At 43.7% G+C, this 144,179-nt stretch overlaps 2 protein-coding genes across 2 annotated transcripts; one reads left to right on the forward strand and one right to left on the reverse strand.

Moving 5' to 3' along the window:
- The first annotated feature begins 55,016 nt into the window (after nt 1–55,016).
- IGFBP3 (insulin like growth factor binding protein 3) lies at nt 55,017–90,681 on the forward strand. Its single transcript, XM_053266087.1, has 4 exons — nt 55,017–55,455; nt 61,660–61,880; nt 70,396–70,515; nt 89,789–90,681. The coding sequence occupies exons 1-4, from the start codon at nt 55,041–55,043 to the stop codon at nt 89,912–89,914; spliced, it is 882 nt and encodes a 293-aa protein (XP_053122062.1). The 5' UTR covers nt 55,017–55,040; the 3' UTR covers nt 89,915–90,681.
- Nucleotides 90,682–115,800: 25,119 nt separating this feature from the next.
- IGFBP1 (insulin like growth factor binding protein 1) lies at nt 115,801–130,451 on the reverse strand. The gene is made up of 4 exons (XM_053259720.1): nt 130,049–130,451; nt 123,634–123,812; nt 118,866–118,994; nt 115,801–117,061 (listed from the first exon to the last, which is right to left on the reverse strand). Exons 1-4 carry the CDS (start codon nt 130,389–130,391, stop codon nt 116,930–116,932), a joined length of 783 nt encoding a protein of 260 aa, XP_053115695.1. The 5' UTR covers nt 130,392–130,451; the 3' UTR covers nt 115,801–116,929.
- Between the last annotated feature and the right edge of the window lie 13,728 nt (nt 130,452–144,179).

Consider the following 144,179-nt stretch of genomic DNA (forward strand, 5'->3'; position numbering starts at 1 on the left):
ACATAGTTAAGTTTCTCCTCACAACAACCCTGTGAGGTAGGTTAGGCTGAGAGGGAAGTTAAGCTGAATGTTGCACCATCATCACTCCAACAATGTGGAGTGGAAGCACTCTTGCTACCAAGATACGAGGTAAGTTATAGTACAAATTATGGTGGGGAAAACTTGATACAGGGCTACTATGTTTGGCAACAGCCCTGTGTTTCTTATAGTGTGTCGTTCCACCCTACACCATTGCTTACCTCAGGTGTGGAGCAGTGTTTCCTGTAGCGGGAATTTCCAGATGTTGCTCATGCCCAGCTGCAGTAGTCTTTGGCTGGGAATGATGGGAGTTGTAGTCAACAACATCTGGAAATCCTTGTTACAGGGAACACTGGTGTGGAGTGAAGCAGGATTTGGAAGTGTGCCTGTTTCCCACACACCTTTCCTGAAGAGGAGCTCATTTATCTTGGAAAAGTTGTGATTTTTCTTCAGCATGTTAAGTATCCTTTTTAAATTAGACTTCATCGTGTTACAATAAATGACACTTGCACCTTTTGGGGGTTGTTTGTTTCTGTTTGTTACTTTAAAAGGAAACAATCCAGCATGACCCATTTGGTTTACTGTCATAACAAAAGCTGAAAGTCTGTAAAAAGGCAGCTTCCCTGAGTTTGAAAAGAAAAGGGAGGGGGGGGAGAAAAGCAGCAACCACAGAAACTGAACAAGGTCAAAGGGGTATTTGGTAAGTGTACATATTAAAGAACCAAGTTCTCCCCTCTGGCAGGATATATTAGCCAATTTTGTTTAAAGCGTCATCGCAACACAAAATGAAAGTGAAATGTCAGATTCAACAGAGGGCACATTCCCACTTCCTTGGGGATAATGCTGGTCTTGCCATTGACTTCAGTGTGGGAGGAAAAAAATGAAAACCCCAATGTGTTGCTGATACTAGGCACGTAGATATGGAGGAAGTGATATCCCTGCCTGTAAAGTCTGTCACAAAGGTCTTTGTGAGCAACAAAAGGGTGAAATAAAGACTGGGAGATTGTTCACCAGTAAGTTGCTTCCTTCCTGCCCTCCTCTGAGGCACCATTAAGAAACACAAAGAACCAGAATGAGCCTTGAAAAAGTCAGTCTGGTGAAAGGAGACCGCATGCAGACACCTATCTCAAGAAAGGATCTGGGAAGATATTGCTGTTGGTTGACACATTTTTCCCAGGTAGCTGCTCCCAAATTTATTTATTAATCACATTTATATCTCACCCTTCCTCCAAGAACTCAGCACATATATTCCATGTTATACTTAGAACAACCCTGTGAGGTAGGTTAGGCTGAGAGGTGGTGACTGATCCAAGGTCACTCATTAAGTTTCATGGCTTAGTGGGAATTTAAACCCCACTCTTCCTGGTCCAACACTCTGACTATGATCTGCACAAGATCTTGATAGAGCACATTCGTGTATTTTGCGGGGTCGGGGTGGGAAGCATAATTTATGCCATAGCTGTCAACCTATTCAATTGTTGTAGTTAACTAATCATCTTCCATTGATCAATTATGTGGTTAATTAGTTGATTAAATGTAGATAAATGTGTACATATCACCTCCTTCTCACTAGACGTGCCATTTTGAGAATGTCAAAGAAAGAATAAGATCACTTACAATTTTTTTTAAAAAGTGCTTCTAGTCATTGCTATATGGAAAGGTAATATTTCATATTCTTGTTTCATTCCTCATGATAGTAACACTCCACAACTATTTTTCAAAATAGTCTTGAAAAGTAAAAACCCTTGACTCTTAGTGCTGCCAATTACAGATTGAGTTCATCAATTTAAATTGGACCTCACAATTAATCAAATACTTTTGTTGATTAATCCAGAATCGAAGGTGGGCAAAAGGTAGACTGTGGACCACTGACCAATTTCTACTAGATCACCTAGCACTGTGAAGTTCATTCTTTCAAATAATGCTGGACTAAGTGGAACTTGGTCTCATCTTGCAAAGCACCTCTTAAGCATGAATGCATAATTAAGATCACTTAGGCACATAGGAAGCTGCCATATACTGAGTCAGACCATTGGTCTATCTAGCTCAGTATTGTCTTCACAGACAGGCAGTAGCTTCTCCAAGGTTGCAGGCAGGAGTCTCTCTCAGCCCTATCTTGGAGATGCTGCCAGGGAGGGAACTTGGAACCTTCTGCTCTTCCCAGAGCGGCTCTATCCCCTGAAGGGAATATCTTACAGTGCTCACACATCTAGTCTCCCATTCATATGCAACCAGGACAGACTCTGTTTAGCCAAGGGAACAAGTCATGCTTGCTACCACAAGACCAGCTCTCCTCTCTCAATTTAACACCATTTAGTTATGTATTAACCCTTAAGAGTTCCTGAACATATACTCTTGCTTTGTACATTTAAAATGCATCAGTGGAGCACAGATATTCAGGTAATTAAAATAAATTAGACCATGCCAGACAGAAATCAGCCTATATTTGGTTAATCTACCAATTAAATCAGTTTAAAGCTGCTAACACTCTCCTTTGTACTATTGAATGTGTACATTATCAGGAGTGCAGTCCTCCAGATATGGCTGCTCCTGAGATATCATGTCTCTATGGGAATATATGTTTGAAGGAAGCACCCCCAGAGCAAACATTTCTTCCCATGTTTTCTCTTCAGAAGCATTCCTTGTGGCCCAGTTCATATGCCATCATCATAATGTGGGTGCTTCTGGGGGGGGGGATCCACATGGTCGGGACTCCATGTTGCAGTGGTGACACATGTAAGCAGTACAGAATCCAGAGGAAAGAGTCAATGACGGGGCAGCCTATGGGCAGCCAAAAGATTAATCCGCCCCTGGAAAGAGTTGTGGTACAAGAGAGTGGAGTTGAAATAGGAATATTAATGGTTAATGAAATATGTATTATTTACAGAGAGGTAATTGCAGTCTGCCTTCAGTGCTCTTGCTGCTGGCTGCTTGTTAGCCCCGCCTCTACTCCAGGACTGAAATAAAGGTAACTAAAGCACCATTCAAAAGCTGGCCTGGATCAAGGATTAACCAAAAACACCAGCAAGCAGCAATCACATGGGCTGCTCAGTCTGAATGGCTGTGTTTGATGAAGACCATGGTGACCCAGATGAAAGGTGCAATTGACTGAAAATGAAATTGTGACTGTTGGGCCCAGGGAAGGCACATAATGCAGACCTGCTACTAAAACTAAGCTACTCTGACCCTAGATGGCAGATCTCCTGGAAGCAATGCATCAGCTCTCCTGAGCTCTTTGGAGGAATAGCAGAGTATATTGAGAGTTAAATAAATAGCCACCACGAGATCTGAATGATCCATATGGTTACCACTTGTATGCATTACTGCTGTGAGGTGGAGCCCTAACTATTCAGTAGTGTGGTGTTGTTCCAGTGGGAGATCCATTGCTGTGGATATGTTGAAGACGCTCTCCTGGGGTCTGGCTGTTCTTTGAATGCTCCAAGGCTCAGAGAATAGGAAGACCAGCTTGGGGAAATTGTGGGAACAATGGTAGCATCTATATATTTAATTATTTTAGCCGGCATGCATGCCCAGGATTTGGTGGCGGAATTCTCACAACACACTGCGAGAGTACCGGCATTAATAATGGCAGAACGGAGGAGGGAAGAGAGGGGGGATAAAGTGGCAGCAGGTGGGTGGGGAAGGAAAAAGCGACAGCAGCGGATGGATGGGAGGGAGAAGAAAGCAGTGGCGGGCGGATGATGGGGGGGAAGTGGTGGTGGCCGGATGGTGCATGAGGAGAGAAAAGTGGCGGTGGCGGGGGGCAGATGGCGGGGGGAGAGAAAAGCGGTGGTGGCAGATGGATGGTGAGGGGAGAGAAAAGCGGTGGCGGCAGCAGCTGCAGGATGGAGGAGAAGAAAAAAATCGGCAGTGGCAGGTGGGCGGGTAGGAGGGAGAAAAAAGCCATGGCGGGGAGGGGAGAAAGCAGCGACTGGTGGGTGAGCTTGCGGGGGAGAAGCCAGTGGGGAGTGGGGGGGGGGCTTGAGCTGCAGATGGTCTGCGCCTGGTTCAGCTAGTTTACTTGTAATACTCATACATGTCATCTGTTTCAGTTCCATATCACAGAGAATGGGTTCTAATTAGCACATATTATAGGGGACAGGATAGAGCCTTATTTCTTGGCTGAGCAGGATAGTTGATGGACACATTTTTGAATGAAGTGTGAGGAAGGAATTAACATCAGGTATTGATGCAGAGGATATAAATAGATACCTCCCAACAGTACAAGGATCCAATAAATTGCTGTACCAAGCATGTAAAACCTAAGCAATGACAATTGACTGTAAGACAAGCGATATCATGACATCTTCTATGATTCTATGGGACAATCTTTTCGTTTGTTCTGCCAGAGGATGTGTGCAGACTAATTGGAGGACTGAGACTCACCACTTGTGCTCTGTTGATTTCCACCCAACTTAGCTTTTGAAAACTACCAGACTGAGAGCACTTCTAAACGCCAGTTGGAAGCATGTTCTGGGCTGATTTGAATGGAGGATGTTGCTGCCTAAATACATGACACACCTTGAAATCCATGGTTGTTGTTTTTCCACAAATGGATATAAGTGATCTGTGATAGAAGTGGATCCAAGTCTGTGATATAAGTGGTGTAAACAAAAAACAAAAAACAACCACCCCTGTTTCATTCTATATTGAATGTGCTACTCCACTTCTATCCTCTCAGCTGCTGAAGCCATGCCTGCCTCAGGTGTGTGCTCTCTTTCTCTCTTCCCTCCTCCCTTTCCCCTTTCTCCTGCTGAGACCACAGCAATGACCTTCTCTGCGTGGTGTGTGCATGTGTGTGCTTGTCCTCCCCCCCCACAACTTCTAGCTCCTCAGTATTCTCTCTTTCTTCCCTTCTCTTTATTATTTTAAATGTTAAGCTGGTCTAAGGACCGTAATAAATTTACTTACTTACCTCCTCTTCCCCCTTCTCCTGCTGAGGCCGCTGCTGTGGTTGGTTCCCTGCCTCTCCAAGAGAGGCAAGCCAGGGGTTGGGGCAGAACACATGGAGTGAGTCAGAGGAGGAATGGGAGGATGCGGTTGGTAGTGAGGGCTCAGAGGCACAGCAACAGAATTTGGCAGGGAGACCAGACTCTGGAGCTGAGGAATCAGAACAGCTGCCAGACATGAATGCTGATCAGGAGGCTGGGATTTCACTTGTCTTGAGAAGATGTCTCAAGAGGAAGGCTCAGTGGGAGACACACAGGCGCAGGATATCACAGGAGAGGAAGTAGAAGTGCTGACTCAGGGAAGCCTGATTGGCTGCCAGTTCTCTTGAGCCATATAGTAAGCGGTCTGTGACCTGCACAGATGCTGTTAGGAACTTTTGCTTACCACAGACCATGTTTCTATTTAGAATTCCTCAACTTTTTAAGTTCCAGTTTGCCCTTGTTCTGTTCTTTCCTGCTCTGTGTTTCTTGTTCCATTAATTCCTTGCTCTGGTGTCCTTTGTACTATTCATTTCTTGCTCTGTTTTATTTTCAGTTATTACTCTGTTATCGTAGGGGGCGTACCTAGTTTAGTTCAGAGGACTTGATTTTGTTTACTACTATTTTTCTTTGTGAGTCTTTTGTTTTCCTGCATGCAGCCTGGCTGCTACTTTCTGTTTAACTCACAGGGGGAGAGCTGAAAGGGTTGTAAATCCAGTTGGGTTAGCTGAGCTAACAGATTTACAACAGATGCCTCCTTCAAGAACAGAGTGGTTCCTACTGCCTTAAGGGAAACACCTGGGTGTCCTCTTTTAAAGAAACCCTCTTTAGACCAGGTCATAACAACATATGTTAATGAAATGTTCCAGAGTGCTGGCTAAAACACTCCAATCGGGCTTTTGGGCTAACATGGGGGATCAGCATGACTATATGGAACAGTTTATTACAGTATCAGTTTGTGCAAAGTCTTGGTCTGGAAGTGATGAGAGGAAAGGAATATGGTACAAACCAATTTATTTAGGGATAATCCGGCTACAGGAAAATAAAAAGATTGGTCAGGCAAGGTGAAATCTTAACTATTAACTAGAGAATCATGTAGAGGCGTTTTAGCTTAAGGTCTGAATAGACAATGAATCCCCTTAAGGCTTTACTTAAGAAAGGATACAGATGTAGACTTAAAGAGGAGAGAGAAGGGAGTGAAGAGTTTTAAAGGGATAGATGGTTAGTATTGCTGGCCCTGATCTGTTGGTGCATTGGGCGCACAAAGTTTGCACTATGCAGGTAGATTTCCTCGTTGGGGAAAGTAGAAAGGTAGGAGAGAGAAGAAGCAAGTGGTTCAGCGTGACCACATATGGGCTGAAAAACCAGCATGGTATAGGTCCATGTAAGTGTGGGAGCAGAGTCCTTTCTCCTTGGGTCCAGGGTAGGTTCTGAGAGTTCTCTGGGTGTTCTGAGTGCTCCAAATATGTGCTTGGATCTGGGGTACAAACAGGCAAATTCATGCCCTGGGGCAATGCAAAAGTCAGGCATCCTGACTGAAGGGCCTGACATTTGTGTATAACAACGAAGTTCATGTTTGCATGAACCAGTCAAGTGGGTGTGATCTGTAAGAAACAAAAGATGGAATGGCTGGTTGGGAGGTGTGCGTGAAATACTGAATGGGAGAACTCAAAAACCTTATCTGAGACTTGGACATCTCTTTCCAGGAGATATATAGGTTTTCTTTTCCTGTTGACAATCCTACCTCTGGGTCCTTGCCAGCTTATTAACGTTGTGACAGGAGACTGGGGGTGCACCATGCTTATCTGGGTAGTTTTAGGAACAATTAGAGATGCTAATCCCATTGTGAAGGGAGTTAGCTATTTCTCTTGTGAAGGTCTCCTTGGCCTGGGTCTGCTTGCTAGCTTCCTCCTTTGTACAAGACAGGCCATGAGGGACTCCGTACAGTTGTCTGTTATTCTGACCTTGGGCAGTGTTGCCCCATGTTTGCTTGTGCTAAGCAACCAAATTGCATAGGTTTCCAAATATGGGCATGTGCAGAGTCCACGATCCCATGAGCTCAGGTATCCAAGATGAAGGTTGCAAGCCTGCAACTCCAAATCACATAGCAGGGTGCTGTTAGCAGCCCCTAAACAAGCTGTTTCAGCAAAACATAAGAACTCTGGGATCAGGCCTAAGGCCTATCTAGTCCAGCATCCTGTTTCACACAATGGCCCATCAGATGCCTCTGAGAAGCTCACAGGCAAAAGAGGATGAGGGCATGCCCTCTCTCTTGCTGTTGCTCCTCTGCAACTGGTATTTAGAGGCATCTTGCCTCTGAGGCTGGCCTATAGCACTCAGACTAATAACCATTGATAGACCTGTCCTCCATGACTTTGTTTAAGCCCCTTTTAAAGCCATCCAATCCACTGGCCATCTCCACATCCCATGGCAGAGAAGTCCATAAATAAATTATGTGCTGGTTAAAAAAGTATTTCCTTTTGTTTGTCCTAAATTTCCTGGCCTTTAGTTTCAGGTCAACAGGAATAACCTCAGAGCCAGCAAAGGAAGGTATGGGATTTCCCTTTTTTGGTTATTCCACACACCCCCTTCTGCTCTTGTATATGGAGTGACTTCCAATAGAGCTTTTATATTGGGCACAGATGTAGGGTGAGGGGGGCTCTGTATATTTAATTTGAAGTGGATTGGATGATGTCTTGATTTTTAATCGTTTACTCGCTGACCTGGCACAGAGCATCTGTGCCCCTAATTCTCCCTGTCTCCACCCCTTCAGCCCCATTTCATCCCCCACCCCATTTCATTCCCCCCATCCCCCCCACCAGCTCGTTCTGTCTCTGTGGCCAGCCGCCACTTCCCCTCCTCCACCCCCTGCTTGGCAGCGGGCATTCCTGTCCTTTGGCCAGCAGGCGGGCTGGAGAGGGAGGCTGTGCTGCCCTCTCCACTGCCATCATCTCCCCCCGCTGGCTTTCCTGTCTCTTCCTGTCAGCCGGCAGGCGGGCTGGAGAGGGAAGCTGCGCCCCGCTCTCCGCTGCCTGCCCACCACCATCATCCCCCCACAACCGGTGCTCCTGTCTTTTGGCCCACCCGCCTTCATCACCCCTGCTGTTTCCGCCTTCTTCTGCCCGCTCATCACCCTTCTGTCCCTGTCACCACTGTCTTCCCCTGCCAGCCAGCTAGCTAGCCAAATGGCTGCCGCTGCCACCACCATTTTCTTCCCTCCTGCCCTTACCTGTGGCTATCCGGCAGCTCTTCAAACTCTCGCAAGAGCTGCCGTGAATGGGATTGACCATGGGTCCATCTTAGAGAATTAAATATATAGATTTGTTCTAAAAACATTTTTTTAAGTCCTATAAGTGGCTTTTTCAGGGCAGAAAGTTACAAAAACCTTTGAAACTGAAGCCCCCACCTCACCCCTGGACCATCATTCCACCCTCATGTGGAGGAATCTGCCCTTTGCCTTCATAAAAAGGGTAAAGCACACCTTTTTGTCCCACCCTTTAGATCTCCTAGAATGGCTTGACATAGGGCTTTGGTATTGAACACAGATGTAGCGTAGGGTGGGAGAGATCTGGATATTTAATATGAAGCGGATTAGTCAATGTATTGATTTTTAATAATTTTCTCCCTACTTCAGTACATCTGCCAGAAAGAGTTATCTCTATCCAGGATACTACACACACACTTGATATTAGCCAAAAGACAAAGAATTGATCCATAGAGTACTTCACACCTAGTGAAGTGGAACTAACTGTAAACAGTTAGTTGAACCTCACTTCAAACCCTTGGTTTGAAGTGAGGTTTGCTGCTTGGGCCTCCAATTTGCGGCTGCCTCCATTACGTCTGAATTCAGTAATGGAGGCAGCTTTCCCTGGGACCAGAGTTGAGGGAAGGAAGCTCCTCACTCTTTCTATCCTGATTGGCTGCTGCAGCAGTCCATCATTCAAAGGAGGAAGCCCAGCAGCTAGTTCCACCTCCTCTGTGCAGTCTCACAGACTGCAGAGAAGAGGCCAGTTCTTACAATTGAATCCAAACAGGTAAGCATTAGGGGTGTGCACAAAACCACCTGGCCCAGTTCGGTTCCAGTTTGAACTGAACCTGAACTGCTCTTGGACAGTTTGGTTTTAGCCCTCTTTGAACCTTCCCAGTTCAGTCGGGGGGGGGGGGGTTCGCTGAACTTTTTTGGGGGGAAATTTCTTTTCTTTTCTTTTTTACTTACCCCTTCCGGGGGCGGGGGCCTTCTCCAAGGTGGTGGTGATGGATGGGGTGGGTCAGCTGAGTTTTCCCTTCCTCCAGCCTTCCTTTTGTAAGAATTGCCCAGTTGGGCATCTTTGGCCCTTTCCGGGCCTATTCCCTGGTGCGGTGGCCATTTTGGAGGCCACCACACCTGTGCATTGGGACCCTGCATGGCCTGGGTTATTACCCGGCCATGCAGGGTCCCACTGCGCAGGTACCGTGGCCTCCAAAATTGCTCCTGTGCTGGGAATAGGCCCAGTAATGGCCAAAGATGCCCGAACCGGGCTATACTTACAAAAAGGAAGGCCAGCAGGAGGAGGTGGAACCTCCACAGACCTCCACCCCCACCTTGGAGAAGCCCCCCAAAGTGGTAAGTATTAAAAGGGGGGATTCCCCTCAAATATGTTTGACGAACCCCCAAACTGTAGTGTGTGCATTTGGTCCAGGGTCAAGCTGAACCAGGGGTTTTGAACGTATTTCGAATGTAAGGGTGTGCGGGGGGAGCGGAACCACGGGTCCATTGGCCCCTCAGTTCTGTGTTATGTTCAAATTCAGCCTCTGGGACCACCCAACAAAATGCCCAGGTGCCACCAGATGCACCTTCTGATGCCAGCCATGCCCTCACACTGATGGCAGCATCAGGGATGGGGCCAGTCTGCCTCCTTCCTGCACCCTTCCTCTGTCTCTCCTGGCTTGCAAATGGCTTGCTAGATGGATGACTTGCTTGTTATCTCGCAAAAGAGAAAGCAAGTAATTCATCGAGCAAATTGGCTTCAGGCTTTGGTGCATGAAGGACATGCCAGGATCAGGGCCAGTCCACTCCCCCCCCCCACCTGATGCTGGCACATCCTTTGTGCCTCCTTTCCTCAGCTGCTCCGAGCTTGCAGCCGGTTCATTAGATGGATGACTTGCTTGCTCTTTTGCAAGAGCGTATCCATCTAGCAAACCAGCAGCAAGTCAGGAGAGAAAGGGCACTGGGCCAACCCCACCCCCCTCACCCACCCCTGCCACTTTTCTCCATTTTGCAAGTCTGCTTTAGGCACACTGCACTGGGGTTTTAAAGGAACCTAGAAAGGCAGAGTCATTAGATGGAGAAAAGCAGCACATTCACGTGGACAGGTGAGGGAGATGGGGCTGGCCCTGGCCCTGCTACCTTTGCTAGGTCCCAACTTCTTCACCCATCCACACAGACTGCTTGTCCCCATCTCATGGCTCGGCTTTACCTTTTAGGGAGGCCACTCTGGAGTTGTAAAGAATAAGGGAGTGCTCCTTCGTCAGCCACCCTGGATCTGCATTTTAAGAAAGTAAGGCAGAGCCATGAGGTGGAGAAGGGTAAGGCCGCAAAGGGCCAGGCAGGTGAGGTGGTGAAGACCGCAGACAGTGAAGACTGAGGCAAGAGCCCACACTTGCTGGCCCATGGTGAGGCTGCCACCTGAGGTCATTGCCTCATTAGCTAGCTGCCCCTGGATACCACACTGCTTTCCCTCTTCAATAGAAAAGGAAGAAAAGAGGAATGATTTGAAAGAAGGAAGTGTGTGTGATTTGAAGAGGGGAAAAGAGAGGGAGGGGAGGGAGTGTCGTTTGGTGCCCCCACTTCGTGCAGCCAAATGTCTTGGGCTGTCACTGAATGTCATGTAACCTTTTTCGGAGGACTGGAGCAGTTTCATCGTGCCTTTACTGCCCACAATCTAAATGTACATTCCCCCCACCCTATCTGTAGCAAGCTCAGGTTAAGCTAATTTTGCTGCTTCATTTTTCCCTGAGAGTCTTGCTGAACTAGTAAAGGGACCAATTCCTCCTCTCAGAAGGGACTGCTTGCGGCGGGGGGGTGGGTGGGGAATGTGTGCATAACTAGGGATGTGCATGGTCCGGAGCAGTCCGGACCGGCACTGAAGGGGGGTCTCCCTTTAAGGGCGGGGAGGGTTTACTTACCCCTCCCGCCACTTTGCCCCCTCCAGCGCCCGTATTCTTAGTCCCCCCTCCAGCGCCCGCCCCTTCTGCCTCCTCCAGTGCCAATGCCGCCTGGAGAATGCAGCCACTCTGTATGCGGGGGGAAGTCGCATGGAAGCCGGAAGTTAGGGTTGCCTGGGCGCCGCGGTAGTGATGTGCACGGTCCGGAGAAGTCCAGACCGGCACCGAAGGGGGGCCTTGTTTTTAGGGCGGGGAGGGCTTGCTTAGCCCTCCCGCCTCCTTGCCCCCGCCAGCGCCCGTATTTTCTAGTATAGGGGCGCTGGAAACCAGCCGCCCCCCCCGCCGCCGCCGCCGCGGCGAAAGAACTCCCCATGCCAGCCCTCCCTCCCTCTCAGCTAGCTGCCCGGCCGCCCGCTGCTCACCCGCTCACCGGATAGTAAACGAGAGGAGCTCTGGCACAGAGCTCCTCTCGTTTGGAAGGCCTCCGGCAGAATGGTGTTTTGCGCGCGCGCGCATGCGCGCACCGCAAAGCACACTGTTCGCCGGAGGCCCTGTCTACCCGCTGGGAAAGGGCCGGGTAGACCGGGCCTCCGATCGCTGGGAGGCCCGGTCTACCCAGCGATTGGAGGCCCAGTCTACCCGCCGGGAAAGGGCCGGGTAGACCGGGCCTCCGATAGCTGGGTAGACCGGGCCTCCGATCGCCGGAGGCCCGGTCTACCCAGCGATCGGAGGCCCGGTCTACCCGGCCCTTTCCCGGCGGGTAGACCGGGCCTCCGGCGAACGGCATGCTTTGCGGCGCGCGCATGCGCACGTGCGCAAAACACCATTCTGCCGGAGGCCTTCCAAACGAGAGGAGCTCTGTGCCGGAGCTCCTCTCGTTTACTATCCGGTGAGCGGGTGAGCAGCGGGCGGAAGGGCGGGAGGGCAGGCGGGCAGCTAGCTGGGAGGGAGGGAGGGCTGGCATGGGGAGTTCTTTCGCCGCGGTGGCGGCGGCGGGGGGGGCGGCTGGTTTCCAGCGCCCCTATACTAGAAAATACGGGCGCTGGCGGGGGCAAGGAGGCGGGAGGGCTAAGCAAGCCCTCCCGCCCTTAAAGGCATACCCCCCACCCGGACCTGGACCAGGCAGGGCCGGACCGGTCCGGCAGTTCGGCCATTCTTTGGAATGGCCGCCGGACCGGTTCGGGCACACCACTACGCCGCGGCGCGTCGGCGACGGTGCGTCCTCCCTGGGCGTTCTCAGTGGCTGCGGGGCGGCTGAGCATGGGGAAGCCGCCGGCCGGCGCGGTGCTCTGCCGGCTTCTGTTTGGTGTTTAATCCCTCAGCGCCAGCAAAAGGAACTTTTTAAAGCAAAGCCGCGCGCGCGCCCAGGCGGCATTGGCACTGGAGGAGGCAGAAGGGGCGGCTTCTACTAAGAATACGGGCGCTGGAGGGGGCAAAGTGGCGGGAGGGGTAAGTAAACCCTCCCCGCCCTTAAAGGGAGACCCCCCACCCGAACCGAACCGGCCAGGGGACGGACCGGTCCGGACAGTTCGGAGGCCTTTGCAATGGCCTCCGAACCGGTCTGGACTCATCTCTATGCATAACTGCTATAGGCACCTATTGGCTAGTCCCTTATGCCATCACTGGAACCAAGTAGCATCACACCTACACACACACACACACACACACACACACACCCCTGCAGCAACTGTTGCCATTGTTTTTAAAAGGGTGGGTGCTTATTGTTTTGGATAAGGTGAAGAATGAACTCACCTACTTGACTATGTGAATTTTTTTTAAAGAAAATGTTAGTCCAAGACAACCTACATCCCTGCAAAGCAGTGACTACCATTTAAAGATAGTTTCTTATTCTTGGAAAAAAATACATTTCACTCTCTAGCAGCAGAATTCATATTACTTGACATTAAAAAATCAATGAGTCAATCAATCAATCTTTTATTTTGGCCAGTGACCAGAAACAAAAAGACAACAGACATTAAGTGTACCACCACCTAACCAACCTACAGATCTTCACAACTTTACAAAATACAGCAGTTTGTTAGATAAATAGATATCTTTATTTCAGTCATTGACCAGCAATACAGCAGTTGGTTAACAATAGCCTAAAATCTTTTAAAACTCAAAATCAGATATAGACCTTACTAACTACTGATCTTACCAGCCACAGTACAAAACCTAGCCTCCTTGAAAGTAATTTCAGTATTGTGGTCTGCAAGCAAAAAGGTGGCACTATGTTATTTGGAACAGCCAGGAAAAGATAACAATGGTGTGTTTAAACGATTCCGCACTTCTTGATAAAATTTACAGTTTAAAAGAACATGTTCTATTGATTCTATTGCATCAGAGTTAAATGGGAAAATTAATGAGTTGACAGGCTCTGCTCTCAGAGGTACAAGTAATTTTGGAGCCTGGACCTAAAGGCCTTTGGAGCCCCCCCCCCGCCCACCCACACACAGTATTTTTAACACTTTTTTTAGCACAACCACACCACCTGGATCACACTAAAAAGGATTTGGGAGGTAAACCCCTCCTGTATTCTACCTAAGAAAACCACAGGGCTCTGTGAGCACCAGGAGTCGAAATTGACTTGATGACACAACTAAGGTGGTGTGGAGGCCCTGGACTTTGGCCTGGAAGTCCAGGGGTAAGAGTGCCTCTGTCTGCTCCCACGTGTATCAAAGCTATCCTGACTAAAGCAAGGCTCCCCATGTCCCATCCCACTTTGCTTCATAAAATGTCTCTTCTCCTGTTGGGACTGGACCTGGATTAAGCTTAAATTCACTAAACTGGTAATGGAAAATCACGCTAAAAAGCGACATTTGTCTGTAGCCTAAGTGAGAGTGGATAGTCTGTGTTGTGGAACAAACAGTGAGATGAAGCGTGAGAAACTGAGCAGAACCTGCTAGGCTTGTTTGATCAGCAGGATCATGGTTGGGAGGGAGGCAGACAGAGCAGGCACATGTGGATAGGTTGCAAGGGGGTGCTAGAAAGGGTGCCAGGTTGCCCGCCCCCACTTTGCTTCCCCCCCACCACCGCTGGAGTCACCAGCAGGGTGTAAGGAGCTTTGCCAATGCTTTTGTTTTTTATACAATGAAGTAGCCACGTAAAATGCTAAGATGTTTGGTCGATGCAAATGGGGAAGTGGGAGTTCAGCACTGCAAGCCCTAAACACAACACATTAGAAAAGGTCAACGATGTATTTGTTGGAGGACATAAAGGGACATCTCCACCCCATTCCCACTATTTAACTTTAAATCTTCAGTCATTTCACAGCAGGATGGAAAGGGATGCTTTTTCTCCTCCTTCGCTTGTTTCTCTGTGGTTTAATGTGATCCTTTGCTAAATATATTACGACATGGGATTTGCATCACTCTGTAGCTTCAAGACCTTTGTGTGGCTTCTCCACACCCTAGGAATGTCACATATAAACTGGTGATGAATAAGGCTGCTCTCCTACTGCTTCCCTGTTCCGCTTTCCAAAGAGTAAAGCAGAGACAAATTAATCTCCATGATTTTATTGTTACGGTTTATTTTTATGCCTATCCATAAATGTCTTTCTGTTTAACATTTGCATTGATAGGACTATTTTTAAGTGTCAAAACTTTGTGGCAGAAATAACATTAAAACTGAAGTGCACTGGCTTTTGCCTCGTAACAATTCTTTTGTCCAAAGAAATGAATTTATATTCTTCCTCAGAGGCATTTAGGGGGTCACACTAGACATATGCACAAACACACTAAGCTTCCATGTGGAAGCACCTCTTCTTTGCAGGAATAACAACAAGCTGTGGGAAGACCCCAGTCTTTACTGGGATTGCAATGTGTGGCAAGGGGGAGATAAACTCTTTTCCTTATTCACTGTTTTCCCAGGGGAAATTGCTCCCCAGAGCTTCTTTTTTGTCCCTGAAATAGCTGTTTGTTGTTAATGGATGCTCTGGGGGAAAAAAAAAGCCCCATCAGCACCAGGTTTAGTGGGACCATTTTCAACAGGAAAATGGCATACAGGGTAGGAGTTTAACTTCCTCGCACACCCACCGAAAACAGCCACTGACCCCAGTCTTGATTGGAAGAGGAGGTCATTTTGGTTGTAGTCTGTCTCATCTGTGCCTGCCCATTGACCCAAATGTATCTGTGTGCCTGTCCATTGACCCTAAAATAGCCACATATGATACATTGTAGTGGTTTTCAGACTGAGAAACTCAGGATTTTCATGGAAGCTTATTAACAGGGCTTCAACAATAAGATCTATAGTGGTGGACAAGCTTCTCTGAAATACAGCTTGCCCACTACAACCCAATCACATGGTGTATTTCCTCTTTTGTGTATGTGTGATTGTAGTAGAGAGATTGCATGTATGTCCTGTTGTGGACGGTTGTTGACATTTTGAGATATGTGCCCTTGAAGGGAATATTAGGATGAGAACTCAGAGATTGATGAGGTGGGAAGATGGAGTGACTGGGGATGATGAGAGTTGCAATACAACATCTGGGGAACCAAGCATGAGAGCCCTGGGCTGCACTGAACACTGGTTCATATTCACTCTGCAATAAAGAATTCTTCTTTCTTGTTCAAGTTCTTGTCCTTGTTTGGAACCCACACTTGGGAATGGAGCATGCCAACCCAAGAAACACTCCAAGGCACCACCATATAAGTTGATTCTACAAACCAAGAACTGGTGTGGAGCCATCTTTATAATTCTATTACAATCTTTAAGCAGCTAGAAATCCAGCCTCAATCTTCCCAAGTTATTGAGCAACTGGGAGTTCCAACTACTTTGCAGAACTTCTCAAGTATAGAACTGTATGTGAACATCCTCTGACTTATAAAATGAGAGAATACAAGGTTGTATCTCTCCATCCTTCCCTTAAGTAATGGACATGAGCCTTATCAGCCTAAGTAAACTAAAGTTGTGCCTTCGAGTCAGTCATAGGGACAATGGGGGAAATTGAAACACCCCATTGTTCCCCATGGATAGCTTTTTGCTCTCCAGCTGCCTCATGACTGCCGTCTCCCATGAAGCCAGGCAGGTCTGCCCTGACTGGCAATGGGATTGGTATTCCTCTCCCAGCTTCAGAGCTACTCTCATCCCAAATGTTTCATTTATTTAAAAAGCTGCTTTTAAGTGATTCATTGATTACATTTAAAGAAATGGGAATGTTATTGAAACCTCAATATAGGTATATCTTTGAGAAATAAAAAAGAAGTGTAAACTGACTTACAATTTAATAAAATAAGTTTTACAATTTAATAAAAACAATTTAATAAAATAATAAAATAAGTATATGCTGATGGGATCTGAGCTGTCGGTGACGGACCAGGAAAGGGATCTTGGGGTTGTGGTTGACAGCTCGTTGAAAGTGTCTATTCAATGTGCGGCAGCTGTGAAAAAGGCAAATTCCATGCTAGGGATCATTAGGAAGGGGATTGAAAATAAAACGGCTAACATTATAATGCCCTTATACAAAACTATGGTGCGACCACACTTGGAGTACTGCGTACAATTATGGTCACCACATCTTTAAAAAGACATTGTTGAACTGGAGAAGGTACAGAAGAGGGCAACCAAGATGATCAGGGGCCTAGAGCACCTTTCTTACGAGGCAAGACAACAACACCTGGGGCTTTTTAGTTTAGAAAAAAGACGACTGCGGGGAGACATGATAGAGGTCTATAAAATCATGCATGGCGTGGAGAAAGTGGAGAAAGAGAGAGATTCTTTTCCCTCTCACACAACACTAGAACCAGGGGTCACTCCATGAAATTGATTGCCAGGAGGTCTAGGACCAATAAACGGAAGTACTTTTTCACACAACGCGTGATCCACTTGTGGAACTCTCTGCCACAGGATGTGGTGACGGCCAACAACCTGGATGGCTTTAAGAGGGGTTTGGATGACTTCATGGAGGAGAGGTCTATCAATGGCTACTAGTCGGAGGGCTGTGGGCCACCTCCAGCCTCAAGGGTGTGCCTCTAAGTACCAATTGTGGGTGAGTAACAGCAGGAGAGAGGACACACCCTCAACTCCTGTCTGTGGCTTCCAGCAGCATCTGGTGGGCCACTGTGCGAAACAGGATGCTGGACTAGATGGGCCTTGAGCCTGATCCAGCAGGGCTGTTCTTATGTTCTTATGTAAGTCATCACTCGTGATTATTTATTTATTTATTTATTTCTCAAATTTGTACACCGCCCCAAACTTTCATCTCTGGGCAGTTAACAATAGCATAAAACAAGTTAAAAACACATACAAAAACTAAAAACAATTTAACAATTTAAAAATAAACCAGAAATTAAAACCTAAAAATTTAGGAAGCTGAGAAAGCTTGGGTGAAAAGATGGGTTTTCAAGTGTTTTTTGAAAATTGCCAGAGTTGGGGAGGATTGCATCTCAACAGAGAGTGCATTCCACAATCTCATGGCAGCGGCCGAGAAGGCCCGTCTCTGTATAGCCACCAAACGAGCCAGCGGAAAATGGAGACGGACTTCCCCAGATGACCTCAATGGGTGGTGGGGCTTGTAGTGAAGAAGACACTCTCTTCAATACCCAGAGCCTAAGCCATTTAGGGCTTTGTAAGTTATAACTAGCACTTTGTATTTTGTCTGGAAACCTATTGGCAGTCAATGTAACTCCATCAGTAAAGCAGTAACGTGGTCTCTCCGAGATGACCCAGAGTCTAACCTGGCTGCCGCATTCTGAACTGGCTGAAGTTTCCGAACTACATACAAAGGCAGCTCCACGTAGAGCGCATTACAGAAGTCAAGTCTGGAGGTTACCAACAAATGTACCCACTGTTTTATGCAGAAAGGTCACCCTTAATCCCTTAGTATAGTAACACTGGAACCAAAACAGCCTCAAAGAATGAACAAGTATACCCTTAACTCACAGCCACATATACTTTTGTCTGTTAGGAAAGATGGCAGGTTGGATATTTCTTTCTGAGCGAAACAAAAGTCAGATACAGACTTTCCTAGTGCTTCCTATTATTTAACCTGTGGCATCCCTAACTCTCTGAGACACATCTTCCCACTATATATAAAGCAAGGAGTGGTGGTGATTTTAACATCAACTTGAGCTGTGGGTCAAGAGATCTGAAACCTGCCCCACATTCCCCATGTACCACTAGTTCAAGCACTTTATACCCCCCCCCAAAAGTGAATGAATACTGTAGCGAATAGTGGATTTAATCCCAGCCTTTGTCTCAAGGCAAGCCCACATGGGGGAAAGAAAAATGCTGATTCATTCCCTCCATGTTTGCTCAACAGGCTATTCCTTTAAAACTTAACCATTTCTTGATAATCGCTGCCACCATGCCCACTTTTAACAGAGTTTAATCCCTCTCTGGTGTGGGCAAAATTATAGGGAAACTTTCCTTCGTTTACCAATGGAAAAATACAGAAAACCTTCCACGTGCAGTCTACACATGAAAAACAAACTTAGTAGGTTGTTGAACAATTAACATTGAGGCATGTTTGCACCAGAATAAAACTCCTTTTTCCTGAGTTAAAAATCCACTCAGAGGCAGGTGAACTATAAAGAACAAAAAGAGAAAAACTGTATTCAAAGTACTACAGACTGCTTCAGTCTGAGGCTCTCTCAGCTTTCAGTTACCAGTAAAACTCAGTACTTTACAAGATTATTTCCAAAGAACACCCCAGCTGGTATTTGGAGTGGCACGCTTTAAAAATTGTGGTTACCCAGTTGCAAGGATAATTTAAAAAGCATCCCCAGTTGCAAGAAACCTTTAAAAGCACCTTTACAGGGTACAGAGACTTCTACAGCCCCCTGGTTGGATAAAAGGGACTCAGGCTAGATTTTCTTAGAAGGTTATGTTACAAAATAAAACACAATAGACCAGGTGTAAGGATTTGCAAAACACAAAAGGAAAGTAAATTATCTAATGCAGGCTCATTATCACACTATTTTCTGTCTAAGACTTTCCAAAGCCAAAAGCCTTTGGCTTCATTTCTCCATGAACCCAACCCAGACTCCAAGAGAGAATTCAAGCTTCCCACAATCCTGTCTCTCAAGGAGCTGCAGATATCCTTCCATGAGAGAAGTCTCCAGGCTGGCTCCATGAGGCAGCAAGACTTAATTGCTGGTGCTCACGAAGCCTGCTCCCCATCTTCTCTCATAGCCCTCCTGGCTCCTTCTGAGAACAAAGACCCCCTTCACTTCCTGCCACCAGGCCCTCACCATGTGCTGAGTGGCTGATCCCGAGGTAACTGCCTGACAGACAGGACAGGGTTCACTTCCGGTTCATTCTTTAGGGTAAAGGAGGGGCCGATTGCTACAAACGTGGATACAAAGAGGACACTAATGTGCATAAAGTTTGCACATGTTAACTGATAGATGTAAATGTAAAAATAAGATCATTTAAAAATAAATACAGCTCACCACAGTGGGGAAGTCTATGACCAGCTGACCTGTTTTGTCTCCCCAGTCTGCTGTCTAGGTGCTAAGATTTCAAGGCCTCTGCTTCTTTATTCTTTTATTTCACTCACCTCCTCACTCCCTTCCAAAAAAACACACATGCACCTAATCCTTCCCTTCCCCTATATCTCTCCACCTTTTACTGCACCTATGTTTCCCACATTTCCCCACTCTCTCTACTCCATTTATCCCAAAATATTTTCCATGCACCTCCTTCTTTTTCCCTTCTGTCTCTCACTGCACCTACATTCTTTATCCCCCCCCCATTTCTCCCAAAATATTTGTTCCTCCTTTCTTAAGCATTCTTCCTACCGCTTCCTCTGCTAACTGTCCCCTGCTAACTGAGCAAAGTGGCGCCTTTTTAAAGTGGTGATTCTCTTTATTTAGCGGGGGAGAGGAGAGCAACTGCCCTGTCCATCCCCAGCACAGCATCCCTTCAGTGGCTGTTGCTGGTGTCTGCCTTATGTTTCTTTTTTAGATTGTGAGTCCTTTGGGGACAGGGAGCCTACCTACCTATCTATCTATCTATCTATCTATCTATCTATCTATCTATCTATCTATCTATCGATCTATCTATCTATCTATCTATCTATCTATCTATCTATCTATCTATCTATCTGTAAATTGCTTTAGGAACTTTTGTTGAAAAGCATAATATAAGTATTTGTCATTGTCATCGTTCCCCCTCCCTCTTCCTCTCCCTGCCTAAATCTACCCAGTGCACCCACCACACACATAAGCAGTCGCATATTCCTCCCAGTCACACTCACATAAGGCATGCAGCATCTCCTCCTTACCTGTGTGCGTGTGTGCTGCTGTGGCTGGGTTGCCCCACGGGCCCAGTCCCACCTGGCATGTCCCTTGATCACATGTGGGGGGCTTAAACACATGTGAACAAGTATTTTGAATGTGTGTTTAGGGGCCCTTTGGATGAACAGCCCCCTCATGCTATCAAAGGACACACTGGGAGGGCACTGGGCTGTCCATGGAGCATGTCCTGATGGGCATGCTTGCTCCTTCACATGTCTTGCCACCAACCTTGTAACATGGAGCTTGGCTTGCTTATGATATTTGCTTGACAGACTCCTTATTTTACTATGCTGGGGTCTGAATGACACAGACTGATGGATGGAGTAAAGTCAATGGACCTATAGCGGAGTGGTGATCAACAAAATACCATTTTGTTTGTTTAATTCCATAATACAACAATGACATCATTTCTGACTTGACAAAGAAAGATGCACCTTTGAAACAATTCCAAGCCAATGCCTGTCTTGCTATAGAACTACAGTTTTCTTCTTGGTGTGTCCAGTCCTGCCCTTCTCCCTCTTCATTCCATACTTCCTTTCTTTTAATTTGTTGAATCCTTCTCCAGACTCCTCATTTGTCATTTTTTTTCTTGGCCACCTAATGTTGTGGGTTTGTCTGTGAAAGCTATTTATGAAAGCCCGGACATTAGATTGTAAAGTCTTAACAAGGTTCCCAAGTTTCAAGACCATATAATAAGACAAACTCTACATTGATGTTAAAAACTCAAGTTTAGCTTGGAGAGTAAGACCTGTATTTCTCCATATTGACTTTAAGGTTTCAAAGGTATGTGTGGCTTTTGGAAGTCTAGCATCAATAATGTCATGTGTTCCACCTACATTTTGTATTTATCATGGCTACCAAGATGCTGCAAATGCTGGACGTTTCTAAAACATACTCATGGAAGGTCTGTTAATATTTGCTGCAGTATGATTATTCTCTTGCTTTTAGCAAGATCTCTGCTAATATTTTACTATCTTACTCCACAAGAATCCCACTGAAGGGAATGATAGCATATAAAAGGAAGCACTATAGCACTGTGTTTTAAAATTTATTTCTGCTTAACTGGATGAACATTAAAATCAAAGTTCTAAACAGTTTGGATGCAGAATACCCAAAAGAATGCTCCAACCTTCCTCAGTGCTCTACTAGAGAAACTTTGCTCAGAACACAGTGATGTACAGGAGTGTTTTATATTTAAAACTAAAATTACTGCTATGTATCATCAGAAATTAATAATGCATCCTGGAGGTTAAATAGCAACATGGAACCTCTCTCTTCTGCTTGCATAGGAAATTCTTGCACAGGTGGAGAAGTTGCTTGTAGAGCTGCAGAAACAGTGACTTTGCTGTATGATAATAAGTCATTGATTACAGATCACTCTGAGAGTTTCTGAGTATTTTCTACCTCTTCAAAAAAAGCTATAGCCCCTAGATCATTTAAAATAATTGTCATGAACTGCTGTCATCATAGCATTCAAATATACATGATTCAGTTGATCTTGTCAATGTTGCTGTCAATTCGAAGTATTAAACTGACTCATTTCATCACTGATTTGAATTCTTTTATGTATATACTAGCTGGGCCGTGTGCAGAACATCTGTGCATCTAGTTCTCACCCTGCTGCTGCTTTCTCCTGCCCACCTACCACCTGCCACCATCATTTCGCCTGCTGCTATCCCCTTGCCTGCCGCTATCATTTTCGCCCACCTGCTGCCGCTGCCACCACCATTGTCTCCACCCACCCACTGCTGTTTTCTCCACCTGCCCACTGCTGCCATCTTCTCCCTGCCTGCCCGCAAGTAAGCCTGTCCAGCGCTGCCACTTTCCTCTTCCCCTGCTGGCAGCTCTCGAACTCTTGCGAGAGTTGCCACACATAGGATTAGCAATGGGTACACCTAAGAGAAATATATGAGATTGTAAACTCTCCCTTAGTGTTTAAAGTGCCACTAATCACTTTAAAATATTACCTGTTAAAGCCCTTTAAAAGGCTAATTGTAATGCAACTTTTGGGCTTTTTCAAATCAATGAAGCAATTTTCACTGCCTATCAAATATGTTTAATCTGGACCAGACAATGAACATCAGACATATTTTATGTCTGTATGCATGCATGTATTCATTCATCATTCATTCATTTGTATCTCCCTTTCTTCCTTGATAGAACTCAAGGTAGCATACACCGGTTTCCCAGTAGGGTTGCTAACATTTCATTTCCAGAATGAGGGACACAAGTTTGTGGGGCCTGGCTGGGGGGCCAGGAGGTGGAGGTGTATGTAGTGGTAATCCAGAGCCTGAGTATCATTGACATATATGTAACTGAATTATATGCTATTAAATAAATGAGGGACAAATGAAGGGCAAATGCGGTCCCTCTAGGGACCAATATTTCATCCCTGAAATGAGGGACATCCTGTGTAATGAGGGACATTCGGCAACCCTAGTTCCCAAGCAGGCTCCACACAAGGCACATTGTTCCTCACATAGGATTCCCAGGCAGGCTCCACACAAAAATATTTGATGTCCCTGTAAAAATGTTCTCAGATGTTCCTGTGAGCCTTCTCGGTGTCCTTCCACACCTTCCTAGCTGACCCCGCACACTTTAACTTCTGTAGAAGAGGCCCTCCTGGCACTGGGAATGTGAGGAACTGCATGGAGATGGCCATGCTGGGAGTGATTGCCTCCACTTGGCAGCGGGAGGTGCTGCAAATTCACAGCATTGGAGCATCCAAAGCACAGCCCTCTTCCATTACTGATTTGGGAGGGGCCAGAGTTAACAAAACACATGCCTTGCATGCAGAACATCCCAGATTTCACTTAATTATCTTGGGCTGGAAATGATCTCTTCCTGAGACCTAGGAGAGCTGCTGCTACTCAGAATAGATAATATGGAGCAAGTGATCTGATTCTCTGCAAGGCAACTTTATATTATTTATATGGGATTATTCATACATTTCATTCTTTCATTCATTCATTGTTCAGTTTTTATACCACCTTTCATAATTCATCTCAAGGCAGTTTACAAAAGTTAAAATAGAATACAATTCCATCAAAGTTATATTTAAAACCTTAAAATCAGTTATTTATTTATTTATTCATTCATTCTATTTCTATACCGCCCTTCCAAAAATGGCTCAGGGCGGTTTACACAGAGAAATAATAAATAAATAAGATGGATCCCTGTCCGCAAAGGGCTCACAATCTAAAAGAAACATCAGATAGACATCAGCAACAGTCACTGGAGGTACTGTGCTGGGGGTAGATAGGGCCAGTTACTCTCCCCCTGCTAAATAAAGAGAACCACCACGTTAAAAGGTGCCTCTTTGCCAAGTTTAGCAGGGGTTAATCCTTAAAAACCACAAAACACCAAAAACCAACAGTTTAAAAAAGATAAACAGAAGCAAGAAAGCTGAGAAACCTGGCAACCTCAGGTAAAAGCCTGAACAAATAAAAAGGCCTTTAGTTGTTTTTCAAAAACAGTCACAGATGTCAAGGAGGGGACATTCACTGGAAGAGCATTCCAGAGCCTGGGGGCAACAATTGAGAAGGCCATGTCCCATGTGCAGGACAATTTAACTTCTCTCAAACCGAAAGGCCCCTTTGCTTTATTATAATCTGTTGTTGGGGAATAACTATGGTAATATTATCAAATAGTCACACACCTTTTTTAGACAATGGGATTTGTACCTTTGGTATGCATGCAGAAGTCCTAGGTAATTGTGTGTAACAATAGTCATTTGTCATGTAGAACCAATGAATGGTACAGAAATATAGGTGCTCCTAAAGTTTAATCTTGTGGTTTAAAAAACACTCGGGAGGGGACATGTCCTCTCTGAATGGAACCTCTGAAGCCAACCACTGAAGCCAACTGCAGTGGAAGCAGAAGAAGGGGGAAATGTAGGCTAGAGCTTTGGGGCAAAATGGGTACTTTTCAACAAATAAAAGTTTAGTTAGGGTAATCAGTTTAAGATGTAAAATCAAAATATGACAACACAAAAAGAGCACGCTAACTTAAGCTCTTTTTAGTTGCTCTGTAACCAAGTACACTGTACACAGGTATAAGGGAAACAGAAGGGGAGCATGTCAGTTTAGTCCTACTAATGCTGCCAATATGCTCTGTAGTCAGTAGTTGTCCTTACTAACAACCTGGGATTTCCCTTCCATACCAGATGAATGACCACCATGCACAGCTCAACAACAGCCAGGGCTGGGTCAGAAGGCAGCTAGAGTGCAGCTGCTGGTACCCAAGCAGCTGAGGCTCATTTTCCACCCCTCCAGTACAGGCTGCTATGGGCTACAGAGCATGTCGGCGATGTGAGCAGTGCTAGCTGACATGCTCCCATTCTGTTCCCCTTGTACCTGTGTACATCAATGCATGTACTAAAGAGCCAGCACAACAGAAAATGGCTGTAATCAAAAGAATTAGCCTGTTCATGCTTACAGCCCCCCATTTGGCTGATGGGGGAGGTGTTGTAAGTGTGATGGCCAGCACATCCACCCCAAGCAGCAGTGTACTGGAGGAGCAGGGAATAAATATTTTAAATAAAATAATAAATAAATCATATATCTATTATTTGTCTTCGTAGTATTACTTATTAGGGAGTAGAGCTGGTCTTGTGGTGGCAAGCATGAATTGTCTCCTTTGCTGAGCAGGGTCTGCCTTGGTTTGCATTTGGATGGGAGACTACATATGTGAGCACTGCAAGATATTCCCTTATGGGGTGGGGCTGGGCCAGGAACAGCACCTGCATGCTTGCATGCAGAAGATTCCAAGTTCCCTGGCATCTCCAAGACAGGGTTGAGAGGGACTCCTGCCTGCAATCTTGGAGAAGCTGCTGCCAGTATGTGTGGACAATACTGAGCTAGATGGACCAATGGTCTGACTTCGTATAAGGCAGCTTTCTATGTTCCTATGTTCCTTCTAACAGCACAGAGTCCCAAGTATTTCACCTATTATCTCATTAATCTTAACCCATCTTTCTGTGAGATTAAGTTAAGGGATGGTGACCAAAAATATGTTTTGTGTATGTGGTTGGCTTCCATTGTGCTAGATCAAAACACTAATGTCAGTGATGAATGTGGATGCACTGTTTTTATTTTGTTTTTGTCTTTTTTAACTCATGCACATTTCATCAGTCCTTTGTTCATCAGTCTTTTGCCTGTCCCACATTTATTAGGACTGTACACAGACTGCATTATTGGGTTAATCCCAATCCTGGCCATTCTTGCATCATGCCAGTGTTGCAAAGGGTGGTCAGGATTGCATCAAGCTGATAATCAATCAGGATTAAGTGATGAGCAGCTGTCTCGGTCAGCCACAGTGTTTCAAATTGCCACTTTCCCTCCACTACACCAACCTTGAAAGTATCAGGGCAAGAAGCAATGTCATCATGTAGCATCCTTTTCCTGGTGCGTTACTGGGGGGAAATGGCCGCACCCTATAGTTACAGAACATGGACTTTTCCCCCCAGTAAAGCACCAGGAAAAGGATGCAGTGTCATGATGTTGTTTCCTATTCTGCTGCATTCCAAGGCAGTATAATGGAGGGAAAGGTGGCAATTTGAAATGCTTATGCTTTCTTCACAGAAACTGGCTCTTAGCTTAGGGTAAGCCCTACCTCCACCCTCTGATCCTATCCAATAACAATATGGTGTGGTATGGTATCAAATTGTTTGTCAATATTGGAAAAAAATTTATTAGGAATTGTTTCTAGAGAAAAATGCTCTGATAGGACTTGCATAGTCTCAACCCAATTATGGATTCAATGCAATGCACAGCGCTAACATTTATGAACAGGGAACAGGGACGTTTTAATCCATGCTCAACGTTTGACTCTCACACTATGCCCATGTTAATGCAGGACAGAAAATGGAACAGTGCCATTTTAAAATCAAATAAACCAACACAGAAGTTGCATTTAAATTACAAGCATCAGGAAATACAACCACCAAATTAACTTTTTTCTTTTGAGATACAGCCTTCATTGAACCTCAAGAAAATGGACAGATGCCTAGTCATCTGTGCTTAATGTGTGAATAACTGGAGGAGCAGTGTAATGTGTGATGCGAGAAATCATGGAAGTGGGTAGTTCAGTGATTAGAAAAACAGCACACAGCCCTTCCTCCTCTCACGGGAGTAGCTGCCGCGATTTCCCCTGCGTTCCCTGCATCACCTTAAGCAGCTCCTGCAAGTAGACTATTGGCGTGAGCAATTCCAGCGGATAAGTAGGCTGTCTGTACCAGCTCTTCCCGCTATTGTCTCCCGCTCTGAAAATGCATACTGTAAACTTCTCGGGGCATGGATGGATCTGTCTTCTTTTTGATTCTAATGCTAGTCTGTAAAAACGCTCCGCCCGCTGATGGTAATGAATAGTGACGCACGCCACACCAGCACCGCTAGGCAGGGGAAGGGGATGGGAAAAGGCAAAAGAAGCGTGTCCCTGAATGCGGCGTTTTGCGTCGGTTTCGGCTCCTGCAGGGCGCGAACTGGCGTCAGAAGAGGCTCCCTTGTATACAGTTTCTTCCTTGCCTTTACAAGGCTCAAAGAAAGGAAGCGCCGGGCGCGGACGGCTAGACACAGAACGTGCTCTTCTCTTCCGCAAGGAGCCGAGGAACGCGAAGCCCGAGGGAGGAGGCGAAGGGAGTCCCCGAAGGTGATCACACTGGCGAAAAAGGCGGCGGCTGCGAAGAGGTCATTCTAACCCCGAGCTGACCTGTGTGAATAACGCGTCTTCCAGCTGCTGCCCTCTGAGGAGCACCGAGGAGCGAGGACAAAAGGCAACACGTCAGTCAAGCCGCTTTTGTGTGCCTTCCTGGGTCGGAGAAAGCATTTGGCGGCCTGTTGGGTGGGAGGAGGAGGAGGAGGAGGAGGGGTGGCGGGAAAAGGAAAGCCCGAAAGGAAGGGCACGTTCCAGCCTTCAGATGCAGCTCGTCTCCCCCCACCCCTGCGCCCGCAGCAGGAAGCTCCCCACTCTCTGGAGCGCGTTCTTTGGCGTGTGCGCGGCTCGCTGGCTAATGGCTACCTAGGGACATGCTGGGCTTCCGCCTTGTCGTCCCCCCACCCCCAGCTCCTCCACCACTTCCCACGTACGACTCTGTGTGTAACGTGCAAGTTCCCCAGAGCTACCTTCAACATATTCTCCCCACTCCCACCCCTCAAGCAAGCCAAAATAAACACTTGGATCCGCTCCGCTGGTGTGGGAGAATAGCTCCCAATTGTGTTGAGAATGTACATCCTCAGAAGCACAGAGAATACATATGGAACAATCTCATCCCACCTTTTTATTTCAAATAGTCAGTATCTGCACATCCATAACCCCCAATAACACTGCATTGCTTACAAGTGAGGGGAAACCCAATACCTCTACAAACTGCCACCTTGGAACCTGATTCTATTTTGGATCTGAGTCCCATCACGTCTATTAAATTGGGTGCATTACCCAGAGTGATTTTCTTTTCAAGCTTTTGTTCTGAAGGCAATGCAAGAGGATAAGGAATGGGTTGCTTTTATACCTCTCTGATGGGTTGAACTTCTTTAGAAAGAAATGTGGGGGAGGGGAGGAGCACCCTAATATGCACAGCAAATCTTATTGAAAAAGCCCATCCTTTTTTGTTTGGGATTCTCTAATGACTAAAAAGGGAGTCGAAAATAGACAATTTGAACTCTGAGAACATCTTAACTAAATCAAGTGAACTTCATCCTAACTGGAATCTTAACTAAATTTTAACTATCAAACATTTAATTTCCCTTAAAATTTCTATTTTACCTGAGTGAGCCTCTCCAAATTTACCTGTAGTGGCCTTTAAGCAAATGCAGTGACAAATTAGAGATGTGCCATCTCCCTCTCCCCACCCAGAGAATTTAATCTGACCACAATTTTATCTCTCAAAATTCCTACAGATATTTTACCTGAGCAGAACCACCTGCATTTGCCTCAGATTTCACTTTAGGTGAAATTAATTAGTAATTTTTAAAGGATCCAGTTCTGAATGAGGTAAATTGAACAACAAAGCATACTCATGAATTACCATGTTCACAATTGCAATAGGCCAAAATCTATGCTTCTCACCCATCCACAACTGCATTACTGATATTTTTAGCCTACTTTCCAGTCGACTTATGAGATCACCCAGCATTCTGTCTCTGTGTGTGGTGTGTGTTTGTGTGTGTGTCTCCCACCCTATCAATTTTGCAATGCCTGAACCAATATGAACCAAACTGAGTAGAGTTGTAGGGACATATACGGACACCTCAGTGGCATAGTTTGTGATGATGTCATCCACCCCAATTCAAGATGAACATTTGAGGCACAAGTGCTAACTTGTGAACCGCCTAAACAGTTTGAACCAAATTTGCTACAGTTGTAGGGACACATAGGGATGCCTCAGTGGTGTAGTTTGTGATGAGGTCATCCACTTTGATTCAAGATGGTGGAAGCATGAACGTTTTGAGGCCCAGGTGGGCTAACTTGTGAACCACCTAACTGATTTGAACCAAATCTGCTACATCTGTAGGAACATATAGCAATACCTCAGTGGCATAGCTTATGATGATGTCATCTACCCCAATTCAAATTTGGTAGAGTTGTAGTGAATGGTACATAGGGACATCTCGATGGTGTACTCTGTATTAGTGTCATCCATCCATTGGTGGATGTGTAAATGTTTTAGGCACAAGAGGGCTAACTTGTGGACCATGTAACTGATTTGGTACAGTTGTTGTGAGTGACACATAGGGGCATCTCAATGGAGTAGTTCGTAATTATGTCCTCCACCCCAGTACAAGATGGAGGATGCATGAACATTTGAGGCTCAATAAGGCTAACTTGTGAATCGCCAAACTGATTTGAACCAAATTTGCTACAGGTATAGGGACACATAGGGACACCTCAAGGGCATAGTTTGTAATGATGTCATCCACCCCTATTCAAGCTGGCAGACACGTGAACATTTGAGGTGCAAGTGCGAACCAATTTGAACCAAATTTGGTCCAGTTGTAGGGACACATTGGGACACCTCAAAGCAGAGGTGTAAATAGGGAAAACGGCGCCCGGGGCAAGCACTGAAATGGCGCCCCCCCCACGTGCCCCCCGCCACCCCCCCAACATACTACATTATACTTAGGTTTTTCCTCACAAGCGCCCGCCGCCGCCGCTGCCAAGCCAGGCCACTGACTGGCTGCCAGGCGCCAGCAAAGCAATGGGGGGGGGGCGCAGGCAGTGCGGAAGGGACCGCTCGTGGGGAAGGGGGCACCGACGCGCTCCCTTGACTGCTGCAGCGCTGCTGCACTGAGCAGGAAACATTTGTATTAACAAAAAAATTTAAATTTTTTTAAAAAAATTGGTCATTGCGGCACCCCCCACGTGACCAGAAAAGATGGCGCCCGGGGCACGTGCCCCCCCTGCCCCCCTATAGTTACGCCTCTGCCTCAAAGGCATAGTTTGTGATGTCATCCACCCTAATTCAAGTTGGCAGACTCATGAATGTTTGAGGAGCAAGTGGCCATCGCATGTTGAGGTCATCTGGAGAGGTCCATCTGCAGTTATGGTCCTCTAACTGGAATGTCTGGTTTCAGTTAGCGGTCTGGTGGTGACTCAGAACTGGGCCTCTGTAGCTGCTCCTGGCCTATGGAATGCACTCCCAGCAGATATCCGCAGTTTAGGCTCACTGTTGGCCTTTAAGAGAGCTCTAAAGACTTACTTTTTTGGTCTAGCTTTCCAAGGTTTTTAAATTACTTTTAAGTATTTTAATTGGTTTTAAATGGTTTTGAATTGTTTTAAAATTGTTTTTATATTGTTTTAAGCAGTGTTTTAAATTGTGTTTGTTTTTTATGTATTTTTAAACTTGTGCACTGCTCAGAGTCTTTGGATGGGGAAGTCTATAAATGTATGTATGTATGTATGTATGTATGTAAATAAATAAATAAATATATATATATATATATGCTGTCCACACTATGGGAAGGTTTCCGCAATCATGAAGTCAGTAAGCCAGGAACTGGAGGCTCCCAATGAGCACATGCTCCTGGCATCTGTGTTGTGTGAACCCGTCAACTGCCAGGTCCCTCTCTGGGTTACCAAAATTCTACTGAGATTCTTTACCCAACTTCAGATCTTGGTATCAACTCTTCTTGGATGAATCTTGGGCTGAAGTGGGTAATGTTGTGAACCAAGCCTGATTTGTATACTAGATATGTTCCGGAGCTAGCATAGGAAATTAGGCTGGCTTCACCAGTGTCAGAAAGTGACCAGTTCTTTATATGGTGACCATGTATAGTCTGGGTGTGAATAGAGAAAGAAGACCCAAAAATACTTCAAACAATTCAATGGGCTTTATTGATTATTGAAGAACAACAGCATCAATCTAACTGAGCGGAGAACAGAACAATCAGTCTGAACTACTAATAATATTTCAGTCATGGCTAGCAACAACATCAACCCAGTGTTCTTAACTAGCATAGGTGTGTGTATAAATCTTCCTAGAGCCTAACATAATTAAGACATAGATGGAAGTGGTGGGGAGGTAAGGAAGGTGCAGGAGTGGTATGGTTGGGGAAATCAGGAATTAGTAGAGGGATGAGGGAGGGGAAGAAGAGGGGAGGAAAGAGGGATCCAAGACTGTAGAAGCAGCATATTACCAGGATCTTGAGGCTTGAGAGCAGTGAGGCTTCAGATGGAGGAGAAACATGGGTGCTGGAGAACAGCAGCCTGGGGTGCAAGCTTCAAGCGGTCAAGCAGGCTGGGGGCAGCTGCTCAGAGTGAAGTGGGGAGCAAGAGCAGCATGGCTGGGAGGAAGTCTTGACTTCTCACTGTGCAGCAGAGGTCACAGACAGTCCTTTCTCCCTAGAAAGAGTTCCTGCTTTAGCCCCGTGGCTTGGAGCAGCTAACCCTAGGATCGTTCTTGAGCAAAATCTGCTGGTTAGGCAAAGCTTGCTACTCTCTGTTCAGCACACTCCATCTTTATAGTTGTTTCTACCTTTGATCTCCATAGAGTCTACTCAAAATATCCACATCCTTCCTGGATATGGGGTCAGGGTGTCCCCAACAGTAAGGTGACACGGGAACTGGCTGTTGGCAGGTTCACACAATATGCCTGGTGGATTCACACATTACCTCCTATTTCCAGCTTACTGACTCGGCAGTGATCATGTGAAACCAGCCTATACTTTCTTGCTATATACATCCTTAAAAGGACATGAACATGAAATATTTCTAGAGAGGGGCAGTAACGGATAGGCTGTCTGCTTGTGCTTCTAAAACAATAAATGTGTGTGACTGTAATGAAGGTGATCCTCTCTGCAAGCTAAATAGCAAGTAAACAGAGAGAACTCCTCATGCACTACAGTATTATACATTATTTTATTATTTATTTTTCCATTTATATACCGCCCTTCCTGAAGTGGTTAAGGGTGGTTTACATTAAAATATGCATAAACATCATGAATATTACTGGACAATGGCTGTTTTTGTGCCAGTGATGCAGCTGGGTATTGTAGCTCACTAGTATTGTAGCCCACTCATGCCAGGAGCATGAGTTGCTGGTGCAATTGTAATGATACACACACGACACATTCCAAATACATCATACATTATTTACCTTGGTGAAGTTTATGCCAGCCTTGTAAGGTCTGCCAGCATTATTATTCCTATATTGCAATTTTGAGGCTGGGCAGCTTGCTTAATGCCATCTCAGGGCTGACCCTAGGATAAATAGCACCCTAGGCAAGGAACGCCTTTGGTGCTTCCTGACAGGGTTAGATTATCACTGTTGCCAAGTTGTATGGTTTGTGAAAGCTCAACTCAGGACCCCTTCAGGCAGGTACCGAGGCATCTAATGAGGTGTCTAGTGAGGTTGAGGTGTCATTTGAACTAGGGATTTTTGAGCACACCCTCTTGGCCATAATGCTACACTCTCAAAGTAGTTTCAAAAAATGATGAAATAAACAGAACTGATTAGGTCTATGCAGTTATTTAAGCCAGTAAAGCCATTCACACAATCAAAAACTGTGTTCTGCATGGGTTTTGGAGCTGTGTATGCTCCCAATTTTTTGGCTGTGTGAAAGCAAGGTAGGAGGAAAAGCTACCCAGGTTGTCCTCCTACCAAGCTTCCACACAATCATTTCTACCCAGGTTTTCCTCTTGCTTTGTTCCCACACAACTGAAAATTGGAAACACACACAGCTCCCAAACCCCGGTAGAATACAGTTTTTGATTGTGTGAATGACCTCAGTGATTCTTAAATTGTTGTCGGGATCATTAGTGGTTTGCAAATGCACCTTCATACAGGTGAAACTCGGAAAATTAGAATATCGTGCAAAAGTCCATTAATTTCAGTAATGCAAATTAAAAGGTGAAACTGATATATGAGACAGACGCATTACATGCAAAGCGAGATAAGTCAAGCCTTAATTTGTTATAATTGTGATGATCATAGCATACAGCTCATGAAAACCCCAAATCCACAATCTCAGAAAATTAGAATATTACATGGAACCAAGAAGACAAGGATTGAAGAATAGAACAATATCGGACCTCTGAAAAGTATAAGCATGCATATGTATTCAGTACTTGGTTTGGGCCCCTTTTGCAGCAATTACTGCCTCAATGCGGCGTGGCATGGATGCTATCAGCCTGTGGCACTGATGAGGTATGATGGAAGACCAGGATGCTTCATTAGCGGCCTTCAGCAATTCTGCATTGTTTGGTCTCATGTCTCTCATCCTTCTCTTGGCAATGCCCCATAGATTCTCTATGGGGTCAGGTCAGGCGAGTTTGCTGGCCAATCAAGCACAGTACACTGTATACTTTTCAGAGGTCCGATATTGTTCTATTCTTCAATCCTTGTCTTCTTGGTTCCATGTAATATTCTAATTTTCTGAGATTGTGGATTTGGGGTTTTCATGAGCTCTACGCCATGTTCATCACAATTATAACAAATTAAGGCTTGACTTATCTCGCTTTGCATGTAATGCGTCTGACTCATATATCAGTTTCACCTTTTAATTTGCATTACTGAAATTAATGGACTTTTGCACGATATTCTAATTTTCTGAGTTTCACCTGTATTATCCACAAGACCACGGCAAAAATAGTATACAGAAAATGCTGAAAACCTTTCCATAAACAAACTATGGTGAATGTTGAGTTAAAATTCAGCTCCTTCTGCATTGATACAGCCATAGTGAGCTTACAAGACAAAGAAGAGACACTGCATATCTTATCTTAGAAGCATAATAGTGCCACAGATCATGCACAACCCGAGTAACATACCTGACACAAAACAACATTTCCCCTTTACCTTCACCTGATATATTTAGTACAGCTGTATCAAAGGTCAGAAAGGAGATTAGTTTTAAATAATTAAAAAAAACAATCCAAGGAATCTAACATGTATCAGCTATAATATGAGAAAATGCCATAGTTTCCAGAGAACTAGAATTATAGGGCCATAGTAGCCCTATGATGAAGGTGAGACAGATTGCATCATGCCATTATTACCAGAAATCAGGGGGCAATAGATACTATGTATTATAGTTAGAAAATGGCCCAATGGATTGATTTTGAACATTGGCAGTGTAGGAGAGGTGGATTTGAGGATGATCCATAACAATTCTGAGGTAGAAAGATAAGAAATTGCTTATTTGTAGAGGTTTATATGTTAACAAATGACTCCATCAGTTTGACAGGTTTTTGTCTTCTTTTTTTTCATAGACGTTGCTGGAGTTGGACTTTATTAGGTGATTTCTTCATTTGTACTCTGTCTTTCAGAAAATTCTTTTTGTCTTAGGTCAAGGGGAACATGCTGACCATACAAATGGACGTCGTGCATGCGCAGAGGCCAAGTGAGTGCTGCAGCCAGGGGAGCCACCAGATGGATGGTGGGTGGGGCGCCACTGCTCCTGGTGGCTTCCAGGTGCTGGCGGTATCACCAGTAATGACTTTTTAAGGTACAGTGCCGCCCTCACCAGCCACCTCTGGGGGTTGCTCCTTTCAACATAATTCCCACCCCCGTGACTGTGCTAATTCAGTTCAGCTTATTACGATCAAAGATCAGCACACAGATCAAATCCAGATACAAGAGTCTCCAAAAGTGAACATCGATACCAGTGCATGCATATATATAAACATACACATAAAATATACAATTAAGAACTATTACATAAAATGTAAAATTGAATACGATAACAAAATAAAAACAAAACAAATTAAGAGCCTGTATTAACTAACTCTGACACACCGTATGCAGGTCTTAATCACAGCTGTACAGAATTTGGCCACCAGATGCGAGACATTGGTATATAGTATGTATCAGAAAGAAACAAGTTTATAAAAAACTCAGAATTATTTGCATATCTAAAAACAAGAGGGGCAATAAGTCTAAGATGCAGATCATGATAAAATTAGCAATACAGGAGCACATGACCTACTGTTTCAACATCACCATTCCCACAAGCACACAATCTCTCCAAAAAAGGAATGCTCCTAAATCTACCCTCTAATACCACAGAGGGCAACACTTCCATCCAGGCTAGCATCAGGGCTCTTCTGTGGGTTGGATATGTCAGATTATACAAATAGTTGGCTGTTTTTTGCAAGGGCTTAACTGCTCCATACCACCTGTAACTTAATGCCCAACCTAAATCTATCTAGTGTCCAATATCGATAATACGCTGCTTAAGGATTACTCTGGCATTATCATAGCACAGGGGGAGTAGAAGTTCTATTGACAGTCCATATATTTTTAATTTTTAAGTGATTAAGAGGGTCCAATCGGAGGAGTGTTCATCCTTAAAGATTAAGGGAGCTCAGCCAGAAAGGGGGGGGGGATCAATTTCAGCTAGAAGTTGAAAATATAAATCCAGGCAGAGGACTCCAAGTTTAACAAACCAGCTTCCAATCGCAGCTTAACATTTGACACACAACAGGGGGTTGAAAAAATAGGCCCGAGAAATTTGGACAGAATCCTTTCAAGTGGACAAAAGTCACTATATATGCAAATCTGTGAGCCATAAAGAAGCTGCAAGATTACCTTAGTTTGAAAGACCTTAATGGCAGCTGGAACATATCTGCCCCCTGCCGAAAAGAAGCATCTCAAAATCGCAGTAGTAGACCTCAGGGCATTTGTAGACCTCAGGACATTTGTTACGATGGCCTTAGTTTGCTCTTTCCAGCTACTTGTCGCCTAGAAGAAGACCCCCAAATATTTATATTGCGATGTCTGTGCTACATCAACCCCATTAATTTGCCATTTATGCATAATAGGTTTCTTGGCAACATTACGACCTTAGTCTTCTTGTAATTGATGAAGAGCAAGTTTTCATGACAATAGTCAGCCAAAACTCTCAGAGTTTTCCTCATCCCCACCAGAGACTGTGACAGAAGCACGACATCATCTGCATAGAGAAGGATAGCTAGATGTCTACTGCTCAGTTTCAGTGGGTGAAATTCCAGATTAGAAAGTCTGTCCACCATATCATTAATATAGAAGTTAAGCAGTAGTGGGACTAAGTGATTGTGCTAAGTTTGGGCCTTTCTGTCTGCCTGTCATTTATTTATTTACTTATTTATTTATTTATTTATTTATTTAACATATTTATATAACACCCAAAACATATATTCTTACTTATATGTATGTATGTATATTTATTTATGTATTTAACATCTTGTTATACCTCCCAAAACATGTGTCTCTGGGCAGTTTCAATAAAACAACTCAACTTAAATCAAGATTAAAACATTAAAACAAAAATTGTAAAACAATGTTAAATTCTATAAGTCTAATTAAAAGCCCATATGAACAAATGTGTCTTTAACAGTCTTTTAAAAGGTTGTCAGAGATGGGGAGGCTCTTATTTCATTAGGGACTGCATTCCAAAGCCTAGGGGTGGCAATAAAGAAGGCCTGTCCCTGGGTATTCACCAGATGAGGACAGCCAGTGACAGCCGTTCAGCTCCAAAGTATTGATGGAACTAGAACTAACCACAGCATAGGATACCACAGTATATCCATATTGCCTAAATAATTTCTGGTATGGCCCTTAAGAGCCTCAGTTTCTTGACCTTCTGCCACTTGAGGGAACATGGCAAGTCCTTAACATATTAAACTGAAAGGTGTTTTGATAATGGAATAATAGTTCTCAGTACAACAAAGATTTAGGAATTACTGATTCAAGACATGCTGTAGTACATACCTTTGACTTCCATATAAGAAATTATACTGGATTATGTTGGAGATGCAGCTCCTGATGTCATCAACTCTTAGCACCAGTAACCCCATTGACCACTAGGGGCACTGGGGGTAGAGACAGTGAGCAAGAGAAGCCTCTTTCTGACTACACTTGCTCTTCTCTACTTCCCCTTTCAGGGGCATAGCTATAATTGAGCGAAGGGGTTCAAAGAACCCAGGCCCCCCAACTCCTGAGGGCCCTCCAGCTCCACCCCTCCCTATTTTCTCCATTATCTCCCTCACTCGGAGGGGCCACCAGAGAGAGGGGTGAACACGGGCCCCTTCTCCCCTAGCTACGCCCTCTTTGTTAGACTGATAGTCTCAGGTTTCATTCTCTCACCTGAGAGACAGACTTCCTTCTCTTCCTTCCCTTCCTGATGTAGTAAGAAGGTAGGCATGTAGGCTTTTCCTATCTCTCTGACGTATTTTCTAAATAAACTACTTTACTTAGAACTTTTAACTCCATGCCTCCAGACACTATTAATTAGCAGTGCTCTACTTACTTGCTTACTAGCTGTTTGAAGCTAAACAGGGCTGGAACTGTCCAGTTCCTGGATGGGAACACAATGTACACTCCTCTGAGCACCTAAGAGGAAGGGTAGGTTACAGATATAATAGATAATCGTTCCCAATCTCTCAGTCAATGTATGTTTTAAATATATGTATGTAACAATGAAAGTATTGATTTTTTTTCATTTGCATGCTACTCTTTGCATACTACACCTTAAGTGGCTCAGCAAACAAATCGACTTGACGGTACACTTTACTTTATTTGCATGCTACTATTTGTTGTTGTTAGTTAAAAGTGTGCCGTCAAGTTGATTTCGACTCCTGGCGCCCACAGAGCCCTGTGGTTTTCTTTTGGTAGAATACAGGAGGGGTTTACCATTGCCTCTTCTTGCACAGTATGAGATGATGCCTTTCAGCATCTTCCTATATTGCTGCTGCTCGATATGAGTACCAGTGGGGATTCGAACTGGCAACCTTCTGCTTGTTAGTCAAGCATTTCCCCACTGCACCACTTAAGGTGATGGTTAAAGTTAGCCAGTGCTCCATATGTGGTGGAGAGCCAGTGTGGTGTAGTGGTTAGAGTGCTGGACTAGGACCGGGGAGACCTGAGTTCAAATCCCCATTTAGCCATGAAACTAGCTGGGTGACTCTGGGCCAGTCACTTCTCTCTCAGCCTAACCTACTTCACAGGGTTGTTGTGGAAGAGAAAATCAAGTATGTAGTACACTGCTCTGGGCTCCTTGGAGGAAGAGTGAGATATAAATGTAAAAATAAAAAAATAAAAATGTCATATCCTTAATCTGATATGGAATTTCAAAATGGTGCCACATTATTCTTCTGTAACTTCAATGTATGGTGAGAACTTTTGGAAAGCCTTTCCCATGAGGACAATTTACCTCCCAGAGATCTCACTGAAAATTTTCACTTGAAGCCACTGTGTCTGTTGTTTGTTTGGCTCGTTGACTGCAATATATTTTGATGGGAAGAAATGATAAGAAACCATTCAAAAGACTGAGTTGAATGGATGAGAAGAAGCTCTTGGATGCCCTGAAAAAATCAAAAGACAAATATATGCAAATTTACATGAAAGATGGATGTTAGTTTCTAGGAAAATGGGTGTTTCTGTAGGAGATGTCATACTTCAGGTGGACCTAATTAGAACAAATCCTAATACAATCATTTTGAAAGCATTTAGAGGAAAGTAGGACTACCAGTAGTTCCAAATATCAAGCTGTTAAGAAGACAAAACTTGCCAACTTTCCTCTGATGAGATAATTGTTTTGATCAATATGATAATACAACAACTATTACATGTAGCTGGGGTTCAGCAAGGCTATTTTCACAGTCCCACTGGACATCTTTATAGGTAAAGTGAACCAATGTAGATTAGAGGGTATTCTAACAAGGTGACTAAACCACTAGTTAGAGATACCACTGACTAATTTATAGTCAACTGGATAGGAAATAATGAGGTCGTTCTCACAACCACTGCATGTGGGGCAGGAGAGGGTGGGGGGGGGGATGCAGGATCACACCACCTTCTCCACACACAATCTCCTTTCTTTCCCCACTGTGCCACTCGCCATCCCACAGATTGCCACTGCAGCATGTGCCGTGACAATCTGGAGGCCAAACTGCATTTCTCCAATGCGCTGCACAAGCAGCATAGTACACTGTGGAAACAGTAAAGGCCAGGTCGCTCCTTCCCCCAGCCTCTATCATTAAAATGGCTTCCGGCAGCGTGAAAGGAGTTGCTGGCAACCCAGCTGCCCACAGGACAAAACGCCTGTACCCTCCTACCTCACTTTTAGCCCAAGTAAAAAACCTTGGCTACCCAGGTCAGGAGTGCTGGGATCGGGACCAATCTTGGCGTTTCTCATGAGGAGCTCCACTTGGGTAGGGCTGCGCTAGCCCAGGTAGAGCTGGTCGTGAGAATGACGTCAATCAGTTGTTTTCACAGAGGGCTGCTATTCATTTGGTACAATGTAACATTTTTTAATTATTTGGATGAGAAAGCTTTCAATCAATTTCCAACAGACGCAATACTGAGGAACTGCAAACCCTATATAAAACACAACTACAAACTACAAACAATATAGAACAGGGCTGAAATTCAAGTTTACCTTGATAAATACGATATCTGGACAATACAACATTTAATTCAACAGTGGCTGCATTCACACAATCACAAGGATACTGGCTATAAAAGTTATTAGGTTTAGTGAGCCAAGCAAAGCTGATTGTATGAACTCAGAATTTCAGGGCAATTCTGGTCAAACCACTCCAGTTAACCAGCATTTAACCAGTATAGAAAATCAGGATTATCTATCTTGGTTAAATGCTAGTTAACGGGAACAATTTGACCAGCATTCTCCCGAAATTCTGGATTCACACAATCAATTCCATTGGGCTCACTAATCATGATAAACTTTTTAACCAGGATCTTTTTGATTGTGTGAGCACTGCCATAGCAAAATATCAAGTATTACACATGGGGTGGGGGACATTTATCCTTGCAAAATCTCAGAACAGATTATTAAGCAGTTTGTCTGTAAGCACTGTAAGAATGTGGTTATTAGTGGGAGCTCAATAGATCCAATGATTCAGAAATTAGAAAAAAAAAACCCATAAGAAATAAATATATAGATTTAAACTATATATAGTTTATTATCCCATATATTTAAATGTAGTTAAATCTATATATTTATTTCTTATGTCTTTCCCCCTCAATTATTGTATTGTATTATTAGATTTGTTGGGTTGTGATTTGAATTCTTAGTTTCAGATCCTTTTACACTATTTGTGTGGTGATTAGTGTGAACTGACACAGGTTTGTCAAGAACAAATCATACTTGGTTAATCTTATCTCCTTTTTGGATGGAAGTACTGATTTAGTATTTCATGGAGATGCTGCTGACATAACATATCTTGATTTCATCAAAGCATTTGACAAAGTCTTCCTGAGTACCCTTGTTGACATGATGTGGGGCAGATGAAATTACTGCTTGGTGGATTCACAACATGTTGAACAACCATACTCAAAGGGTGCTCATTAATGGCTCCACATCAACCTGGAGGGAGGCATCATGTGAAGTGCGACAGTGTTCTGTTCTGAGCCCTGTGTTGTTCAATGTTTTCATAAATGACATGGAGGAGGGAGGAGAGGAGATTCATATAAGATCTGCTGACTGCATGAAACTGGGGAAGATAGTTAACATCTTAGATGTTTTATGATCATCAATTATAATATGATTGCCATCGTCAATATCTGAAGGGCTGTTGCACAGAAGTAATCAACTAGTTCTTTATTGCTCGAGGGCAGGACTAGAACCAATGAGTTGAAATTACATGGAAGTGGAGAAAATTAATATCTATCTATCTGTCTATCTATCTATTTCTCTAAGGGATAGCTGTGGCTAATCCCGTATGTGGTAGCTCTTGCAAGAGTTTGTGAGCAGAAGCACTGTGGTGATTGGGCAGTGGAGATTCCATATGCAGATAGTGGGGAGGAGCCTGTGAGAACAGAAGCACCAGTGGTGATTGAGCAGAGGGGATTCAATATACAGATGGGAGGAGGAGGAGCCTGTGATGGGTAAGGTCAGTTGGAATGCAACTGTTACTGGTCGGAAGATATCCTGGATTGTAAAGGAGAGGAATATATATATGTACTAGCTGACCCCGCACAGAGCATCTGTGCAGTTGTGCACTGAGCCTGTGGCATCCCCTTGCAGCGCTCTCGCTCACTCCCCCTCGCAGTGCTCTCGCTCACTCTCCCCCCTGGAGCGCTCTCGCTTGCTCTCTCCTCCACAGCTCACTTGCTTGCTCTCTCCTCCTGCAACTCGCTTGCTCTCTTCCCCCACAGTGCTTTCGCTCACTCTCCCCCCCACAGCACTCTCGCTCACTCTCCCCCCGCAGCACTCTCGCTCGCTCTCCCCCCACAGCATTCTCACTCACTCTCCCCCGCAGCGATCTCACTTGCTCACTACCACCGCAGTGCACTCGCTCACTCGCTTTCCCCTGCAGCTCGCTCACTCGCTCTCTCCCCCGCAGCTCGCTCACTCTCTCCCCCTGCAGCTAGCTCGCTCGCCCCCGCAGTGCTCTTGCTCACTCTCTCCCCCTCAGCGCTCTCGCTCACTCTCCCCTGCAGCGGTCTCACACGCTCTCCCCCTCCGCAGAGCTCTCGCTCGCTCTCCCCCCAGAGTGCTCTCGCTTGCTTTCTCCGCAGCTCGCTTGCTCGCTCTCTCCCCCAAAGCTCTCTCTCTCTCCCCCCCACAGCGCTCTTGCTCACTCTCCCCCCACAGCACTCTCGCTCACTCTCCCCCACAGCGCTCTCACTCACTCTCCCCGCGCAGCGCTCTTGCTCACTCTCCCCTGCAGCGCTCTCGCTTGCTCGCTACCACCGCAGTGTGCTCACTCACTTGCTTTCCCCCGCAGCTCGCTCACTCGCTTTCCCCTGCAGCTCGCTCTCTCGCTCCCCCGCAGCTCTCTCGCTCTCTCACCCCGCAGCTTGCTCACTCGCCCCCACAGCGCTCTTGCTCGCTCACCCCCCGCAGCGCTCTTGCTCACTCTCCCCCCTCAGCGCTCTCACTCACTCTCCCCTGCAGCGCTCTCACATGCTCTCCCCCTCCACAGCGCTCTCACTCGCTCTCCCCCCGGAGCGCTCTCTCTTGCTCTCTCCTCCGCAGCTTGCTCTCTCGCTCTCTCCCCCCGCACCTCGCTCGCTCTCCCCCCCCACAGCGCTCTCGCTCTCCCCCTGCAGTGTTCTCGCTCGCTCTCACCCCCACAGCGCTCTCGCTAGCTCTCCCCCGCAGCACTCTCACACACTCTCCCCCACAGCGCTCTCACTTGCTCTCTCGTCCGCAGCTGATTTGCTTCCTCCCACCGCAGCTCACTTGCTCTCTCCCCGCACAGCGCTCTCGCTCGCTCTCCCCCCTGCAGTGCTCTCGCTCGCTCTCCTCTGCAGCGCTCTCGCTTGCTCTCCCCCGCAGTGCTCTCGCTTGCTTTCCCCCACAATGCTCTCGCTCGCTTGCTACCCCCGCAGCGCACTCGCTCGCTTTCCCCTGCAGCACGCTCACTCACTTGCTCGCCCCCGCAGCGCTCTTGCTTGCTCCCCCCGCAGTGCTCTCGCTCACTCTCCCCCGCAGCGTGCTTGCATGCTCTCCCCCGCAGCGTTCTCGCTCGCTCTCCCCCGCAGTGCTCTTGCTCTCTCTCCCACAGCACTCTCACTCGCTCGCTACCCCCGCACCGCCTTCACTTGCTCACTACCCCCGCAGTTCACTCAATTGCTCTCCCCCCGCAGTTTGCTCACTTGCTCCCCCCCGCAGCTCGTGTGCTTGCTCTCCCCTCGCAGCTCGTTCCCTTCTTCTCTCCCCCCGCAGCTCTCCCCCCCCCACAGATCTCTCCCCCTGCAACTCTCCCCAGTGGGTGGGCCAGGGCCAGGCCATCCTGCCGCCGCCTCCCACCTCCTCCTCCTGGCCGGTAGGGCTTTGACCGCCGTATGCCCCCCTCTTTGCTGCTGCCATTATTTCTCCCCGCCACCGCCTCTTCTTCCTGGCCAGCGGGGCTTTGCCCACCATCCACCCACCTCTTCTGGCTGGAGGGGCTTCACCTGCCGGCCCTCCACCTCTGCATCCTGACTGCCGCCATTATTTCTCTCCGCTTCAATGCTGGAACTCTTGCACACTCTAGAGCATCTGCATGTTAGTACTTAATTGCTCCCCTCAGCTCAGAGATCTCCCCACCCTCACTTGAGCTGCACTCCTGCTCCTCCTGCATCCTGTTGCTTCCACCCGTCTCACCCTTCTTGGTTGTGGCTGAAGCACTGCTGCTGCCTATTGGCCAAGCTGCAGCCCCCTATCCCCAGAGACCTCCCCACCCTCACCTGAACCCCGCTCCTGCTCCTCCCTCCAGGAGCAGCAGCAGTGGTTGACCCGGCCGTTCCTTGCTGCTGCCACCACCATTTCTGTTCATTCCCCTCAGGCCGCTGACAGGCCCTGGTCCATCCCTTGCCTGCCTGCCTCCCTCTGACAATGGCCTCGGTAGCCCCAAAGAGCAGCAGTGGTTGACTGGGCCCTTCTTTGCTGCTAGTGCTGCCATGGCTGCTCATTCCCCTCAGGCTGTTGACAGGCTCAGGCCCATCCCTTGCCCTTCCTTCTGTCTCTCTTCCCCCTCCCTTCTTTTTCTCTCTTTCTCTCTCCTCCACTCGCTCTTCCCCACTCTTTCTTCCCCCTCCCTTCATGTTTTTTCTCTCCCTCCCTCCCTGAGTTAACAGATTTTGTTCATCTTGTTTCCTCATTTAATTCACACAACCATATCCTCCTCCTCCTGAAGGGGCTCTTTCCTCCCTCACAACCCGTCTTTTTGCAGACCCCTGCCCACTATCCTTTTATATATATAGATTCCTCTCCTCTATAATCAAGAACATCTTCCGACCAGTAACAGTTGCATTCCAACTGACCTTAGTGCTTAACCATCACAGGCTCCTCCTCCTTATCTGCATAGGGAATCCCCACTGCCCAATCACCACAGGGCCACAGGCTCCTCCTCCCTATCTGCATATGGAATCCCCACTGCCCAATCACCATGGTGCTTCTGCTCTCACAGGCTCCTTCTCCCTATCTGCATATGGAATCCCCAGTGCCCAATCACGTGCTTCTGCTTGCAAACTCTGTCAGCCAGTCGCTTCCTTTCTACCACGTCCCCATGCATGGCCCGTCTTGGAGAATTAATAATAATATAATTTTATATAGATAGATAGATAAGATAGATAGATGGCAGAAGTCTGTGAAGAGAGGGGTTGTGAGGGAGGAAAGAGCCCTTCAGGAGAAGGAGGCTGTCATTGTGTGAATTAGATGAAGAAACAAAATGAACAAGATCTCTTAACTCAGGAAGGGAGAGAGAGAGAGAAAGAGAGAGCAAGAAAAAAGAAGGGAGGGAAAGAAAGACAGAGGGGAAGAGCAAATGGAGGACAGAGAAAGAGAGAAAAAGAAGGGAGAGAAAGAGAGAAAGAAGAAAGGGCAAGGGATGGGTCCAAGTCTGTCAGTGGCCTGAAGGGAACGAGCAGCCATGGCGGTGCCTATTGGCTGCAAGGAAGGGCCTGGTCAACCACTGCTACTGTTTGGGGCTACTATCGAGGCCATTGGCAGAGGGAGGCAGGCAGGAAAGGGGCAGCCCCAGGCCTGGCAGAGGCCTGAGGGAAATGAACGGCCATGGCGGTGGTGGCAGTGAGGAAGGGCCCGGTCAACCACTGCTGCTGCTGCTGCTGCTGCTCCTTTAGGGAGGAGCAGGTGCAGGGCTTGGGTGAGAGTGGGGAGTTCTCTGGGGATAGGGGGCTGCAGCTTGGCCAATAGGCACCAGCAACGCTGCAGCGGGGACCAAGAGGGGTGAGCAGAATGGAGAAGGGATGGAGGAGTGACCAAGAGGGGTAAGGGGGGATGGAAGCAACAGGATGGAGGAGGAGGAGCAGGAGTGAGGGTGGAGAGATCTCTGCGGTGAGGGGGGGCTGTGGCAGGGGATGAGGGGAGCAAACAAGTACTAGTGTGCAGATGCTGCATGGGTTAAGCTAATATTTATTATTATATTTAAACTTCTTCACTCTTCCTTTGAAGAGCTTGAAGATTATATTTTTTCAGTGGTTGTCTTGTATACAAATCAGTGGGAAAGGAATGGATGAGTTGGCATCAACAGTGTGTGTGTGTGTGTGTGTGTGTGTGTGTGTGTGTGTAGTTCCTGAATTTAAAAATAAAAATAATGATTTTTTGCTCAGGGATAAATTATTTGTGAATACAATAATTTAGAATGGGCTCAGTCTTCACAAGTTCTTTCAGAGAATTTTTGAGGAAATCCTGACAATTCTCCAATATTTAGGAAAGACCAGGACCCATTTCAAATGCTTTCTATCATCCTGCTACTGTTGTTTCCCTCCTCTCCTTCCTTTCTCAAATTTATCTTTTGAGATAAACCAGAGGTAGTGAAGGCTGGGGCCAGCATGCTCAGAAATCTCCATGGGTTAATGGACTGAGCCAGAAGGAATTAAAAGCTACATCCCAGAGTCCTTGGTGATGATGGAGATTGCTGAGAATTCCAATGACTATATTTGCGTATCACATACATCTCTTCAGCAACTTCAGCAGGACATTATGATCTCTGTCTTATTGGTGAAAAACTTCTGTGAAGAGATAGTAACTTCACCAAAGTCCAACCAGTCAGTCAGTGGTTGAGCTGAGGTTGAACCAAGTTCCATGTTCAGCTGTCTTTTCATTGACTCCCTACTAGAATTTAAGAGGATAAGCAGATTCTTTTCCCTGCCCCCTTATGAATCAATGCTGGTATGCATTTGAGAACAAAAAAAAATCAAGCTTTATGAACATTTGCACATTCTCAACAATAGCAAAAGGAACAATATTTTTCATTAATTCTTTGACAGTTACATGATATCCAGATTACTGGGTATAGGGAGTGGAAGGGAGGGAGGACATAAATGGAGTATTGCCAAGCAACTATTGTTTGAGATCCTGAACATGCTTTGGGAAGTTCTCTCCCACACCTCCAAGCTCTTTTCATTTTGTTTAGCTCAATAGGAGCTTTGCAAGTATTGCAAAAGACCAAAAGGAAAGACCATATATCTGTAGGGCATTTAGGGTGATCATGTAGCCATCAACTGTGTGAAAGACTGAAAAGTGTTAAGACTTGAATTTCTCTCTTCAGTTTCATTCTTCACATGAAACAATTTGTACTGTGAACAATCAGACATGAAAGAGTAGCACACACATATGCACAAGTTTAAACTTTCATACTGAAAATATCCATATTAGGAGTGTACTGAAAGATACTGCACGGACATAAACTCCAACTGTATTGAGAAATATAGAGCACCAATTTATCTATTAATATAATATCAGTGTTCATGGCACTTTATAGAATAATATCTGGAAAATGAAGACTTTGCCCTCAAAAGCTTACATTCACTTCCAGCTATATTGTACGAACTGACCAGCTGACCTGGTGGTTCAAATTATGTGAGGGACAGTCAAAATGTTCCCAACATTTCAAATGTCGCATCTGCTCTGCTTCTCATGTGTATAAAATCTGAAATACAGAAAAGGTTTTTACAACAAAAAAGGAATTGAAAGAAATGTAAGGTTTTGCATTAAACTTAGGGCATTGCTTAATGTGTTCCTTTTCTTTTTTTTTTTCATATACTAACTAATGGGTAATATTCATTCCATCACTCCTCTAGGAACTCTGACAACAGGTCACTGAACATAACTTTTGAATGAAAGCCAGACACTAATACTACATAATTCTATATAGAATAGAATAGAATAGAATAGAATAGAATAGAATAGAATAGAATAGAATAGAAACAAAGTACGATATAATTCTAGAAAATTATAGAAAAATGAGACAAAACCAATAAATACTTGTGGAATATTTGTAGGAACTTTAACAGTAATAATGCAGATGTTTTTATATATGTGGTGAGAATATGTCCAATTATTAAGCAGTTTAGGGAACAAGCAAACTTAATTATTAAGAACATAAGAACAGCCCTGCTGGATCAGGCCCAAGGCCCATAAAAAAAAACCACATCCTGTTTCACACAGTGGCCCACCAGATGCCTCTGAGAAGCCCACAGGCAAGAGATAAGGGGATGCCCTCTCTCCTGCTGTTGCTCCCCTGGTATTTAGAGGCATCTTGCCTCTGAGGTTGGAGGTGGCCTATAGCCACCAGACTACAAGTCACTGATAGACCTGTCTTTCATGAATTTGTCTAAGCCCCCTTAAACGCCACCCAAGCTAGTGGTCATTACCACATCCTGTGGCAGAAAATTCCATAGATTAATTACACACTGTGTGGGAAAGTACTTCCTTTTGTTGGGCCTAAAATTCCTGGCCTTCAGTTTCATGGGATGACCCCTGGTTCTAGTGTTGTGAGAGAGGGAGAAAAATTTCTCTCTTTCCACTTTCTCTGCTCCATGCATAATTGTATACACCTGTATCATGTCTCCCTGTAGTCACCTCTTTTCCAAATAAAAAGCCTCAGATGCTGAAGTCTTGCTTCGTAAAGAAGGTGCACCAGGCCCACAGAGGCATATCTAGGGAAAACAGTGCCTAGGACAAGCACTGAAATTGTGCCCCCTGTCCAAACATCTGACACCCATCTTTCAGATAATTTTACCATAATATCAGCTGAAAAATACAAGTCAAGCTCGTTAATCTTTTAATATTTCAAAAATTATTTAGCAGTGGACATAGCCAGACCAAAAAATGCTGGAAAACTACAAATTTCAGTATGTTGGGGCTCATGAAATACCCAAATACTATGTGGAGGTCTACTTGGAAAATTAAACAGAAGTGCCTGTCTCACAAGAAGCAAAGTAAGAGCAAATGAATACAGTCCTCGCTCATAAGCTTCAGCTCAGTATTCACAAGCCCTGATTCTCTGTACAGTGATAAACTGAATATGTGTACAGTGACTTATATTAAATTTAGAAATGATTTTTAATCTGTAGCCCCTTCGGGGGGCTTCCTAAAGGCCGTGGGGGGTCTGCAAAGGTTTTCCCTCCCCTGCTGGCCTCTAGGGCATCACAAGGACCATTTGAGCATGTGTGGTGACCATTTTTGACCATTTTTTTAATGGCCGCTGAAAACAAAATGGCCACCGCACATGCTCAAATGGACTCTGCGATGCCTGGCATGGCCTAGGCCCTCACAGAGGCCATTTGAGCATGCACAGTGGCCATTTTCTTTTTGGTAGCCATTTTAATATTTTTTTTAAAAAAATTAAAAATGGTGCCCCCCTTCAAGTGGCGCCTGGGGCATATGCCCTGCCTGCCCCACCCTAGATATGCCCCTGCAAGCCCATGATCATCTTGGCTGCCCTCTTCTGCACCTTTCCCAGTCCTGCAATATCCTCCTTAAGATACGACGACCAAAGCTGTATGCTGGCCACACCATAGATTTGTATAAGGGCATTATAATATTAGCATTTTTATTTTCAATCCCCTTCTCTAGCATGGAACTGGGCTTTTTCACAGCTGCTGTGCATTGATTCAACAATTTCAATGAGCTGTCCACCATGACCCCAAGGTCTCTCTTCTGGTCAGTCATCGACAGCTCAGCTCCCATCAGTGTATATGTGAAGTTGGTGTTTTTTTGCCCCAATATGCATCACTTCACACTTGCTTACATTGAACTATATTTGCCATTTTGTTGCCCACTCCCCATTTGGGAGAGATCCTTTTGGAGCTGCTCACAATCTATTTTGGATTTCACTACCCTAAATAATTTAGTGTCCTCTGCAAATTTGGCCACTTTGCTGCTTATCACAACTTCTAAATTGTTTATGAACAAGATAAGGAGCACTGGTCCCAGTACAGATCCTTGGGGGGACCCCACTTCTTACTTCCCTCTATTGTGAAAACTGTTCATTTATTTCTACCAATCCACACATAGGAACACAAGAACATAGGAAACTGCCATATACTGAGTCAGACCATTGGTCTATCTAGCTCAGTATTGTCTTCACAGACTGGCAGTAGCTTCTCCAAGGTTGCAGGCAGGAATCTCTCTCAGCCCTATCTTGGAGAAGCCAGGGAGGGAACTTGAAACCTTCTGCTCTTCCCAGAGCAGCTTCATCCCCTGAGGGGAATATCTTGCAGTGCTCACACAATATCTTGCAGTGCTCACACACTCAGATGCAACCAGGGCAGACCCTGCTTAGCTATGGGGACAAGTCATGCTTGCTACCACAAGGCCAGCTCTCCTCTCTTATCTCATGACTGCTAAGTTTACTCAAGAGCCTTTGGTGGGAAACTTTGTCAAAAATGTTTTTTGGAAGTCCAAGTATACAGTGTCAACCAGGTCACCTTTATCCACATGCTTGTTGACACTCTAAAAGAACTCCAAAAGGTTAGTGAGGCAAGACTTGCCCTTGCAGAAGGCATCCTGGTTCTCCTTCAGCAATGGCTGTTCTTCTATGTTTCATGATTTTGTCCTTAAGTAAGCTTTCCATCAATTTACCCAGCACAGATGTTAAGCCTACCAGCCTGTAATTTCCTGGACCACCCTCACCCCAGATCCCATTTTGAAAATCGGTGTTACATTCGCTACTTTCTAGTTCTCTGCTACAGTGTCCGATTATTTGTAGGGAGAAACTGCATATATTTGCTAGGAGATCAGCAATTTCACATTTGTGTTCCTTCAGAACTCTTGGGTAGATGCCATCTGGCCCTGGCATCGACCCAATTAGTCACAGTATCTCTTAAATATCTTGGTATACTGCTACTAGCTGGTCGCTTTGCATGCCAGCATAGCTCCATAAATCTATAGGCCTGTAGAATTAATCTGCCTCCTTATAAGGTTTAGAGACACTAATTGATTCAGAGAGCCCTGTACTTATTTCATTAAAACTGAATGTGTGAACATTCTTTCTCTCCCCTGACCCCACCATTTTAGTGGAAACCATGTTAGCTTAAAGTATGTGCCAACAGTGTTTCTGATTACTGGCTAAATACACTACACTGAATTAAGTACTGATATACATCTCATGTGCTGATTACAAGCATTCTAAATCAGGGTGGAAAGCTGCTCTTAAGTAAGTATTTTAATAGAAATCTGACCACATTAAATCATGGCATTAAATAAATACAATTATAGGCCACTGAAATTATTGTCAAGAAAGCCTTGATCTCACAAACCCAGAAAGTAATTCCCTTATTTCACTGTGCTCAGTATTTCTACTTCATGAAGTTCATTGAAACATCTGAAGTTTGGCTGGCAGAGATGTATGGGAAGCAGGGGTGTAGCAAGGTTGGAGTGGGCCCAGAGAAAAGATTTTAAAATGCCTCCCCCTCACTGAAGCTCAGCTCATTAAGTAAAGAAATCTTAAATGAGGCCGGATAGTGGTAACAAAAAGCATAGTAAAATCTATCTATCTATCTATCTATCTATCTATCTATCTATCTATCTATCTATCTATCTATCTATCTCCTATGTGCCACAACAGAACATCATCCTAAATTATTTTTTAAAAGGTTTTGTAAATTGTTTGATGCAAGTCATTTAATGGTACTAGAGAAAGACATGCTGTTCTGGTAGCTCCAGGTCTTAACACTCACATCAATTTCAGAGGATGAATACAACTGAAGGAAACCCGATGGGTGTGTGGCTGGGGGAGTCAGTCATGTGACTTGCCTCTGCCCCTCCCAGGCAGTGGGCCTCCAGACAACTGTCTCCCCTTGCCCTATTATAGTTACACCCCTGATGGCAAGGCCCACATTGTTTAGCACTGCCCTCTGGAATTCTGTCTCTCCTAAACTTTGGCTGCTCTGTTCCTTACCTGACTTGGCAACTAAGGAACTGTCCTTTCTGAGCCCCCTGCCCCCAGTTGCCTGCTGGTTTTCATTGCTTTGAAGAACTGCTTTATGGCATGTGGGTTTATTGGCTGACATGATGAGAAACATAAGAAACATAAGAACAGCCCTGCTGGATCAGGCCCAAGGCCCATTTAGTCCAGCATCCTGTTTCACACAGTGGCCCACCAGATGCCGCTGGAAGCTACAGACAGGAGTTGAGGGCGTGCCCTCTCACCTGCCATTACTCCCCTGCAACTGGTACTCAGAGGCATCCTGCCTTTGAGGCTGGAGGTGGCCCACAGCCCTCCGACTAGTAGCCATTGATAGACCTTTCCTCCATGAAGTTATCCAAACCCCTCTTAAAGCCATCCAGGTTGTTGGCTGTCACCACATCCTGTGGCAGAGAGTTCCACAAGTGGATCACGCATTGTGTGAAAAAGTACTTCCATTTGTTGGTCCTAGACTTCCTGGCAATCAATTTCATGGAGTGACCCCTGGTTCTAGTGTTGTGTGAGAGGGAAAAGAATTTCTCTCTCTCCACTTTCTCCACACCATGCATGATTTTATAGACCTCTATCATGTTTCCCCACTAAACTAAAAATCCCCAGGTGTTGTAGTCTTGCCTCATAAGAAAGGTGCTCTAGGCCCCTGATAATCTTGGTTGCCCTCTTCATTAAAAGCCATTTCTAGTTTATCCTTTCAATGGGACTACTAATTTCCCCGAGCTAATTTTCTTCATCACTTAAGCCATTGTACAGTACTTTATGGTGTCATAGCCCCTGGTGGCGCAGTGGTAAAACTGCTGCCCTGTAACCAGAAGGTTGCAAGTTCGATCCTGACCAAGGGCTCAAGGTTGACTCAGCCTTCCATCCTTCCAAGGTTGGTAAACTGAGTACCCAGAATGTTGGGGGGCAATATGCTAAATCATTGTAAACCGCTTAGAGAGCTTCCAGCTATAGAGCGGTATATAAATGTAAGTGCTATTGCTATAGTGATTACTGCAAGCTGCCTTAATTTCTTTGGAAAACAATTAGAGTGTACATTTTCAAATACAATAAATAACACAAATAAATATACTAGTTTATTTGAAAATCAGGGCCCAATGCCAAAGATAAAGTGATCTAGACAAGGGGATTTGGTGCACCTCAGGTAAATTTCTTTATGGTCTTCTACCACCATCCTGAGAATCTGCCAACACTCTATACGAGGGATGTGCAGAATGTTTTGCCAGCAAAACATTTCCCGGCCATTTCAAGTGTTTCGAGCTTGAAACACAACACCATCTAAATAAAAAGAGAACAACCCCCATTTTGATCTAAACGTTTCAATGTTCCGAATGTCATTTTGGAGGCTGTTTTTCCCTTGCTGGTTGCGATCTCCTTGCTTCTTAGTTGGCTTGTTATCATACAAATCAAGTGCTGTCATGGGCAACTGTGCCTCCATTGGCTGGCTGGAGGGAGGGGAACACAAAAGGAGGGGATTTCAAATTCAAAATGAATCCTATGGGGGTTTGGGGAAAGGGTTACAAATGTATTAAAAAATCACCTGCTTGCCCATTTCTTTTGTGCGTTGGGTGGTAGGTAGCACCCATCATGCCCTACCATCCAACCCACTTTGGTGTCCCTAGAAATTATTTGAATTTTTATGGAGTTTTATTGTATTTCAACTTTTGTAAACTGCCTTGGGATGCCTTATGAAAAGTGGTATAAAAATTGAACAATAAATAAATAAATTTCCGATTACAATGGAGGAAGTGTAGTGGAGGAATAATGGCAGCAGCCATATTGCTCATACTTCCCCATTTTTACTTTCCCCTAAAAATATTATGAGGCTTTCTTACATGTAAAATCCTGCCGCTGCCTCCTTCACATCTAAAACTGATGCATTTAGTCATCTTAAATTTACTTTAGAACTCCTGCGAGTCTTCAAAATACACATCTAATCTTTCTATGGTCCTGATACATGAATTATGTCTGTATTCTGATACAGGACACGATTAGACTCAAGGCTTAAGTATGCTTAAACCCATTGAAATAAATGAGATTAAGTGCACTTAACTTTGCATTGGGTTGTGGCTACAATCTACAAAATGATGTCAAAGCTTTTCAGACCCAAAGCCTATGAGAATTTTTCCTAAGAGTAACAAGGCTTTCCTGCTATGGTCTTCCATTTGGAGAAAGTGATCAATACCCTCTTTGTAAATCAGCTCAATCACATTTATTCAGTCCCCTGGACTCAATGTTAGGCAACCGGCGACCTCTGTTGGTGAGTTTATAGGATGAGAAGAAAGGACAAAGAAGCCTGCAAGTCATCCCTGTATAATGATTCTGGGAAAATCAAGATAAATTAATTGCCCATTTCTTGAGCCCATTTCTAACATCAGTTACAACATAGGCTCCTTATCCTTTTCTTTATAGCATGGAATCGGATTATCCATATATAACACATTAATGGGATTATTTAGGACAGTGTCAGAAAAGCAGTGAAATATCAAAGGTTTTATAATTATCAAGTCTGAAAAAGACAGCCTTTTGCATGCAGACTACTAGCAGTGGCACTACTCAGAGAAACAAATCCCTTCCATTCTTTCTATTTTGAATTTAGAGATATAAAAACCAGCTGATAAAAACCAGATAGACATTTACAACTGGGAGCTGTTGAGAGTGCTGGAGAATGACTAAAACTATTATTGTACTGGCTTTCTAAATCTTGGTGGAATATACTGGTTTATTAGACAATAGTTTGAGAACTTTGGCATTATTGATTTTGCAGGCTGTTAAGAACAGGTTTTAATGAAAAAAGAGGTAAAGAAGGTATAAGATACATATTTTGACAAGTTTTATAACATCGTATAAGATTAAAAGCCCTTAATATATATTATGGGGGAACTGAAAGGAAGCACAAAGCATATATACACACATGTACAGCAAAACTGATAAAATGCACAATTTATACTAAAGGGGTTTATTTGGTCGTTGACTGTAAATAAATGAGTTCAGTTATACTGAAGGGAGAAATCCACCCCCTTTTTTCTGACACCAGCCATTTTTTTTTAAGTTATGTAGAGAGCACTTGGAAACAGTACTCAAGAGAAAGAAATGTTGTCTCTGTTGGTACTGAAAAGGACTAAGATTACTATGCTAGAGAGAAGGAGAGACTGAGAAAAACATATCTCTATAAATCTGCATGCATATTTCAGTTTTCCAAGGAGTTGCAAACCACCATGTGAGATAAAAGCTGGTTCCAAGACAATGTGCTCGACACTGACTGTGTGTTTAAAAAGTGTGCCTCTCAGGTTTATCTGTTTTTTTCAACCAGCTTCGGTTGCGGACAGGATTGCAAACAAGAATCCAAAAAGGCATTCCCATTTGATTTTGCTCATGTTTTATTTTCTTGAGCGGGGGCGGGGATGAGAATACTTTTCCTTGAAACAAAAGCACAGGTTGAAGACTTTTTTCCATTCTCCCCGCCCCCTCGACAAACCTTCTCCAAAGTATCTGCTTGAGCAACGTTTCTAAGAAGTGCACTTAAATCACCATTATGAGTCGTTCGCCCCCACCCCCTCGCCAGCCCGCCAGTCTTTCCTTCCTTCACAGTACTTTCTGAACCGAAACCTGGATTTCAATAGTCACTCCCCTTCTTTCCCATTGCTAGGGTTGTTCATTATTCATAGTCCGGGGCGTGTCCTAAGCAGGGGTTCTATATAGGCAAGAACTTCAGCTGAATGAGAGAACAGATGGAACAAAGTTAGAGAGTAGAAGCAAATAGCAGGCAACAAAGCGATTTAAACGACAAAAAGAAGGGAACTTTATCTCCTTTAAATTATTTTTATTATTTTGCATCCCCCTTTCTCTCCTTTCTTCTTCTTCAATCTTTTCCTCCTAAGATTCAAATCATTTTGTTTTTAATTTTTGGTGGGGGGACTTAAAAAAAAAAAAAAACCACCTGTGGTGCAAGCAAATAAATAAATAAATAAATAAATAATCCAAAGCAGCTTAAAGCCAAGCGATTTAGCAGCTTTGAAAAGAGCTAGCTTTTAATTAATATATATATATTTGTATATTTATTTTCTTAGTAGCGCTCTTAGCATATTACAGGGAGAATTGGAGAGTTGTTCCTGCGGCAGGTCTCCTCTAGAGCTGAACGGCTGCACGTCTCTTTTCTCTCTCCCGGCTTCTTCCTGCGCATAGGTTGTGTGAGAGAAGAGGCTGTTCTGCTGCAGACTCTTGCACTAGGGGAAGGGTGCGTAAGACGCGCGCCCACCCCCCCACCGGCATTTTTTTTTTAAACATCTCTTGGTGCACCTTCAGGGTGTGCAAGTACCTGTAGCTCTTGTCCTCCTGTCCCCCTGCCCGGGCAGGCAGTAAGGGAGTTGCAGGCTCCCCCTCCCCGACTCCTGAAGTGTGTGTGTGAGAGAGAAAGAGAGTGGTGGTGTGTCCCCTCCGTGTCGGGGTGCCTGTGTCCGCCTGCTCCTTGCCCTTTGCACTAGGGGTGTGCGTGTCGGTCGGTCGCTCTGTCCCCACCTAGGCTAGAGGCAGCTTGCCACACAGCGGCTCCCTCCTGCCCCCTCTCCCTTCTCCTCCCTGCCTGCTGCTCTTTCCCTCTCTTCGCCCCCCTGTCGCCGTTGCTATGGTGTCGCGGCTCTACGTGCTGCTGTGGGCAGTGGCGGCAGCGACGGCGCTGCTGAGCCGGCTGGCGGTAGCGGTGGGGCCGGTGGTGCGGTGCGACCCGTGCGACTCCCGGGCGCTGGAGCAGTGCAAGCCGTTGGCGCCCGAGTGCCCGGAGCTGGTGCGGGAGCCCGGCTGCGGCTGCTGCTGGACGTGCGCCTTGCAAGAAGGGCAGCCGTGCGGCGTGTACACCGAGCGCTGCGGCGCCGGGCTCAGCTGCCGGCCCCGGAGCGACGAACAGAAACCCCTCCAAGCACTCCTCGATGGCAAGGGGCTCTGCACCAACGTCAGCGGCGACGCGGCGGCGGGCGGAGGAGGAGGAGGCAGCAGCAGCAGCAAGTTCCGCGCCCTCCTCCTGCGAGGGACCCACGGGCCAGGTAAGGAGACAAAAGGGAAGGGGGCGAAGGGCGGGAGAGAGAGTGCGCCAGTCTCGCTCCTTGCGCTTTTCCTCTCTGCTGTCTGTGTGCGGCGCGTCTCTGAGTGCGCAAGCGAAGACCCCGCAGACTGGGCCACTTGAGGCCTCTTCTTTGTGTGTGGAGGAGTAACAGTTCGAGTGTGCAAGTAACAGGCAGTTTTAGGCTGTGCCCTGCAGCAGCAGCAGGTCCTCCTGTATGTGTGTGCGCGCACTAGGAAGTGTGTGTAAGCGTAGCCCAAGAGTGGGTGTGGGTGCGGTAGACAGTCTGCAGTTTTAAACTTCCTGTGGGGTAGCAGCGGTTCATGGGGACTCGTGTGTATGTGTCGTGTGTGTGTGTGTGGACGGGAGTGAGGACGACAGATAGCCTATGCAATTGGAGGCCGTTGTGGGCAGCTTTCTAGGTGTGTGTGTGGCAGGTAGTAAGTCCACTATGCATGTGTGTGTGTGTGTGTGTGTGTGTGTGTGTGAGGTAGTCCACTATGCTTGTATGTGGGGACAAAGCTACCATCTCACAGAACAGGGCTATGTGTATGTATGTTTGTGTGTGTATACACATACGTAATTGAGGGAGCATTATGTGCAGTGTATGTGTGGAGCAGTGTCTGTAATGTAAGACCCTCCTAGGATGTGTGTGGTGCTGATTGTGGGTTCACTTACCTGTATTCGATGTGTGTAATCTCTGTGTGAGTTGCTCTGTGCAGTGTTGGCTCTTGATGATGGAGTGTGTGTATGTAAATCCTGTGCAATTTCAGCCCCTGCTGTCCAGAGAGTGTGTAAAGTTTACTTTGCTATATCACCTCCTGGTGTTTCGTTTGTGTTCATGTCTAAAACATCGTGGGCAACTCAGTTTCTGATGTGTATGTGTGTTACCAGATGTCTGGTTGGCTGCAACAAGGAAGGGCAAACAGGAGGTTCTCGTATTCAATGAGATTTGGTTTCAAAAAGTAAAAGAGAAGAAGTTGAAACAGTTAAACAATGTTAACAATTGCCGCCTTTTTGTAACTCCTGTGCATTATGACTGCACAGAGTGCATTATGGCTGCACAAAAACAAGAGTTAGGAAAACATGAGATGAAAATTGTTACAAAAACTCCTGAGAGGTGGAATTGCTCGATTTTGTGTCAAATCACTATTTGCTATCCTGCTGCAAGAATCTATATCTGTATAAACTTTAGATTTGTAATACATATTTTTAAGAAAAGATCCATCCATTTTAAAAAAATCCATGCCTCAGGATCCTTCTTCACAAAAGATGGAGGAAAGGGGCACTGAATTAACACACAGATGCCTTCCTGAATGAATGACTTGGCAAAACTGTTGGCCTGGTCATCCGGCAAGCTAAAAAAAGTGTGCCCAAATGATTTATTTGCAAAGTTCCTAGAAAGTGGGAGGGGAAGGGGAGGGAAACTGCGCAGAGCTCTGGAAGTAGTAGACTGAAGCAAAACAATGTACTGTACCGCCCAATCCTATGCATGTTTACTAAGAAGTAAGTTCCCGTTGAGTTCAGTAGGACATGGAGTGGAGCCACAGGATTTCCCTTGCAAATTATCTTGCAAATGAAAATGTGGGCAGTTTGAGCTTTAAAACAAAAGATTCATGCAATTGAGAACCTCTTTATTTGTTCCTTCTAAAGAGACTGGTGACCCAATAGTAGTTTACAAATGATAACTTTATTTACATACCTTCCATGTATTTGCATTATACAGAATTACTTTAAAATACATTAAACCAGCAATTTTAGAATCATAGAAAAATGTAGCATTAATGTATTTAAAAATAATTGCATAGAATGCAAATATACAGAGGCTGATGTAAACTAAATTATTTATCATTTTCAAATGAAAATTGGGGCACCAGTGATTTTAGAAGGAGCAAATAAAGAGGTCCCTCAACTGCATTATTTTTGTTTGTTTTAAAGCCCAACTGCCTCACTCCCTTTTGCAAGATGATTTGCAAAGGAAATCCTGTAGATCCACTTACAGTGCAATTTTTAACTGAAGGTAGGTGGTTGAAACAACTTCCTTATAAGTGTTTTTTTTCCTAGAACATATGCAAAGTTAAGGTTCAGAATCTGGGGGGGAAATGGTGCACAAACTAGAGAGATCAGTAAAACTGGACAAAAATGGCATTTTTAAAAGTGAAACATTTGTAAGTCTGTATGGAGAGGGGTGTGGGTGTGTGTGTTTGCGCACTAGGCTTTAGCCATCTTTGGCCTTTTCTCAGCTATATGAGAAATTGGTTATCAGGCTTCTCTTGAATTAGTCCCTACACTAGCACCATATGCCCTGTTCATTATTATACCTTGTCACACTTTGTGCCAGCTTGAAAGTGGGAAGACTTCAGATATGACAAGTTTTAACCTGCACTGAAACACGACAGTTTCCTGTATAATCTCAGGATTATGCTGTTTCTTGAAGCAGGTATAGAACAAGGAGCAATTCTTTGCAGATCAGCGAGACTCGGTTACTACTACTGTGAATATTTATACAGTACACTGATTTTCAGCAAAAGTTGTTAGAGTGACTTACATAGAAAAATCAATAAATAAGATTGTTCCCTGTCCACAAAGGGCTCATAATCTGAAAATAAACATAAGATAGACACCAGCAACAGCCACTGGAAGGATACTGTGCTGAAGATGGATAGGGTCAGTTGTTCTCCTCATGCTAAATATAAGAGAATCACCACTTTGAAAGGTGCCTCTTTCCTTAGTTAGTGCGGGATAACTTTTTCATTATCAGAACCATGATGAGAGAGATTATTTTGTAACCACAGATATCAGAGGGGATGAATAGTTTGACCTCAGCAATTGCAGCTCCTTTCTGAACATTAAGATATTCTACATAATTTGACTCTGTTCTGTCATCTCTGATGAGAAATCATGTAGAGATTTGCCTAGGATAAATAAAAGTAAGGCCCTCTCTAGTAGGGGATAAAGTGCTCTCTGTGGCCAGAGATGGGGAAGTACAGGGATCCAACATAAGAAGCACTTTTGAGGTGCAGCCTTCTTTCCTTCACATTGGGCATATCTGAGACTGCCATGCAAGCCTCATATAAATAAGTGAAGGTTGGAGTACTGCTTAGGAGTACTGGAGTACTGAGCTCTACTGAAGCAACATCTTTTTTCTTGTTTCTTTTATAAAGAAACAAGAAAAAAGCAGAGATTTGCATAGGGTGAATAGCAGGGCCCTCACTGTTACATATAAGGCAATAGTTATCAGACTGGGCTTTGTTTGGAGAATATTGAGCATCCTTGAATACTATTGGGAGTTCCCTGAACAGTATCGGTAATAGCAGACAAGCTTCACTAAAAGGTTGCCCATCCCCCCCCCCCCCCGCCACAACATTCCTCTACATATCTTGTAGGTTGCCTAGCACAGGAAATGATGATGCCCTAAAGGCTGGCCAGTGTCCTCCATGAACTGTGTGTGTACCCAAATGCCCCAGAATCCTCTGCAGCATACTAGGTTTCCTTGACAGACAGTTCATGGAAAGTTTGGAAACCAATGTAATGGTCTGGGGGGCGGGGAAGCTGCATGAGTGAGGATAGATGGAGCACCCAAACCCACCAAGTAATTGTGGTGTAGTGTTGGGTTTGGATATGCAGGGAACCCAGGTTCAAATCTCTGCTTAGATGTCATTCTCACTAGGGGCCTGGATCAAGTTGCTGCTTTCAACCTCACAGAGTTGTCACATACAAAGTTGTTGCAAAGCTAGAATTATGCTTTGAGTCCTTGAAGAAAGGGTAGGATACAAATTGAACAAATAAATAAAAGTAGCAATGCCAAGTGTATTTACTGCCTGCCTGTTTAAAGAGAAAACATCTGACCATAAATCCATTTTGAAGGCAGATTGTTTTGCAAAGCAGTACCATCTTTTTCACGTACAAATTTGCTGTGTCATGTATCCATATTGCCCATGATTAAGTTACAGTAAGTCTCAAAACTAGTTATGTAGCTGGTAAAATTAGCCACTGCTTCATTACCTAGATTAGGGCCTTTTGGCAATCGGTTATCTTGAGGCACTATGAAAATATCTTCAGTCCAAAATATCCCAAAGAGCTACTTTGCTTGAGCAAAATCTTTTTTCTTTTCTTCAGAATGATTCTTAAGTAACTATAAATGGATGTATAACTAACTTGGCATCATTGAATCCACTCATAACTTTATGAAGGCAGGCCTAGTCAGTGGGGTATAGTTCTAAATGGGCTTAGTATTGAAGTGTAAACAAAAAGGCAAAACACAACCCAGATTTCATCATGATTACTATTTTATGAGATCTTTACATGACAGATGACATGATAGCCATGAGCTAATAATATGCAAAATATCTTCTAAATCTGTATATGCAAATAGAAAATTATGTAATAACATGGTTGGGGAATACTTGGCAAATAACTGGGTTTTAAAAATGGAATTCTGGCCTGATGTAACACTTTGTACAAGTTTTATTGGGAACATGAAAATGCCAACTGTGTTTAAAAGAGAAACATTGCATTCAGTAAAAAGCAAAAAACATTGCCTAAACTTTTAATAAAGCCTATAAGAAAGCAAGACATTTTGCATCCTCAAACCATTTGTGCTGGAAATTGAGATTCTTGTTTGTCGTTTATATCCTTTGTGAACATTGGCTGCATCCAAACCACCGACAACACAATGTTAGCTATGATCCCACCCATTCCTCTCTTTGCCAAAACAGCACATGGTTCTAATTGATTGGACCTTCATCCTCAGTGCTGAATTTCTTGCCTTCTGTGGTTTTGAATAAAACCTTTTAATGCTATTTTAGTATCAGTTTTTTGGTTAAACTCAATGCCAATTTGTTCTCTGCTCATTATTTAAAAGTTGTATATTCCTAGTGTTATTGCCACAGGTGGCCTTTGGCCAGAGTGCTGAAATGCAAGTATCCAATGAGCTGGAGAGATATTAAACTTTTAAAATATCACAGAGGAAATTCAACCAGCAACAATTACATTGGCAGAGCAATATAGTGTAGATGCATGCCTCTTAAGTGTATGGAAACATTGTGTGTGCCCCATATTTGAAAGAACTTCCTTTATGGAACAGATATTTTTAACTCATAGCAATAATTTATTAATCGAACTCTTTGATTTCTAAGCCATACAGATGTTCATAGATCTGAAATGGATTCTAAGTTCTTCCAAATTACATTAAATATGAACTAACTCAGCATTTGACATAAACCATGGGGATGACATCTATCAGCAATTGGTAACAATACCCATTTAAGTCAATAGTTAATTAAATATTTATTTTTAATTTCCTTTTCATACAAAATAAAAAGATACATGGTGGGTTTTATGCTAATTGCACTCCTATAGTTCATTTTATGCAGTAGGTGATCATTAAGTCAGTTTTAAGTAAGGAACCAGTTACCTTGGTTTTTGTGCTTTTCAATTCTATTTTGCATGTCTTTGCATTGGTTCACTGTCTAGAAATGATCAAGTCATGGTGCAAACCTGCCCTCTCCTGGTGGGAAAAAGAAATGCTTCTTCAAATTTAAGGAAGGCAATTTGCTAGACGCTAGTGGTTTAGAAATTATGACTGGGAAAACAAATCAATTTAGAGCTTATAGGAGAGTTTTCAAACATCTAAATATAAGTGAAATATACACAAGCCCTAGAACCCAATAATAACACTGGAATGATAGGTTGAAAAGTCACTAGGTCCCTTCAGTCATGAGAACACTGAACTCTTTTTGTTCAGGAAATAGATTCTGCTGTCTATATGATACTGAGGCTGCCGACTTCAAACCACTTACTTCAAAATAGTGCCATTGACTTCAGTGGATAAGTGGTTGGTTTAAGCATTGTGGTCTTCATAGCTGAACACTTTATATATACCTAAACTAAGCCTAAATATGTGTGACTGCATTTGCTCACATTCATCCATTGTTACCTTTGCTCCCCTCGCTCTTTCCTTTGTTGTCTCTCCTTTATCAAAATGTAACTTGTAAGCTTCTTGGGGTAGGGACCTATCTTGTTTGGTTCGTTACTCTGTAATATTCCATGTACAGCGATGATACTATATAGATAACGTGGTGATGATCAGGCTGAATTTTTAAAATGCAGGTTCTTAAGCTATCATTAGTGAATAGTTGGTTAACTTTATATATATTTATATATTTACATTTGGTTTTATTTAAAGGGAATTCCAGTGATTCAGAGGAAGACCAGAGCATCAGCAGCACAGAGAATCAGTCTGTCCCCAACACACACAGGGTGTTGGATTCCAAGTCACATGCTCACAACACCAAAATAGATATCATCAGGAAAGAGCAAGCCAAAAATACCCAGCGCTACAAGTACGATTCACAAAGCACAGACACACTGAATTTCTCTTCTGAGTCCAAACAGGAGACTGAATATGTAAGTATTGTTCTTTGTTTAACAGGAAAAGCAACATACATGTGCTCCCCAAATTACACTTTAACTGGATAAAGACTCCATATATTGTTATTTGTCTGCACTTGTGCAGTTGCCAGAATTATTAGAACTGCAGGTTCCAACATCTGGACAAGTTACAAGATATCTGAATTACGTGGAACATTGGTGTTCATGGTTAATCAATAATCATTTCAGAGACAGCTTAAAGTCTTTGCTTTTATAGTTATAATTTCACTCACAACTTATAACTAGAGATGCCACCATAGTTCACCTAAAGTGAAATGTGGAGCCAAATGTGGAGGTTCCTATTTGGGAGAAACATCAGAAAAATGTTGAGGGAAGCAAAATGAATTTATATAAGGGCATTTTGTACATCCCCGCCCCCGATTAATGCAGGTAGTTAGTCAACCTGTACTATGGGTGCCCCTCTGTCTCTCATTAGCACGCTTATTGGAAGCCCTGGGCTGGTGGAAAAACCTTTCATTCAGTAAACAAAGTTGATAAAATCTGGGGTTTAAGTTGGCACCAAAGAGCAAAAAAGTGCTAATACAAGGCCTTTGGCCTCACAACAGAGTGTATCATTAAGGCATGTCAGAAAGGAATCTCAGTTCCAGATTGGTTCTTGTACAAATGCAGGGCTGCACAGCTTTGCTGTCCACCCCCACCGCCAAGCTGGTCTTGTGGTAGGAAGCATTAATTGTCCCCTTAGCTAAACATGGTCTGCCCTGGTTTGTATTTGAATGGGAGATTACATGTATGAGCACTGTAAGATATTCCCTTCAGGGGATGGGGCCACTCTGGGAAGAGCACCTGCATGCTTGCATGCAGAAGGTTCCAGGTTCCTTCTCTGGCATCTCGGAGATAGGGCTGGAAGGGACTCCTGCCTGAAACCTTGGAGAAGCTACTTCAAGTCTGGGTAGACTGCTGAGGTAGATGGACCCAGTGTTCCCTCCAAGGTGTGTGCATGCACTCACAGGTTTTTGATACCTGCTCAGTTGATTTTGGATCCCACTCAGGTTGAATCAGGAAGGTCCCACTCTGAATATACATGCACATGCACTGCCTTGATACTGCTGCCCAGAAGAAAATTCATTCTGCACACGGTTGAAAAAAATTAGAGAGGATACATCATGGACCAATGCTCTGACTCGGTATGAGGCAGCTTCTTGTGTTCCTATGTGTACTTGGACTGCAGCTCCCATCATTGTCAGCCACACTGGCCAATAGTCAGGGAGGATGGCAGTTGTGTTCCAGCATCTGCAGGAGGGCCTAAGTTGTGCAGCCCTGCATTAGCAGAAGATATTGCACAGCCACTAGCAGAAGAGGGCTCACTCATTGCCTATGGACCAGCAAGGTGCATTGCCCCTTCACTATTCCATGTAATCCATATATATCTCACAGAAGGTTGCTGCTCTTCTTCCCTGAGCAGTTGCATAACAGGAAAAACCACTTGGAGGAATTGTTTTCTCATCTTACACCGTACTGGTCTGAATTCTGCTCAAAATGTCTAGGTTTCTACTCAGAAGAAGCATCTGGGGTATCTTGAGGGAAGCAGAGGTTTTGATAAAAATTTAGAGGGGATTCTGCATATCCATACATACCTATTACCCAGTTTGTTATGCTAGTAACCCTTTGGTTCAGTTCCGTCTCTCCTGCAGACAAGGCAGATTCGATGATAAATAAAAATGACTTGCATTCAGTCTGTGTCTGTGAGCCTGTACCCAAAGCAGCAAATTATAGCAAGTGCTGAATGCAGGACTCAGTGTCAATTTTTGGCTGACTATCAAAAGTTTTCTACTGCACATAAAGCAGTGTCTACCTTCGTTAGTGATTGCCCTGCCATGGTGAAAATGCCTCTGGGCAAAATAACACATAGAGATGAAGTGGCCACTGTTTCTTGTTCCTTATGTGCAGTGCATAGACAAAGTCTGCAGGCCAATAGGGTTGTAGGAAATGTGAGCAGAGAATACTCTGGTTCATGTACTGTTCTTGGCAGGCAACTGCTTATCCCCTATGCCCATGCCAACAGGCACACAAAATGTTGCTGGGTATTTCTTGGCTTGGCATCAAAACACTCATGGCTGATCCAGACACAGCTTTATGTTGTTGAAAAGGAAAAATTGCAGGGAGGGACCACTCCAAAAACCTACAGAAATGGAAAATGCTCAAATATGAAAAGTGTCCTTGCCTGCTCAGTCTGTCACAAAATGTAGAGATGTTCCAGAGGGAGACCAAGGGTGTCTGGCTTTCAGAGTATGCTGCTTTTCTTCCAGTAAGAGAAAACCAGATGACTGTGTTGTAAGGGAAATAGGCAAGATGACTGGATTCCCACACTGTCTTCCACCATCCCACCCCAAAATTGAGGGACTTCAGGTTTTGAAAACAGAATAACTCAGATTTACACATACGTAGTGACTTAATTTCAATGTTTTATTCTGGATGCAATCTGCAGGAGGACAGACATTTTGAGTATTGTTAAAATGCAGATTGCAGTAGTAAAAGCAGCAGAAACCCAGTGATAGAATGTGTATATTAGTGATTGGACCTGATATGGAAGGTGACAGACAGCTGTAGAATAGCAGTTAGAAGGGTCCATTCAAGCAGTGGCTGTAAAAAAGTGTGTGTGATTTTTAGGCATCCTGTTCAGTTTTTAAAAACAAACCTCAAATTTTCATTTAACTGTGCCTGCAATTTTATGCATACTTGCACATATGTTCAACTGCTTCTGAGTAAACATGCATAACATCAGCCTATACATAAATATTTCAGAATCCTAAGCATCACCATTAAATTTCAAGGTGACCAGGTGTCTCCAGCACTGATCTGGATTCTCATGGTTTCTGAACCTGCAAAAGACATTGGCTGATATCTTGACTAAGCAATCGAGGTTGCAGCAGGAGCTGTGTCCTTCCAACAACAGACTGCTCTTTATGCAGCTGGAGGCTTCCCTGCTTCCTTAGGATAGTAGGTGGGAGTTTTTCCCTGCCCCTGGAACTGCTCCTCTGTGTCTTCCAAAGAAATATTTTTGGAAGGCATAAAGCATTTCCAGAGGCAGGGAAGATCAGCTAAAATCACTGCTCCCAGGTTTGTGCACACTGAGGAGAAGTTTCTGGCTTTGAGGACTCAGCCTCTCACTGCATCCTTGGTTGGTTAGTTAGGATATCAGCCATTGTCAATGCTGATATCTGGCTTTTTTCAAGATGTCAGGCTTTTTTCTGCAATCAAACGGGCTAGAAGCTTATTTTTACAAATGAAATTGTCACATCTTTGGGCAGTCCACTAATGTCCATAAAGTTGTGGTCACAACTGTATTGGTTTCTCCACCTTTTTGAGCTGTGTGAGACAGGCGTGCTGATATTCCTCAGTCAATAATGCCAGTAAATGAATGTTTCTGCTCTTGTAGACTGCTGTAGGTTTTCAAAAAATCAAAACTAAAAGGCAGCAAATCTAGAACATTGCTCTGAGATTATAAACCCACTTCTTTTTAAATCCATATAAGGAAATAAATGGTAAATTCATAGTCCTTTAAAATTAGTTCTTTAGCTGTTTGGTTTTTTATTTTATTTTACTGTTTTAGAATTATTTCTTTCTAGAAGCAAGTATCTTTAAAAAGCATGTGACCTGCAGTCGGTGTGTCTGAATTGCTTTGTTTATTTAAGGAACTGCCAATAAGTGCAGCAATTTAAAGAACATATTCAGAGCTGGGAGCAATTGCTTGTTGGAAGCAAATGTATGAGAACTGTCAGGAGAACATTTGCTAACCAGAATCTCAAGCTATAAACATATGTAAAAATATTGGGTCTATATGCTTTGGTGTCAATTGAATGAACAGTGCTTTATATGTCAGATCTATTAGTATAGCTATTTATACGATTACGTGCCTAATTAAAAGAACACAAGTGATTCTTCATGTTGATGTAGTGGTACATATACATCCAAAGCCTTAGGATCTTGTAAACAAGATCTGCTTTTTTTGGAAACCTATACTTCTGAGAATCAATGTTGTTCAGTGGTTAGCGCTCCAGGCCTTTCTTCTGGGAGACTGTAGGTTAAGTTTTAGGTACCCTGGAGCAAGTTATTCTCTCTCTCTGTGGGTCATATTTCAAGTGCTAATGGCCTGACATGAGTTCTCCCCCATTAGAATCCACTGGCATGTTTGTTGCAGCCCGTTAAGAACTGTGTTCTCTCTGAAAAAGATTGATCTGCTAACCTTCAGAGTTATAGCCTTAATGTTAATCCCATACCCTTCAGTGACACTTAAGTTCTCAAATCTGCCTAGTGTCTACAATTGCTTTAGCCTAATTTCTTTATGTAATATTTACCACATATTCACTCCCTCTTCTGGAGATTAATCAGGGTTAAGGCCTTGACTGAAAAGTCTTGATATAAGAGATCTCCATCTAAAAAATCTTGCCCCACTTTTTTTTTAACCACACAGTTGTCCCTAAATTTACAGCTTCTATCTAACTAACTAACTAACATATACCACCCAAAACTTATGACTCTGGCCGGTTTACAATAAACTAAGGGTCCCTTCTGTCTTTACCTCAGCAGGGTGAAACCTGGGATGACCTGTCATGTAAAGTAGTCATAGCGCCATGATACAGCAACACTGGCACTGCTGAGGTAATGTCAGAAGGAGCTCTAAATAGATAGCTTCAATCAAATCCGCCACATCCTTCACTTCCAGGGTGTAAAACTCTAGGCTGATACCCCCACCTCAGGAGAGAAGAAGGGTGTAGGGCTGTACAAGATGAGGACTTTGGGGATTCTGCCACATAGGGAGAAAGAAGGAGGTGTGTGCCAGTAAATAAAAGCCTCAGTGGTATATAATGGTTTCCTCAGTCAAGTCCTTTCACTCCCCATGTTTTTGGACTGAGCTAGAAGCATCAGAAGTTGGGGAAAACCTTCCCCTTCACCCTCAGAGAAGAAAAGGGACTATATACGTCCCTTTTATATATTGTGCCAAAGCCACACCTCTCAACCACATGTTGAGATACTGCCCCATAATCCCTTATTCATGGGTTGGGGAGTGCTGTGATCCCACCTCCTAAATCCTCAGAATGGCTGGATGAGATCACTGCCTCATCTGTGTCCCAAGTTAATAGAAGCAGTGAGGGGGGCACTGCCTTGAAGGATAATGTCCTCTTCCCACTTCTGCTCTCTTTGCATAGGCTTCTGTTACCAGAGAGGATACCCTTTTGGCTTAATTTTAGATAGATAGATAGATGTGTGTCTTTTGATTCAGAATGATCCCCAAGGTGGCTTAAGGAAATAAAAGTTCCAAAGTTCTCCATACAGTGGCTAGAAATTTGATGCAAAGTATTTGTGCCCAATAAGTCAATGTTGATGCCTTGGATTCAAAGTATTTGAATACAGCAGGAAATTTGAAATATGTTCATCCTTATTGCAGGTTACAGTGAGTTTGGGTGTGTTTTCAATGCATTTCTGATCCCTGTACTTCAGATGCATAGAAATTCTCATTTTATCTTGGTTCCCACTATGACTATTGAAGACAAGGTGGCCAATGTGAGACCAAAGCAAGCTGCATAGTTTGCATGGATGATTTCCAAGAATCAGTGCAGGAAGTGTCCTAGGTAGTACTAGTACAGAGGGGGTGGGAATCTAAAGAATTGCACAACTAATTTCACATGCCAAAGAGAGTGATGGCCTTGTTTTGGGTGGCCATCATTCCATGTCATATAGCAAACCACTTTTGAAACTAAGGATTTTCAGAAGTGGTTTGTGATATATCAAAGGGGGTTGGGGAGTCAAACTGCCACTGAGTGTGTCTAAATCTTCAAGACATGCTTAAAGTAGTTCTTTGGATCCCAGCCTTAGGATTACAGCCTGGCCAGACCTGTAATCCTTATTGCTCTGTAAATACCCTATAAAATAACGATGACACTCTAGTGCTCAAGAGGGCTTTGTTCTTCTATTTCTTAAAGCATGCAATACCTTGTGCCACATAACAAACTGCTTTTGAAATTGAAGGGAATTCAAAAAAGCAGTTTGTTTTATGGCATAGGGTTATGCTGTTCAAAGGAAGAGGGGAGTGAATTAAAAACCACTAGACACTCACAAGCCCTTGGGCTCATTAAAGTAGCTCTTTGGATTCTGGCTCCTGTATTCATTTATTATTAATTATTATTAAAAACTTGTATATTCCACATTTCTACTCCAGTACAGGGTTGCCCAAGGTGGCTTACAACAATGCAATTAAAGCCAGTAAAATCAAAACAAAAAGCAAAACAGGAGACAACAGATGAATAGCATCACTAACCATAGTAAGATGAACAAAAAAATAAAACACCAAGACAAACCAGCTTCTTATGAAATATCAATAAGGAGAGTGCCAGGTGGGTTTCCCAGAGCAGGTAGTTCCCATATTCTAGATACAGGCACAGAAAAGGCCCTCTCATGGGTCCCTGCCAAATGAATTTCCAGGTGGGAGCAGGACACACCCAAAGGCCTCTCCAGAGAATAGTAGAGAGGTCTATGATAGGCTGATATCACCATTCCCATATTACATACATGTGGGGGAGGGCTGAAACTAAAAGATGGTGGCTTACTTAAGGCTACCCAGTGTATTAAGATGAGTTTTTGTTCAGAAAGATCTGCCCATTAGCTTCTAGAGCTGGTGTAGTATAGTGAGTAAGAGTGTAAATCCTGAGCAAGGAAGTCCCTGGTTCAAATCTCACCTCAGTCACACACTCACTAGGCATCTTTAGGAAAGTCACTAGCATCAGCCTGCCTATTCTGGTCCCACCTGCAGTATAACACATAATAATATTGACCTGACCTACTTTACAGGGTTGTTGGAAGGTTTACTGGGACAGTGTATGTGAAGCACTTCCAACACTGAAAAAGCACTATATAAATAGTCAGTGTTTCTCTGCATCTTTAAAAAAAACCCAGCTTGCTCAATAGTGCATCTTTTTCAGACAATGAAGCTCTGCAGACACAAAAGTATGTATCAGAGATACTTCTTGTTGTCCTGTTGGCACAAGAAGTGTTCTAGAGCTTGGTAAAATTGAAGCAGAGTATCCCATGGCAAACAGACTTTAAGCCATGACATGGCATTTTGAATACTGATTTAAGTGTTAACTAATTAAATCTGAAAACACATATAACAGTGCATTACAGCCATGGTGGTTTCATTTATTTATAATCTTTTCAATATTGCCATTCTATAAAATACGATAAATGCATATCGGAATCAATAGAACAAACATAAGTGAATAACAACAACTTATGAAGTAAACAATCACAATCCAAAATCACCAGAAGCCAAATTAAACATGATTAATATTTTATTTATTTAAAATATTTATACCCTGCCCATCCAGTATAGTACTGCTCGGGGTGGCTCACAACATTAATAAAATAGATACAATACAACATAAAATACTAATAAAGTTAGATAAGTTAAAAGACCAGGCTAAGACCACATTTCAAATTAAAAGTTATTAATAAAAAGCTAAAAACTGAGAACTAATAAAGATGTTAAAAGTGTCTGTGTAAACAAAATGTGTGCTGTCATGGTTAGAAATACAGATCTGACTATAGGAAGCTTTTGGTACAATTGAAATTGCATATAAAACACAAGGGACAACATCCACAAGCAGACCTGCATGAGCAGAACACTTCTGCTTGTTCAGTGGAGGGAAGAGTGGCAACATTCACTGATCTTTCCCTTCTCAACTCCCAGGAACATATTTTGGGGGACACTGTGGGCTGCAGAGGAAAGGGAGAACTGATGAAAATCACCCCTCCTGTATGTGAGCAGAAGCATTCCACTCATACAAATCTTAGTCTGGATGCTGCTGATGTTTCCTGATCCTTCTGGGGACCATATATGTTTGGAAGCAGGATGCCATGTGCAAATCCCTGGCTAAATTGGGGAATTGTGCATATAAATGGGTGCTATCAGTGCAGTTTCCAAGCTTGATCTAGCAGCTGGACTTGCACATGCACAGTTCAGTAAAATAAGCTGCAGTTGTGCCAATCAGCTGTCCAGGAGTAGGAACAGTGGCTGGATTTATGCCTCCTGCCACTCTTCCCTTCCATGTCTAACACTTTCTTGATGCAGATATTTGGATCAGGGCCAACATAAAAGAAACTGACATGAGGAAAGTTACTCAGAGTAGTCTCATTAAAATTAAAAGGACAAGTTAGGCAATAATTATCCCTTTAATTTCAGTGTGAGACTACTTTGAGCAATTTCCCTCATCATGTCAGCCACTATGTTAAAAAGTTATGTAAAACAGTACCCTAACAACCAAATTATTCCATTCAGTGTGTGTGGATATGAAGAAAAAACCTGTTCTTTAATGTTCAACGAACCCATATCTGAGGAATTGTTCTTGCCATTTTTGTCAAAATTCACATCTTTTTTGATGCAGTTATTTGCCATGATGCAACATAGACTTCTAAGAATATTGGCATACAAGGATTTTCTGCTGATTTGTAAAACAATGCACTTTAAAATTGACAGGGTCCTTGCCGGAGAGAAATGGAAGACACATTAAACAATCTCAAGATTCTGAATGTCTTAAGCCCGAGGGGAATGCATATTCCAAATTGTGATAAGAAAGGATTCTACAAGAAAAAACAAGTGAGTTGTTGTTTTTTGCATGTATTTTTACTGTAGGCATATCAGTTACAGTGTGACCATAATGAGAAAAACAATGAATGTTCACCCCATACCACTTTAATTGGATTCTTATTTGGCAGCAGTTTGGAGCACCTGTTGGCTTAGCTCCACAGCAGCATGTCAGGTTGGTGTTTTTATTTGCTGTTGTTCATGACAACAGATTAAATCTGAGAAACCTCATTCTTAAGTCACAAATAAGCAGACCCAAGTCCTGGACAGCAGTGACCTTCAGTTTAAAAAAAGAAGCAGGTCTTTGAAAAGAAGAAGGGGTGGGGAAGATGGAGCAAAGTGTTGCCATCACCATATGACTGTAATAGATCAATGCTTTGGATTGTAAATAGCTGCCTGAGAGTTCCTAGAAGAATTGCATTGGGTCATATTACAGAAAGCAACTTGAGCAACCCCATATATCTGTCCTTTATAATGCTATAGAGGATTGCTTCCAAAATCTAGGTCATGTGATCATGTAAGCGATATGCACTCAGCATTTACTCCACAGTAATGCTGGCCTCTTAAGCCCTCCTGGTTTTCCATCTGCATCAGCCCATGAGACTGTGACCTTCCTTGACAAATGCAGATCACCACAGCTACCCATACTTTTGTTAATTCTAGACTGAACTGCTGCAGTGTACTTCATCAGCAGTGCTACTGTGATATTCTTTGTTGATACTAAACATGATACCATCACCGAGGGCAAATGCAGTGCTGTACAGTTTGAAATATGGATGAAAATGAATGAAGCATGCTAAGAGTGGTACTGAAGGTTAGCCAGAAATAGGCACTTTTTGTTGTTGTTGAGAATAGAATTTTAAAAACCCATGAAGAATTTTGACTCAGTCTTAATCTGAAATTTTGTAATATGAATTCATGTTTGTGGTGATATTTTGTGTACTTCAGTTATGCTGTAAGTGCATGCAATAGGACTTTATTTCTTTTTTTAACACTCTTCTGTTGGGGTGAGTGTTATGACTTTATAGGTCTTCTTCTCCCTCAGATGGTAAAGCGATGGCTAAGTTGTAGCACCTCAGACTATGGATAGGGGTTTACGTGGCTTAATGCTCCTCCATACAAAAGAAATAATCCAGAGAGAAAGAAGGGATAAGGCTAGGCTAGAACCTTCCTCTCCACCCACCACCATGCTCGTTTTCTATGTGGAGGAAGGGATTTTGTCTGTGAAGGAGCTTTCCATCCTGTGTGCTCTTCCGCTCACTGGTTTGAAGTGCTGCAGCCTATTACTACTACTATTTATATTCCACTTTTCAACAAATGTTTCCAAAGTGGTTTAAATAGAAAAATAAATAAATAAAGATGGTTCCCTGTCCCCCAAAGCACTCACAGTCTAAAATTTAGCCACAGGAGGGATGCTGTCTTGGGGCTGGACATGGCCACTTGCTCTCCCCCTGCTAAATATAAGAGAATCACCACTTTAAGAGGTGCCTCTTTACTCAGTTAGCAGGGGTTTTAGGTGTATCTAGGTTAGCCTAGATACAGGTTTACCATCTCAGTGAGAAGAACTAGGCCATAGGCATTTGGGTATGAGAGGAAATGTACTATAGGTTGAGTATCCCTTATCCAGACATCCGAAATACAAAAACCACCATGGTGTGCGCCATAACAAAACAAAAAACAAAATGCCTCAGCTCACTTGCTTGCAGATTCCCAATTTTGCTCCTATCTATCTATCTATCTATCAAATTTGTACACCGCCCCAAACATTCGTCTCTGGGCGGTTAACAATAGCATAAAACAAGTTAAAATATTTACAAAAACTTAAAACAATTTAAAAATTTAAAAATTAACCAGAGATTAAAACCTAAAAAAATTAGTAAGGTGAGAAAGCTTGGGTGGAAAGATGGGTTTTCAGGTGTTTTTTGAAAATTGCCAGAGATGGGGAGGATCGTATCTCAGCAGGGAGCGCATTCCACAATCTCAATTTAAACATGCAGTCAAAACTTACTGATTTCAGAAGGCTGTTAGTGACAGGGATTTTGTCTGTAATTCTCTCTAGTTGGGGCTCTGTTTTTATTGTGAAGCTTTTAAATGTTTTTGATGTTCTTGCTTTGACCCTAGAGGGAAAAGGGAAAGCCCCCCTCTTCCACTCCCTGCTCAAATAAAATACAGCAACCTAGAACACTTCTGGTACCAAGCAGTCCAGATAAGGGATACTCAACCTGTATAGATTATTAAGATTGCTCCAGGTTTTGGTAGGTATTTTCTGGTGAAGCTGGCCAGAGATCAATGTCAGCAAGGGACTCAGATCCAAAACTTGCCTCACTGTCAGGCTCAGTTCTGAGATATGTGATGCCATGATTCAAGAACAAGGATTGATCTCAGAATGTACAGAGTGCCCTTCCCTCAGCTGGTGAACAACCTCAGTCAGCCCACACACATCTGACGTCCAGGTCAGAAAGTGTGGCTTCCTGGCAGGTATAAGCCCCAGGTACCTCCCATTTTTAGAAACAAAGCACTTGAAGTTGAAGTGGACCACCCACCTTCCCATGAATGGTTCCTCAAGCCACACCTCTTGCTTCCAGTTGCCATTTTGCAACAGCTCTGCAGCAATGACTGCAGTGCTTTCATTAGGAAATATTATTAGCAAAGCATTCTGTGTGCGTTTTAACTGACCTTTTATGTGGTTTGGGAGTTGGAAATGAGGAAAGTCAACATCAAGTGACCAGCCAACCTGCTGTGGATTCTGAAGAGTCCACAGACTTCCTTGTTTAAAAATTGCTGCTCTATATATCGCTTATTTTTCTCTATACTGACTTTCTCCCTGTGTGACATTTCTAAAGGCAGTTTCAAATTGTGGAAGCTGCATTAAAGCCATGTGAGGTCCATCCATATTTTACCTTGTTTCATTGTCCAAAAGGGACTGGTGCAATACTTAATTTATATTTCCCCATTTTAGCTTTTGCTGAACAGCTGAGGATTTTTTCAGTTTATATTCCAGGCTGCAGTCCTGATTCAAACTATGAACTAAACTATAGCCTGAATGTTTTCTTTTGCATGTTTTTCTTTACTTCAACACTCTGGTTTATATACAGGGAACCCCTGTATTCCAATTAGTGCCAAAGACAGTTACTAATAGTTTTTATATTTTTACAAGGAGAGTGACTGGGGTTTTTTATTTCAAGAAGTAATCTAAGATCTTCCATAGCAGATACATCCTAATTAGTCTGCAAAGTACAGAGTGGACTTCAACCCAAAATGACATTGAGCCGGGTCTCGCGATCAGTCACGGTCAGGCTAAGCCCGCTCTCCTCGCACATGAGCAGGGCGGGAGCCCTGGGCAGCCGGATCGGCTGCCCACACGATTGCCAGCTCCGTGACTGACCCGGTGGGGGCTGGGGGGAGCGGGGGCTGATTGGCCCCTGGAAGCTCAAGTGTGCCCTGCGGAAGTGCGCAGGGCATGCTGGTGAGACCCCTGGAGCCGGGGGGGGGGGCAGCTTTTTGCCTCCCCTCCAGGGTCTCCTTGTGAGTAGCCGTGGAGCTGCGCCGCAGCTACTCAAGATTAAAAAAACACCAGGTTTGCAGAGAGTTCGCTCCGCAAACCCAGTTTTAGGGAAGGGGCACTGAGGCGAGTTAACTGCCTAGGAGCCACTGGGCTCGCCTGCAAGCCCGGTGGCTCCCACAATCAGGCAAAATTGGGCTAGGCTCCCCTAGCCTGATTTTGCCTGAACGTGGGAATAACCCCATTTTCTCCTTTCTTTTGTTTCATATCCAGCCTGAATCAGTTTTGTAGGTACTGAAAGCTCCCTCTCAGCTTTGTGAATTTTCATTGATATTGTTTGACTGTACTTAAAGCTATGGTTTAGCTTCTCTTCCTTTACAGTTCTTTAGCCTCTATCCATCACATCTTTACCCTACCCTTTCTCAAATGTTTAGAATAGCATACATGGGGGAATGTAAGACTATAGAGTAGAGAGGATCATCAGGATTGACAAAATGTTCTTCTGTATGAAGCAAAAACTTCATTTTGAGCCTTGGTATCTGTAGCCTTGACGCTCTCTGTTCTTTAAGCTCTTGGCAGAAGCAGTCAGTACTCTTTTAATATTTTGCTGAATAGTTGTAAGAATTAGAAATTTGCTTTTCTCAAAAACAAAAAGCTGACATTTTGTGGATTATGTAAAGGCTACTAGATTTCTGAATAGGGGTCATAGCCTTTCCTTCCTGTTGTGATATTTGCTCTGTAGTTATTGTAGGAACATAGGAAGCTGCCATATAATGAGTCAGACTGTAGGTCTATCTAGCTCAGTATTGTCTTCACAGACCAGCAGCAGCTTCTCCAAGGTTACAGGCAGGAATCTCTCAGCCCTTTCTTGGAGAAGCCAGGGAGGGAACTTTGAACCTTCTGCTCTTCCTAGAGCAGCTCCATCCCCTCAGGGGAATATCTTATAGTGCTCACACATCAAGTCTCCCATTCATATGCAACCAGGGCAGATCCTGCTTAGCTAAGGGAGGTCATGCTTGCTACCACAAGACCAGCTCTCATCATTATTACATTTATATCCTTCCTTTCTTCAATCATAGCACTCAATGCAGTATACATGAACTTCCCAGCTGGTCTTCCACCTAGAGTTGTGAAGGCCCGGCGGGGGGGGGGGGATGGGAAAACAACAAGTAACAGATTTTTTGCCTCCCCTCCCCCAGGCCAAAGTCAGTAAAAGGAACCTTTTTTTAAAAAATGCAAAAACCTCTTATGAAATGTTTTTTCTCTTACGATGATCTGTGACATGCTTTACAAGGCATGGTTTTACAATGTTGTTATCAGTTCCTGCCCATTGTACTTTCAAAATGCTGTCTATGTAATATGAAGATGTTTTATATAAGACAATGAAGCTATTCACACGTGCGTGCAGAACCGGACTAAGGAAGCCCAGCCCAGCTTTCCACACCCGTGTGTACCACTGGGATTGGGTCTGATCCCGGCGGTGCTGTGGCGGCAGACCCGCCTACGGAGCCCCCCTCCAAAATGAGGTTAGGAAAGCGAGCACTCTCCTCACTCCGTTTTACTAACTGGGGATGGCAGATTGTGGGATGCCTGGCCGTCTTCAAGGAGGTGAGGGGCATCTCCATAATGTACTGTGCACTATGGGAGTTCCAGGTGGGCGGAGCAATATATCTGGCACCCCGACCCTTGGAGCTACCAGCAGCAGCCAGCAATAGTCTGGGAGGGTGATCCGCCCACCCAAAGGAAAGGACCAGATCGTCTGTGAGGAAGCAGACTTAAGGCTTCCTCCCCACTAGCCCTCTTGCCCTTTCTCATTGCTCATGAGAAAGGGCACATTGAAAAGATTAGATAATAACTGCGTGCTATTTCCAATTCTTGTAACAGAGAGTTATATATAACTTTCAAATCCCAAATGCATGTTGGCCTTTCCCTTTACAGGATGCACTGTGATCTTTAGTAGAGGAACACACAAACCTAGACCCTTCCTAGGACCCTTCCGAATGGTTGTCTATCTTCCGCTGCCTTCATCTGGAGAATGATCCCCTTTGATCTGAATATATTCCTGATTTGGTCCCTCTTCATCTCATAGATATTTTCTCACCTCAGGGAACTATAACACCGTATTTTACCTTTCTACGGGGGAACAAGCAGCCTGTTGCCCTGCCTGCTTGTGGGGAGAGTCAAAGGGGGTAGATGCTGCAAGAGGCTTGTTGTAGGTGGCAAAGCCTTAGCAGAAACCTGAAAATTTAAATTAAATCTGCTTCTTTCTGGTCCCATCCCATACCACCTTGACACCAAAATCCATGGAAGGAAGTGCATAAACTACATTTTAAAGCATCTTTTAGAACATAGGAAGCTGTCATATACTGATTCAGACCATTGGCCCATCTAGCTCAGTATTGTCTACACAGACTGGCAGCAGCTTCTCCAAGGTTGCAGGCAGGAGTCTTTCAGCCCTGTATTGGAGATGCCAGGGAGGGAACTTAGAGCCTTCTACATGCAAGCATGCAGATGCTCTTCCCAGAGTGACCCCATCCCCAAGGGGAATATCTTATATTGCTCAAGCATGTAGTCTCCCATTCATATCCAACCAGGGCAGACCCTGCTTAGCAATGGGGACAAGTCATGTTTGCTACCTCAAGACCAGCTCCCCTTCCATGAGGAGAGCCTTAATTCCCCCTTGCTATTTTTCAGCTGGCAAAATATCAGACATGTCCAGATAACTCATACTGCAGCAACTTGCAGGTCAAGCTGTAGCAATACATATACAGTACTTGTAATTATTTTTTAGTATACTTAATAGTATAAATGCATTTGTGTTTTTTTTTAAAGAAGGAAAATGTGCTAAAGAAGCTGTACATTATTCATTTTGTGTATTTAAAATAGTAAAGTAAGTTTAAATATGATATAAAAATAAGTATTGTATATATTTCATCCCCCCCCCCGCCGCCAATGCCTTTGTTGCCCTGTGAAGTGGGGGTGGGGCATTTCCCATTATAGCATTTATGAAAATGTTACATCTCTGCTCCTACTATGCCCTGAACTGACCAAGCCATGCTTTTCTTCTACCTCACAGGATTGTTGTGAGGAGAAACCTAACTATGTATACCACTCTGGGCTCCATGGAGGAAGAGCAGGATATAAATAGTTTAAAAAATAAAAATAAAAGTTACATTATGTGCCTTCAGACCATGCTCTGGCACTTGTGGGAAAGCATTAAGCATATTTATCTGGAATAAGCAGTTTTCTTAAACGTGCATGGAATAACCAGTTTGTTTGTTTTAAATAAAACTATTTGAGGCAATGCCCTTTTAAAAAGTATGCCTTTGTTATAGACCAGTGTACAGGCATACAATATTTGAGTAGCCACAGTGAAAGTAGATGCACTGTGTTGAATACAAATTCCTGTTCAGGATAAAGCTCAGGAGAAACTGTTTCCTCCATGTGCAGCAGAAACCAGATGTGGCCACTCCTGACTAACTGGCGCTTGAGATGACAAGGACCATGTTCCCCTTCCATCCCCAAAGTTAATTTACTGGGGTTGTTTTTTTAAAATGACTTTTCCTTTTTAAAAATAAAGTGTCACATGAACATTTTCGCAAATACATGCTCAAATACATGGCTTTAAAAAACAAGAAGTGCACAGCCCATCTGATGTTTGCGGGGGAAGGGGGAGCAAGACAGATAACCAAGACCACTGCTTGAATTGCTGCTGATGACTTGACTAGCAAGTCAGGTTGCCAGTTCGAATCCCTGATGTTATATTTCCCAGACTATGGGAAATACCTATATCGGGCAGCAGCGATATAAGAAGATGATGAAAGGCATCATATCATACTGTGTGGGAGATGGCGGTGGTAAACCCCTCCTGTAGTCTACCAAAGACAACCACAGGGCTCTGTGGTCACTAGGAGTCAACATCGACTCAACGGCACACTTTACCTTTACTGTATGTCTGTCAAATGAATTCTGAAGATGTGTCCTTGTGGGTGGGAGAAGCTGGGCTTGTTCTTTGAGAGAGAAATCTCCAGCGAGTCCTGTGTAAAAGTGACTGGCGCACAATATTTATCATCTTTTCACTTCTTATCCCCCCAAATCCAGCTTCTTGAGAAGATAGTGTCATCATCAGCCACATTTGCAACAGTTTTTATAGCTGCTGCTGCAACAAAGGCATCTTAAATTAAGAACTTCACATTAAACAAATCAGTTATAACTTCTGCCAATTTGGCAACAGGTCTTTTACAATAATGAAATAAATGTTCCTTGAAATCAGTGCTAGCTCTGTCTCTCACAGCTATCATTTGCAGTAATTTCAGATGGAGGCTCTGTGCAGTAGCAGCTGTTGCCGTGCTCCATATTAGTGTAAGCCTCAGAGGCATTCCACCAAGAGGGGGGATATGAAATCCCAGCAGCTGCGCTCCAGAAGGACTGGGTGCTTGCAGTGCTACACTGAGCAGTCTATCAGATTTGTTGACACTTTCAAATGTGCCCTTGGGCTCTATCCTGTCAAGATGTAGAGAATTCTTGCAAGGTCCTGTATGCCCTCTAGCTTGTCTACCCGCTCCGCACTCACTCTCACACACCTGTCCTTATCGCTTTTCAGCAAGAGTCTAACTAGGATGGAGCATTTAACTGGTCAAAAAAGACATGGTCTGTTGACCAATCAAATGCTGACAAATCATGTTCAAATATTTTCTACTTTGCTATTGAACAACATTGATCCTAGATACTCATTTCATGAGATTACTTACTTCAAACATTCTATTGACAGCTAGGATACTGGAAATCTGGAACTATACCATCTAAGAAGTTATGGTTGATTAAAAAAAAGTATAGATATCACACAGGTACAGAAGTAGCCTGTAGAGAAGTAAAACATTCTCTCACTATTTCACCTGACCCCACTCCCCACCATGACCTTCTGTGGTTTCTCAAAACTTTCCCTTTGCAGTATTTGTGCTAGGAGAGGCATTTTAAAGCTCAGAATCACTTGTGAATAAGTGTGTCCATTTTTTAATGAATCCATGAGAAAATTGCTATGTTATGAGGAGCAGAAGTTGATAAGCACATATGAAACCTCAGTTCATGGTTGGGTTTTTTTCTCCCTTATATTTACACTGGGAGTTTTTGCTAACTAATTGCAAAGGCCAGACTGAGCAGTTTCTTTAGGAAAGATCTCTTTTGATATGTCTTCCATACAAAGGCCTTTCATGAATGTATTAAATAAATAAAGATGTGTTTTGAAGAAAATCACTCTGATTAGGTTCTGTGGCAGGGATGGCAGTGAGAGGTAACTTTAACAACTTTAACCAGTGATACTTTCAGCACCTGGATGCTGTGGGGAGCAGAAGTGCCCCATGTGGCATTCTGCGCAGTGGCTGACCTGCCTACAGCACTCACCTGGCTGCTGCTCATGTGTAACAGCCATTTACGTGCATGGTGTTTCCTCTGTCCCTGAGAAGGAGAAATGTCTTGAAAATAAAGGGTAACCACTACTCTTCAATGGTAGGATTCTTCTACCCTATTCTCAATCATGTGATCAAGCCTATTGTATATCATTTGTCAGTTTAGCTAGAGCAGGGCTACTCAACTTTGGCCCTCCTGCAGATGTTGGCCTACAACTCCCATCATCCTTGACTGCTGGCCAGTGTGGCTGAAGATGATGGGAGCTGTAGTCCAAAAAGAAAGCCCTGGCCTAAAGATAAGCAGTGATTGGTCGGCATTCTACATCATTTATGTGCCTTTTCCTGGAGGGCTTGGTTACTGCTAAAAGTGGTAACTATGGTAACATCCTGACCCATGCTTACTCCTCTTTTTGCTAGATCAGGGGAGGTGTCCCATTAGGCGTTCAGCTGGGCACCCAGCTCTTTTAGGGCATCATCTTTGTTCCCCTCCACACTGATCTAGCAGCTTGCAATATTTGCCATGTTTGTCAAATAACTGTATGACTTGTTTTAAACCCAAGTACTCATGTCTGCCTCTTTATTATACCTGGCAATGCTAAAACAGTATTTTCACTTTCCTTGTACTGAACACACTTATATTAATTGTGGTGCATATGGGATCCTCTGTTTTAAAAAGCATGCAAATTAAATTAAAAAAACCCAAAAATGTTGGTGACAGGGACAGTTATGGGTGTGGAAGCTCCCAACTGAACTGCATGGAAATTTGATGGAACATTATGTTGATGCCATGGGGGCATGAGACCCGAAGTCCAATCTGAGATATTGTACTGCACTGCTAAATCATAATTATGGAAACACAGTTTGTCTAGGTCCTTTGTTCCCTTTTACTAGTTGTGCTGATTGTTGCTGTTGCCTGCTAAGATAACAGCACTCTCACCATATGCCCAGAAACACATGTTACCAAATTCTTTATAAACATTTCTGTAGCACTAATCCCCAGCTTTTCCAATCTAAGCAGGTAGTGGATTGGAGCATGGAGGATCTAGCCAAATTGTAATTTGGTAATTAAGAGGTTTACTACCTCAGTGAAAACTAGTCCCTTGATACCGCCTTGTCTTAATTTTACCTGTGATGTCCAAGATCTTAGCTTGCTGAAATTATTTGTTGTTGTTGTTATTTATTTGATTTCTACACCACCCTTCCAAAAATGGCTCAGGGTGGTTTACACAGAGAAACAATAAATAAATAAGATGGATGTCTTATTTAAATGCCTACTATCTCAATGTAGATAGTAGGCATTTAAATGCCTACTATCTCAACAATTTGGGCCTAACCGCACTTTACACACAAATGCATGTAATGGAACTCAATTTCTTCTCTAAGAAAAGTGATTTCAGAAGGGGGCTTACTAGAGAAGAGTAGTAGTGCAAGAAAGAGAATGCTTAATCTTTCCCCTTATAACTCCTCTTCCTCAAGCAGCCCACATTGGCAGGGTTAAAGAGGAATGTTCTCCCACTCCTGAAATGTTTTCCTTAGGAGCAATGGTTTATCAGGATTTTGTTGCACATGTTTGCATGTAACATAGTTAGGCTTAGAGTTGGTACATTGGTCAATTCAAATATTGTCAAACTGATTGCCTATATACCAACAGTTATTTATTTATTTATTTATTTTCTGCCCTTCCAAAAAATGGCAGTATGATGTTGTCATCTTTTCCATGATCCTGATGATCCTTGAAGAATTGGCCCGCTGCCCTGAAATTCCCTAAAAAACTGACGTCCCCCACAATAGTTCTAATTTTGTTTATTTCTGTTTTAATCTCATTTTTCTAAAAAAATTACTCCAACTGCAGGCTGAAACTGGTATATCAGTATATACTTAGAATTTGGACAGTGGTTCACACAAATTGTTCCCACACCACCTAGACAATAAAGGAACATGCCAAGAGAATATCTGGGAAAGTCATCAGAATGTGTGTGCTCTTGGTGCATCCCCTTTCTTGGGCTGGACCACTCAGACTGCAGTTGAGGAGTCATATGGTTGCATACATCTTCCTCCCCCTCCCTTCCCAGATGCCAGGGAGGTGGTTAGGGTAGACCCTTCACCATGACATGCTGTGGAGGGAAATTTTTTTATACAGAGAAGCATTCAGTTGCATGAGCCCTCATCTGTAATCCATAGGAATGTAGAACGATTAGCAGCAGAGATGTACACAATACTGAGAGTTTGTAGGGACTGAAATTGACAGACCATCAGGCAACACCAAGAGTATGTATACGGGTCAGTGATGGCATAAACATGGATATCAGGTAGCTGAGTGGGGTGGTTGGTGGGTTTTCCTCCTTCAAATGGAGGAGTAATTCAAGATATCAAAAGAGGAGTTGGTAAAAATGGGTTTGGAAATGTCTGGTACAGCACACAACCCAGTGCCGCATAACTGTGTAGGGATTAGGCCAGGGGATGGGGAGACATACAATTTGCTACATGACCAAAGGAGTGTTTCTGTGGCTTTAGTATCAGGAAGGAAGGGATGTTCTTTTCAGGCACAGGAACCACCCACACTACAAGGTTGGGCATTTGCAAGCCCAGTGCCACATAATATGACCTCTGCAAATTAGTCTTTTATTTATTTTTATTATTTTTATTTATTTATTTGATTTGTATACCACCCTTCCAAAATGGTTTTATACACATGGCACTGCTGTAATTACTTCCATCGGTATGAACCAAGGTATCATTGCTGCTCACATAAATACAATAGACAATCTCCATATAACATGTCATCAGGGAGATAGCAGGGAGATGTGTTTTGGAGAGTTGCACTGAATACTCCCCATTTTTCAGTTTTGATGTAGAATGTTTCCCCAAAACAATTCAGTGATGCAAATGTTCATCTTTTTTTAAACTTTGCTTTGGTGTTATTTTTATTATTCCTCCTTCATTGATTAGTCTAATGGATAATTAGGGTGACTGATTATCCAATCAGGGTTCATGCAGTGGATGGGATGATATTGCAGAGCTGTGTAACCCATCAGATTTGACTAAGTCAGTGGTTCCTAACCGGGGGGCCTCCAGATGTTGCTGAAGTACAATTTCCATCATCCCCAGCCACAATACATTGTAGCTGGGGCTGATGGGAATTATAGTTATAATTATAGAAGATGTAAAAATAATAATAATAATAATAATAATAATAATAATAATAATAATAATAGTTCAGCAACATCTGGAGGCCCCCAGGTTGGGAACCACTGGACTAAATGTTGATCACATTCAGGGCATAAGGTAATAAGTGGACATTTTTGCAAAAATGCTGAAAAAATAACTACAGTATATTAGGGACTGCTTGGTTGATAGAGTAGTTTAGGGAGTTTGGGTTTGTACTTTGAAGCCTTTTCTGGTGCATTTGGACTTATTTGCCTTATCTGGAAGTCTGCTTGTCCAGACACTTTAGTTAGGTGTATTTTGCTTACTCCTGTTCCATCCAGATTTCAGACACTGTAATCTGGATGGTGATGATGATGATGAATCTGTTGGAGCCTGCTATGTGCAGGATCCTACTTTGGGGCAGGAGTTGTGCTTCATGAATATATATACTCTGCCATTTGAAGTAGCTTACCATCTTATGTTGTGGGGCAAGCCTATCCTGCTATGTTGCCTTGTGGGTTGCAAATCCAATGTGACATATTACTACAGTATAGTTGGTGCATCATTGTGTAGCTGACTGTGAGATTGTAGAAAGTCTTATGAGCCAGTATACCAGAGTCAGCATTCAGATTGAATTTTTAAGGAAGATTTCTGGGCTGCAGAACAAAGGGCGATGCAATTGGTTGCTGGGGAAGTTGCCAGTTGCCTAGGGAATCTCCTTCACACACATTTTTAGGGAGAGGCTAGGTAAATATATGTCAGAGACTTAGGTCTAAGCCACAGTGCAGAGGGGGTGGGAAGGGAAGGAGATGTTGCTTTGCCTTCAGGTTTTCTAAGTCTTTTTACCATGCGACTGTCACATTTTTCAAACTTTTCTCAGCAACCTTGATGAGGCCTAGAAGCTTATTTTTTAAAGAAAATAAACACTGCAGAACTCTGGAGAGCTAATAATATTTGAGGGACTGCACATAATTCCTTCACAGGCTGAAAATCACACTCCATGGATGAAGCCAAAGAGAGGGAGCTTGCTACAGAAATGTAAAACAGTAACAATAATGCATAAAAGAATACTCTTAAGTGATAAGGGCCTTATCACTTGTACAGGGGTCTTGTACATAGGGCTGGTCTTGTGGTAGCAAGCCTTAATTGTCCTCTTTGCTAAGCAGGGTCTGCCCTGGTTTACATTTGAATGGGAGACTACATGTGTGAACACTGTAAGATATTCCCACTAGAGGATGGAGCCACTCTGGGAAGAGCAAAAGGTTCCAGGTTCCCTCCCTGGCTTCTCCAAGATAGGGCTGAGAGAGAGACTGGCCTGCAGTTTTGGAGAAACTGCTGCCAGTCTGAGTAGACAATACTGGTGGTCTGACTTTGTATATGGCAGCTTCCTATGTTCCTATATGTATCCCATCTTTTCTCACTCACACATGTGCACACACACCCATACAACATCCAGCGGATCAACTTTCTGCATTGACAAGCTGTTTTCTGCAACTAGTTTAAATTATTCAGATTAAACAAATCTGTGTGATTTCCGTTATGTGCACAGTTTGTTCTGCCATGTTTTCTGTTTTGCATAATTTACTCTGTGTTTTGATAGTCATGGGAAGGGGCAAGAAGCTGTGCAAGGCACTGAGGCCTTTCTCCTGCCCACTGGAAATCTTATCCTACCATCCCTCTGGTTGCTTAGATGGTTGTGAACAACTATTGAGACAATAGCATTTATGTTATATTCCATACCATGAAGTAGCTCAGGGTAGCATAGGTGATTCTCCCTATCCCAGCTTTTATCCTAGATTGGATTGAGAGATGGTGACTGGCCCAAAATTACCCAGTGAGCTTCATAACTGATGAGGGATTTGAACTTAGGTTTTTCTACTCCTAGGCTGATACTTGAACCATTACACCTCACTGACCTTCCACAGAATGTTTTGTATACATAACCTTCACATAAATCATGTATCTAAAAATGAAAACTAACACAAGAACATAAGAATTGCCTTGCTGGACAACTCCAAGTTCCATTTAGTCTTTCATTTTGTTCCCAGTAACAGCTGGCCACATGACTCTTGAAACTCCAAAGTAGGATATGTGACAACAGCTTCTGTTGTTTGCAGCTGATGTTCAGAGTAATACTGCCTTCTGATCTTCCATTTCGCTCTTGTAATAATTTTTAAAAAACACTAATAGGCCTATCCTTCACAATTTGTCTAATTTTCTTTAAAGCCATCTAGCCTGGTGGTCTTTACCACATCTTACAGTAGTAACATTCCAGGAGCTAATTTTGCTTTGTGCAAAGATGTACTTTCTTTTGTCAATCCTGAGCAAACATACAGGAGAACCCAGTTATTCACGGGGGTTCAGTTCCATGGCGGTGGGCAGTGGATAGCAAATCTGCGAATAATGGGGCATTAAAGTGAATGAAAATTGAGGGGTTAGGTTCCTGCACCACCCAAAATCGCCACCAAAACTGACAGAACCGGTCAGACTGCCCTACCATGCTCCACTGTCCACAAGGAGTCTGAAGATGCCCCCAAGAGTAGAAAATCGGCCAAAAATTGCTTTTTAAAAACCATTTTTTTAAAAAGAAAGGAGCCATAAAATGGCCCGAAGTCAAAATGGCAGCCAGAAATGACTTGAGGTCATTTCTGGTCACCCCCAATCCACGGATACACAGGTTTAACCCTTTGGGAGCTGGTTTTTTACGTATACCGAGGTCTAAAAGCCACAGGTGCAGGACCTGCGAAACCACAGTTGCTGAACTCGCAGTTAACGAAGTTCTGTACTGCAAATCAACACCATTAGATGATACTGAATCTGGAATAATCAGACGGAGAAAAAAATATTCTCAGGATCCATTTTCCCCATACCATTCATCAGAGATGTGGGGTGGAAATTTCCCCCCAGAAAACCTTCCTGTATTTTTCTGAGGAAAATTTCTCTTTCTAAAATTTCTGATTGGCTACTTAAGTACCTTTTGAGATTCAGTGAGGGGTAATTAATATAGTGGAGGAGTTTTTCCCCCCCTTAGGCCAAATAACATGGCCTAATAACATGGCCAAATAACATTCCATAAGTAGGCCAAATAACATGCCAAATCAGATCACAATCTATTTAGGGCATCAGGAAAACTTGTATAGTAATTTATAGAAAAAAATGCAAATTTGATGCAAATGAGAGCGAAATTTGCAATGGGATTTTCAAGAAAACCCAAATATCTGTCACTTGTAAAGTGCTGTATAAATGCAAATCAAGCAAATCAACAAAATGTGCAGTATGTTTCCATTCCACCCACCCACTTGTAATGCTTTGCTGTGACCACCAGATTAGCATGTGTTGATGCTGGACTTGATCTTCAGTCTGTGACAGTGGTCTGTTTAAACACATAGGATTGTTGCATGCAAGTAGGGCTGAAAAGCCCAGCCCTTGAGGGTCTAAAGGAGAGCCAGCATTGTGTTGTTCTAGCATGTGGCATGATGTTTGCTTTTCCTGCCTGAAGGTATAAAGAGAATACACCCTTTATTTTGCAGCTAGAATAAGTGGTGTTAGTTCATATACTGTAATGATATAAACATGGATAAAACAAACATTTGGGAAGCAGAGGAGTCTGTCTAGCACAATACCCAGCTTTTTGAGGAACACAGACCCTGGAAGACTGTGGGTGATTCTGGCTCCATGGCAGGAGACTGTAGCCAGAGAAGACAGTTTTTCCAACTAAGGAAGTACATGAGTGACCAGCTCCTCCCAAACCATCCTAGCTGGGGAACTGTAGAGCTAACGGAGACTGGGGATAAAAGAGCCCAAAGACCTCAAACTACAAATAAGTTTCCTGTTTTGCTAAATATCTTCAGTGGCCTGAGACTTCTTGAAGTCTTTGAAAGTCATACATGGTGCTTAAGTCTCCAGTAAATCTATGGTTTTCAAAGTAGAGGGTGGGGGGAGGGGCAGGTGGCTTCCACATAGAAGGTGACATGGCAGTTGCTAAGAGAGTTGCAACCAAAAGGTGGTTCATACCACACAGCAGCATGATAAGAAAGTAAAACCCAGTGGCTGCAAAATTTATTTACCATTCCATTTTAACATGTCCAAGTATGTTATTAATTGTTTCCCCTGAGGAAGAACATTGGGAAACCTCCATCTTACCACAAAATTCCTTTTGTCCACTGCAAAAAAATTGCTGTCTTATTGCTGAGTTGCTACAAATACGACAAATATTTATATACTGCTTTTCAACAAAAGTTCCCAAAGTGGTTTGCATAGATATAAATAACACTCAGGCACTTTACTTACCCCAGCTTAGCTGATAGAATTAAGAAGCAGCATTCTTAACTGTTTCCTTTTAGCCAATGCAACACAACTGGCTACATGGCAGTATGTTGTCCCTTGGCAGCATGGCAGATTTCTCCATCCTATCTACTGCATGTAGGTTTATCTCCTGTGAAGAAAGAGATGGTGACTTTAAACAGCTTTTGATTTAGCAAAGTTCTCTATGTGCCAATTAAGACAATACTTTCCTAGCCCACTGTATTAAATGGGGACACACTAATGTCATTCTCACAACTATTGCAGACCAGCAGGGAGGGCATGGGGAGAAGGCAAGATTGAACCTACCCACCCACCACCCACCCCCAGTCTTGTTGTCTTGACAATCTCCTGGCTACACAGCTTGGATGCTCACACAAGCAGCACTCCCCGGAGCCACACATCCATTTGGAGGCCAGGAAAATTCATCCCAGCCTCCAGATATCCCTAAATGCACCACACAAACAGCGTGGTGCATTGAGGGATTTCCCCTCAAGCCAGGCACTCTAGGTGCTCAGTTTTGTGTCTGCTTTGGCTTCCTGCAGCTTGAGCAGACACACAACACTGGACCAAGGTAAAATGCTGGGTAAAAATTCCAGGCTACCCAGGTAGGCAGAGCTAAGATCAGCCCCGATACCAGCGCTTCACATGAGCAGCCCTGCCAAGGTAAGGACGCCCAAGCCTGGGTAAGGATGCTCATGTGAACATCCATCTTGATGTGTTCCAAACTAGTATTTGGAGCACATGTAGAGCTGTCATTCAAATAAACAGCACCCCCACAAACATACACACACGATAAAGGGATCTGCCAGTAGGGTGCTGGGACATCCCCACAGTTGGCACATCTCCCTTTTAATCACATGGGCCAAGGAAGTATTCTGAATCAGCCCTATGACAGTGTTGGATGATAATTTTTCTTAAATGCTGTTTTGATGACTCAGGGACCATTCCACTAGGTAGGCTATACAAACCCAAGTTGCCACTGAGTGTAACTCAACAGGCAGTTGTGACCAAGTCAGGCTCCCTGACACATGTACCTGTACAATTCATGTGTACCTGTACACACATTTTTAGATATATGTAAAGCATCCAAGGTATACATAAAAATCATTGTGTCTAAAGTAGCCCTCAAATAGCACAGATGGCTAGTATGGGTTTGAAGGAGAACACAATCCTCAATAGTTGATATCCCTCCTTTTAAAAAAAAAGAGGATTCCTTGGTTAAATTCTTTTGCTTTCTTTTGAAAAAGAAAGAGTTGGGATTTTCAGGCTTTGTGGCCTATATTTTCTTAAGGGTATCTTGGTGCATAGGTAGCTAGGTAAGAACTACTAAATTAATGCCACAGTCTCTAAAAGCAATTCTTCTTCAGCAAAATTGACTTCATCAGTGATCTAAAGAATGTGTCTCAGCACTAGGGTGCTCCCTGAATCCTCTGCCATAAAATCTATCAACAGTGCAATTAACAAGTAGACTGTGAGTTCCACAGTTTGGAAGAAGGAGGTTAACCATGGAATGCTTAGTATGACATTCCACAAATGTTACAGAGGGAGACTTCCGTAAGACAGGGCACTCTAAAGAGGCATTGGCACCAAGATCAGTGGTGCTCCATAATATATTATGTATGATCTGCAAATAACCATTATAATTTCTAAGTTACAGAGGGAGGATTGAGAAAATGGCTTCTCTGCCCACCCCCACACCCCTTACTACATTACTTCTGGGGCAAACCTCTTCAGCTTTTGTTTTTTGGATAAATTGCTTTCTCTAGAAATAATCTAGGTTATATATTCAGATAACCTTGTGCATAGGAAAACGGACACATAGATCTCCAATTTACCGATATACCTAGCAGTTGTTGAAGTGGTAACTCTGTTGTGGGGGATTATGTATCTGCTAATAAATGTCAGCTACAAGCCTGGAATTCCTCTGGCAAACAGATGCAAGAGGAGTTGTTATGCTGCCAAAACTGTCCTGCCAGGCATGTGCTCTCTTTGAGGCCTGTCAAGAATCTACTGTCTTTCTTTTCCAAATAAAGGGTCCATGTGGGTCCCTTACACATGAGATTACCATAGGCCTGTTAAAAGTTGATGTAGCTCCGTGATGGTGGACAGCTGTAGTGTGTAATGTTACTTGAAGTGATTTATAAGGCTTCTCTACATTTTGGGGCTGCTAAGAATAGTTTTAATGGTGTGATAACTAGAACTTTTAATAGCTGTTTGGCATTGAAGGTAAACTTTCATTGTAATTCTTCTGTGAGGATAATCAAAATTCCACTCATTCCCAGCAGTATTGATAAGATGAAGATGTATGACTTAGGCCTTAGCCTCAAACCACGTACTCAGTGAAAATTCTCTGACATCACTAGAACGGTTTGGCTTGAGTATTCGGACCCTGATCTTAAATATTTTTACTTACATATTTGCCTGCAATATCAGTATAAGTACAGATTATCCTCATATCAAAATAAACCAGTTAGGGCACAGTCCACCCAATGGTAACACTTTTTAGTCCTGTTCATTTCAGCAGGTTAGTTAATGATGTATGAAACTATTTCCCATTGAAATCACCAGGACAGAAGTGCTTAGCCTTGTCTGAATTGTGACTTAAGTTTTAAGGTGCAAGAGCTCATTTAGTCTCCTTTCTTGCAACAGAATAGCATAGCTTCTCTTTTTCAAAATGTTTCTATCAGCACTGTGCTTACATCATTGACCACACACTCCATTTAATTGTAGCTAGTCTTAGATCACAAGTTGTGAAAGTAGATTAATACTGTGGTTGAAGAACCTGCTATGACTGCTTTGAGAATGCCAGATCTGTCTTTAATTTTAGGACCAGGCTTCAAAATGTCAAAGCTACACTGGTGAAGTAGATCCTTTACAGCACCAAAGTCAGAACACCTCTCACCAAACCTTACCTCTTGTTTTGCAGTGTCGTCCATCTAGAGGCCGAAAGAGAGGCTACTGTTGGTGTGTGGATAAATATGGGCAGCCACTTCCTGGATATGATGGGAAGGGAAAAGGAGATGTCCATTGCTACAATTTAGAAAGCAAATGAGGGACATGCACCATCTTCCATGGAATCTGTGTGTGGCATCTTGACCCGTCAGAGGCCTTGGAGTGACTGGGATATAGCATGGACTGCGTTGGACTTGGGAGTTCTGAGTTCTACCCCCTGCTCATTTGTGGGGATTCAATGACTCTTTGGACTCTGCAGCTGCATCCTGCCACTGGCACACTTCCAGTTTTCTATAGATTCACGCAGGGAGCTCTGAAATCCCAAATAAATCTGCACTATTGATCCCCAGAAAGAATAAGGGAAAATAAAGGCACTTCAGAATGGATTCAGGGAGTCTCCACTGACTTTGTGTGTTTTTGTTTGTTAAATAACGGCCTGTGACCAATTTGATCCCGAAAGATAACTGTGTTTCATTTTAAAGAATTTATCAACTGTAAGCTTTGTAAAGATATTAAAGACTTTGGGTATGATCCAACCAAAGCTAAGTATTTTTAAGTCCCATAGATTTCAATTGGAGAGTTAATCATGATCTTCTCCCTCTCCTGTTGAAATCAAAGGGACTTAGATGCTTAGCTTAGGTTGGATCACACTCAGTGTTTTAAAGTTTAAGCTTTTTTGTTTTATACAGGTCTGACGGGAAACTTATCTTCACGGGTAAAAATGTTTATTAAAAAAAGCTCAAAGAACTTTTTAAAAGAAACATGTTTCTACATTGCTATTTTTTTCTGTAAAATATACTGTATTATGAATATTCTGTTAGTCTGTATTTAATATAATTGTTTTTTAAATAAACTATTTAAATGTAACATATGAATACCAAATGTTATACAGTCATTATGGTGTATGCTTTCAAATTCTCTCCTTAAAGACTTATCCAAGCTTGAGCTCAAGACAGTGAGCTTGTACACTGACCGATTCAAACTTGACCAGAGACACTGTAAGATTGGGGAGAAAGAGACCACCCTCCCTTGTGACACAGATCAATCAATGTCTTACAAGTCCATAGATAGAAAGAGGCAGAGCTTTTGAATCAGCTTATTCTAAGATGAGGTTTCAATTTTCCATTCTAATGTAGATTGGTTTGCATTAAGAGCACTAATTGTTGATATCTATCTATCTATCTATCTATCTATCTATTTTTCTCTGTGTAAACCATTTTGGGAACTTTTGTTGAAAAGCAGTATATAAATATTCATAGTAGTGGTGGTGGTAGTGAACTGTTAGTCCAGGAAGGATAGAATTTCTAAATTATACAACTCCAAGCTAGTCTGACCAATTGCTTCCAAAGTACTTGTGGGTACTTAACATTGATTAAGTAGGCATTGACCGGGCAGCTTATGGGAGGGGGTGGGAAGAGAAGCAGGGTTTTGGATACCTATGTGACAGGAGAATTCAATTAGGACTGACTGCTTTGCTGACTTCCAAAATGGAGCGTAAGCGCTGTAACATTGCAATAGATGTGTCAAGCAGGCTACGTTTGTCATAAGTCAAAACTATTATGACCCTGAGGGGATTTAGTGCAAGCGAAATTATTTTGAGAACACTACCTTGTTCATCCTTTTTCCTATGCCATTGGGAGTCTATGAATTGCAGATTAGACTGTACATTTCTTTCGGTTCAGCTGAGTGCATGATTCAGATGTGTGGTCCCAAGGAACCTCATAGCCAAAGAAAATATAAAATCCACCTTGAGTCTACAATCCATCAAGCATTTGCAAGCTCCCATTAATTTAAAATGGATCATTCATTTAAAATGAAGTTGTGCTGGAATGTTGTCAATTTGACACAAGTATTTGCAAGACATTTTCAGTGAAACAGGTGTAGCATCCCAGGGATGAGAGCTGCACAATGTACATTAGACAGCATTGCTATGCCAGCATAATACCTCCAACTATGATGATATTCCAGTGTTGCGGGCAGCTCATGGCCCCACTGACTTATGAGCAAGGCACCAGAAGTACTTAGCAAAAATGAAAATTATTCTTGTGGGGAAGGGTTTAGTTGCAGGCCTCAGTCCTGCTATAGCTGCATGCAAGATTAGTCCACATGACCTGGATAGGGATCATGGATAGGGTTGCAGATTCTTATCCACATTGCAAAATGGATATGATTGCTCATTCCCATCCACATCCTACACTAGGATTTGCACTAGAAGCATCTAGTCTATATGCACATAGTCTGTGGATTCAAATCTAGATATGTATGCATAGATCTATCTGCATCTAATCTACAAGCATTATTCTAGATCCAGCAAGGAAACAATTTGAACCTTGCTTCAATGTGCATATCTCCCTTTGCTAGATCAGGGCAATAACCTTCATACAAGTGTCATTCACACAAATAAAATAGCACAATATAATCATACATATGGGCTGCATTCTCAGACTCACAATCACAATGATCCTAGCTAAAGTGTTCCACCAGGATTGCTGAACCCTTTGGAGCTGATTGTGAGAGCTCAGAGTACTTTGACATGGTCTCTGTCTTTTTCACACACGGGCTTTGCATGTGCACAGAGATCACATCGGGAATCTTCCAAGCTTCTTTTCTCTCTCTAGCATTTTGGCAGGAACTCTGCCTCCACTCCTGATGTACAGCTGAGCCTCTCCCATGCCCTCAGTCTTTCATTGCACGCCATTCAGTCGAACTTGTGAGACTTTCTTCCAAGTTTCTACAAAAAATAGAAATAAAAAAGTTTAGGTTACATTTCTCTCTCATTTTCTCATCTGTTCATTTTCTGTTTTCTTCAGTTACATTTTACTATCCTGTTTTTGTGTTTTTAATTTTTATCCACTCCCCCGTCCCTCCGCCATGTTCTCAGATGGGATGGAAAGAATTTCAGCTTTTGACTTTTGGCTGGTGAAGTCACATTTAAAAGGTGTGTCTACTGTGGAGCAAAGCTGCCCACTTCAGATGGCCACATTAAATGCTTGATTTGCCTTGGTGAGGTGCACATCATTGAATCCTGTGCCCGCTCTTTATAAAGCTCACCAAGCAAGCGGGCAGAACTCGGGCCTCAAGTCATCTCTTTGGGAGCAAGCATGAGATAATCTCAGGCATGTGAAGGGTCCAGCTTCAAGACTCTTCCCAGACTATCTGAAGTGTTGGAGGCTCATCCTCTACAAGGGGGCCAAGTTTAGGTGCCACCACAGACTCCTAAGCCCCAAGGTACACTGACAGCTTCAGTCTACACACCTGACTCTACCATCGAATCTGGTCCTGGCAACTTTGTCGACTCCCACAATGGTTCTGAAGGTGCCTGCAATCCCTTCAACATCACATAACAGCCTTGCTGAATCAGGCTCAAGGCCTATCTAGTCTAGCATCCTGTTTCACACAGTGGTAGGAGTGTGCACAAAACCGGCTTGGTCTGTTTGATTTGAATTTGAACCCAATTTGAACCAGGGAAGGTTGATTTGGTTTTGTTTGAACACACCCCACCCCCAGTTCGGTTCGAATTTGAACCTAATTGGAACCGGTTCTAAAAGGTTCTATGTAGGGTATAATGGGGACCTGTACCAGTCCATTATTCCCTAAGGAGCACAAAAGCGGGGTAGGTGGTAGGCACCTATGTCTGCCCACCACCCACCAAACCTCAAAGCAATCAGACACTCCTGCGATTATTGATGAATTTCTGAAGATTTTTACATTTGTTTGCATTTTCCCCATAGGGAATAATGGGGATTTGCAGATACCCCATCTGCTCCCTGAAGGGTGCCTGGGTGCAAAAGTGGGTTTAGGGGCAAGGCAGGTATGGCCACAACTCTCCCCCGGGAGCTCCAAGCCAGTGGGGTTCATGGTTTTATTTTTATAATGTTTTAAAGATTTTAGCCTGTTCCAATGCAAGGAATAGGAATTGCTGCTCCATTCGTAACAGTAGAACAGTGTGTGACCAAATTTGCTGTGAACTCTCCTGCTGTTGCTCCCCTGCAATTGGCATTCAGAGGCATCTTGCCTCTGAGGCTGGTGGTGGCCTATAGTCAACAGACTAGCAGCCTTTGATAGACCTGTCCTCCATGAATTTGTCTAAGCCCTTTTAAAAGTCATTTAAGCTAGTGGCCATCACCACATGAGAGAATTCCATAGATTAGTTATGCACTGTGTGAAAAAGTACTTCCTTTTGTCGGTCCTAAATTTTATGGCCTTCAGTTTCATGGGATCACACCTGGTTCTAGTGTTGTGAGAGAGGGAGAAAAATTTCTCTCTATCCACTCCATGCATAATTTTATTTATGGACATTTATATACTTCCCGTAGTCACCTCTTTTCCAAATAAAAAGCCCCAGATGCTGTAGCCTTGCCTCATAAGGAAGGTACTCTAGGTCCCTGATCATCTTGGTTGCCCTCTTCTACACCTTTTACAGTTCTACAAAGTCCTTCTTAAGATACAGTGACCAGAACTGTACACTGTACTCCAAATGTGGCCGCCCCATAGATTTGTACAGGGGCATTACTTACTTACTTACTTATTTTATTTTCTGTACCACCATTCCAAAAGTGGCTCAGGGTGGTTTACATTATATTAGCATTTTTATTTTCAATCCCCTTCCTAATGATCCCTAGCATGGAATTTGCCTTTTTCACAGCTGCCGCACACTGAGTCAACACTTTCAAATTGTCTGCCATGACCCCAAGACCTCTCTCCAGGTCAGTCACTGACAGCTCAGACCCTATCAGCATATATGTGAAGTTGGGGTTTTGTTTTGGGGTGGGTTTTTTTTTGCCCCAATATGCATCACTTTACACTTGTTTACATTTGCTATTTTGTTGCCCACTCATCCAGTTTGGAGAGATTATTTTGGAACTCCTCACAATCTGTTTTGAATTTCACTACCCTAGTTTAGTGTCATCTGCAAAATTGGCCACTTCTCTGCTTACCCCAACTTTTTGATAGTTTATGAACAGGTTAAAGAACACTGGTCCCAGTAGAGTTATCTCTGTGACTCCACTTCTTACTTCTCTCCATTGTGAAAACTGTCCATTTATTCCTATCCTCTGTTTCCTGTCCTTCAACCAGTTACCAATCCACACATGAACCTGCCCCCTTATCCCATGACTGTTAAGTTTATTCAAGTGCCTTTGGTGGGGAACTTTGTCAAAAGCTTTTTAGAAGTTCAAGTATACTTTATCAAGTGGATTACCTTTATCCACATGCCTGTTGACACTCTCAAAGAACTCCAAAAGGTTAGTGAGGCAAGAGTTGCCTTTGCAGAAGCCATGCTGATTCTCCTTCAGCAATGCCTGTCCTTCTATATGTTTAACAATTTTGTCCTTAAGTATGCTTTCCATCAAGTTGCCTGACACATAAGTTAAGCTAACCAGTCTGTAGTTTCCCAGACACCCCCCTCCCCCGATCACTTTTTGTTACATTAGCTACTTTCCAGTCCTCTGGTACAGATTGTAGGGGCAAGTTACATATATTTGCCAGGAGATCAGCAATTACACATTTGAGTTCCTTCAGAACTCTTGGGTGGATGCCATCTGGCCTTTGTGATTTTTTAATTTTTAGTTTTTCAAGATGGTTTATAACATCCTCTCTTGTCATCTCAAATTGGCCCAGTTCTTCAGCCTCCAAGCCTAAGAAGCTCAGTTCCGGAGTGGGTATATGGTCAATATCCTCCACCATGAAGAAAGATGCAAAAAACTCATTCAACTTCATGGCAATCTTCTTATCCTCCTTGATTATCCCTTTCACACCCTCATCTAAGGGTCCCACCACCTCCCTGCTTCTTATATTTAAAGAAGTATTTGGTATTGTCGTTGACACGTCTAGCTATATGCTGCTGAAACTCTCTTTTTGCATCCCTTATTGTCTTCTTGCAATTCTTTTGCCAGAGTTTATTTTCCTTTCTGTTTGCTTCATTTGGGCAGGAAGTTGTCTTCTCTTTTATAGCTTCCCTGACTACTTGTTGGCCATGCTTGCGTCCTCCTAAACTTGGTTGTACCTTTCCTCCTACTTGGTATACATTTCAACTGAGCTTCTATTATATTGGTTTTAAATAAGTTCCATGCTTTCTGGAGTGCTTTGATGCTCCTGACTTTCCCTTTCAGCTTCTTTTTTAGCAGCCCTCTCATTTTTGAGAAGCCTCCTCTTCTGAAGTCCAACATGTGCGTTTTGGACCTCCTTGGTAATGCTCCACTCACATATAAGCTGAATTGGATCACACTACTTGGTCACTGTTCCCCAATGGTTCTACAGCTCTGGCATTTCGCACCAGGTCCTGGGCACCACTCAGCATTAAGTCCAAGGTCACCTTCCCTCTGGTTGGTTCCACAACCAACTGTTCTAAGGCACAGTCATATAGCAGGTCCAGAAATCTGGCCTCTCTGTCAATACCCGCCCATGAATTTGCCCAGTCTGTGTGAGGGTAATTGAAGTCACCCATTATTACAGCTCTGTCTCTCTTTGTCGGCTACTCCACCCCCAATCCACCCCACCCCCCACCCGTCCTTTCTTTGTATCCAAGAATAACAGTGTCCCACTGATTCTTGCCAGATATTTATTTATTTAACTAACATATTTTTATACCACCCAAAATATACGTCTATGGGCAGTTTATACAAATAACAGAAAAAGTTAAAACATTACAACAATTTTAAAATTTTAAAACTTTTAGAACAGCATTTAATTAAAAGCTTGGGTGCAGATGCATCTTTAAGGACTTTTTAAAAGTTGTCAGAGGTTCCACAAGGTTACCATTATGCACACTATATCTATGTTTTCTTTAGCAACCAAGCACTCCAGCTCACTTCCAGCATTGGTATATAACGAGATACCACCCAGTTCCTGTTGGCATCATTTAAAATTTTTCTCTGAAACCTTTTTGATTTTAAGTACCAGCAGTCTGGTTCCATCTTGGTTCAAGTGGAGCCTGTCCTTTTTGCATAGGCTTTGTTTGCCCCAAAATGCATCCCATTGCCTAACAAATCTAAACCCCTCCTCCTGGCACCACCTTCTCATCTACTCTTTGAGACCCCACAGTTCTACCTGTCTTGCTGGCCCTGTGTATGGAACAGGTAGCACTTCAAGGAACACTACTCTGGGGGTTCTGGACGTCAATATGCTACCAAGCAGCCTAAATTTGGCTTATCTAGATGCTGCATGATGTCTGCAATTTTCACACCAGGCAGTCTAGTCGCCAAGCAATCTACTCATGGGCCACAAACTATGCTCCTAATGATCAAATCACCCACTACTAGGAGGCCTTCCCCAGGGTTGGAGCCACTATTGTGTGAGGGTTTCCCCCCAAAGAACCCGGGCCGTCATGTTCAGGGGGTGCGCCTGGTGCCCCAGCCATGCCCCCTGCATGTGACATCAGATGCAGGGTGTGTGTTTTTGCTCACAAACAGGGACACATGCCCTGTTTGCAAGCAAATTCCACCAGCACAATGTTCACAGCATGGTCAGGAACAGCTCTCCCTGCTTTAAAAGGCTGGGAAGCCAGCTTTGGTGAAGCTCCTGAAAAACGCAGCCTCACGGCTATGGGAGTTGTAGTCCAAAAACAGCGGGGAGGCCAAAGTTGAGTAGGCCTGGACTAGAGTATATTTAACTGTTGTACTAGATTGTGACCACGTTCTTTTATGACTCAAGATACAATTCCTGAGAGGCGCTCTTACCCCTGGACGTCTGGGCCAAAGTCCAGGGCTCCACACCCCCTGGGGGCCCCCAAATCCACTTTGTTCTCTCCCGGGTGGTGTGGTCGCCGTGCCTCTGGCTTTTGCTGCATCAAGTGGCTGAGCATGACTGTGAACTGTGCCAGGTGACTAGGCATGACCTCTGTTTTAGAGACAGTGGCCGGGGGGGGGGGGAGTGGAGGGGAAAACATGTGAGATAGGAAATTGTAATTTGCTTTTTGAAAAGTTTCTCCTAATGCATTTTTGCATAAATACCTATTTTATATTCTTACATTCTTGTGGGTTCAGTTGCCCTCAAGAAACCACGTGTTAAAAGATACTGTGTGTGTCACAGTGTGTGTATGTAAGGGGGTGATACATAACTTGCAGCCGGCAGGGGTGGAGGAGGATTCAAAAGGCCTTTAGGTCCAGGCTCCAAAATTGCCTAGATGCACCTCTGCACTTCCTAAGACATGGGTAGAGTCACAGGAGTTGTACACTGCCTTTAAAAAAAAAGGAATATTTGTTTTCATAGCAGACACCACCCTTATTTGTGACATGCTGAACACATATGAACCAGAATTTGGAAGCATCAGTCACCCACTGTGATGTGTTTAATGAATTTTTCGCAGACAAAAATCTCTCTGATTCGGGCCGACTTAGATGGAGACTCCACAATTAATTTGATGTCTGAACTGGAGGTGTCCAACAATTCCTCTTATACAATTCGACTAGATCAATTTCAGTTTGTGACTCCTGAGGACGTGGACAAGCTGCTTGGATCGGTGAGGCCTACCACTTGTTCTCTTGACCCTTGTCCAACATGGCTTGTTCTATCTAGCAGGGAGGCTGTTGTAGGCAGCCTGGTAGAAATCATAAATGCTTCTCTGAGGGAGGGCAGGATGCCTTATTGTCTTAAGGAGGCAATTATTAGACCTCTTCTAAAGAAGCTTGCACTAGATCCTTCAGAGTTGAGCAGTTATAGGCCTGTCTCCAATCTCCCGTGGCTGGGCAAAGTCATTGAGAAGGTGGTAGCCTCTCAGCTCCAGATGGTCTTGGAGGAAACTGATTATCTAGACCCATTTCAAACTGGCTTTCGGGCAAGCTATGGGGTGGAGACTGCCTTGGTCAGCCTGATGGATGGTCTCCAATTGGGAATTGACAGAGGAAGTGTGACTCTGTTGATCCTTTTGGATCTCTCGGCGGCTTTCGATACTATCGACCATAGTATCCTTCTGGAGCATCTAAGGGGGTTGGGGGTGGGAGGCACTGTTTTACAGTGGTTCCGCTCCTACCTCTTGGACAGGTTCCAGATGGTGTCGATTGGAGATTGTTGCTCTTCAGAATCTGAGCTTAAGTATGGGGTCCCTCAAGGTTCCATACTTTCTCCAATGCTTTTTAACATCTACATGAAACCACTGGGAGAGATCATCAGGGGATTTGGAGCCGGGTGTTATCAATACGCTGATGACACCCAGATCTACTTCTCCATGTTCTTCAGGAGCTGGCATATCCTCTTCTTCAGGAGCTGGCATATCCTCCCTAAATACCTGCCTGGAAGCAGTAAGGGGCTGGATGAGGGAGAATAAACTGAAGCTGAATCCAGATAAGATGGAGATATTTATTGTGCGGGGTCAGAACTCCAGAGACCATTTTGATCTACCTGTTCTAGATGGGATCACATTTCCTCAAAAGGAACAGGTCCGCAGTCTGGGAGTACTCCTGGATCCACACCTCTCCTTGGTTTCTCAGGTTGAGGCGGTGGCTCTCTATCAGCTTTCTATCAGCTCCGGCTGATACACCAGCTGCGTCTGTTTCTCGAGATCAATGACCTCAAAACAGTGGTACATTTGTTGGTAACCTCCAGACTTGACTTCTGTAATGCACTCTATGTGGGGCTGCCTTTGTACGTAGTCCGGAAACTTCAGTTGGTTCAGAATGCAGCAGCCAGGTTGGTCTCTGGGTGATCTCGGAGAGACCACATTACTCCTTTGCTGATGGAGCTACGCTTGGCTGCTGATAGGTTTCCAGGCAAAATACAAAGTGCTAGTTATAACTTATAAAGCCCTAAACAGCTTAGGTCCTGGGTATTTAAGAGAGCGTCGTCTTCGCTAAGAACCCCACTGCCCATTGAGGTCATCTGAGGAGGTCTGTCTCCAGTTTCCGCCAACTCGTTTGGTGGTCACACAGAGGCGGGCCTTCTCGGCTGCTGCCCCAAGATTGTGGAATGCGCTCCCTGCTGAGTTATGATCCTCCCCATCTCTGGCTATTTTAAAAAAACATTTGAAAACCCATTTTTTTACCCAAGCCTTCTCAGGTTTTTAATTAAAAAGTACTGTTAATTTTTTGGTTTTTAAATTACTGTATTGTTTTAACTTTTATATGTGTTATATGTTTAACTGTTTTAACTTTTATATGTGTTTTAATTGTTGTTAGCCTCCCAGAGACGCAAGTTTGGGCGGGATATAAATTAAATTAAATAAATATGGCACAATACTAATCAACAACAACAACAAATATTTATATACCTAATACTAATCACACCACCCATGGAGACCAGTGTACAGAGATATACCATTGGAATCTCACATGGTTCGCTCTCCATGCAACCTTAGTGTAAGACAGCCCATTGGTCTGCCCAGTGTGCTGCATCATAGCCAAATCATGCACTTCCTGCATACTTCCATGTCTCACCATTCACAGTTCAGTGACTCTCCTTCTCCAAGCTCCTGCCCACAAGCTGCTCTTGGCCGAAGCATGATCAATGCCATCATGCGTAAAGGGAGTCCTGAACACATCAAGGTACGTGAAGTGAATGTTTGAGCTGCAGCGCATACCCAGCAGAGCAGCAGAACATGTGGTGCCAAGGTGGCATGGAGAGGGAAGGGAGGGGAAAGTCATACCATTATTATAACAGCATCTAATATATATTCTGCTCAAATGGAGCCACTCCAAACACTGTTCTCTATGGACCAAGTGACCAGGATGGTAGCCCAGGCCCTAGCTTGAAGCAGCAAAAAAAATTATTCATCATCGGTTCAAATTAAGTTTGGTATGCACTACAAAATAACTATATCACAAGAACACTCACTAAAATGAAAACAAACTGGCATTTCACTTTTTTCTACCTACCTACATTTAAAAAAAAAAATTAGGCAAGGATTTGATTTTTTAAAAAGACATTACATGGGCATCCAGTACTTTTTTTCCATTGAAATTATGCTCAGGAGTTAGACTACATAATTTTTCCAATTTAAACCCCAAATATCTGTGGCCTCCATCTAAGCTCCAACTGTGTGGGCAGGATCAGGCAAACATAGTGAATAGACAGGCTGATCAATATCAGCTTGGGGAAATTCTCTGTTCACTTCACCCAAAAGTTAAAAACCTAGTACTCCCAAATGCCAGCTGTAATTAGCACAGGACATAATTCTGTAAAATGTGTGGAATTAGCCCTGTTATTTTTGGCATGCAGAGAGCTGAATGTTGCAGAGGTGACTTAATGCCTCTTTTTGTGCCTTCATGGGTCTCTTTTTTTCATTCAGTTCTCAGCTCAATATTTTATTAAGCAAACACTTAGCTTGTGATTTAGAAAGCAATTCTAAAAATCCCAATGAAAACACAATTAAAAATATTCATGATTGCACCTGACCATTGCTAATAATTTTCACATAAACTCAGGGAAGTGTGTCAGTTAATAGCAAAGACTATAATAAAGTGCATATTTCATTTTTCATATCGTCAGTATATATAGAAGCCTGTTTCCAGTGTTCCACTGCACTCTGGCTTGGTCTACACATATAGCCGAGTGAGGCGGTGAAGACCTGAAGTGACAGGATAGACCAGGGCTGCTCAACTTTGGCCCTCCTGCAGCTGATGACCTACAACTCCCATAATCCCCGGCAATTGGTTGCGGTGGCTGGGGATTATGGGAGTTGTAGTCGAAAAACAGTTGGGGGGGCAAATTTGAACAGGCCTGGGTTAGACGGTACCCTGTTTGATGGCAGGGGGACAGCAGTCTGCCTAGGTAGGTGAGATTTTTGAATGCCTCTCACCTACAGTCTGAAGTCCATTCTATCACCTCAGCATTTTACCAGCTCCTTAAGCTTCATGTGTAGATAAGACCCTGCTAACTGGGCAAAGGGGCACCTTTTCAACATGGCGGTTCTCTTTATTTAGCAGGGGGAGAGTAACTGGCCCTATCCACCCCCAGCACAGTACCTCCAGTGGTTGTTGCTGGTGTCTATCTTATGTTTCTTTTTAGATTGTGAGCCCTTTGGGGACAGGGAGCCATCCTGTTTATTTATTATGTATCTATGTAAGCCGCTTTGGAAACTTTTATTGAAAAGTGGTATATCAATATTTGCTGTAGTAGTTAATATGGCATCCAGATGCTATGCAGACAGCTCAGCTCTCAGCGGCTTCCATTGAGTTATATGAGAAGGATGGGCTGCAGTCTGGGACACAACTGAGAAGGGAGCAAAACATAACCCTCACCCTGACACCTGGGTTACCAGGAGCAGCTTTAACTCCCACCCCAGTGGTGTTCCCAAATGCACCCTTTTCACTCTCTCCCTAATGGATGACTGCCATTTATTCCAGAGGTAAAAAGCAAAACACTTGGGAACCTGGCTTCCATGGACCCTACGAAGTGTGTGTGTTTACACATGGAGGTTGTTCACATGCTTGTGTGGAGCTCTGGGATTGGTCTCAATCCTGGCGCTGCCCCACCAGATAGTCCAAGGTTTCCCCCATGCTCTTACTGAAGTAGAAGGACACGGGTATGCCCTTCTACCTTGGTACCTGGTTGTGTGGGCACAACAGCAGCCACAGAACTGGGCACTCTTGCAGGGAAATCCTCCAATGCACCAAGCTCCTTGAACGATGCATTGAGGGATTTCTGGAGGCTGGACTGCATTCCCCTGGCCTGCAGATGGCCGTTCAGCTCAGGCCAGTGTCACACATGTGGGCGCACAAGCTGTGTGAGCTGCACAGCCCAAAGAAAAGAGGAGATCATTTGGTGGGGGGAGGTAGAGAAGAGCTCTCCTGCCTTCCTCCCCACAGCCCTCCCAAACCCACCGTCCTTGGTTGGGTGAACGACCTTATGGTATCACCCTTCATGCACACACAAACTAAGCATCCTTGCAATTTACAGGCCCTTCTTCCAGACATACACCCGTCTGTTATGCATTTCTTTAATACAAGTCTGCACAATCTGTGATTGTCCAAGCCAAACACATTCTATATGTTATGGGCTGCCAGATGCTTACCATATTTTTCTAATCAATCAATCAATCAATCAATCAATCAATCAATCCAATTTATATACCGTCCCTCCAAAAATGGCTCAGGGCAGTTTACAACAAATAAAAACCAATTAAAATCAATTAACAGTTAAAACCAGAACTAAAACAATTAAAATCATTTAAACATTAAAAAAAATTACATGAAAATCATTTAAAATCAGCATTAAAAATTTAAACCATAAATCTAATTAAAAGCCTGGGTGAATAAATGTGTCTTCAGTGCTTTTTAAAAAGTTGCCAGAGATGGGGAGGCTCTTATTTCTACGGATGGGCCCGGACCAGTCCGGAGGCCATTCTAAAGGCCTCCGGAATGATCCTGACCGGTCTGGACCTGGGCGGTCCGGTTCGGGTGGGTGGGGGGCTTTAAGAGCGGGTGGAGGGTTTACTTACCCCTCCCGCCTCTTTCCCGTTCTGGCGCCGTACATTTAGTAGTAATTGGGGCGGCAGGATACCTCCCTGCTGCCCCTTCCCCACTGCTGCTCTGCAAAACTTCCAGAAGTCCTTTGCACGCACGCAAAGGACTTCTGGGAGTTTTGCAGAGCAGCAGCGGGGAAGGGGCGGCAGGGAGGAATCCTGCCACCCCAATTACTACTAAACCTACGGCGCCAGAACGGGAAAGAGGCGGGAGGGGTAAGTAAACCCTCCACCCGCTCTTAAAGCCACCCTCCACCCCAGTGCTGGACCGCAGTTTGGCGGTTCCGTGCACCCTCCTACTTATTTCAACAGGGAATGCATTCCGAAGTTCAGGGGCAGCAACGGAGAAGGCCTGTTCCCAAGTAGCCACCAAATGAGTTGGTGGCAACTGCTGGTGAACCTATCCAGATGAAATAGGTGGTGGGGCTCATGGTGGTGAACCTATCTAGATGAAACAGGTGGTGGGGCTCATGGTGAAGAAGACTCAAATAAAAGACAACCCTGAATTTTAAGATGCCCCCTTAAAAATATGGGTTAAATATAGGTTATAATATTTACCCAAAAGGAAGATGACCCTAAATTTAAGATGACCCCCCCCCAATTTCTAATCAAAGAACTTGAAAAAAAACCTAGGGTTGGATTCAGGTAAATACAGTATCACATAGGGCTGTGCAGAATGTTCTGTTGGAACGTTCTGAGCTCAGAACAGAACACCCCTAAAAAGGCCGCTGCCACTGCACAGGATGCTGGCCAGAGCACTGCTACCGCGGCTTGCACAGTGCCAGAGTTACCGCTGGTGATTAGAGAGAGCTTTGATTAATTTAATTATAAAGGTATCTGTAAGTGCTTCCAATAATTTGATCTTAAATTAATGTCTTGTTGTCCCCCAGAGCTGCCCTCACTATCTTTAAAAAAAAAAAAAAAAGCTGGAATGTTCTGAATGGAATGGGCTTGCTCTGTTGAAACACCAAGTTGCCCTTCGATCAGAACATTTGGGCCGTTTTGTGTTCCATTCCGAGTGTTCCAAGTTCAGAATGGAATACAAAACCCATTCTGTGCACAGCTCTAGTATTACACAAAAGCAGGAGGTTTATTGTGTTCCTGGTCACTGGTGGGCTGCTGTACATAACTGGGAGAGTGGGCTACATTCAGCTTGGCTCAGCACAAGTTGTGCAAGCCTGTGCTAGTCTGCCTGTCTATCTATAATATTTATACTCTGCCCCTCAAATACAATACTGCTCAGGGCAGCTCACAAGATTAATAAAATAGATACAATGTAAAATAATAGATTAATAAAATAAAGCAAGTTAAGACCAGGGCAAAACCACATTTAAAATTACAATTTTTAAAGAAGTTTCAAATGAATAGTTATTAATAAAAAGCTAAAAACTAAGAACGATAAAAACTGAAGAACCTACCAGGTATAGGCAGCAGGTAAAGTGTTTAATAGCCTCTTTTAAAAGATGTGTATTAAAAAAATTTTTAAAACCATCAAGAGAAGGATCATGGCAAAGCTCTTCTGGGAGGGTGTTCCAAAGCCGAGGGGCCACAACTGAAAAGGCCCTGTATCTTATACCCACCAACCAGATCTCTGTTAGTGGTGGGGCCATGAGCAGGGCCTGAGATGCTGGGCGAAGGGCCCTGGCAAGTTCATATGGGCAAATGAAGTCCAAGTACCCTGGTCTAAGCCATGTAGAGCTTTAAAGGTCATGACCAGCACCTTGAATCTAGTGCAGAAGCGGACTGGTAACCAATGAAGTTACCAGAGCATGAATGACTGAGGTCAGATCCGACTTCTCCAAGTAGGATTATAGCTGGCATAGCAGCTGTAGCTGATAAAAAGCTTCTCTGCACACCACTGCCACCTGTGCCTCCAAGGACAGCATTAGACTCCAGAAATACCCCCAGCCTGCTGACTTTCTCTTTCAGAGGGAGTGTGACCCCATCCAAAACCAGATTTACCTCATTAGGATGATCAGTTTTACCAACACAGAGCACTTCCATCTTATCTTGATTAAGTTTCAGCTTGTTTGCCCCCACCCAGTCCAGAACAGCCTACAAACCCATTACAAACCCAGAGCATCCACTGCCTCCCTCGTGTCTTCTGACTTAAAAGATTTGGGGGTCATCAGCATATTGATGGCACTGCAGCCCACATCCATAGATGATCTCTCCCAGAGGTTTCATGTGGATTTTAAACAGCATAGGGGGCAGAATAGATCCCTGAGGCACCCCATATGTTAAAGCATCACCTTCTGAGTATGACCCTCCAAATAAAGCAGAGCCACCATATAACCACACCCCCAAGTCCCAACCTGGAGAGACGATCCAGAAGGATACCCTGGTCGATGGTATCAAAAGTCGCTGAGAGGTCCAGGAGAATCAACACACTCCTTCTGTCTATCTCCCAGCCTAGGTCATACACCAGGGCAACCAAGGCAATTTCCCTCCGCTATCTAGGCCATAAGCCAGACTGGAAAGGATCTAAGAAATCAGATTCATCCAGGGCTACCTGGAGCTGAGAGGCCACCACACTCTAACACCTCGCCCAAGAAGGGGAGGTTAGTAACCGGTCAAAAGTTATTTAAATCATCTGTGTCCAATCAGGGCTTTTTAAAGGAGGGGCCTAATGACTGCCTCCTTCAGCTGAAGGGGCACCACCCCTTGCTTCAGAGAGGCATTCACCATCCCCGCCACCCACGGACTCCCAAGCAGCCTTAACCAGCCACGAAGGGTGAGGGTTGAGCACATATGTTGTAGGCCTCAGCCTTCCAAGCAGCCTGTCTACTTCCTCAGGCAATACAGTCTGAAAACCATCCAATATAACAAAACCAAATGCTGGATTGGTAGCATCCAATACTGGTGAGAAAAAAACCTTAGCATCAAAGTCAGAATGGATACGAGCAATTTTATTTGCAAAACATAGTGCAAATTGATTACAGTGGGCTGTTGAGGATTCTGTTTGATATCTTTGGGGTCCTTGCATAGGAAGCCCCAAACCACTCGAAAAAGCTCTGCTGGATGACATTGAGCAGACACGATGGTGGCGGAAAAGTAAGATTTCTTCACTGCCATCACAGCCATAGAATAGGCCCTAATATGGGCTCTAGCCTGTGTTTGGTCACATTCATTCTGAGTTTTTAACCGATGACTCTCAAGTCATCTTCCAGCTTGCTTCATTGTCTGCAACTCCCCTGTATACCAGGAAGTCACTTGGACTTGGTAGGTCGGGAGAGGTGCAACCGTGTCAATTGCCAGATCCATCTCTTCATACCAGAGAGAGACCAGAGTGTCAACAGAATCGTCCACTCTCTCAGCAGGACCATCAGAACCATCAGGAATCCATTAGGATCCATAAGCCTCCAAGGGTGGATCATCCTAGCTGGTTCTCCACCCCTCCAGAGGTGTATTGGGTCCACTCTCAGTCTAATCTTCACCAGATAGTGATCCGTCCATGACAACAGTATTAAGGCCTCCTGGACTATCCATGAACCACCACTGTCCACTGTTGATTTATATACCACACCATTCAAACGGCTCTGGGCAATGCACAGCAACAAAAACAAAACCTGCAGAGTGGTCATTTTAAAATCAATAAATAAAAATGAATCTTAAAAACAGTTTAAAACCAATAACAATTAACAATAACAATAAAAACATTTAAAACAGTTTTAAAACCTTGGAAGGCCAGGCCAAACAGACAAGTTTTAAGGGCTCTCTTGAAGGCCAATAATGAACTCAAGCTACTGATTTCTGCTGGGAGTGCATTCCACAGCCTAGGAACAGCTACAGAAAAAGCCTACCTCTGAGTAATTACCAGATGTAGTAACTAGAGACAGACCTCCTCAGATGACCTTAACGTGTAGTGGGGATCATGCAGAAGAAGGCGCTCTCTGAGGTAAACCGGACCTAAACTGTTCATGTATTTAAAGGTAATAATCAGCACTTTGTATTTTGCCCGGAAACATATTGGCAGCCAGTGCAACTTTTGAGAACAGGCATAAAATGGTCTCTCTGGGTTACCCCAGAGACCAGTCTGGCTGCCACATTTTGAACTAACTGAAGTTTCCAAACTACTTACAAAGGCACCCCCACATAGAGTGCATTGTAATAGTCACACCTGGAGGTTACCACCAGCTGATGCATCACTGTTTTGAGGTTGTCCTCTTCGAGGAATGGATGCAGCTGTCAAATCAGCCAAAGCTGGTAGAAAGCACTCCTGGCCATAGCCTCCACCTGAGATACCAGGGTGAGGACTGGGTCCAGGAGTACTCCCAAGCTGTGTACCTGTTCCTTCCAGGAGAATATAATCCCATCCAGCACAAGAAGATTTAACTCATCCCTCAAATTCTGAATCCCTACAATGAGTACTTCCATCTTGCTTGGATTCAGTTTCAATTTGTTATCCCTCATCCAGCCCATTACTGCCTGTAGGCAGGCATTTAGGGAATAAATGCCATTTCCCGATGATGAAGATGACAAGATGACAAACTGATAACACCCTGCACCAAATCTCCTGATGACTTTACCCAGCGGTTTCATGTACATATTAAAAAGCATTGGTGACAGAATGGAGCTCTGAGGGACTCTATATAACAGCTCCCCTTGCAAAGAGCAACCATCACCAAGCTCCACCATCTGGAACCTACCCGAGAGATAGGAGTGGAACCACTGCAAAGTGGTGCCCCCTATCCACATCTCCCCCAGGCGATCCAGAAGGATACAATGGTCAATATTATTTAACACCGCCTAGGCTGTCTCAACCCCATAGCCAGCTCTAAAGCCAGTCTAAAATGGGTCTAGATAATCAGTTTCCTCCAAAACCACCTGAAGCTGGTCAGCCACCACCCTCTCAGTCACTTTGCCCAACCATAAGAGATTGGAGACTGGCCTATAACTATCCATCACTAAAGAATCCAGGGAAAGCTTCTTAAAACGTGGTCTAACTATTGCTTCCTTCAAACAAGGCACCCTACCCTCTTTCAGGGATGCATTTATGATATTAACTAGGCCATCTCCAACAATTTCCCTGCAAGTTGCAAGCCATCTCCAACAATTTCCCTGCAAGTTGCAAGCAAGAAGCCACAGAACAAGTGATAGGTCGCACCACCTCAAGCAGCTTGTCCACATCCCTGGGAATCACAGATTGAAACTGATCCAATCTAATACTGCAAGTATTAGATTGCTGTACACCCCCTTCATAGACTTTGAAGAAATATTGGAGTCCTTGTCAGCCCGAATACAGGAGGACATGAAGTCCCGAGCTGCACCAGACAAGGTGGCCTCAACATGGAGTCCCCCAATACTAACAGCCTCAGGGTCCTCAATGCCACATCTGAGACCACTCCAAACAGCTCAGGCAGGGAGACTGTTAGACAGCAGGCTGGGTGGTATACCAACGGCATCCCAACTTCATATTGTGATCCCATCACTGCATGCAGGTACTTGAACTGGTCAGAATGGCAAACAATGCATCTGGTGAGGGGGGTGGCCTCCCGATGAACCAGGGCAACTCCACCTCCCTGCCCACCATGCCTTGGCTGATGCTGCACCTGTAAACCTGGTGGGCACAGCTGGGAGAGATTTATTTCTCCCCGCTCATCCAACCAGGTCTCAGTAATGCATGCCAGGTCAGTGTGCTCATCCAGGATAACCTCCTGGATGGCTGTGGTGTTTGCATTTATGAACCTGGCATTTATGAATCAGCTTCAGGCAAGGTGGGCTCCTGGGAGAGTTACTGGGTTCTTCTTGGATGGGAGAAGGATAGGAGGATGTGGTGGCTTTGATATAGCCAGCACACCTTCCCCTCACCGGGCGTGTCCTACTCCAACAGCCATATCACCCTCTGCCAAAGACCACCTCAATTGGAAGGGCCTCCTCCAAAGTAGCACCCCCCCACACACACATATTGTGAAGAGCATTATGAGCAAAATGAGCTGCTATACTGGTATCTCAAGCAACTTAAGACTGGTGTGGTCAGTTGGTATTTAAGGAGAGCAAGTAATGGTTATATAAATCCCCATAAATGACAAGGAATCTGGCAAATGCTACCTATTGGCAGATCTATTATCTCTCAGACTACTTGAGAAAATGTCCTTTTTTCCATCAACATACAGTGCAATAGTTTTTGGAACTCAGAATATTGCTTTCCACCTCTCTGGCATGCACAGCCCAGAGGGCATAATGTCAGCTATTTGTGCACGAGGAGAAGGAAGGTTCAATGCATACCAAAACCACAGAATTAATTAGTTTTTAGTACAGTCTGAACTTTTTATGACTAAATTCCATAGAAACATTAGCACAGCACAATCCTTTATTGACCTGAGCCCTAAAATTAAGTAATGGTTTTTATAAATCTTTTGGGAAATCATTTTTTGGTATCTCTGCTCACACTTTTAAAAAACTGGGTAACCATGGATGGCTCCACAGAGATTTTCTGTATTAGCCATTCAAATTATATTTAAAGTATGAAAAGTGCTGAGCAATTTTGCTAGATGGCAGGAGCTTAATATTTAAAAGGAGGTGTTTATACAGCGAGCTATTTTGAAAACAGGCCATTTGTGCACTTGAAAATTATCTATAGCTGTTCCTTTCATGAAATGCATGCCTGCTCCTTTTACCCTCAGTTGTTTCATCCATATCCATTTCCCCAGAGCAACAGCCCTAAAGACCCCACAAACCACAACAGAAATCCAAGCAGAACTTTGAGGTTAGAGAGGGAGAAGACCAGTTATCTCCCAGTCCTCCCTGTCTACCATCACTTGCAGCTCAGAAGGAACTGTGTGTCTATGCTCAGCTCCCTAGAATTCTAACTAGTGATGGGAGCAGCCCGGACTGTTTGGGTGCAGGGACCAAGCAAAGCCTGGAATCCTGGAGACTGCACAGTCTGCAAAGAGGTCTCTTTGTGTTTATTAGGACATTTTATCACTAACAGCAGAGGTATCACCAGCATATCAAAGGCATGTGCTCTGGCCATGGATAGCACAGGAGAGTATGTGGTGGGCAGCCAATTTCAGACTACTTACCAAGGGAAAGAACACAGAGGAAAGCCAACTGTTGCTGGATCCCAGGACAATTTGAGATGTGTCCTCTAGCGGTACTTAGGATGGGGATAGGTGGCAGTGCTCATAGCCAGCATGAATAGGCTGCCAGACTGGGGTGTTATGAAGCCCAGAATGCAACAGCCAGAGAAACTGGGGGTGAGGGGGAAGGGAAGGCTAGTTTCACAATGGCTCCCTCAGTACAGCAGGCCTCCCTAGAGAACAGGCCTACTTAAACCTGTGAGAAAGAAAGAAAGAAAGAAAGAAAACCCACCGGACTCTTTGAGATGGGAGCCATGAATTCTATCTCCAGGCAGAAGCCTTTGCTACCTGGTTATGAAAGGCAAGACCTGAAAGGCTGTGGTTCAGGTACTGCCAACACCTGGGTAGTTGCCCAGAGCAACAGCTGCATCCTGACAGTGTGCTACCAGGAGGCACAATAACACTCCCAGTAAAATTCGAGATTGCTCATCATTACACTCTTTCTGAAATCGGCTTACTCTTTTGCAAAGGAAAATGGCCTTTGCTGCAGAGCCTTACTTACAACCTCAAAGAAGTGAACCAATATTGTCCAAAACTGGCTGCCTTGCCCTGCTTCTCAACCTACAGAGTTTGCCTTCTCCTCAGTAAGTGATGTGCGGATAAACTCAGCCAGGGGAGGGAAATCCAGTAGTAGCCAGGTAAAATCATGCAGTAAATCAGGCTACACAATCCCAGCTTGACATTGTAATAGAGGAGAGGCTAGATCATTTTTATTTATTTGTTCAGTTTTTATATCACCTTTCATAAGGTGTCCCAAGGCGCTTTACAAAAGTTAAAATACAATAAAACTCTATAAAAATCACATGTAAACCCTTAAAGTCAGTTAAACAGTAAAAAGCACAAAAAAACAAAAACAAAAAAAAACCCACCATTAAGAGACAAATGGAAGCAGGAGAGTTGAGAGACCTGGTAGCCCCCTTAGGGGTAAAGGCCTGAAAAATAAAAGTGTCTTGTGCTTTTTAAAAAATCAGCCATAGATGTCAAAGATGTCAATCACGGGGAGAGCATTCCAGAGCCTGGGGGCAACAACAGAGAAGGCCCAGTCCCGTGTGCAAGACAATTTAGCCTCTCTCAACATTGACACACAGAGCAAAGGCCCCTCTGGTGACCTTGTTGGATCGGCAGAAACCTTTGGGAGCAGATGGTCCTTCAGATATCCAGGGCACAAACTGCTATGGGCTTTAAAAGTCATAACATGCACCTTGAATTAGATCTGGAGACAAATTGGCAGCCAGTGACGCTCTTTCAGAATAGGTGTAATATGCTCCGAGTGAGCTGTTCTGGAGAGAACCCTGGGCAGAGAGAACCCATTCCAGAGAGAACCATTCTGCACCAGTTGAAGTGTTCAAATATTCTTCAAGGGCAGCCCTGCTTGAAGTGGATTGCAGTAATCCTGCTATGACATGACTAAGACATGGGTAACTGTGGCCAGATCTGCCTTCTTGAGAAAGGGACACAGCTGGTGCACTAGCCGAAGCAGTGCAAAGGCACCCCTGGCCACACTCCACCTGGGCATCTAAAAGCAGAGCTGGGTCCAGCAACACCCCCAAGCTGCACACTTGCTGTTTCAAGGGGAGTACAACAACCCCATCCAGAGGTGGCTGAATAACCCTGTTCTGATTGCCTTTTCTACTGATCAGCAGCACCTTCATCTTGTCTGCATTTAACCTCAGTTTGCTAGCCCACATCCAGCTCATCACCAACACCAGCCCTCGGTTCAGTACATCCACTGCTTCCCTAGGATCTGCTGTCAGTGTCAGTGTCATCTGCATATTGATGACACTTCAGTCCAAACCTCCCGATGACCTCTCCAAGCAGCTTTATGTAGATGTTAAACTGAATGAAGGACAATACTGAGCCTTGCAGGACCTCATAGGCCATAGGCCAAAGAGTGGAGCAGAAGTCCCCCAGCACCACCTTCTCATAAATCAGAGAGGGGACAGGAGGAGATATGGCAGACCAGATTTATATCACTATGAATTTTACATTTCTGTCCTCCATTTGCAGTAATGAATAGAGATCGAAAAAGGTGTCCTCCTTACACTGGATTAAAAAAATAAGGAACAGTAGCAAGAAAAAGAGGGGGTGAATTCACACTTTTAAGCAGTTAATAACTGTGTTAGGTTGTTGTCTCAGTCTTTCCATTTCTTTTCCATTTTCTGCATGCATTCTTCTCAAGGCTGGAGGCAAATGATTCCCTCCCTCCACCCAAAGAGTTGAATGTGGCATGATAGAGACATAATTGTCCACAGTGTGTTCACTCACCCTTCACTTGCAACTGGTCAACAGGTTTTTCAGGTTTTTGTGGTGCTTGAAACCCTACAAAATCTGTTTGACGTGATGACAATGAGGCAACAGACTTGAGAGGGAAACTATATACCACAGGCAATTATATCATGTTCTGAAAACCTATTATTTGTCTCTAATTAGTCCCTTGGCTTTTAAAACACACTTTCTGAAACTCTGTTTACACAGGAGGACAACATTCAACCAATATATGCTTTCATAATTCTGCTTGACAAGTATCATTTTGCTTAAGTGAAAAACACTCCTGGGGCAAAGATGGGGATTAAAAATAAAGGCAAGGGGAATCAGCACTAGTGAGAACAGAGGACTAACTGCTGGATATATAGACACTGGAGATATCAGATATCGAATAGGCATGTGTCCTTAGTTTCCCTCATTGATGAGAAATACATGAAAGCTCTTTCAGGGGACCACCACAAAAATTCTCACCTCACTTTTAGAACCCTCTGGTTTAAAACAAAAATCTAATCTGTGTCCTGCTTTTCTGCCAATGAGTTCAGGGAGAGATTTGTGGGGCTATCCCATTTCATCATAAGAACAGCCTTGTAGGATTAGATTAAAGGCCCATCTCATCCACCATTCTGTTTCCAACAGTAGGCTGCCAGAGGCCTCTAGGAAGCATATAACAGTCCTTTCTTGATGTCGGTCTCTACTATCTGGTACTCTTTTGCTTCCAAAGAAGATGTTCTGCTTTGCCATCATAGGTAATAACTGTTGGAAGACCACATGGACCACATTTTTATTTTTTTAAGAAACTATTTCTTCTTTTAAAAAGTTGGGGGGAGCACCACATCACTATACCATGCAGCAGCTAATTCTGTAAGTTAATCATTTGGGAGCTAGGTTAGTTATTTGTCCGGGGCCAATCTCACTTGGCTTTATGGCTGAACAGAGATTAGAACCCAGATATCAGGGATCCAAATCCTGCACACTATCCACTACACCATACTTATCTGCAATATACATGGTGGTCTCTTTCTGGGGGCCTGTTTGCACAGCTATTGGTCACACAGTAGGTATGAGAAAAGAGCTTGACAGTCATGCATGTGCCTGTGGTCAGCTGGTTACATGCATCAGTCCCCACATGCCAGATTCGACTTTTGACATACTACTGCAAATTTCCTTTCCCCCCAGCATTTGCAAATCCTGGGAGTGGCAGGGGCATAGCTACAACTGAACAAGGTGGGACAAATGTCCCTGAGCCCGGAGGGATGGGAGCCACTGCATGGAGCGTGTGTGGCATTATTTGCACAGGAATAAGGGAAACGGTATGCCAATAATGTTTTGTTTTTCACCATATCCTTCTGGAGCAATAACCTGGGGGGAGGAGAAGGTGAAAGGTCAAGAGCCCATCTTCACTTCTTGTACTAGGGCTCTCTCCAACCTTGCTACATCCCTGGTCACCAGTGGGTGCACACAACCTGCCACAGGCAAGGAACCAGGACATAGGTGTTCAAACAGCTGGCACGCATTGCATAGTCAGATGAAAAGACCCTAAACAACTCCAATTACATGAAACTGTAAATGGAGTAGGAAGAAGGAACCATATGACACCTAGTTTTCTCTGCCCCACCCCCTCATTCTTGAAAAAGGGCTTATCCTTGGAGTGTTAAGGCTTGGAGTTGCTTCCAGGGATGCATAAGCAGCTTTGTTATAATCTAACATCCTTGAATTACCTTTTTGTACAAATATGTCAAATGGATGAATTGTTTTCCATTCATCTTAATATATGGAATGGTGATTCTAATCTGAGTTGGAGGGTACAGCCAGATATTGAGCCACATAGCTATTTTGAAATGGTAAAACTACCACAAGTTGATGGGGGAGCAAGGACTAGACAAATTATCTGAATGATCTGATCACCACAGAGAAACTCTGAAATGCTGGTTGAACCAAAAGTTGATAAGTCACCATTGGAGTGCAATTTTGCGAAATCAGACCACTGGACCCCGAACCAAAACTCCACCCACACTAAATTGGCTGCTTTATCTTTTAAGTCACCATCTGTAAGAGGTTGTGTGCATGTATCCTGTGTACAGAACCAGGAAGCACTTATTATTTTGGAGAAACTGATATGGACAAAATGAGATCATAAGCCACTATGTTCAGAGTCATGTCACACCTCTGGGTTAAAAAATAAAATAAAACCAGCCACAACAATTTAACCAGGAAGGTGTCCCTTGCTTGACTGAGGCCTGCACATGAAGACTTGGAGGCTCTCCACACAAGCAGTGTGGAGAGCCAAGGAGGGTTTGGTGGGGAGAGCAAGCTTGGCCCACTCTCCCATGCAGACGATCATACCACTAGCCCTGGGTGGCCGAATCGGCTGCCCACACAATAACTGGTTCCATCATGGAGCCAGTTGGGGCGGTGGGGATTTGGGGCTGCCTAGCCCCCAAAACTCCCAACATGCCCCATGCGAGTGCGTAGGGCATTCTGGGGAGACCCTTGTGCTTGTTGGAGCCTCTCAGTTGGGGGTCTCCTCATGAGTTGCAGAGCTGCGCCATGGCAATTCACGATCAGGGAAACGGGATTAGCGGAGCCCTCACTCATTTAACGGGGGGTATTTAGAGAGGTTTGCTGCCGGGAGTCACATGGCTCCTGTTGTAGCACACAACCTCCCCAAACCGGGCTAGGCTCCCTTAGCCTGGTTTGGGGAGGTCATGAGAATATCCTCTTGATGTGAATGTACACCTTTATGTACATCTGTATTGTGCACATTCCAGTGGAATTCATCTAGTACAATCTTCATCTACAACAAGTTACCCCTGCTAACTTGGCAAAGAGGGACCTTTTAACATGGTGATTCTCTTTATTTAGCAGGGGGAGAGTAACTGGCCCTATCCACCCCCAGCACAGTACCTTCAGTGACTGTTGCTGGTGTCTATCTTATATTTCTTTTTAGATTGCAAGCCCTTTGGGGACAGAGATCCATCTTATTTATTTATTATTTCTCTGTTTAAACCACCGTTAGCCATTTTTGGAAAGGCGGTATAGAAATCGAATTAATGATGATGATGATGATGATGTGGCTGAGTATGTGCATCCCTATTTTCTTGAAATGCAGATGTAAGTGCTCCTGCCACTGTTAATTATACATAATGTAACCCGTGCACAGGACTACCTCTGGATCAGGACCAGATTGCTAAAGCTGACTGTTAGAGCCAATAAGCAATACAAGTACTGGAATAAAAAGAGACAGAGTCTGAAGAAAATGATTTAATTATTCATATAATTATTCAATAAAAAGACAAGGTCAACTTGTGAAAATTTACACCTGATAAAGGTTATATTTTGCAGTTTATTAATTTTGTTTAACTTTTTGCTATATAAAAGCAGTGCATGGTGAGGAAAACAGAAACAAGTTTTCTCTTATCATATGGTGCTCTTCACATGTATGCCTGGCAGCATGGGAACTGATTGACTGTGATGCAGACCCACGTGGCAGGAGCACATGTGGGGCTCAACACAACCAGCTGGGTGGGGCTGATTGCTTAGACCCCGCCCCCATGGAATCAGCTCCTGGGGCATGTCTGTGAAGAGTACCCTTTTCACGACAGTATGCAGATGTAGAACTCCTTGACATTGAAATGAATAGTGACATGGATAGAGGTTCAGAACCAACATATACAAACAAAACAGGCTTTTAAATAAACATTTGAACTAGGTTCTATCTCAAGTTCATTTCCATACTAAGCTTCCAAATAACATAAATACATGATACAAAACTCTTGGTTGAGAAGCTATTTTCTCCAAATGTTTTCCATTATCTTAACTAATATATTGTGCTCTTTATAAACAGGAAAAGTGCATATTTTCAGAGAAACAATATTAACGTATTTACATACAAAGTTCTGAAGTGTTTAAGAATGTAGATATATATAAGTTAATAACACATATAAAATAAAATAAAAATGTGTACAATAAATAATTCAGCAGACTTACATATCAGGCAATATTGGATAAACTACAAAAGCAGCTCATTTTATCATCTACTGTACTTATTCATGAGGAAGTATAAAGGCCCAGTTACTTCCACTTCATAACCTGTGCCGGTCTTTAAGCATGGACTTAGACACAATTTTTAGGACTTTCCCAGACACCAATGGTGGAATCACATGAAGGTCACAATCCTGTGTGCACTTACTTGGAGTAAGTCCTGTTGGAATCAATGTGACTTTATTTCTGATTAGGCATACGTAGGATTGGGCTGTTTGATTAGTTACATGCTTAAAAAACCTGAAGAGTGATGGTGCCCTTGGTTCCAGAATCAGGCATTTGACTTGCAAGAGATTTGTGATCTACGTGTATAAAAATAGTTGCATAGTTGGTCTTATTCTTGTGAGCTGAGATATTGTTCACATTCAGAGTCACCTGGTATTTCAGGGGAACCAGCAATCCTCTTCCCATTTTTCGGATAGACACACCAGCATCCTGCAGGACTTCCATCAAGTGCAGTTTCACACTAGTGAAAAATTTAAAATATGTATGTACAATTAGAAAGCAATTTTTTAAACTTTACATATATTTAGCAATGACTAGATTAGACGTTATATAGAAAACAAGATGTTCTTTACCACACCCTATTCTCACTGAACCACTATTACACATTTGAAAGATCTTGGTCACTTTTACTTTGAATAAACTTCAGCTGTCCTGTTGCCAAGCAGACCTTGAAAATAGAGTGACATTTTCTGTTTGATCACTTCCCTAAAGAGGGCACTTTTTCTTTTATTTTCTCTTTTGGCTGCTGAGCACAGTTAAGAAGAATTATGTAAGAAGCTGGAAATGGGAAATGGGATTGAGGGCAACTGAGTAAAAGAGATTTCAAATTGATTTCAAAGTAGATGTTTCATTAGAACGCAAAGAAGATTAGAATATTTGAGAGAATCACTTTACAGAAGATAGAATACAACTAGAAAGGCCCCTGATTCTGACAAAGGTGGAGATAAAGAAGCTAGTAATGCCAACAAATAATAAGGCAACCACTCAATTACAGAAAGGTGAACTGATTAATTGTATGAGTTTATGCACTCTACAGTGTATAAATCATACAAATCACACCAATGCATACAGGCCTCTGTACAGATGTTTTACTTCACATAGATCTCAAGCATATAGAAAGGTGGGATCTGCTGCTGCAATAGGGTGGGATCATGCACATGGAAGGGTGGGGTCTGCTGCTACCCCCTTCACAGCTATACTGAGTTAGTGTAAAACATAGTCCTAAAGATGTTCCTTTCCTTTCCTTTCCTTTCCTTTCCTTTCCTTTCCTTTCCTTACAACTGAAGGTAATTTTCCCCCACAGGAAGTTGCTCTGCTTCCTCCATGTTTAACCTTCCCTCCTTTATATTTTGTTGCTGGCAGAGACCCTGATTCAAAGCAACATAAGTACTTTTCAAGTCCCACCAAAATCAATGGGACCAAAGTTTGTCACAACTAATTCATCCCATTGGTTTCAGTGGGACTGGCTCAATAACAGTGGGGCCCTCCAGAGATGTCTGTTCTCTAGGGATGTGCCCGAATCATTTTGATGCCTCATTACAGAGGTGCTGAAACTATTCGAGTTGCCACAGCAGAATCATTTTGGCAGAGGGCAAGCAGTAGCTTTAAATGGAGTCATGTAGTGTGGCTTTTTAGAACTGACAGCGCCACCGTGGGGTGGCAGGGGGTGGCAGAGGAGCAGGTATGACCTGCGTACCTCCTTTTAAAGCTACCACTCAGCACCACCACCCCACCACAACTGCACGAAGCGCTTCATGCACATCACTAATGTTCTCCAAGGCAAAAAGAAGAAGAGGTATAAAATTTTCTTTCTTCCCTGAAATTAGCGAGTCCAGCAGGTCCAAAGTTAAGCACTTTGGATCAAATCCTGTTGATTCAATGTTGATTCAGAAGTCCAGTATTGCTCTCCTATATTAACCAATGCACTTAAAAGTGCTCAATTTTAGTTGGATTACAAGCAATCAGAATTTTACTGTCGGTTTGAAAGGAGCAAATAATCCAGAGATATTTTAGCTTCTGTGTGTTTGGAAATAGTTAAAGTGCCTTAGAAGGCACTTCCAAGTCCAGTCACCCTGTGTTTGTTCCATCCACAGGAAAAGGACTTTGGCTTCTGTTGCTCTCCGGCACAACTGCTTCCATTCTCAATGTTTCCAGTCAGTTTAGAGAGCAATAAAAACCCAAAGACCTCAGTTAGCCATGACCAAGCATTTACTCCAAGAGCATGAGACTAATCACTTCCAATCCAACCCCCAGAACATAATTACCTGCTTGCTGTGGTAAAATCCATTCTTATTACAGTTGGGTAAATAGAATCTGTAGATCTCTCCTCCAGTTCTCTGTTGAGCTTTTGCTATCTTATCCAGTGCCCTGTAGAGTTCCCTTTGACATGGACCCTGAAAAAACAATGTTTAGACTATTATAAATATTAAAGAAAATATTAAGATGTAAAAATCAGTACACATCAGTTTTGCAGAAATACAGAATAAATGCTTAAGTTCCACCTATGTGCTTAAGAATGTAAATGAATGAGCATCCACGTAAAATAAAGGCAATTTCTGCCTACTGCAGGACTGTGCTCTTGTAATAACCCATCTACTTGCATTTGTAAGGCTGAAATCTATGAACACAGTGGAAGTTTCTTCTTAGATAGGTTGCTGCCTTAGTCAGACTATTGGTCCATCTAGCTCAGTATTTCCTATACTGTGACTGGTCATGGCACCCCAGGGTTTCAGATGGGTTTTTCGCAGCCCTACAGGTCATACCAGGGATTGAACCTGGGAGCTTCTGCATGCAAAGCTGATGATCTTCTACTGTGCTAGAGTCCCTCCCCTATGTAAACAAATTAAGATGTTTCAACGTTCTACCATTATATGCCCTTAACATTCTATTGGTCTTAAAACCCAAACCACTGTCAAATCTACCTGACCACATACAGACATCAACTAGGTAAAACAAACAAAAACCCATCATCCCGCTAAATTTGGTACAGATCCATTGAAAAATGTCTAAGATACAGCAGTTTAAATAGGATTCCTAAACAGAGATGTCTCACATGTTTGCTATCCTTTTTATCATCAGATAACATATCATAGGTTTTTTAAAATTATAGTTATATTTATATTTAGTTTTTTTATATTTAGTTTATAAAATTATAATTATAGACTGCCTCTTAACATGAACTTTCTAAATCAGAGATATACTGCCTGTGAATATGGAGGTTCTACTTTGCCAGTATGGATAAAAGATGTTTTAAGATGACCTTTCCCACAGTGCCCAATCATATTTCCCTTTTCAAAAAGTCTGCAAATTCACTCACAGAAAAATCTTCAGTTTGAGATAAGAGTTCAGATGCTAAACTAAAACAGCATAATATGCTAAAGCAGCATAATTTACAGAACTGTAGAAAGTCTATACAGCTTATATAGCGCAGAGGTTAAGATGGGCACCTTAACTTGCAATTTCCATGCTTTTTAGAGCACAAGTGAAAGCATCTTAACTATCATCTTAAACTGAAGGTTTTTGGATGATTGAATATGCATAGCATTGGGCAGTAGATAGCCAGAGTGCTCTTACAAGTCACTCTTTTATCTAACACTACAAGGGTAGGAAGAATTGATTCTTGCATATGTTTCTGAATCCATTGCACTGTATTGTGAACAATGGCCATACAAGGGTCATTCTTAGAAAAAATGTGTATATATAATTTTATTGTCTTATTAAACATGAAATTGATGTCTGGAACTTTCCCTGTAACGTGAAAATCTTAACATGGTATACCGTCTAAGTTTAGTTCCATCAAATTCTACTGCTCTAACAAACTGTTTCATTTTCTCTTCTTTGGTGCCCTCAAGTGGTATTTTCAGCTAGGTACATACTTGTATTACAAGCACTTGCATCTTAATTCATAGTAATGGTACTGAATAAGTAGCATTTATTTAGTGCTTTTAAGTGCTTTCAAAGAACTTCATTTACCTTATCTCAATAATCCTTAAATAAATTTGTAAGGCCGGTATCATTATCCCCATAGAGACACCCAGGCCTCACATAATTATGTCATTATAATATAAATAATATTATACTAGCTGACCTGGCGCAGAGCATCTGCGCCCCTAGTTCTCCCTATCCCTCCATCTTCATTTTATGCTCCCCACTTCAGCCCCAGTTTGTGCTCCCCCCCTCGCTTCAACCCCATTTTGTGTTCCCTCAGTGGTCAGGTGGCCGGGCCACCACTTCTCCTCCTTCAGCAGCCGGCGGGCCTAGCTGCTGCTTCTCCTCCCAGGCTGTTTGGCCGTTCTTCTGGCCAGCAGTTTCTTTCTGCTCTAGGGGCAACTTAAGATCTCCATGCCCTGAGGGGAGCAAGAAGAGAGCCCAAGTCCAGGGAGCTCATATAATCAGCTCTTGAAGGAGCTAACACTGCCACTGACCTGAGACAAAACTGTCTTGTGCAAATGTTGTTCATTTACTGGCACAGATATTGTACACACACCCAAGCAGAATGTGGGCTTGCTGCTTCGGTGGCACGTATCAGTCCATCCCTGCTCCTAGTGCAGGCAGGGGAGGCTCTATGCAAATGATGCTGTGTGTCACAGCAGTTGCTCCCACTCCCAGCATTCCCAGGTGCAGCTGCACACCGTCATTAGCATGGAGCCTCTCCCTGCCTCAACGGGGAGCACCAACAGACCAGTAAGTGCTGTGGAAGACCCACATCCTGCTTGGGGGACACAGGAACATAGGAGGCTGCCTTATACTGAGACAGACCATTGGTCCATCTAGCTCAGTATTGTTTACACAGACTGGCGTGGCTTCTCCAAGGGTGCAGGCAGGAGTCTCTCTCTCAGCCCTGTCTTGGAGATGCCAGGGAGGGAATTTGGAACCTTCTGCATGCAAGCAGGCAGATGCACTTCCCGGAGCGGCCCTATCCCCTGAGGGGAATGTCTTACAGTGCTCACACATGTAGTCTCCCATTCAAATGCTTAGCAAAGGGGACAATTCATGCTTGATACCACAAGACCAGCTCCAGGGGCATAGCTATAATTGAGCGAAGGGGTTCAAAGAACACGGGCCCCCAGGCCCTCCAGCTCCACTCCTCCCTATTTTCTTCATTATCTCCCTCACTCTGGGGGGGCCGCCAGAGAGAGGGATGAACACGGGCCCCCTCTCCTCTAGCTATGCCCCTGACCAGCTCTCCTAAGCCAAAGCTTTTAAATTGTAAATTACCTTGAATGTTACGGCAGAAAGGTGGTAAATAAATAAACAGTAACAATGGTGCTGGACATAAAGGAATTGCAGCTTGCCTCTAGTGAGTTTGTGGCTGAGATGTCAAATGCAAATGCTTCTTGGCATTTCAGCCTGAATCTCCTGAATCTTTTTGATCCAAAAGAGGGGAGCATGGTGAACCAACCCTAGTTGGTTGTGTGCAGTGATTAGAAGTGTTTTTTTTCACACTGAAGAATGCTAAAATTCAGTATCATAACTTCAGCATAGGTTAAAACTTGAATTGTATGATGACTCTTGCCAGGGGAAAGTGGGGCCCGTGTTCAACCCTCTCACCGGCAGCCCCTAGGAGTGAGGGAGATAATGAATAAAATAGGGAGGGGTGGAGCTGGTGGGCCCTCAAGAGCTGGAGGTCTGGGTTCTTTGAACCCATCTGTTCAATAATAGCTACACCCCGACTCTTGTCTTGGTTATAGGCTTTCAATATGTGTTAATTATGGGTGGAACTGAAATTTCTCCCAAGTATAATTTCAGAGTTCTTCCCACAGAGAAATGGAAATTTGAAAAGAGTGTCAGGTTTTCTCCCAAAGAGAAAATTTCAGAGAATTTTCTTAAATAGTTTATTCACATCACTTAAGATGACCATAGGAACATACAACCATAACACTTGGTGATTCACCGCTGAATGTGTAAACTAACTTTACTGAGTTTAAGGTGATATTAAAATAGCGCCTTGGTGTAATCAGTGCAGTTGCCCCCATGGGGATAGGTGAGGTTATGGCCTCAGGCACATGCACCACAGAATGGTGAGTGCTGGCACCCTGCCCCATTCCCTGACCCAGGCTTTATCCCTGCTGCTGCCACCCCCACCTCATCCCAGCTGCCACCACCCTCCCTGTATGTTTCCCCCCTTGCCACTCCTGAGCTGCATCCCCACTTCCCTCACCTATATGCCAGCTCCATCCACCACCTCACCAGCCTTGATGCCACCCCTCCCCCCTGTGCCGGCCTAGTTCCAAGCTGCTGTTTGGAGATGCAGTTGGCAGTTTCAGAGCCCTGATGGCCTCCCCTATCTATATAATTAATTCTCCAAAACGGGATGCGTGGGGACATGGCAGAAAGGAGGCGATTGGCTGACAGAGAGTGTGCGTGAGTTTCAACACTGAAGTGGAGACAAATAATGGTGGAAGCGAGGAAGCGAGCAGCCAGCGGGTGAAGCCCCGCTGGCCTGAAGAGGTGGCTGGGAGGAGGAGGTGGCAGCAAAATAATGGCGGTGGCAAGGAGGTGGGCAGATGGCAGGCTAAGCCCCGCTGGCCGGGTGGAGGAGGCTGGAGGCGGTGGCAGGAGGGCCTGGCCCTGGCCCACCGGGGTGAGGCGGCAGCATGCCCTGACCCAGCTACAAGGAGGAAGTGGTGGCGGGCCAGCCTCGCCTCGCCGATGGGAGGTGGCAGCGGGACGGCCTGGCCCAGGGGGATGGTGGGGGGGGAGCAGCTGGTCATCTGGTTGGCCAGCCAGAAAGCCGGGCATGCCAGCATGGGGGGTGGGGATGGCTGGGCCCAACTGGAGGCGCAGATGCTCTGCACCCAGGCCCACTAGTTGTCATTATTGCTCTAGCAGCAACACCCTCTCTCTCTTCTGCTGTATCTTTAGTACCACATTTAAGCAAAAATTGAGAGGTCGGCAAGGCTGAGAAATTGTGATTTGTCAAAGTCCATGCAGTGAGCTTCATGTCTAAGCAGTTATTTGACCCAAGCCTCTATCCATTTATTCCGTAAGTGCAGGCATGAAGCCACTTGCAATGCACATGAGGGAACTCACCTGCTCCTTCCATTTCTTGTGTTCAGAAAGTCTCTTTGCTTTCATGCTTTCATAGGCACTGATGGCATTCCAAGGAACAGACTTATCCTGGCCTATGGGGAACATCAGCTGGTAGCTGAACAGTTGATCAGCTGTCATTTCAGTGCCTTCTGTGGGCATATCTTCTGTTTCCACAGACTCTAAAAGGGAACATCAGGACATACTGTTCAGCTGAGTAGTATATGTTCCTTCATGTAAAGGTAAAGTGTGCCGTCAAGTCGGTGTCAACTCCTGGTGACCAGAGAGCCCTGTGGTTGTCTTTGGTAGAATACAGAAGGAGGGGTTTACCATTGCCTCCTCCCGCATAGTATGAGATGATGCCTTTCAGAATCTTCCTATATCACTGCTGCCCGATATAGGTGTTTCCGATAGTCTGGGAAACATACCAGCGGGAATTCAAACTGGCAACCTCTGGCTTGCTAATCAAATCATTTCCTCGCTGTGCCATTAGGTGGCTTGTTCCTTCATTTGGCCCTGATGGCTACTGCAGGCACACAAAAAGCATGCTCTTCTTGAGGTTCCATTCATTTCAGTGAGGTTCCTTCATGAGCCTCACTGAAATGAATGGAACCTCAAGAAGAGCATGCGTTTTGTGTGCCTGCAGCAGCCATCAAGGCCAAATAACGTGATGTTAAATGCATCACTGGTCATGACATGTCTCAAATTTCTTGTGTAAACAATATCTAGATCAAACCCCATATGAATGGGAACAAATGGTGATGATAAGGGGGCTTTAGCTCCACCCCCACCATGGGCTCCATCTGGATTGCCACCCCGTGACTGCTATTTGCCAGGATTAAAAACTCCCAGTGGTACCAATGAAAGCTCCCCCCACCCTTAGCAGCCACAAGGGGCAGGAAAAGCTATTTGGACTGGGAACATGATGGCAGAAGAAGGCTGAAAGCCCCTTTATGGCCAGCCATGGTCCCAATCCGAGGGGTTGATCCGGCTGTTATCTACCTAAGGAAATTAAAGCATGTCAGGGCCAGTGGTGCAGTGAAACAGCTTTCCCAACTAATGCAAAATAAACCAACACAGAGGGCCCCATGGGTGCTAAGGAAGTGGAGAAAAGCTACAGCTTCTGGTACTGAACAGAGAATCCAACCTCCTCAGCTTTAAAGCAAGTTTCTAGCCATTACATAAAACCCTATTAAATAAACAAAGAGGCACCTCTGAAACTGATAGCAAGGGAAAAGCAGCTCTCCCTATTCAATCAAGCATAGCATTTCTCCAGTGGCTGTTGCTGGTGTCTCCTTTGTGTTTCTTTTTTAGATTATGATCCCTTTGGGGACAGGGGGCCTTTTTTTTCATTCTTTTTGCCATGTAAACCACTTTGAGAACATTTTTTTAAATGCAGTTTTCAGAATTTAGCTTTTCATGTCACAGATTTAGATTGTGTTGATGCATAATTCAAAATGTTTTAGTGCAGACTAATACAGACAACCCTGATCACATGGAATGCTTTGTCAAAACAAATGCCATGTGGCTTATTAGGGAGTGCCCATTATTCACAAAAGTAACACATAACAAGAGCTTGAAGGGCTTTTTGAAATGAGTCTTGAGAGTTTCTGCTACTGCTATAAACCATGCCCCTTAATTTCTTTCAGTTTGTTATATGACCTCATTTACACATGTCATCAGGTAATAATTTACAAATTAGGAGCTTGTTTGAGCAGAGACTATAGCATGAATGTAATAGATTAAAGAGACAGACCATAAGACGAAGAGTGATACATATACTTGCAATTCCAGCACGATTTAAAAAGTGACTACACACACACACACACGAACATGCAGTCTTTGAAATCATGGTTGCCTGAATAAGTGTTTGAGTTCACTAAAACATTATTAATACAGATCTTAAATGACATCTGCGTAGCAAACTACGATGGATATGATTGCAGTTTTGTGACTGGTTTTGGACCATAAAAAATTGAATTGAATGCAGCTTCTTTGTCCCTTTAATTTTATTCCTAAATGATGTCTAGAGAGTACCTCTAGGAATAACATGTCTGAATGATGCAAATGCATTAGCCCTATTCAGTCATACAGCTGTTGAAAAGGGGGTGGTGGTGAAGTCCTGCCTTCCGGATGCTTCAGTCAGTCTGCCTCACATCCCTTCACATAGCGCTCACATACTGCAGTCGTCTGAAGAGGCAACCACCCTAACCATGACCGCAGCAAGTGCTTCTGTGATCGACATTCCAGGCACCCACCATTGCCTCTTCAGGCGACTGTGGTAACTGTGAGTGGCATGGGAGGGGGAATAAGAGCGTCAGATCAATGTGTCAGGGAGGCGGAACCCACCCCTCCTTTGACAGCTTTACACAGCTTTTTAAACAGAATGTCTGAACAGAGCTATCTTTGCAAACATATTCATCATGCAGATGCACGAATCAGGGGCTAAGTATTGGCTGTAGCCCCTTGGAACTTCCCCAGACAGCAAGCTTTACTGTGGGTTGTCTGCAAGGCTTTACTGTGAGTTCAAAGTTTCCCCAAAAAACTGACAGAGAACGTGGATTTTTTTGTACCCTGGATAGAAATTGGGCTACACACTAACTTGCAGTGAAAAACACAAATTCTGTGTCAAGCTCACAGGGACTTTGGGGTAAATCTGCCTAAGAGCCCCTGGTGGCGCAGTGGTAAAACTGCCGCCCTGTAACCAGAAGGTTGCAAGTTCGATCCTGACCAGGGGCTCAAGGTTGACTCAGCCTTCCATCCTTCCGAGGTTGGTAAAATGAGTACCCAGAATGTTGGGGGCAATATGCTAAATCATTGTAAACCGCTTAGAGAGCTCCGGCTATAGAGCGGTATATAAATGTAAGTGCTATTGCTATTGCTAATATGTGAATGCACCCCTTCCATTCTGAAGGAGATGTGAGCTAAAGGGCTCTAAAAGCCCTGTTTGAAAAATGCCCTGCTGAATATATACTGAGGCTATTCACACGCGCGTGCATGTGCATGTGAACTGCTAAGATTGCACTCAATCCCGGCAGCACCACGGCAGCAAACCCGCCTATGGAACCTTGCTATATAACGAGGTTAAGGGAGCGAATGATCCCTTAACCCTGCTTTCCAGATTGTGTAACAGCCATGGCTACAAGCAGCCATGGATAGCGGACTTGGGGGGGGGGGAGGGGGGATCCTCATAAGGCACCAATACTGTAGCACTCGTGTGGTGTATTATTGGAGCTCCCGGGGTGGGTTGGAGTGGGGCGATGCAGGGCGATGCGTCCTGGCACCCCGACCCTCAAAGCTTCATGGTAAACTTCATGGTATCAGCCAGTGCCTCCCAAGTATTAATGTCAGGTCTCAATTTCTCTATAAATAATGCTTCCTTGATTTTATTTCTTTATAGGTTCCTTTTTTTTTTAGTGCCCACTACAATATCTATTTTAGGGATTAAAAGGATGCCCACTAAAATTTTAGGGATTGAAAGGAAACCCAGAGAATCTTGGAAAGACAGGGAGGCTATTCACACGATGGGAGAAAAATGGGCTAGCAGAGGCTAGCCTGATTTCCTCTCATCATGAGAACCACCGGGCTCGGCTGCGAGCCCAGTGGTTCTTAAGTGGGTCACCTGCTTAAGTAGCCCTGCCCTTAAACCGGGTTTGCAGAGCAAGTACTTCGCAAACCCGTTTTTTTTCCATTGTGAGTTGTGGAATTCATGAGTAGACCCCCGACTGGGGGACTGAAAAGCAGCCTCCCGGCTTGGGGGCGCTCACACAGGGCATGCTGGAGCTTCTAGGGGCTGCGCGGCCCCGATCCTCCCAGCCCCAGCTGGCTCCGTAACGGAGCTGGCAGTTGTGAGAGCTAAGCCCACTCTCCCCACTAACCCTCCCCAGGCAGCTCCCATTGATTGTGGAAACCACCTCAGGGAATTAAGGTGAATGTGGTTTGCACAGCACTAATGACACTTAAACAATAGTTAGTTAACTCTAGATTGTATGATAGGAGATGTGATGTACAAGATTGTGAAATTTGTGAACAGGGGGAAGGAAACTGTGGAAAGAAAGGTACAATATATAAAATTCAATGCTTAGGTTGCACTTCATTCTAGATTGGGCTTTCTGGCAGGTCACTGAAAGACAGATATAAAGAATATCTTGCAGATATGAGGCATTGTGCAAAGAGAATGAAACCCTGGTCTTTGCATATGAGGATTAAGCATAAAGGCCAAATGGCGCCCTCTAAAATATCTATTTTAGGGATTGAAAGGAACCTACAAAGAAGGAAAATCAAGTAAGCATTATTTATAGAGAAACTGAGACCTGACATTAATGCTTGGGAGGCACTGGCCAATGTCATGAAGTTTATTAGCCTCTGAGAAGAATCAAGTGTTTTCCCGTTCCCCCGCCCCCCAATCATTACCTGTCCACCAGTCAAGGGACTGTGTGTTATCACGTCTAAGGGATTTAACAGCTGAGGAACAGAGGTTTTCATCTGTGCTCACTTGTTTTACTATACTGAGGATGGTGTGTCACACCGAAACGTCTTATGTTTACCACCTTTTAGTTTTTCTTTGCACAATAAAAAGTTCTTTTTGTTGAGAGTTTCAAGTGTGAAACATTTGAGAAAGAAAAAAGAAAGTAGCAGAATGGGTAACAGATTGTAGCTTTGGGGTGTGAGTTGTGTTTGGGGGGGAAGGGATAGAGAAGGATTTATAAATGGTGGACCGCTGCACTGAAGAGCAAGAGGCTGATAGGAGCTTCAGGGAGTGAACTGATAGTATGGGTCCTTTCATTGCATTCGGTTGATATCATTTGGAATATGGTAATACATTCCATGTGGTAATACATTCCACCACTGAGAAACCTTAAAGGTCAAGTTGAAGACAGATCATCCTGGAGGGAATCTATCTATGTGGTCACTAAGAGTCAACACCGACTTGACAGCACTTAATCAATCAATCAATCAATACATTCTAGGGAACTAGGCTTGCGTATTCTCCAGAACTGGTCTTGAGTCTCCAGGAATTAGCATCAATCTCCAGGTGACTATTAAAAGCACTCCTGGAAACTGGTCCATAGAAACTACAACTAGTAGTGAACTGCATTGTCTTAAACTAGGAACAAAACCAGAGGCAACATTTTTAAAAACATCATTGGACACATTAGAAAAGAATGGAAGCCTAAAGTGAGTTAATACAGATACTAAGGGATTCACAAGTATTTCAAGTCAAGAGCAAAAACTGTATGCTTCCAGACTTTACTATTCACATTCTTTGGAAAATAAAATTATATCAATTCATAAGCCGCATTTCCTCAAATGTTTACCAGCTTAATTTAATTTTCAGTGCTTGAAATATTGATGCTACAGTGGCTGGGCTGGACCAATAAAGGGTTCAAGGCAGATGTAGGGAAGAGTAAATTTTAGGATCACATATTTTGTTTGCTCATAGCTACTTCTAAATACAGCTCTGTTCCCAATGTGGGTCCTGTGCAGGATAAGAAATATTCCAAAAGCTTATTGTCAGGATTACAAAGAGAAAAGGCAAGACACATAGAATAATCCAGCTTTTTGCAAAGGAGTGGGGGGAGAGTAAATATATCTATATATATATATAGGATCCCATTTTCCTTTATTTCTTAAATACCTGTATAGTTTTCCTAAGTTTTTCTGTCTCTGTGCCTAACAGCAGCCTGAAATTCAAGTTGTGTGTGAATTCCTGTTTGTCAGGTTTCTGTTAAAGGCACAGCAGGAGGAGGAGGGCCCATTTTTTAAGAAAAGAAGGCAGCACCAATATTATTATTTCCTTATCCTTCTGCCACAACATTCACATACAAAGCATTCTGTTTGGCTGGGGGGTGGGGGTGGGAGGGGAAGCAAAGCACTTGATGGGCATTCTTCTTCCAGTGTTTTCCCACAGCTCTCTTGCCCAGCACTTAACTTCAGTTTGCTTGTTGCTTTATCTCACCTTATTTATTCAGACTATGAACTTTTCCATGATGGAGGCATCTGTTTGTGAGGCGATGCTCTTAATTCGAGGAGTTGCCTTATTGGTTTGACTCAGCCACAGTCAGTCTCAAGCAGAGGTCTCTCTCTCGAATCTGGAGCTTTCTGTATAGCAAGCATTTGCCCTACTGTGTATTATCACAGCCTCTGCTTCAAAAGCGCAGCCTTGCTGTCAAGCCAAATAAGCCCCTCCACATGCACATACATTTCTCACCAAACAGGCTGCTTACTGCAGAAAGGAAGGACCTTAAAGCAACTTCACATCACCCTTAGCTATTTGTCACACCAGCCAATCCATGAAGCGTCACTTCCAGTACTAGCAACCAGCCATATCAGTCACTCACTTTCCCACAGGTCCTGCGCTTTGTAGAATTCAGAGCACGGGAAAGAAGTAGGCATAACAGGAAGGCACATTAATTACCTGTCATCTCTGTGGTGTCGGTGGTGGGTAGGCAAGTGCCCTGCCCGTGGGTGAGGGCATATAGTGGCCTGGGTTCTCCTGGGCGCACACGGCAGCTGAGCCCTTGACCACAGCGTGCTGTGTATACTCCACAGGGCTCCCCTGTCTGGAGGGCACAGGTGTGGCAGCAGCCACAGCCGGGCTGACGAGCAGTTTCAGGGCAGCTGGCAGGCACCGGTGGGCACAAGGCAAGCTTCTCTTCCGTGCATGGGGCACAGTGTACTGAGTGGAGAGCAGCAGTGAAGGTGAGGCAAGGGCAGAGGAGCAAGAGCAGCCACTCACAGCACAGGCCTGTAGGATGCATGATGCACCAACGAGGACAAGGAAGAACCAGCGGAGTCTGAGAGGAACACCGGTCAGCTTACCCACGTTCAGCTAGTCCTGTGTTCCCAGTTGTGGAGCATTTATACAGTTCCTTTCGAGCCTATTAATCTTTAACCCCCAGTTAAGTATTATCTGAGAAGGAGGGACAGAGGAGCATCATTTCATTGGTGGTTTGTGTCCCTCCTCCTCCTCCTCTATTTAATTTTTTTCCCTTTTAATGATGAAATAATGCATCTCTATTCCACTCATTTTTAGCTTTTAAAATAGATGTATATATAGTAAAAAAGAAGGCTTTCCCCCTTTAAAATCCTTGCTTTCTGGATGTTAAATAAAAATTCTAATTGGGGGGAAAAGTGTGGGGGGGGGAGAACCCCCACTGAAACCGCAGTAGCTGACTTCTTACTGCCTCGGCAACAGATGCAACAACTTCTTGTTTAATTTTTGTCATGTGGCTAGAGGTTATTAGGACAATGACATACCAAGAGAGAGGCCCCCAAAGGGTATTCCAAGCTCCTTAGATCCGGTAACTCCTGAACACAGCACGTAGGAGCTAATGTCAATAGTCTGTTTGCAAGGATTGTTTGGGATGGTTTCCTGTGGATGTGCTTGTACTAAAACAGAGCTCAAACGTGAGCCCCTAGTATCACTGGGGAAGGGTGGGGGTTACATACTTATCCAGCAACCAAGGGAGGAAGATATTCATCTCACATGCCTCCTATGGCCACATAGTGCATGCCAGTAATGCACTGTCTACGTTGATGGGAGTCCCTTCAAAGTAAACATGTATAGAGTCAGAATAATCTCTACAGCATTGCTAAAAAGGGTGGGAAGGAATAGCATTCCCAAGACAATGAATGTACAAGGAATAAATTAAAATTTTTTTAAAAAAATTAAAGCTTTAAAACAGCAGGAAAATCTGGCAGCATTAACTGTTAAAAACATTAGAGAACGTAAAACCTTTAAAACCCCGCAGTATTAATTCTTACAAACATTACAATTTCCATTCATACAGAATTTGCAGATGCTTCTGTTGAGATTCCGGGATGTAGTAAAAATAAATTGGTGAAGAAATAAAATAGAGGTTAATGGGAAGGGGAAACTATTTTGATTGCTTTCCCGATACATTCCCCAAACAAGCTAGAATGTATTTTTATTATATTTCACCCTGAGGATAAATGTAATTACATTAAACTGAGAAAGTTATTTGCTGAAAACTACTCAAATGAGATTTAGTAATAAGGAAGGATTTGAACCCAGGCCTCTGTGTTCAAACTCCTTGCCTAGCCACTGCACAAGGAGTCTCGCTATTCCTCAAGCTCACCTAATGTTTGGAAACAAATGTGGTATAAAATAATTTAAACCACTGTGTGGAATACTATTTCTTGTTCTGACATATATTTAATTTCCCTTCCCAGAATCCATATAGCTACTTTAAAATATTCCTCATGCAAGCAAATGTTTCATTTAAAATACACACACACACACACAGCCATATGCATAGCTAAGGAGCGTAAGGGGAAATGGGTAGGAAGGAGAGATAGAAGAACGATGTGTGTACATGCATAAAGGAGAAGGCTGGAGGATGTCACAGCATGCTGTGGTGTAGAATTCTGGTTACGAGTAGAAGCTGTGAGCCAGGAAACCCCAAGTTAAAGTCTCAGCTTACCCATGAACTCACTGGGCAGCCTTCAGCAAGCAACTCTCCATCAACTTGACCCTTGAACATGTAACCTGGGAGCAATAATACTGACCTGCCTAACAGAGGAACTAAGATATGGAACACTTTGGACGCTTCAAGCAATGTGCTACATTGTTGTTAATTACTATCTGAATACATTTGAATTTTTGTGGTTCTCTTTTTCAGGTTTTCTAGGTGGCAATGCACTTGCTCTCTGCTTATTCCAGCATACATTTCAATGAAACCCAGGTTCTCATGTAAGTGTCTGTTTGTCCTTGGCTTCTAGGCATTATTTGTTCCCTCAGAGGTAGTTCTGATATCAGTTCTGTCCATCATTTTGTGGCGGGAATGAGCAGGATTTTCTAGTAATGGTGGGTTTGTTAATTTTTCATGTCACATATCATTAATCCCTTTTTATGTTTATTGGAACATAGGAACATAGGAAGCTGTCGTTTACTGAGTCAGACCATTGGTCTATCTAGCTCAGTATTGTCTTCACAGACTGGCAGCGACTTCTCCAAGGATGTAGGCAGGAATCTCTCTCAGCCCTATCTTGGAGATGCTGCCAGGAAGGGAACTTGGAACCTTCTGCTCTTCCCAGAGTGGCTCTGTCCCCTGAGGGGAATGTTTTGCAGTGCTCACACTTCTAGTCTATAATTCATATGCAACCAGGGCAGGCCCTGCTTAGCTAAGGGGACGAGTCATGCTTGCTACCACAAGACCAGCTTTCAATAGCTAGCCCCTTCATATTCATTATCTGCATATAAAGCCCCACCAAATATTATTTATTTATTTATTCATTCATTCAATTTCTATACCACCCTTCAAAAAATGGCTCAGGACCGTTTACACAGAGAAATAATAAATAAATAAGATGGCTCCCTGTCCCCAAAGGGCTCACAATCTAAAAAGAAACATGATAGACACCAGCAACAGTTACTGGAGGTACTGTGCTGGGGGTGGATAGGGCCAGTTACTCTCCCCCTGCTAAATAAAGAGAATCACCACGTTAAAAGGTGCCTCTTTGCCGAGTTAGCAGGGGTACTAATCCCTGCTAACTTTGGGTACTTAGCAGGGGTAAGTACCTGCTTCTAGCAGTCAGTTAGATATGTTTCTAACAGTCAGTTTGAAATGTTTCAGTGGGATCTGATTCAAAGGGTGGAGTGAGTTGCTTAATTTTAGACATGCTTAAGAAAGATGGTTGGAATAAAAGAACTAGCAAGTTCTTTCTCCCTTAGAATTTAATGAGCCACTGAGAATTGCGCCTGAATAGGATTTAAGAAAAGTGGTGTAACAAATTTGAATTGCACATAATACTTGTACGATAAAGTCTCTCAGGGACTGTCCAGTCACATCTTCTAAAAACAAGCGTCATTATAAACTCAACATTGAGTGTGGAATGAAATATTAGATCATTGGACTGTGGAAACAAGGGCTTGTAAATCGAAGTACGCAGTGGCTGCGATTCATGTGCTGTTCCATGATGACTCAGAGAAGTTGATAGTAGTTAGGAACACCAGCTGTTACGGTCAGAACATTTTACAATGTGACCATATTGACCAAGTGGCCCTGATTTTCACTGTTTGTATTTGTTTAAAGCAATGTCAAGGGTGAGGGGTGGTAATGGGGAAGCTATAGTACTACCGCAAACAAAACATACATAAACATTTGTTCTAGCAATGGTTCACTGATGCTGCTTTGCACTCTGTGTGCATTCTGAATTAAAGCATATGGTACTTTGTGTTTTCAGCATAAGCCTGTAAAAAAATTTGCTTATACGTTTCCAGTAAAAAATGCTTGAGGTTTAACTTTATATGGAATAGTCCATCAATCCAGCTATCAATCTTCTCAAAGACAACTAATTCTGAGACATAAATACCTGCCTGCTGCTTTGAATAGTGAGCTTTTAATTATTTTTGTTCTGGTTGGTTACATCTTCACTGTAGTTTCCTAACCCCAAAAGCTGAGCTTGCCAAATCAAAGCCCAAAACAAAATGTTTCGCTCCCCCTACAAGCTGCACTAAATTGCAAGCATGTGTTGAAAGCCTTTAGGTTTTCTCTGATGGTTCTGGTTTAGCACAGTTTCTTCATGAGTTATTTTGTCAACAAGAGCGCTGTTCTCACCTTCCCTCCATGTGTAGTTTGAACATGTGGAAGAGCAGCAGAACTGCACTCTCTGGCCCCTTCCCAACATCCACGAATCTACTGGTATCCTCTCTGATCTCCATGCATTCAGTGGGAGGTGAGAATGGGTCCTATGTGCACAGAGTCTTTATGCAACATCGGGGACCCTTGCAGCACTGCAGGTGTCTGCATTCAGATTTGCAAACACTACATGTATCTACTTAATGCTCAACCTCAGAGAATGATAGGATGAAACATCTTAAATTTGTTTTGCTTTGAAAACACATGGGAAGATATCAGCTGAATTAATATAATGATTAAACTATTTGCCATTATTTTCCTGGCTTTACTTACTTTATGAGTGATATAATGGGGAGAAAGGGTTGGGGACTACAAGATCAGAGAAAGGAGCCTTAATTCCTGAAGATGTGACTCTGGCCTAGCAATGCTCCACACAACCAGTATCCCATGTAAATTGCTCATTTAAATGCAGAGCCCATATTGTTTGCACTTTGGCACCATGGCTCATACAGATACCATTTGATGCTGGGCACATGTTTGCCAGTGCATGTGCTTAGATCCCTTCAAACTTGATGCTGCTCAAAAGTGGATTTTTTTGGTGCCCTCTGCATGATTGTTTTCTTGTGTAAACCAGTCCCAGTTCAATCTCCCTGTTTTGGCATTTCAGTTATGGATGTAGATGCCACTGGCATGTTAGAAGAAGAGGCAAAGTGGTACAAAAAGCAGTCAGGATCAAACATTCTTACAAATTTAAAGCTGGTTTTCATACAACTGTTCACAACACAGGACTGGGGATTTCAGGAACTTCTTGAACGTCTGTACATCCACAAATCAAACATGCCCAGAGCTCCTGCCAAATTTCCCTTAGGCTTTTAAGTTGCAGGTACAACCATATATTTCTGTGTAGGGTGGCCCCAGGTTTTCCTCACCCAAGGCAAGCCTCAGAATGCAACCTCACACATAACACATTTAAATGGGGTGCGGGAGGAAGAGAGGAGACTGCTTGATGGCAGCCACTTCTCATGTGTTGTTCCATGTCGGCCACCTTTTAAGGGTGGCATGGGGGCTAGGCAATGAGAAGAAGCTGACAGCAAGCAGCTCCCTCTCTTTAACTTCACACACCAAAGCCTTTTGAAGGTGGGATAGGAGCATCCCCTTCAGACCTTTGGAAAGCTCTGGAAAGGTGCGCAAGGAGTGAAGCTTCATGATCCCCACCGCACGATCCCCACCACATGATCTTCTGCGTGATCCCCACCGCATGTTAAGGTGAACTGAGGAGGTGATCCCCACCGCATGTTAAGGTGATCTGCTTCTGTCTCCAGTTACCACTGCGTGATCCCCACCGCATGTTAAGGTGATCTGAGGAGGTGATCCCCACCGCATGTTAAGGTGATCTGTTTCTCTCTCCAGTTACCACTGGTTTGTCTGGTGGCAACTCAGAGGTGGGCCTTCTCTCTGGGCCTGTGGAATGCACTCCCGACAGAAATCTGTAATCTGAGTTCATTACTGGCTTTCAGGAGAGCCCTGAGAACCTATCTGTTTGGCCTGGCCTTCCAGGGTTTTGTTGCAAACTGTGTAAATGTTTGACCTGGTTCTCCAGGTTTTTTAAAAACTGTTTTAACTGTTAATTAGTTTTATGCTGTTTTTATAATTTTGATTTTAATGGTTAATTGATTATAATTGTTTTTATTTTGATGTAAACCGCCCTGAGCCATTTTTGGAAGGGCAGTATATAAACTGAATGAATGAATGAATGAATGAATGAATGAAAAGCTGTAGGCAGCCTTCTTGCCCCACGCAGCACCTTCCCAAATGCTTTGTGAAGGTCAGATTGGAACATACACACCTCACTAGGACTTTGCAAGGTTCCGCAAAGACACCTCACAAGGTAGCTCATGTGGCACATATGCAAGGCTCAGATGTGAAGCTCCCACTCAGAGCCTTGCAAGGCTCTGCAAAGGCATGCTGCAAGGAGGGAGGGCTGCCAGGACCACCCTCTGTGGGGTACCTTTCCAAAAGCCTTTCAAGGCATCTCTGTGTGGTGTTTTTGGTTAATCCGTTCCTTGATCCACGCCAGCATTTGAATGGGGCTTTAGTCACTTACATTCCAGTCCTGGAGGTTAGGCAGGGCTAACAAATGGCCAGCAGCAAGAGCGTATAGAAAAGCAGTCTGCACTTACTTCTCTGTCCATAATAACTATTTCATTAAACTGTTAATATTCCTGATTCAACTCCACTGCCTTGTCCTTGCATGCCACGACTCTTTCCCTTGGATTCTACACTGTTTCTGTGTCTATGTCACAAAACTCCTTTGTGTGCTGGCTCTGTTTATGACTTGGTCAAGAAGGTTCGGATGAGAGAACATGCCTGGCCCGAGTTAACCAGAGGACTCTGTACTTAAATAGGGATTTCTACCTGTGTCTCTCTAGTCTAAATCTAGCTCTAGCAGGTATGTGGGACTGGGGGGGTGGGGGGCGGGATGTTGTGTAGAGACAGGCAGGCATAAAAGCACTATTTGTGGGGCAGCAGGAAAGGAGTAGCCTCAAGGCTTCGTTAAAGTTATGAATTGCCAGGGCTTAGTTCTGGAACTTGTTTTTGTTGCAGGGAAATTACAGGAAGCAACTTTAACTGAGGAACAAGAGTTTGGTATTTATTACTAATTAAACATAGGCTAAGGAAACAATAAACTAACAGTCTCTTATGCAGTGAGAAAGAGAATTTCTCAGTTTGAAATTCAAGATAGGAAGTAAGGAGCAGACAAAACCCTGTATATAGAGACAAAACATACAGACAAGCATGTCTAGTACAAGAACTGAGACAGTGCTATGGCAAAGTCTCAACATTCCCCTTCTCATTGTCTTGTTCGTGAATTTTGAGCCCCACATTTTGTTTTATGGTGTGATGCAATCTTTTCTTTTCCAGATTGCAGCAATTTATCTGAATCTGACATGCTTTCAATTTTGTGCCGATCTGTAGGCTCTTGCATTTTCTCTTTGGCTGCCAGTTATAATCTTTTAAGTCTTCACTTCTGCAATCTAATTTTCTTCCTAGTTCTTTAGGAATATATGCATCTGCTTTGTATCCAAATATCATAATATGCATTGTTAGGTTTTGTCCCATTCCACATTTCACAGGGTTTCAATTGGAAGTCTATTCTGCAAATAAGTTGCAGTCATTATAGCTTCTCCCCCAGTATTTTTTTTCCAGACCTGAGTCCAGAAGCATACTTCTAGATATTCGAGTCAAAGTTCTGTTCTTTCTCTCTGCCACTCTATTTTGCTCTGGGGTTGTATAAAGTATTGTTCTCTCATGGGTAATTCCTTGTTCTTTTAAGTATTGCTCAATATCTTTCCCAGTCTTTCCCCCATTATCAGTGTGCAAAGTCATGAGTTTTCTCCCAAATTTATTGCTTATTATAACCATATATTCTTTAAGTTTTAGCAACACTTCACTTTTCTCTTTGAGTAGGTAAGTGTGAGTATAGCGAGAAAAATCATCTATGAAAATTAGGAAATAGAGATTCTTTCCTGGTGCCTTTACTGAGAAGGGCCCACAAATATCATTGTGAATCAAATCCAAAACTTCACTGGATTACTTTTCTGTAGTTGGTGAATATTGTTCCCCTTGTTGCTTTTGCTTTAACACATTCAATGCATTTCACTTTAGATTTGCATGGTTTAACTTGTAGGTTTCTTGCCAATTTTTTTTTAAAAACTAATTTTGAATGCATTCCTTGCTTGAATGCCCAAATCGGCTATGGCAAAGATTTATGCAATTTTTGTGCACACTCACGTGCAACATTAGCTTGCTCTCTTTTGCAATCTATTTCATACAGTTCACCATCTTTCAAAATGCCTTTCATCAGAAGCTTTCCTCATTTGAAAATAAAGCAATGGTCCTTTCCTCTACATTGACACCTTGTAGCTGTTTTTACACTCATTAAACTGCTTTGAAAACTTGGAACATAGTATGCCCCTGGAATACACACTCCATTCACTCTATTTGCATCAAGATTACACATCAGATAAACTGTCCCCATTCTTACTGCAAAAATGTGCTGCCCATTAGTAAGGGCATAATAGGACTCTTATGTTCCATGCTTATCTCAGAGAAATCTAGCAAATTACTGAATCAAATGTGAAATAGCTCCACTATCCAAATATATTTTGTTTCTACTTTGACTTGAATCAACCCTGCAGATGATTTATTTTGCAGTGCACAATTTTTCATCTTTCTCAGCATTATTTTCATTGCTTTCACTTTTGCATAGACAAGTTCATTGGTTAGAAAGTCATTTTTTCTGTAATTTAGTCTTATTTCCTTTTTTCTGTTGAGAATAATTCCCTTGCTCTTTACTATTTATTTATTTATTTATTTGATTTTTATACCACCCTTCTGAAATGGCTCAGGGCGGTTTACAATTTGCTTAGGTTTCCAGCAATGCCCTTCAAAATGTTTGAATATTTGCCACAGAATTATTATTATTATTTTTAAAGAGCCACAAAATGACCCTCTAGGATTTTTATTAGGACAAGCATTCCACATATAAAACACTGCCTGACATCAACACCTTTGTAGGCTGGATGTTTTAACTGATTCCACCCTTTCTGTTTGCTTTTTCAAATTAAGCTCTTGCAAACATTCCTACACAAAACTCAAAGTCACCTTTTCTGCAAATTAAAGAAAATGGACAATATTATCACATTCTTTAGGTAAGGTATTAAGCAAAAGTCCAATCTTTGCTGGTTCAGGCATATTTATCTCCTGCAGCTCCAACCCTCTCAGAATCCCCCCAAATGAAGGTATGTGCCCTTTTGAACTCTCTCCTCCTTTGAATCTTCTCCTACACAAACGTAGCATAAGACAAACTTGAGTATTTATGGTTCTTTGTTAAAAGCCATTCTTTAATCCTTTCCACATATCTCTTGCTGTATTTTTAAAATCTTCTATATGATAGATTAACTGATAGTCAGAGATATGTGTCCCATGGCTTGTTTTGTGTCCCATGGCTTGCTTATTTGCAGAATCCCACTCTCACTGTTTCTCACCGTTGGTCTTCATTCTCTGTTGGTCTTTGTTCCTCCAGAACATAAGATAGTCCAAGTGTATTCAGAAACATCTTCACTCTGAAGGGCCATTTTTTATAGTTTGTTTCATTAAACCCACTGAGCAACTCAGAGTGAGTAGGTGTTTTGGTTTGTGCAAGGTGGCTGGTCATGTGGGGTGGGCACTGGGCAGGAAAGCTTCCTTCAATCCTTCCACAGAAGAGTCACTAAAGCTCGGGCAAGTTTCCAGAAGTTCCTATTTAAGCTCCTTTTTGGAGAGGTAAGCCAGTGGGCAAAGGGGTGGGTGATCTGCTTCCAAAGAAAGGGAATAAGAAAGCCTCTGCAGGCTTCTCTGCTTTGGCAGGGTAGCTCTGCATTTCACCCCGCTTTGTTTCCGGTTCTTTAATGGGGGACGCTAAGCCACAGCCCAAAAGTTTCCCATGAGATTTTGAATCTGAAGTTGCTCTCCTGACTCCAGTGCTAGTCTAATTATGGCTGGCCCCACTATCCTTCCCTCGTGGCTCTGTTTTTGAGAAGCTTAACTGCTTCAGCCTGTGCTGGGTTCCCAGCCTGGCTGGGAACACATCTCCTTGCCTTTTCAAGCAGGGAGAGGCATCCTGGACAAAGTTTACTTGAAAATGGGGTGTGCAGCTCTGTTTGTGATAATGACCAAGCCCCCTACATCTGACCTCAGATGCAAGGAGGGTGACTGGGGGGGGGAGTGGGGGCTGAACAGGGGCCACCAGTGCCCTCGCTACACCAATGCTTCCTACACATGTAAAAGTAGCCATTTTCATGCCTACAGAGTCATTTCATGCCTACAGAGTCATAGTTATCTCACAACTTATTGCCTCACACCTGGGCCCACAACTCAATGTTGTAGAGAAATTACTTACAGTCGACAAGTAATTTCTCAGCAACAGATTTAATTGCCTGGATTTACTCCTAGAGCATGTGAAATCCTAACAAATAAGGGAGTGCTCTTGGAACAGGGAGTGCTCTTGGAACATAGGAACATAGGAAGCTGCCATATACTGAGTCAGACCATGGTCTATCTAGCTCAGTATTGTCTTCACAGACTGACAGTAGCTTCTCATAAGAACATAAGAACAGCCCTGCTGGATCAGGCCCAAGGCCCATCTAGTCCAGCATCTTGTTTCACACAGTGGCCCACCAGATGCCACTGCAAGCCACAGGCAGGAATTGAGGGCGTGCCCTCTCTCCTGCCGTTACTCCCCTGCAACTGGTACTCAGAGGCATCCTGCCTTTGCAGGAGGTTGCAAGGTTGCAGGCAGGGATCTCTCTCAGCCCTATCTTGGAGAAGCCAGAGAGGGAACTTGAAACCTTCTGCTCTTCCCAGAGCAGCTCCATATCCTGAAGGGAATATCTTACAGTGCTCACGTGGTCTCCCATTCAAATGCAACCAGGGCGGACTCTGCTTAGCTAGGGGGACAAGCCTTGCTTGCCTCCACAAGACCAGCTCTCCTCTCTTGAACATGTACAGAGTGTTTCCCTTTATCAGGGTCCGCCCTGGCTGCATACGAAAGGAAGACTAGGAATGTGAGCACTGTAAGATATTCCCCTTAGGGGATGGAGTCGCTCTGGGAAGAGCATCTAAGCTCCAAGTTCCTTCCCTGGCATCTCCAAGATAGGGCTGAGAGAGATTCCTGCCTGCAATCTTAGAGAAGCCACTGCCAGACTGTGTAGACAATACTGAGCAAGATGGACTTATGGTCTGACTCAGTATATGGCAGCTTCCTATGTTCCTATTACCCACACATGTATGTGGCCTTAGATGGAAGGACGATGTACAAAGGAGGTTATTTCTTGATGGATGAGCTCTCGAATGGGTGACCTTGACATGTCCTCCTCTTATTTCTTTCTTCATAAATGAAATCTGACAAAGTTATGTCAGAACGGGTGTTGTTTTCCAAGGAAAAATATGGTGTTTTAAAAATAGATTTTTCTGTGGGAGCATTCCAAAACAAACTTCTGATTGGCAATGTATCTTCTTCTCAGATCATATACTTTCCAGCTCTTTATAGCAAACATGAAACTCTCAGCTTTCTCATACACTCAAGCTGGACATGTGTAAGGGGAAAAAAAAATCACCACCCCATTTCCAGACTCCAGGGGTGTCATTTCAAGAGAGGAAGGGGGCCATCCTCTCTCTTTTGTGTTATAAACCACATGCAATGATCACTTGCAACTTTGTCCCTTACTATCTCCCTGGTTTTGCACATACTAGAAACCATGTTGCACAGCATTATATAGGTGGTGCTGATGTACCCATGCTGCCGCGGATTCCTAGGAAAGTATTGTTTGTTCTGCACTTTTGCACAAGAGTGCCAATACTTCAAATAGTGCTTCTACACTCCAGAAGTGCTACTTAGAATGGTAGCATGCCAGCAACATGCTTCTAGTCTAAGTAGCGGTTTTGGATTGCAGGTGTGCGGCTTTAAGTATTGGCAGTCTTGCACAAAAGCAGAATACTGCTGGAACTTTGCTAGGAGCACACAGCAACATGGGCAGATGGGCACTGCCTACTTTATGCTGTACAACATGTGGCCCACTAACTATTAATTAAGGCTATGCAGATTTACTCGGGAGTGTGTAAATGTGTATAGGACTTTAACATCCCATTGAATTCACTGTTTCTGAATACACATGCACAGAATTGGAAGCATGTTGCAAGTGGGTGGATATGCATGATGTTGTGCTTTCCTGCTTGTTCCAACCTGTGTCTCTTGCACATGTGTGTATCTAGTTTGTGTGTCCTGGGGTGGCTCTTACAGACACCTTATCAATTGTGAGGGACTGATAGTTCCTTGTTTCCTTCTGCAGCCATGATACTCTAACCAGAGAGGAGAGCTGGTCTTGTGGTAGCAAGCATGACTTGTCCCCTTAGCTAAGCAGGGTCTGCCCTGGTTGTGTATGAATGGGAGACTTGATGGGTGAGCACTGTAAGATATTCCCCTTAGGGGGTGGAACTGTTCTAGGAAGAGCAGAAGGTTCCCAGTTCCCTTCCTGGTGTCTCCAAGATAGGGCTGAGAGAGATTCCTGCTTGCAACCTTGGAGAAGCTGCTGCCAGTCTGTGTAGACAATACTGAGCTAGATGGACCTATGGTCTGACTCAGTATATGGCAGCTTCCTATGTTCCTAACCAGACTGTAAGACAGACTGCTGTCTGTTCCCTAGAACTGTCTCAAGCTTCGAGAACCCACAACCAAACAGTCAAGAGCAAAGCATGCATAGTATTAGGACCATGGGTCTAGATAGCAGAACACTAGAGTAGAGTAGCCTAAAAGGAGACAAATGAGGTCAAAAGGCCACAACATTTCCAAAAAATGAGGATGTTTTTTAATTAAAATTAGAACTGGAAAAGGTGCAGAAGAGGGCAACCCAGATGATCAGGGGCCTAGAGCACCTTTCTTATGAGGTAAGGCTACAACACCTGGGGCTATTTAGTTTAGAAAAATGACAACTGCGGGGAGACATGATAGAGGTCTATAAAATCATGCATGGTGTGGAGAAAGTGGATAGAGAAAAATTATTTCCCCTCTTACATAACACTAGTCTAGGGGGTCATCCCATGAAATTGATTGCTGGGAAATTTATGACCAACAAACGGAAGTACTTTTTTATACAATGCATAATCACCTTGTGGAATTCTCTGCCACAAGATGTGGTGACAGCCAACAACCTGGAAGGTTTTAAGAGTGGTGTGGATAACTTCATGGAGGAGAGGTCTATCAATGGCTACGCGTTGGAGGGCTATAGGCCACCTCCAGCCTCAAAGGCAGGATGCCTCTCAGTACTAGTTACAGGGGAGTAACAGCAGGAGAGAGGGCATGCCCTCAACTTCTGCCTGTAGGCTTCCAGTGGCATCTGGTGGGCCACTGTGTAAAAACAGGATGCTGGACTAGATGCGCCTTTGGCCTGATCCAGCAGGGCTGTTCTTATGTTCTTATCAGAAATAAGATTGCCAAGAAACCAGCTAGTGGACACTTTAACATGCAGGGTCACAATGGACTTGTGAGTGACTGATTGATTAAGTGCAGTCAAGTAGGTGCCAACTCTTACCAACCACATAGATAGATTCTCTCCAACATGCTCTGTCTTCAACTTGGCCTTTAATGTCTCTCAGTGGTGCATTCATTGCTGTCGTAATCGAGTCCATCCACCTTGCTGCTGGTCATCCTCTTCTCTTTCCTTCAACTTTCCCCAGCATTATGGACTTCTCAAGGGAGCTGGGTCTTCACATAATGTGTCCAGAGTATGATAGTTTAAGCCTGGTCATTTGTGCCTCAAGTGAAAATTCTGGATTGATTTGTTCTATGATCCATTTGTTTGTGTTCCTGGCTGTCTGTGATATCCTTAAAAGTCTTCTCCAGCACCAAAGTCCAGCTTTCACATCCATAGAGTGTCACAGGCAAAACCATTGTGTGAACGATTCTAATCTTTGTAGGTGTAGACACATCACGGCATCTAAATATCCTTTCCAAGGCCTTCATTGCAACCCTACCAAGTGCTAGTCTGCGGTGTATTTCTTGACTGCTGAATCCTTTACTGTTGACGGCCAATCCTAAAAGGCAGAAGATATCCACTACTTCATTGTCTTCATTATCAATTCTGAGGCTGGTTGCTTTACCCAATTGTCATTAGTTTAGTCTTCTTTGCATTTAGTCGTAGCCCCATTATTTCACTGTGCTCCTTGACTTTCATTACTAGAGCTTGCAGATCATCTACATTCTAAGCTATCAAAGTGGTGCCATAAGCGTAGCACAAGTTATTGATGTTTCTTCCTCCAACTTAAAAACCACGCTCATCTTCTTCCAATCTAGCTTCTCTCAGTATATGTTCAGCATATAAATTGAATAAAGAAGGAGAAAGTAGACAG

This window comes from Hemicordylus capensis, chromosome 6, assembly GCF_027244095.1.
Source record: "Hemicordylus capensis ecotype Gifberg chromosome 6, rHemCap1.1.pri, whole genome shotgun sequence".
Classification (NCBI taxonomy): Eukaryota; Metazoa; Chordata; class Lepidosauria; order Squamata; family Cordylidae; genus Hemicordylus; species Hemicordylus capensis.

Coding starts and splice junctions, on each gene's coding strand:
- IGFBP3 (XM_053266087.1), top strand. CDS start 55,041: ATGGTGTCGCGGCTCTACGTGCTGCTGTGGGCAGTGGCGGCAGCGACG. Junction 55,456..61,659: donor GCGAGGGACCCACGGGCCAG/GTAAGGAGACAA, acceptor TTTTATTTAAAG/GGAATTCCAGTGATTCAGAG. Junction 70,516..89,788: donor GATTCTACAAGAAAAAACAA/GTGAGTTGTTGT, acceptor CTTGTTTTGCAG/TGTCGTCCATCTAGAGGCCG.
- IGFBP1 (XM_053259720.1), bottom strand. CDS start 130,391: ATGCATCCTACAGGCCTGTGCTGTGAGTGGCTGCTCTTGCTCCTCTGC. Junction 123,813..130,048: donor CGACACCACAGAGATGACAG/GTAATTAATGTG, acceptor GTTCCCTTTTAG/AGTCTGTGGAAACAGAAGAT. Junction 117,062..118,865: donor GATTTTACCACAGCAAGCAG/GTAATTATGTTC, acceptor ATTTTTCACTAG/TGTGAAACTGCACTTGATGG.